The sequence below is a fragment of the Lemur catta genome, chromosome 2 (assembly GCF_020740605.2).
Source record: "Lemur catta isolate mLemCat1 chromosome 2, mLemCat1.pri, whole genome shotgun sequence".
NCBI classification, from domain to species: Eukaryota; Metazoa; Chordata; class Mammalia; order Primates; family Lemuridae; genus Lemur; species Lemur catta.
Genome location: NC_059129.1, coordinates 61965522 through 62089877, shown reverse-complemented (window position 1 = coordinate 62089877; position 124356 = coordinate 61965522). Strand labels below are relative to the sequence as shown.

The 124356-nt window shown below is 34.2% G+C and overlaps 1 protein-coding gene across 1 annotated transcript; it reads right to left on the bottom strand.

The window, feature by feature from the left end:
• Positions 1–3464: 3464 nt before the first annotated feature.
• On the bottom strand, positions 3465–100980 carry HCRTR2 (hypocretin receptor 2). Its single transcript, XM_045542224.1, has 7 exons — positions 100407–100980; positions 34037–34215; positions 27732–27975; positions 21073–21188; positions 8396–8616; positions 5599–5720; positions 3465–3861 (listed from the first exon to the last, which is right to left on the bottom strand). Exons 1-7 carry the CDS (start codon positions 100627–100629, stop codon positions 3632–3634), a joined length of 1335 nt encoding a protein of 444 aa, XP_045398180.1. The 5' UTR covers positions 100630–100980; the 3' UTR covers positions 3465–3631.
• Between the last annotated feature and the right edge of the window lie 23376 nt (positions 100981–124356).

Genomic DNA, 124356 nt, shown 5'->3' with positions numbered 1-124356 from the left:
AATAAAAATACGTGGCAAGTGGAGGGAGGATTTCCCCCTCTTTAGTAGCAGTAGTTTGTAGAAAACAATTCCCTTTGAACTTTGGGAGATAAGAGTATTTTTCATGCTTTTGCACTTTATTTTCTGTGGTACATAAGGTAATAGAATAGACTTAAATTAACAGTGTTTTCTGTGTTTATGTATTGTCTCTAAAAAATCTATTATTTTGCTTCATGCAATTTGAAAACTAATCCAATAAAACCTATTAGAATTTACTCTTTTTTTTCTTTTTGACTTGTGACATATAGGAAGTAGAAAAGTCATCTGTTGTAAAATTTACTGATATTGAAAAGCTTTCTAAATTGTAATGACTAGCCGGATTTTTTTGAAATGCAATTAATTACTATTATGATTTACATCAAGTACATTTTATTGTTATACTAGTATTAAAATAATAATAGCCCTCCTCACAATTTGGGTCCATAAACAGCATTGGGGTTTTTGCCATTCTGGTATTTCAAGTTTAAGTATCTCCTGACTACATTTTATAAACATATTTACTTTAATCTTCATTAAACAATTCACACTGGGAGTGAAATTCAATATCATTATGCCTGCCACTTGCAATTAACTCATCAATAATTTGTAACAGGTATTTAATATCCAATAAACGCTGTGAGCTTTGGAAAATTTAGAAATAGTTTTTCTAACAGAGTAATATTTTGCCAAGAATGAATGAATTCAATATCAAGGTTTTCATGGTTTTGTAGAAATTCAGAAACAATAAAGTTCAAATGGATTCAGTGTTAGATAGAATTAGGTCATCCCTGTTGATAACAAAATTTCAGTGACATTGACATCTTACTTTAAATCTTTGAAATATAGCGAAAAAAGAGAGAGAGATACATACTCAATGTATAGCATGAAAACAGTCCCAAAACATTCCTTTCATAAGACATCTTCTCATTTATGTCATTAGCACATAATGAGGTAAGTAGTTGACTCTATTTCATATGATTGGCAGGGTTTGGGAACACCTGCTTCTTTACCATTTGCCTATTAAGGTAACCATACTAAATTCAGACCTCTTAGGATTCCTGCAGCCATATGTCAAGTGCTATGTATGTGGTCTATTATTCCATTCCCAGAGTTTCTTGTAAGCACTGGTTTTATTTTATTATTTTTCCTTCCAGGCAATGATCAATTTTAGAAACTGCTTCCACAAAATTTAAATTTTAATAAGTGTAAATTAAATGGGGGATTTGAAAGTTTCAGTTAAAAACTCAAGTCATCCAGGTGGACATAAAGTCCACCAGTGCCTTAAAACCAGTCTACTTTCACACTGCACGTATAACACAGTAGCAATTGTTTTGTAAATCATTATGTCTTTGAATGAGATGACAGTGGTGAGATTCAACACTGATACTCAGCTGCTTCTTTCAGACCTCCAAACCAGGTTGACAGTAGTGATGACGGTGGCCCCTGTTGTAGATACCTGTGCAGTAAGACTTTATTTCACAGAGGCTATTAAACTGATGTCAGGTGGGATCATTTAAAGCAGTGGCTCTCAACAATTAGGATGCTTCAGAATCACCTGTAGAGCTCGTTAACACAGAGATTCCTGAATACCACCCCCAAAATTTCTGGTTAGTTCAGTTTGGGCTAGGGTGGAAATTTGCATGTCTGGTGAGTTCCCAGGTGATGCTGATGCTGATGGGTTCGGAAGTACACTTTGAGAATCGTTGATTTAGAGCAAAGGAATTCTGACTTCTGATCGATCTGTCACAACTGCTGCCTCTCTGAGGCAGTCTTATTCATTCCTTCCCCCTTTCCCTCCCAGTCTCTCTCTCTCTTTTCCTTCCCTTCCCGCCCCCCTCAAATGATAATAAGAACTAGGTATATTAGGATCTAAAGAATTTACTCTTACTCTGAGCTAATACTTGGCTATTAAGGCATTTGTTATCCTCAAACTATTTAAAGTGCTTTCATCACAATCTGAAAATTACAACTCTCCTTTCATGCAGCATACATAAGAAAAGAAGTTCTCAAATGTACAAAGGGGAGAAAGGAGAGAGTTAAAATACTTTGCTTCCGTCAATATAGTGTTGATATTTAACAATATAATCTCGACAAACCTTATATAAGAGGGTAGTTTTTGCTTTGCGTAGTAAAAGGCACAAGGTAACAAAATCACAAATACGAAGATTTGAAAAAAAATTGTTGATAATTTGGATATACTATTTTTCTCTGAGATTGATGAGTTGGAAAATATATATTAATTATCTTGTATGAAAATTTTTCTTAAACACCATACTCCATATCTTTTTTTCAATACAATTGGAACACCTGCTGCTATAATATGAGATGAAAAAGATCTTTTCATGAATAACTCTTTTACTTTTAACTTAATTTTAAGGTGCATGTTTGAAGCAGAAGAATGTTACAGAGGAACAAATTTGAAATCGTCAAGGCTTTGACTCCCCGATCTTACATTTGTACAAAATATAGGACAGTCTAATTCATTTGTGAGTTAAGAGTAAGTCTCTCTACTCTTCTGGTGCTCAGCCCTAGACCCAGGTGAAATTTGCTGACATTGACCGTCACTGTAATTAAATGGGAGAAAAATAAAGTGCAATCATACAACCAAGGCTCTAGTGAGGAGCACTGTCCTTGGTGGCTTCACTGCTCTGCCATGCCCAAGAATTGTCCCCCCAGGTTGTTCACTGCCTTGCCCTCTGTGAACTTGTCCCCCTCACTAGACTACAGCTTCTTTGAAGGTATGTTTGCATCCATCCCTACCTCATTCCCCAGCACCTAGCACAGTGGTGCATTTTTAATTTAATCCAGTAAGGCTGACTACATCATATTTGTTGGTTAGGAGAATAAAATAATGTGATTTTATCTTATTCTTAAATGTTGAAGAATTTCTTAGAGATGGAAATTATTATGTATTAGTAGTTACTCAAAAACTTTTATTTTAATTCAAAATCTTACTGGCCATATGAGACAAGAAATGTTAGCAATGGTCAATTTACAAACTTGAGAAAATTATGTAAATGAGTGATAAAATTAATGGAAAAATAAAGTTTGATAGTATATATTTTATGTAGCTTTGAAAGATAGTTTTTGAATTACCTAATATGCTATTTTCTATATAAATATTTTCTCAGATGTCACATTGTAACCACAGTCTCTTGTGATTTTTTTAAAAACTATAAAGTCAACTAATGTATGTCTGTTGTCAATTAAGTTAGTAATTGCTACTTCATTTAGTAGCCAAAAGAAAATCAATGGATAACTTTTGGTAATTTTTAGGAATTTGAATGTGAGAGATTAAAATAACAAAGGATTATAAGAAGAATTAGAAATGTTCAAACATTTAATTGACACAAATTATAATACATGAAACTAAAAGTGAAATAGCCTGCAATAAGTTCTGTTGAAGGTTAAACTTCTAACACATTTAAATCAAAAGGTGAGAGATTATTTTAAACTGACTTGTTTTTTATTTCCAAAGAGCAATAGATTAAAAAAAAAAAAAGATCCACAAGCAGTTTTAGCTTCAGATCATTAGGATAATAAAATTTCTGCTTCCAGTGATTTTTAAAAAGAATAGTTGTACTCAGGTATCCTTGTCACGTGAATAAATATTCTACCAGTTTTGAAGGGGTCCTGCTCCATTGGCTGCCGGGAGTGTGCTTATGCTGGTGAGCACAACCTGCTCTGAAAGTTTTGATATGTTATCAAAGTTGCTGATCTGGGTGGTAAGGGACTTCCGGCTCTCTGTGCTAGTTCGTCCCCTGGTGAGCCGATCATCTTGGCGATGGTGAACTCCAAGGCAACAGCAAGAAAATGCAGCTTTGAATTCCTCTCGAAATTTTCCTGGCAAACCAGGGAGAAAGAAAGGAAATTATACATAACTGTTTCAACAAATCATGAATAGGGTACAACTGAGTTGCTCCCCTGAGCCAAACTAACGATGAGGTGTAATATTTTGCAAAGATGAAGAACATAGAAAAAGGAAATTGAGTTTATTGGAAGCTTGGTAGACTCTTGAAACAATGATGTATTTCCATCAAATAACAAGATCACTTTTCATGTGTGATGTTTGGAGTTTGTTTCATTCCTTTATAGTCAAACCTCATGTGTTTGTGAATAGAGGCATATTTTAACCATACAACTATCACAGAAGTGGCCATCAGTAGAAGGATGCCGAGAGATACTTATTTCAAAAATAATGAAACCTATGTCATACATAGCCAAAATTTTATAGATATCACCTGAAAAACTGCTACTGACACATTTAAGTCCACAAGATTTCTAGAAAAATATATTAAAATATCTAGAAAAGTTTCCACTTTATGATCTACATAAGGCAGAACAAAAAACTGAAAGGGGAAAAAAAAAACTTTAGAATGTGTTCCTCGTCTTTAAATTACTGATGGAAAAGTAGAGAACTATGAAAATGAAACAATCACCTTTATTAGAGTGAATGACAGCGTTGGCAATAATCATTTCTTCTCTTTGAGCCTCAGTGAATGAATAAACGAATTATTAAATAGTTAAATGAGAAGATGGGTATTCAAGGGCCTAGTGCAATAGAAGTTATGTAACAAGTTCTCAAGAGTATCAGTTGCCTCCCCAACTCACTCTAGGCCTCCATGCCAGGACTTTGACTTGGTTCTGTGGCTTCTACTTAAAACACTTCTTATCACAACTTCCTTACAGGTTTTACCTGCTTAGTGCAACGCTCAGAGTTTTAGTCCTTTTGTTGTGTAATCATTAAATTTTAAGACAAAGCTATTTTTTAAAAATCTAATTGTCTTTTTAACCTATGCAACTAGAAGGCCAAAGATAAAGTTGGAAGATTCACATAATTTATTAAGTGTGCAATAAAATGAATTGCTATTCTTCCATCTAAAATTACCATATATTTGAACATAGAAATAGGAAAGGAATAGTCAATGGGTTGGAGAAGAAGACAATGTAAAGATGTAGCTAATTAAAACAATTCTAAAAGTCAGGCAAAATGTAAATAAAATGATAGTTATTTAATTGTTTTTTTATGATTATATGACAGAGATAGACACGTGTATGTGTGTCATTTAGGTTATGTGTTATTTAGGAGTAATATTTTTGGTGGTCAGTGAGAAATCTTGAGATAAACCCAAGAGATGACATTCCCAAGAGAAATGTAAATACAGCAAAATATCTAAAAGTGAATAGTTTTCACATAAATCTCAATTAGGCTATACATTTTGGCAAAGGAATAATATAGGAAGGCAAAACAGATAAAAGTATTTTATATTTTTGTAAATCATAAATTTCAAGTATGTCACACAAGATTCTGTTATTGATTTCTCACAATTTTTACTTTTCTCCTATTTCAACATTTCTTATAAGTTTTATGGGGAAAAATCACTTAGATAATTTTTTTCTGATGAGTTAACTATTTTCTCTCATGAAGGAAGAAACTCAAGACCAATCAGGTCAGGGGAAAATAATCTCAAGTAGCAACTAAACTCTTCATATATTTCAAGGATGTTTGAAACCTTCTGGTCATTGATCCCTCGTCCTTGGCTAGGACTGGGGTTTATAGAAGAAATAGTTGAAACTCACCACTGAGAAAATTATAAATAATTGGGTTCGCAGCACTATTGGCATATACAAGCCAGTGTGAAAATGTAAACCAGGCATACACAGTCTCTCTGTCTTCAGTGTGGGTAAACATCCCAAATACTCTGTAGGAAAAGAAACAATAACAGAAAATCCAGTGTGATTCTGGAAAGTACCTTTTAAATAACTAAATTCAAAAGTGAGCAAGGCTCTTGACAGAGGCTGTCTGACCCCTGCTGTCCTCTGCTGCAGGCATTGACCACTTACAGGTTTCTGACACCATAATTGGTCTAGCATAACTTCAGTACCTGAACAGAACCTCTACAGCACAATTAATAAATCAAAAGCCAAATCAGGTGAGCGAAGAAAACCCTTCTGCAAACAGCAAGTACAATATTTCTTGTGAATAGGAATGCAGAAGTTGAATATATATTTCCCTTATTTCATTTTGTTTCTAAATACAATTCAGCAATGTTGTGTTGATATTCCATTATGTGTATCATGTAAAAACCATTCCTAAATTTCAGCCTGTAAATATCTCTTCCTACTTTCATTTATACATTAATCAAAGCACCATATGTCTTCAACTCCAATCTTCCTGGCTTTTTTGAAATTTGACCTCTGGGACCTCTTTAATACCTAGAGAAGAACAAGTTTTAAATTGGCAAGATTCTGGTAATGTCTTAAAATTCCTGAATTTTAATTTCTCATGTATTACTTTAAACTCTGAAAAATGTTTTATTATGACATTATTAAAGACTACTTTAAGATTTTCTCCATACTTAGAAATTCTGTTCACTAACCTACAGCAGATAACTTGCAGCTCCTAAGGTCAAAGATGATAACGTATTAATATCTCCTGTTGGAGGCTCCATCAATGATTGTGTAACTTGCGCCATATCTGTATTTTTGTTTTTTTTCCAATAAGAAAGCATATGACAGAAATGGATTTCTGGAATATAATGGTGCTCTACAGAGTACTAAAGTTTTATAAAAAATATAATATAAAATGAGACAGTATAAACAAATGGGATTGATAATACATTATGATCCTCTACTTCAAAATATCTTTGAAATCTTAGATAAGCCAGAACAGCTTTAAAGAACTTGGTTTTGACCAATCAGGCAAAAAGTTAAGTTTCAAGGAAAACAAGCTAGGAATTTTTATTTTTCTGAGAGAAAGAAAAAAGATTAATACCCAAGGACAGACAAAAAGATAAGTATTTGACAAAAATATGTGTGGTAATGAGAAAAACAATTTTCAAATTCATTTTTAACAGTTTTTATTTTGTGAAAAAAAGTAGAATGTTCCAAAAAGTGAAAATAATTTAAATGTAACATGGACTTTCTCCTTTGAAAACTATTTGGTTTTTTTGGAAAGGAAAATATTTAAGTCAGAAGAATAAGAAAATATTATTGACAAGTAGGTATTTGGAAATAATTTTTAAAAAGGAACAAGTGCTAAGATACAGAAAATCCAGATGAGCAACCCAGAGAGTGGTAAATCCAATTTTCTTTGAATTTAGATTGACTAAACGAGTAAACAAAAGAGAGAGAGAGAGAAGAAAAACTACCCAGTAACATAACATGTTTATAAAGTTCTTAAGAGCAGAAAACACCATCTAGCAAGAGATCAGAATAAATTTGAATATAATTTCTGTGAGCAAGAAAAATAAGACGGGAAGCATGAAAAGATACGGAATGCAAAATAATTTTTATTTTCTTTTGAGCCGGCATGTGTCCTAAGGACCTAGGCAACCACAGTTCTTATATTTTTAATGCTTTTTCTGCTGTAAATAATGCTACTAAACAAAAGTTAATTTTCCATTTCTTCTCCACTTAAAAGCTATTGAGCAATCAAAGACAAAAGCCAAAGAGAAGGAGAAACTTCTGTAGCTGGGTATACCACCTTTAGTCTGACTCCAGCCAAAGCTGCCTCTCCCCAGAGTTCCCAGACATGAGTAATATGATCTTGACTCTGAATTAGGGAAAAGTAAGAGGAGCAATCCTAGTTTAAGTTTGAAGCCTATTATAAACAGAATTAGTATTGCCTTGGGACCGGTCTATGTGCAACAGTTCTGATAATTCCTGATAAAGTTCGCTGGCCATGAAGTTCAGTGTGTACCATTGTCTCTGCATCTGCTGTTTCGTGTCATTGGTCAATTTTTTGAATTTAATAGTTGTGTCTGCAGCGCAACAAATAACATACTTTCCCTCACTGAAAAATTTTGTGCTGATTTTTATTAATGGTTGCCCTGAGCTTGATTTAGTGATTTCAGGAAATGGATTTTCTTTCTTTGTGTTTAAACATTCAACACAGTATCTGCTTGATTACTTTTTTTTTAATGCTCACAAATGCACTTTTAACTATAATTAGAAAACAAACAAAACATTCTTATCTCTTTTTAGCCTTTAGATAGAATTCAGTCAAGATTGCCTAGTTTTGGAAGACCCATTTGTTCTCATCAAAAAAGAACTGCAAGCCGTAAATTAGTTGTTTTGTGTTAGAACTTTTTCTGCATTTAAGGCTTAGCAATTAGCTTGAAGAGGTTGGAGAAACATCTGTTTTATGTCTGTCATTCAACAGAGAATCTGCACAGACAGGAGCATATACGTCTGAGCTCTCCAAAAGGCTTGCCCACCTTACCTGCCAGTTACCACACAACTGAGTCTTCTGGCCCGACAAGGTATCTACGCAAAAAGTTTAAATTTTTTTCTCTGGCTAAAAATAAAAAAAGTTCTTAATTAAGAACCAAGAAATGACAAGCCACTTCATTTTCAAATAACAGACGTACTTTACCTCTTCAGCACATTGAGGATGCTAATGGGTAGATAGCAAATGGCAAACACCAAAAGCACAACCATCAACATCCTGGCTGTTTTCCTTCTGGCTCGGATCTGCTTTATTTCAGCGGCCACAGCGCTTATCCTAGACTTGGTCTGTTGTCCTGGCCCTCGAGGCTGTGAAACAGGCTGCAGGGGCTTCCATTTTCTCTGAACTACAGATGATGTTCCAGGGATCTGAAAGGAGAAGAGAATCTTTATTGCTATCTGACTTAGGAAAGTTCCACTGTGGAGATTTAATTAGAAGACAGTCAGGAAAGTGTCCCAGACGCTGGAGGTCAGGGAGATTTGAGTGCCTGTTTCTCCAGAACATTTATGGAGCTGAGTATGTTCTTGGCATTCACTCAGTGGAATGCCAAATAGGAGTTTGGGTGGAAAAAAAGTTAAAACATCATAATTTTGTCAAGTCTAAAGAGAGCTCTACGTGGAAAAGATATCTCCTTGTAAAAAGGGAAAAACCTGTGGAAGGAGAATGGTAAAGGGATGGCAACCATATTGTCTTAATAGGAATTCTTTATCTAAGTTTAAAGAGAAGGAAAATCTGCAGGTAATGTCAAAGTAACATGAATGGATTTTTTTTTCATGCATCAATACTGCCATCTGCTGCCGGGCAGAGAGATAGGACGTAACTAACCTATTGCTTTCTATTAGGTTTTCTGCTTCATAAGTTTGGACAAAGCAAACCTTTGAATGAAAGAAATAAGAAAACAAGTCAAATGTTCTTTGTTGTTCACTGTTTATAGTGATGAAATTGTTTGAAACCAATTTTGTGGTGCAGCTCTTTAAAATGCACAGAAAAACAGTGAGAATTCTTTGTGGTCTCACATTAACATTTCAAATAGCTGGAATTTGTAACAACAGTTACACAACTTGTAATTTTCCATTTCTTTTCAAACATTTTATAATAGCAGGGAGTCTCTCCAAGTATAATATTTTCTTAATTAAAAGCTCATGAAGATTGATAAGGTTTAGTGAGCAAAACAATAAAATTCAGCATGCGTGATTTTTTTTATGAGGAAAATATGCCAATAAGCACAATATAAGGCCATCTTAGTTCTATTAAGATTGCCCAGCTGTTGCTTTTATCTCTGTGCTGCAAGCCAGGAGAGACCAATGTGTCCCTGTGGTCTCTGAATGGATGTTGGATGGATTCTGTTGTTTTTTACATCATAAGATAAAAGTCTGTTAGATAATCTTTAACTTGAGAACTGAATTTTACTTTGATGTCCACACAGATAAATTAATAAGATGCTCCCTTTGACCATCTCTTCTCTTGAAAAAGAGGCAAATGATGTTAATGCAAACCTTCCCTTAAATAGAAAACATCTGATGAATTATTTCTCTCCTAACTCTTCATATCCTGTTATGTAGAGTTTTCACGTAGTGGAAGTTCAACTTAGACTTTTAATCTAGTGGTTGGGGGATAGGAGCTGGGAATCCTCCCTCCTCTTTTACTCTCTTTTTAAATAACAATTTAAAAAAAATAACTGACAAGAGCCAGCAATGGATGCTGGAAAGTTCCAAAAGACTTCTAGCATGAAAACCCTGTGAGTGTCTGCTAAGTGATTTTGAACTGTTTTCTAAATGATCTCTCAAAGATCATTTAAACTTTAGTGATTCCACCATTGAGTGCTCCCCTCAAAGAAAGAACCAATATTCTGCATCTGATGATTTCAGCAATCATCAGAAACAGTTCCCTCAAAGAGAAACTGCCATGGGGAGCAGAGTTATGGCTCTTGCAATCAGGCAAAAATATATAGCAATGCCCCTTTTAGATGATGACCTAAATAAGGACAAAAAATGCTTAATTCTGTACTTAGTTTGAGGAAACATGAATTTCTCCACTGATAAACTGTTCAGAGAAACTGAGTGTCTAGAGAAGCTCAACATAAACTTAATAGGAATCATTGATATTAGCTGAGCTACAGAAACTACGCAATAATATAATCTTGAGTAATCCCTAATACATTCCTAAAAGTAGATTGTAAATCTCATTTTACAGATTTTGATCAAGCAAACACTGAGAAGAATTAAATAAAATATCCAAGTCCATATCTTTACAATAAATCTCAAGCCAGAATTTGCTCTCAAGTTTATCTGACTACAAAGTTCATCTTTTTACATTATGGTGCAATGTTTCCCTTTATAAACTTAAACACAACAGTAGTTAGTAAATCCTTGAATACTTGCCTACTTACATAAAAGCAGTAATAATCATACAAAAGGACTTTGAAAGATCCAGCCTGGGAAGCTGTCCTTGTGGGAAGGTCTTTCTTCTGCCATATTAGTGAGGGCTCAATGATCTCTGACTGTGGAAAGTGCCGCTGCGCACACACACACACACCCCTACACACACACCACTTTTATTCCACTGTTATAAATAAACTGTATACATCCTCTTTGACACAAAAATACATCCTGAAAGAGGTATTGCCAGTTATAAACTGGAAATGTCATTTACATGATGGACCTTAACACCCATCCTGTCTTAAGAAGTATTTTTTGACCAGTATGAGGTTATAAGGAAAGAGCAAACATGCTAAAGACATTAAAAAGGAAAGAAGAGAATATTATAGTCAATAAATTTACAAACTTACATGAAATTCACAAATATATTAAAAATCAAAGATTACCAAAACTGACACTGTACTTACAAGTTTTGGTACAAAAAAATCTCCAGGCCTATTTATAATATATAGGTTTATTAATAAATTCTATCAAACAGCAAAGAATCAATAATACCAATCTTGTTCAGACTCTCTATGAAATTTATAAAAAAGATAATATTTTCTAACCAATTTTGTGAGGTCACAATTACCTTGATAATCAAAGATATGACAACAAAAGAAAGCCAGCAACTAAGTAGCCCTCATGAACAAAGATAACAAGCTCCTTAAAACTATGTTATCAAAGTCAACAATATACAAGTAGGATAATACAGTTTGCTCAATTAGATTTATTCTAGCAATGCAGTGTTGGCTTAACATTCAAAAAACAAACAATATAATTTATGATAGTAACAGTATAAAAGAAAAAAATGATCATTTCAACAGATAAAGAAAAAAACAGTGTAAAAATTCAACACCCTTTTATGACAAAAATTCTTAGTTAAGTAGTAATAGAAGGAAACTTTTCCAACCTGATAAAGGGCATCTATGAGAAGCATTTAGCTACCATCCTACTAAATGGTGAAAGATGAACACTTCAAAATTAGGAACAAAGTAATGAATTCTTCTCTCACCCCTTCTACTCAGCATTGTACTGGAGTTTGTAGACAGCACGAGAAGACAAGAAAAATACATAAAATGCATGCAGATTTATTTATTGAGAAGAAATTATTGCTTACAAAAAAATCCTAAAGAATTTACAAAAAACCTAAGTGAACTATAAATGAACTTAGAGAAATGCAGTACACTAAATTAATAAAAAAAATCAATTGCATTTCTATATACTGGCAATAAACAAATAGAAGATTAAATTATAAAACAAAAGCTTTAATAAATAAAAGAATGTATTTTTAGGCATACATTTAATAAAATGTGAACAACATATGTATACAGAAAGCTATGAAACATTGCTGAGCGATATTAAAGAAGACTTAAATAAATGAAGACATTCACCATGCTTGTGGATTAGAAGATTTAATATGAAAATTCTCCCCAAATTGATCTATAGACTCAATGCAATCGATCCCATTAAAATCCCAGCAGTCTTTTTTGAAGAAATTGAAGCACTGACTTGAAATTTTTTATGAAAATGAAAAGAACCTGGAAAAGCCAAAACAATTTTTAAAAAGAGCAAAGTTGTAGGACTTTTATTGTCTGATTTCAAGACTTAAAATAAAGGTAAAGTGTATGTTTATATATGTTGCTATTGTGTGTATCTCTGAGCACCAGTCTGATGTATATATGCATTTGCAATTTATCTCATTAAGAAAGTGTTTGAGAAAGAGAGTACCTACAAAAGGGTATGGAGTTGTGAAGAGACCTAGCAAAGTGTCATTTAATAGCCAGGGAAAGGAGCACAACTCTTCAAAGAAAAGAGAAGCAGAAAGACATATAGGACATCCATGGGAAGGAAGTACATGAACAATGAAACCATGAACAACATTACTTAATGTTGCCAAAAGATCGAGCAAGAAAACTTAAGGAAAATATTCTTGAGAAATCATTGGTTACTCTAGGTCAGGCATGGTAGTTCACAGCTATAATCCCATAACTCAAGGAGGCTGAGATGGAAGGATTGCTTGAGGCCAGGAGTTCGAGACCAGCCTGGGCAACGTAGTGAGACCTCCATATCTACAAAAACTAAAAAATTAGCAGGGCATGGTGGTGCATGCCTATAGTCCCAACTACTAAGGAGGTTGAAGCAGGAGGATTGCTTGAGTCTAAGAAGTTGAGGCTGCAGTGAGCTATGCTTACACCACTGCACTGGAGCCTGTCCAACAAAGCAAGACCCTGTCTATTAAAAAAAAAAAAGAAGAAGAAGAAAATAAAAATCACTGATGACTTTAGTGAAAGCTGTTTCACTATAGTGATGAAATTTGAAGGCAAATGAAGTAGGCTGAGAAATCAGTGGAAGTGAGAGGGTGAGAAAAAGGAGACAAGTGGAAATGAATCAAGAATTTTATCTGGAAGTGGGAGGAGTAGAGAGTTAATTTGGTAGTTTGGTCGCTAGACAGGTCTGAGAATTTGGATGATACTTTTTCTTAGCACTTAACAAATGCCTGCTCTAGGAAGACAAGTCTGCTTTACTCTTGACTCATCACCCATTTCATCATCATAAAGTGCAACAGACTTGGTAACCTTGGACTGTCTTATATGAAACACAACCTGGTTATGTTTCACTACTTGAAACAGCAGAGAATAGGGGACTTTTTCTTGTCCCTCACCTCAACACACTTGAGAATGACTGTGCTCCAACATCCAGTGACTTTTTCCCACTAAACTCTACAACTTCTTTACACATTTTTTTTCACCTTGGTACTGCTCTGTTATAATTGAGATGTACATGCTAAATTCTTATGATGAGGATTATAATTTTCTTTTTCCCTTCCCTTAACTGCATCCTCACAATAAATTGCTCCACTTTGAGAGTCTACAGATAGCTCTTATGGACTAAAACCACAATACCTGATCTTCTCACCCAACACCCACAACCTATGCTTCCTGTCCATTGTTCAGCTTTAGATCTGTTGTCTTGTAACATTATTCCATCACATACTCTATTAGCTCCTCTTTATAGAAATTAGTTTTCCTTGTCTATTCTCAGATCACATATATGGGTTTCACTGAATAGACTCATTTTCTGCACTTCTATGGACCTTAAAATCTTTAGTCATAAACAACCCTAGGATAGTGTCTGTTATACACTCTTGTTACATCAAGTGGTTACATTTAAGTGGTTACATTTAAGTGTTAAGTACATTTAAGTGTTACATTTAAGTGGTTTTTAGAATATTCATAGATTTGTGCAACCATCACAGCATCACTATCTAACTCCAGAACATTTTGTTCACCCCAGAATGAAGCTCCAAACCTATTAGCAGTCACTCCCCATTGTTCCATCCTGCCAGCCTCTGCCAAGCACAAATCTTTTTGCCTCTGTAATTTTGCCTATTCTCGATGTTGCATGCAAGTAGAATTAGATAATATGTAGCCTTTGAGTTAAGTTTTGAATATGGTATGAGGTGGAATCCAACTCCAACCTTTTGCATGTGGCTATAGAGTTGTCCTACCACCATTTGTTGTCAAAACTATGATTTCCTCTGTTGAATTGTGTTAGAACCCTGTCCAAAATCAATTGAGCATACATATAAAGACTTACTTGTTACAATGAATTCTATTTCATTGATCTATGGGACTATCTGCATGCAAGTACCACACTGTCTTGATTACTGTAGCTTTATATTAAGATTTCACAGTAGGAAGTAAGTTTTCCAACTTGTTTTACTTTTACAAGATTATTTTGTCTATTCTCTGTCCCTTGCATTTCCATATTAATTTTTGAATCAATTTGCCAGTATGTGCAAAAAAATAAAAGACATCTGGGATTTTGATAGGGATTATATTGAATCTATATATCAATTTTGAAATTATTTCTATTTTAACAAGACTAATACTTCACATCCATGAACACAGAATATCTTTCTGTTTATTTAGTTCTTTAATTTTTCAGTGATATCTTGTAGTTATAAGTATACAAGTTGTGTACAGATTTAGTATCCCTTATCTGAAATGCTCGGGACCAGAAGTGTTTCAAATTTTGGATTTTTTTTTATTTTGAAACATTTTCATATACATAATGAGATATCTTGGGGATGGGACACCTTATATACATAGCCTAAGGTAATTTTGTACAATATTTTTTAATAATTTTGGCCATAGACCAAAGCTTTGGCTGTGTTTTGACTGCTACGTGTCACACGAGGTCAGGTGTAAAATTTTCCACTTGTGGCATCATGTAGACATAGAAAAAGTTTTGGATTTTGGAGCATTTCAAATTTAAGGCTTTCAGATTAGGGATTCTCAACTTGTAATACATGTGAATCAAGGATTGTGGCTGGTAAATTTTCTAAGACTAACTATGGTGATGAAGAACAAGATTGTAGAGGAATGAACTACTTGATGGTTGAGTGGATGTAGTTCTGAACAGATTCTCATTTTCTCTCTGGGCACTTCTTTTGCTGCATTTTATGTATGTACTTGGTATATTGTGTTTTCATTTTCATTGATTTAACACTATTTTCTAACTTTCTCTGTGATTTCTTCTTTAACCTATTGGTTATTAAAAAGGTCTTGAGAATCTTCTGTAACTATGGCTGACTCATTGAAGTTGTTGATAGTTATGGTTGCTACTGATATTCATATATAAGGATTGAAAATATTGCAGGAACATTATATATTTATGTTATTGATTTTGTCAATATGTTATTCATTTTTACTAATCTGGAACTATTTTCATTTGATTATTTTTATTGCCTATATAGTAACTAGAACCACATCATTTAATAGATGCACCTTGTTTTGTGGATAAGATAATTTTCTTCCTGGATAGGATAATTTTTTCCCTGGATCTTTGACAGTTATGTTAGAATACTCAGAAATACAGTGAATCCATAATTCTCTTTTTGGGGATTATAACTACTGCATGGAATCTATTTTCCTATAGTATCTGGACTTCCCCTAAATATACTTTACTAGGTTAAAGCCTTCTATTACCTACACTTATTTTATTAAATTTATTCCTAAGTATTTTATTCCTTCTGTTGCTTTTTTATTTTATATTTTGCTGCTACTTAAAATAAATTTTTTGTTAGTTTCATTTTGAATTGTTCTTTGCTAGTGCGTGGAGATGAAATTAATTTTTGAGTATTAATCTTTTATCCTGAAAACTTGCTGAACTCATTTATTTGTTCTAATGTATTTTATTTTTGCATATAGATGCTTTAGGATTTTCTATATACAAGATTATGTGACCTATGAGAAGAGATAGTTTACTTCTTAATTTGAAAACTTGATGCCTTTTATTTTTATTATCATTAATGTTATTTCTTGACTAATTGCCCTGTGGAGAATCAGTTCTATTCAATATTGAATGGAAACGGTTATAGCAGACATTTTTTGTTGTGTTCCTGATCGTAGTAGGGAAGCATTGCCTTTTACCATTAAGTATGATGTCAGTTTTAAAGTTTTTGTAGATGCCCTCTATCAAACTTAGAAGTGCCTTTTATTGCTAGTTTGTTGAGTTGGTTTTAACATGAAAGAATATTGTATTTTGTCAAATGCTTTTACTACATGTATTGAAATGATTGTGTGATTTTTGCCTTTTATTTTATTAATATGATGCGTTACATTAATTGATTTTCATATATTAAACCCTTTGCATTCTGGATTAAATCACACTTGGTCATCATGTATAACCCTTTTTTTATATGATTGGATTTGGTTTGACAAGATCTTATTGAATACTTTCACATCTATGTTCATAACTGTAATAGTTTGTACTTTTCTTTTTTTGGAATGTCTGTGGTTTTAGTATCAGGGAAATTCTGGCCTCAAGGTATGAGATGGGGAGTATTTCCTCCTCTTCTATTTTTTGAAAAAGTTTGTGAAGGATTGGTATTAATACTTCTTTAAATGTTTGGTTGAATTCCAACGGAGAAGCCTCCTGGGTGTTTTCTTTGGGAAGTTTCTTGATTACTAATTCAATCTCCTTACTTCTGATAGGTCTTTTCAGATATTCTAATTATTCTTGAGTCAGTGTCAATAGTTTGTCTTTCTGTGAAATTGTTGATTTCATCTAGGTTATCTAATTTGTTGGGATAAAATTGTTCATAATACTCTCTTATCCATATTTCTGTCGTGTCAGTAGAGATGTCTCTCCTCTTTCACTTCTGATTTTAGTATTTTGAGTCTTTTCTCTTCTTTCTTGGCTAATTTAGGAAAAGATTTGTCATTTTCTCTGATCTTTCAAAGTCCTAACTTTCAGTTTTATTAATTTTTTTCCTATTGTTTTCTATGCCTCATTTACTTCCATTCTAATCTTTATTATTTCCTTCCTACTATTTGCTTTGTTTTTAAGTCTTTTCTTATTTTTATAGTTTCTTAAGGTGGAACTTTAGGTATTGATTTGAAATCTTTCTTCTTTTTAAACATAGATGTTTACAGCTATCAATTTCTCTCTCAGCATTTCTTTTGTTACATTTCATGTATGTTTTTGGTATGTTGTGTTTTCATTTTCATTGTTTTAAAACTATTTTATAAATTTCTTTGTGATTTCTTCTTTTACCTATTTGTTATTTAAAAGAGTAATGCTTAATTCCCAAATAATTGTGAATTTCTCAAGTTTCTTTCTATAGTTAATTTCTAATATAATTCCATGTGGTAGGAAAGCATATTTTTATTATTTTAATTATTTAAAAAGTATTGAGACTTGCTTTATGGCCTATCATATGATCCAGCCTGGAGAATATACTATGTATACTTGGTACAAATGTGTATTCTTTTATTTTTGGTGGTATGTTCTATTGATATCTATTAAGTCCAGTGTTGATCATTTTGTTTAACTCTTCTATATCTTTATTGATCTTCTGCCTGGTTTTTCTATATATTACTGAAAGTGAAATATTAAAGTTTTCAACTACAGTTGTTGAACTGTCTATTTATCCTTCTGGTTCTATTAGTGTTTCCTCTGTGTATTTTGGGTTTCAGTTATTAAGTGCATATATGTTCATAATTTGTGTATCTTCCTGATGGATTGATTCTTTTAATGTTATAAAATGTCCATCTTTGTCTATAGTACTACTTTTTATTAAAGTTTCTTTTGTCTAATTTTAGTATATCCACTTCAGCTCTCTTTTGATTACTATTTGCATGGTACATCTTTTTCATCATTTTACATTTAACCTATTTGTATATTTGAATATGAAGTATGTCTCTTACAGGTACTGTAAATTTGGATCATGGTCTTTTAAAAAATTTTTGTTGGTTATATCTATTCTGCCAGTCTATGCCTTTTAATTGGAGTATTTTGTTGATTTACATTCAATGTAATTATTGAGAAAATACAATTTACATCTGCCATTTTGCGATTTGTGTCTATATATACCTATTGTGTTCCTCTATTTCTTCATTGCTGCTTTGTGTTAAATAGATACCATTTTAATTCTCTTGTTTTTTTCACTATACACATTTTTAAAATATTTTCTTAGCAGTTACACTGGGGATTACAATTAGCATTTTAATTGAAATAATCTACCTGGATTAATGTCAATTCAACTTCAATAGTGTAAAAAACTTTGCTTCAATATATCTCCATCCCCTCCTCCTTCCTTTGAGTTACATCTTCATACATTATAAACTGAATGTTTATAATTTTATAATTATTATTTTATGCAGTTGTCTTTTAATTAAGAGAAGAAAAGAATTACAAAAATATTTTATACTATCTTTTATATTAATTGCATAGTTACCTTACTGGTGCTCTTTATTTCTTTGTGTGGACTTGAGTTACTGCCTTCCTGATTCTGCCTCTGCAATTACAATTTGTTGTCCATTTCCTCATACTAGACTGTTTTTTCATCTCCTAATACTATTTATCTTAAGTTCTGTTAGAAGAGTGTTGGAAAATAAAGGGCAGCAGAAGAGATTATGATATAAGCTGGGAAGGGGAAGGTCTTTCACAGTCCTTGGAAAGTTGAAATGTAGTTTCAGACTCTAATACCTATTATAGTTCATATCTAGTGCTTCACACAGCACCTGACACATAGTAAGTGCTTAACAAATATTTGTGAAATGGATTAACATAAGTACACACAATGATTAAGATTTAAGTGTTGGATTATCTGAAGGCTCAGAACTGAAAAGAATGTTGACAGAGGCACGCAGAGCCAAGCAACCTAAGATTAAGAAGTTCTTGAGGAGTTTTAGAGAAGTCTGCAGAATTTTCTGACTGAACAAGTTCTCTGAGGCACATTACCAAGAAAAGAGAGAATTTAAGTAATTCATTACAGCAAAGTGCTTGCTAGTTCTTTTAATGAGGCTTAAACTTCTTGAGAAAGTCAGACAAGGACGCACAATTTACTCACTAATAATCTTACACTTACTAATTCAAAAGCATATACTTGATTTCATGCATCTCTGTAATTTCAAGCAAATAGGACAGCCCTTTCATTTGATGGCTCACTTGATGTAGCCTATGGCACACATAATGCCTTAAGACTCTGTTTATAGACACTAACAGTTGGAAATTGAGAGTTGCTCAAGCAGAATTCTATATAATCACCCATTTGGGGTTAATTTACTTTATTGTGGCTGCTACAGTGAGCTCAGCTGAACTTGGCATTTTCCATTGCAATCTGTTTTGTAAATGATTTTAGTTTCACAGCCCAGGCATTTTACTGCAAATCTTCTGAGTCATGAGGCTTATACTAACCAGGACAATTCATGAAAACAATGTGGATTATCTAAGCCTATAATACAATTTATTTCTTCAAATTTATTTTAGAGTTTGGAAAATTGAGAACCAGAGCTAATAAATAAAGAAGAAGTAAATTGGGGTTTGGGAGGCATCCATTTATTCAAGAAATATTTTTTGAACCTTTTGTCTGGCAAGGTACCATATAAAGTTTGGTGATATGATGGTGACAAGACAGATACATGTACAACCCTTAAGGAGTTTTAAAGGTATGCCAATTTGTAAATAATGGAAAAGAAATATAAGCATTTATTATATATGATGCACACCAACCAATAAAAATATAAAAATAAGGGATGATATTAACACTAACATTCCCTGTTAAAATCTCAATCTAAATCTAAAATGCCTTTATCCCTACATGCTCATTAAATGCTTTCTCCTCTTCATGAAATTTTTACAATTCTAGTTTTTATAAGAAATTTTATATGAGTACCTAGGAAATGGATTCCCTATGTTTTTCTTTATCTAAACTTCCCCAGCACTATCTTATAGTCTTCCACTCACTTTTTCCTTATAAAGTGTTTTTTGAGCATCTGTTATGTTCTGAGCATGTGCTCCTTGGAGGAATACAAAGATGAAGGCTAGAGTGTGCTGTCTTTACCTTAGAAGAGTAGAGGAGACAGACAAAAGAGTTACTATAATGCTATTAAAAAGTGTTATTAAAGAAGTGCATTTTATTTAAAAAACACTCACATGCACCAATTCAACAGGTAGCTATGGCATGGCTTTCCATAAGCCTGATAAGCTCAAAGTATTGGCAATAAATTTAGAGAAGGAGAGACATACATCTCTAATAATTATGACATTTTAAGATAGAGTTTACAAAATACAGGAGGCTGAGCCATATTGTTTGTACTTTTGCAAACCACTATGTGTTTGCTAGTGGGATTTCCTTCAAATCTCAAGGTTCAACTTAAATGTTACCTGCCCTCGATTAGGTACCTCTTCACTACCTCTCACTCTGATTTACTGTGCTTATATTTATTAAGGTAATTTTCATCCTGTATCTGACTATTCCCCTCCTTTAGACTATGAAATTCTTCAATGGCAAAACTGGAGCTTTTAGCTTTTGTGAAACATGTATGCAAAATATATGTGATAAATATTTGATGAATGAATAATTGAGTGAATACAAGCTTTCACTGATACAACAGAATTATCTAACAAACTGCAGTAACCTCAAATCAGTGTTATAAAATCTTTTTAAAATTCTACATTCTGCCTGATTCATCTACTCTTCTAAAAACTGAGATCTTTGAAGTTGACGATTTAACCCATATGTTAAAATGTATTACATAAATCTCATCAAAAATATAATCTTCTTGACTTATAGTCTCAGAAAACCATAAAGAAATTTTTATTTGCTGTTTCTCATAAAAAGCAAAATTAATGTTACTTCTGGACAAAAATCAAGTCAATTCATCACAGAAGTTAAATTTAGTTTTAAACTTTAAAGTCCTTAAGGCAGGTCATAAAATACTTTCTCTAAATATCACTCTAAAAAATGTCTAGGCATGTAAACATGGCTAGAGCCTTATTATTTTAGAACACACAATACTTTGCTGAACATACTATGTTGGTTCAGTACATCTTTAAATTTTGTTTTTAAGCAATCCTAAAGAAAACACAAGTAAATTATTTGAAATTACATACCTGTCGGCACCACAGTTTACGAAATATTTGCAGATAAGCCAATACCATAAGACACAGTGGTGCCATGTATGTCACCAAAAAGAAACAGATATGATACATCTTGGGGTAAATTTCACCTAAGAAGAAAATCAAAATAATAAAACTTTATATTACAATTTATGGATTTATTAAAAGATACATCTGTCAATGTTTTCTCTTCAAAGAATACAATTACTTTCTATATGCTTTCATTAGCATGTTATATACACAACAGGGAAAACAATTTATAATAGTTAACTACTTACCTTTACTCAGTATATGTGTATACATATACCAAATGTAAAGTCTTAATTTCACTTAATGTACTTAGAAAGAAATAACAATTAGTCATTTCTTAATTTGTGATACCATAGCCTATCCAAAGTCAAGGATTCATTTTTTTCAAAGGTCTTTTATTTGGCTTCATTATATTTGGCTAATTAATAAAATTAATTTGGCTTGTCTTATACTTGCATTTACAAAAAGAGACTTGACTCAATCAAAACCTAATGACTAATGCTTTGGTTAAAATGGGAAGAGAATATAAACTCAATTAATTCCTCCTCATTAGTATATAAATTCCCTGAGAAGTGGGAGGCTATTCCCAGTTGTACATCCAAATACATATGTGGAAAAATTTAGTTTGGAAAACTAAATACAGTAAAGGTTTTTTGTTGATTTTCTGGAACATATACAAAATTCTTCTTTAAGCATGGTATGTCAATATGTACGTATGTTTGTATGCATGTGCTTTCAATGAAAATAAAACTTTTAAGGCTTTTCAAAGTTTATTTTCAATCCAATATGGATATTTACTTTTTTTATATTCATCTCACTTATTAGGCATAAGCACCTATAAGACTGTAGTGATTTTTTTATTTATCATTAATTCTATGTATACAGATGATACATATCACAGATCAGACATTTATTACCAAGCCAATTAATCAATTAATTAATGGCATTGTGGCTTAATATTAATATTTTAGCTTTTCTATATATCTATTATTAACTTTTTAATGGCTTTTAACTGACTTTTTAAATGCTTCTGAAGATGTTTTCTTTGCACTACTATTTGAATATATCACAGTGGTCCATCTACTTTTACTGCAATGTAAAACAGGAAACAGCATATCCTACAGAGATTCCAGGATATTAAATCTGATAATTCAATATAATTCTAAATGAATACTCACACGATGAAATTTGGGTGATTTTTTTTCTTTTAAAAATCACATACTTTATTTTGAATAAACTATTTTGACTTTAATATTGCCAAAGGGGTTGTTTCCATGCTATTACTGAGAGATAATGTTATTATCTCCATGCATTTTATTCTTTCACGTCTTCAGAAAGGGTACATAGTAGCATGAAGACTTCGTTATGTGATCAAATTTGTGATAAGGGTAATTTATAGTCAAGATTAGTCAATAATAAATATGATGATGGCTATAATAATATATAACATTTATTCGGCAATCATGCATTTAATTCTTACTGAATGTATTTTAAACATATTTATGAGTTTAATATCCTCCACAATCTCCTTTCCATAGCCTTGTCTTCCAGAGTCAGTTGAGTTTGAGTCTAATAGTCTTTGTATTCTTCCTTCTAAAACTCTCTCTTCTTTCTTGGGTTAGACGTTTTTCTCTGCTGTCATCTTCAGAGGGGACAGCAGGGTGCATGTGTTGCTAGGAGGTCTAAGAGACCGATTTGAGGTGTCATTTTTAGCTGCTCTCTGGTCCAGGTGGCACTCACCTATCTCATCAGTCTCTAACCTCCTTTCAAGTTTATCCGGAAAAACAGGTCAGTTATATAAAAAGTGATAGAATTCAAGTATCCTGACCGGAGGAATAACAAACAGCCTTTCCCTTTGAAGTGCTGCAGCCTGAGCACCATTTGGTGGGCCAATTTCAAAGGAATCTGAAGGTGACCTCACCACTTTCCAGGCACCTGAGTGGCTTTGAACTTTTATTTGTTTTGAAGAAAGTGTCACATGAGCCTTCCACATTAAAAAAACACACCTTTGAAGCTTACTTACCTGTGAAGCCCTGCTGTCAGCATCAGACTAAATTAAGTGAGTGGAAGAAGGAAGGTTAACTTTTTTTCTTTGACTGCAGCTATGGACAATATCACTGTGATACCAGTTTGGAGTTCTGAACAGATGAGAGCTAAAGCTCATTACGTGGTTGGTATATTTATAAAAATAGTTGGAAAATATGTAATTGACTGGTAAATGCATATTATTGTAATGCACACTGACACTGAGAAAAGTTGATCAAGCAAAATTAGACTTTCAGGCTAGGATAGATTGTTTTAATAAGGAGATTATAATAAATAATTGGGGAAACATGATAGTTTTAAATTCTTGATTTCATGCTTAGAGTCTAAGCTAATTGAAAACTCAGATATGCCATTGAAATTTTAAGCTGTATGTGGTGAAAATATCCTTGAAGTCTCTCTGCACTTAATGAGCAATGTCTTCAATGTATTTTAAGACATTTGTATACAACCTAGAATGTAGCTACATGAAATTTATTTCACTTAAGCAGTACTTAATTAGAAAACAGCATTTTAAATATTGCCAACCATTAAAAATCTGTGTTTCTACTCAACTGATTAATAGGCACAATCTAAATAAATTCCTACATATATATCAAACTAACAAATGAGGAAAAAAATGTAGATTTTTAATCTTTGAAACCAGAGATTAAGAGTACTGTCATATATTAGACAGGCAAAAGTTAATTTCCCTCAGAGAAGTTAAGGACCGTTATTCAGCCATCATGTTAACCTAATATCTAAAAATTACAAACATTTCTCCTTCATGCAACACTTATCAGGCATTGAATGGACAAATAAATTAAATGTGATTTCTCAATATTTAATTTGGACTATCTTTTTAAAGTTTATATGTCTATTAAATTTACCTGAATCTTTAACATGTTTTATTAGGTTCTCTCTAATAAATATTTTTAATAAATGTTCTAATTAATACACATATACACATATTTATATACTTCCAAAAACTCATAATAGGCCAGATGCCATAATTACTTTGACTATAAAGAAGGGCTCCATTATTTTTTTTTCAGAGCACCAAAAACAATTTCTTCCTAAGATTCAGGAAGAGAAATATTACCAATCTCCAATGTTTCACCACCAGGACATGCTCATTAAACATTGGATGCATGAATAGTGATGCAATTATGTCTTTGATTGAGTGTATAAAAAGAGAGTTATTTTTCTTTCAATAGAATCTATCCTGTGGAACTATGCATTTGCAAACCAAGCAATTGAGGAAGTACAGATATAATTCTGGAACAATTTAGAAATTTTGGAAGTTTGAAATGATGTGACTGAAGCAAACAGTGAACACACACAAATGTACATTTTAATGATCATTAAAACATTATTAACATGCTTTATATGTTCTTGAGTGTTGGGTGTGTCTGCCAGAATTTATGGTTAATGGTTCTTTATTTGAAAGAAGCCATAGGCAATGATGAATATGATTAATTTCAGAAATCAATTATTCATAAATGATTGCCTATTTTTGGTACAATTTTTAGTAAGACAGATTTCTCAATTATTTTGCACATGTGTGAAACAGAATTTACAGAACTTTCCCAAAAGTTATTGGATAGATATGAATCCACTGACTGTATTATTTTTGTGACATTTTCCCCATTGTTATATTGGTTTTAGGACAATTATTATATCACTGTCTACTTTTATAACTACATTGTTGATTTAACTTAGGATAAAGACAAACACAGATCATGAATTACTCTCAAAAAGAAGATATTATACAAGATTTTTTTAAGTTGCACTAAATAGTAGTCAGCCTTTACCGATGTTTGAATTTTAGAGAGCTGACACTGTAAAATATACTTTCCTATGATGTTTTAGGTTGTGACTCTCACACATGTGCCAAGTTTTAACATTTTAAGTTGAACATAAACTTATAAATAGCCTACATGTTCAGGGCTCATGCTATCTAAAAATCATTATAATAAACTAAATGTCTAATAAGCAAAATAAGAAGCTTCTTTGAATTATTTTACATTCTTCTTAAAATATTAGTGATTAGCAATTTCATTCAATTTTTGAAATGCTATTATAATTTTATAGCTTTTACTAAGTTTGATCAAATCAATCAAATATCATTTAATTTTAGTATTTATAAGCATTTTAAGTAATTATGGGATATTGCAAAATCACTTTCAAACAGTTTTCTTAAATGACTTCTGATGGATAGGTTTAGATTTTTAAGTATTTAACAATAATTTTTTTTTAAAGAAAATGTCCATGCTAGAGTTAGATAGTAAAATACTAAAGGTAGCAATGAGTTTCATGTATTTATACTTATTACTCAAAGGTAATTTGAAAACCATGGGCCTATTTACTTAATCATAATAGCTGATTATGATGGTTAACAGGGGTTAATGCTATTTGATTATTCAGGGAAACAAAAAAGAGAAAAGTTGACAAAAGCAGCCCATAAACATATAAATGAAACAAATTGCTAAAGTATTTTAGAGAAAATACCACTGATACATATTGAATAATAGATGGGTAGTTTTCTAATTTTTCTAATTACTATCACTAGAAACTTAAAGAACCAATATTTGAGTTGGAAACTTTAGATTTAAGTGTATTTATTTGCTTCACAATATTAAACACTTTAATCTCTCTAGGGAGAGATTATTCATGAATTGGGTAAAGGATTCTGACCAAGAATATTTTTAGGCTATTTTCTAAATAAAACTCATCGTAAAGGAACTGTGTAAGAGACATGTCACAATTAGTCCCCAATCCATCTTCTTTCCGACCTCAATTCTTTAGACTGTCTGTTCCTATGTTCCAGAAATTATAGGTTCTGACTCGCTTCCTTTCTCCTTTAGGATGTGAATTTTCTTGGCTAGGCTACCTTTCTAGGCTACCTTTTTCCCTCTTCTCTGTACAGAAAATTCCCACTTATCTTTAATGCTTTGCTGAAATGTTAGCAACTCCTGGGTAAACTCTCGTTCAAATGACCAGAACTGAGTTTGTTTTCTTATTTGTGTTCCTAGTACTTTGTATACAAGTATATTAAAATACTCAGACTATGAACCTTTGTTTATTGGCCTTTCAGCCTTATTATAGAGAATGTACTCCGTTAGCCAGAGTCTATTTCTCTCCAGATTGGCATAATGCCTAGTATATCCTAAGTACTCAAGATGATGTTTGAGCATTAAAGAAATGGAACATAAGACACTTACGGAATATTCCTACCATTTTGGAATGTTCCATTTATTTTGTTTTCGTCTGCACCATTAATGGGGAAAATTGTGAAAAACTGAAGGTGATCCAGAGAAAAATACAGCAAAAGAACTGCAGTGTTAGAAAGGAAGAGTAACTCACAATAAAGGAAAGACATTTAATATTTGGGGTAATAGATACAGCAAATTGTGAAATTTTAATTATTATATGTCTTATAAAATAATCCCATTGTCTTAAATTTTATCTTGCTGTAGTGAAAGCATATGCCTAATTTTTCAGTGACTGGCTTTTTTTTTTTTCCTTTCAGTGTTTGAATAAAAGCACCAACGTAGAAAATACCGTATAGGCAAAGATTCCAGTATTTGAGACTATCATATTTATAAATAATCTCTGGGGTGTACTACTTTTTTGATATATCTGTCTGATAAGCATAAGTACATATCTTTCTAATAAACAAATGCTTCCCTAATGTTTAAATTCCCTAAATACAAGCCATTATAATATACTTATCCAGAAGAGGTTAGATAGTTTTCCTCAGATTTAATGTGATATTTTAGAACTAGTGTATTCTATGCAAATACAGGATTATTTTATTTCCTGTCATTCTTTGCTGTACCCAGATTTGTGCCAGCACCAACCATTGTTAAAAGTGTTCCAACAAAAACCTCAAAGACTGACTCTGAGAGTTTTTAACTGAAGGAACATAAGGCTTCCAAACCTCGGCTTATTTAAATTTCACTATCATACATGACAGATGGGAAACCGGAAATGATTCACAATCAATATAATTCTAAAATCAGAGAATAATTGTCTCAGTGATAAAACTCATCAATTAAATATGTTGTGAATAGAGAAAGCAAATTTGGATAATTTGACTCAGAGAACAGCATAGGTCCACATACTGATATTTAGTCATGTTCCAGGACATGGGTTTAAAATGAAAAATTCCAGTTGTTTCCAGAGCCCATTAGGGAATTTGACACTTTACACAATGTTATGCTGAACCATCTTATAAAATGCTTATCATTCCAGAGTACACCCATGGATTTGAATTATGCAGTGGGTTCGGTTTTAGAGAATTTGCGAAACACTAACATAGCCGGCTCTGAATTGTAGAACAAGCTCCTCCTTTCATTTTCTATCTGAAAGATATGAAAACTAGAAAATAGTGCATATGGCATTTCCAAAGGACTCAGATAGGTAGAGTTATTCTGTGAAATTGTTTTGGGTTTCAACTTGATTTTCATGCTTTTGCAAAAGCGTATTAACAGATACTAATGAAACATATAAACCCAGATTCACAATGGCTATGCTAATCCAGTTTTCAGTCTGCAGCTGTAATATAAATGTCAGCTCATAGATTGCAATGTACTTACCACCCCAGCGCTCGTCACACACTGTAAAGAGAGTAGTTTTATTGGCTAAGCCGGGTAGCATGGTGCTGCACTCCATGACAATGGCTTGAGGAATCATTATGATGCAGGAGACAATCCAGATGATGACAATGCTGTTCCGTGCCCTCTTGGCTGTGCTCTTAAACATCAAAGGGTGACAGATCGCATACCATCGATCCAAAGCAATACAGCTCAATGTGAGGACGGACACAGACACTGATACAGTCTATGAGAAAAACGAGAACATACAAATGGAGAGGCACATGGTGTTAAAAGAATCATTCAATATATTTACCATATGAGAAAGGTAGTCACAACAGATAAATTCAAAGTTGCAAAAAGAAAAAAAGACCCATGCAAATATTTTTTATTTCAAACAATTTTGTTAGAAAGAAAAAAATGCTAAAAATATATTTTAAAAAATGAATATTTCATGTTAAACATGAAAGAGATGCAATGAAAACTTTGCACTCTTTTTTCTGCAAATGTTTTAATTTATAATATGGCATTCTTTGAATAATTATTATCAGTATTTTGTCTTGCAACTTTTCCACTGATAGGAGAAATCACATCCTCAAATGGAGGGGAAAAAACACATATGTTTAGTCCACACTGGAAAACTCTTGCTTATAGAGAATAATATGGCATCGCTGTCTTTTAAATTATTTTATAATACTTTTGTTGAAATTTCATTTAAGTAAATGTGATTGAATTTAGGGTACCTCACTTCATACTTTCAAGTAATAAAAGCTATTTGTACATTAGTGCATTTCCAACAGGTTACACCCAAGGAAAGAAATGAGTCATTTTAAAAGAGAATTTTGTATGTGGATCTCCTTACTATGGTTTGCTCACTGGCATAAGCAACTTACCTCCAGAAATCCAGATACATTTACCCAGTCCAAATTTCTATACAATTAACAATACCACAAATGGTATTTTAACTTGGCACTTCAGGTAAATAATAAAGAAGCATGTTTAGCATACGTGTCCCCATGTTGATCAGTTTATGTAATTATGCCTCATGTCCTCTCCTTTACTGGAGGAAACATTGATTCTGCTGTCACTCTTACAATTTCCCTTCCCCTTAAAAAGGAGAATACTTCTTGTTTCTCTTACTTTTTATTACAGGTTCCTAATTATTCTCTTCACTGGACTCATCTCATGGTCAATTATTTTGCTTACTTTGCTTACTTATTGTCTGTTTTCTCTGTTAGAACAAAGTTCTATGTTGGGAAGGACTGCTTCTGTTACCTGGGTTCCCAATACCTGGCACAGAATTTGATGTGCATTGTATACTTAATAAATATTTTTTGAATCAGTTAATAATGGTAAGCTTTAATATAAGATAATGGATGTGTTTCAGGCATCTTCCTCTATTTTTCTGTCGTGGTTGCATTGATTTTATAACATGTGGTAAGGGCATGTATCTCTCTTTTACAACAGGACCTTCCTTGTTGATGCATTGACTACAGGTACAAATAAGTAAAAGGGGTCTAGGAATCGGTGTAGCATAGAAGAAAGGTCTCTGGGTAAGTGTCAGGATGATCGATCTGTTCTTATACTTCCACCAGCCAGCTGCACAATGTTGGGTCACTCACTTTATAACTTTGGGCTTAAGATGTATGTGTGTGCATGTGTGTGTGTGTGTGTGTGTGTGTGTGTGTGTGTGTGTGTTTCTGCTAAATGAAGGAAATCAGCAGGATATGATTCTTACCACCTCTGATTCTTTTGATTCTTTCTGGGAGAAGCAGCAGAGTATACTTGGAATCAATTCTACAGCCAGGATTCCTGGGTGTGAATCCTATCTCACCTACTGAGTGATCTTGCGGAGGTTACTTAACCTCTCTATTCCTCAGTTTTCTCATCTGTAAAATGTGAATGATTAATAGTACCCAACCATGGAATTGTAGGGAGAGTTAGTTGAGATGTAAAATGTCTAGCATAGGGCTGGCATATAAATGCTATGTGTTTGCTATTACTTATTATGATTATAATAATGATGATGTTGGTTATACTTTTTTTTCAAGAGATGGGGTCTCACTCTGTTACTAGGCTGGAGTGCAGTGGCACAATCACAGCTCACTGAGGCCTCAAGCTCCTGGGCTCAAGAGACTCAAGAGATCCTCCCACCTCAGCTTCCTGAGCAGCTGGGACAACAGGCACATACCAGCTGATTTTTTAAATTCTTCGTAGAGATGAGCTCTTGCTTTGTTGCACAGGCTGTTCTCAAGCTCCTGGCCTCAAGTCATCCTCCTGCCTTGGCATCCTAAAGTGTTGGGGTTACAGGCATGAGCCTGTGCACAGATAATGATTATGCTATTAGTTTTCTCTTCCATTCTTGAGTCTGGAGTTCTAGATTTTAGTTGGAATAGACCACTTTTCAGGGAAGAATATTAAAAGAAATTACAAGTAAAAGCCTAAGCTTTGCTAAATTCTTGGAGGTTAATTTCATTCTAAGTATAATCTTAAAGGGTTGAACTCTATCAGAGTGGGTTTAGGTTGGCTGGTGACTCTTGAAAATTCCTTGGTGCTACCTTAAAGTGCCTTCAACTCTCTTTCTTAAACCAATCTCACCCCACCACCTCCATTCCTTCTCTGCAAATAACATAAACACCTAGGGCCCCTCAATACCATTGCTAACCTGGGAAAAGAACTATGGCAGTCTAGATTTGCACAATAGACTTTTCATAGCTCCTGGGCCAGGGCTATATTTATCCTCTCTAGCAATTAGAAGGATAAAGTGTTAATCAGAACTTATGATTTATTATTCATGAATTCTAATCAACCTGGATGAATGGGATAAGAGAAAGCGTGGTTCAAACGTGCATGTCATTCTTGGTATTTCTCAGTACTATTAGATAATGGCAATCAATTCATGTAAGTTCACTTGAAAGACTTACATTCAGTGCCAACTGTGACGTAGTGCTCAGTGCCCTCTCTGTTACATAGCAAAGTGAGAGAATATTCTCGTGTGATTAATCTAACAGTAGAATGAACTGTTCCATTGAATGGACCCTTGACAATTAGTGATTTAATATTCTCTGTTTCAACTACTTTTGCTTGTGCATAAGACACATTAGTATACAATTAACATGCTATTTATGAGATTTTCTTTTGGGAGATATAAAATTGCATCTTATCCAAAGTGATTATAAATGAGAGTTTTGTTACTGCTTTTCACGTCTAAGAGTGCACTTCTGGGTGCCTTTTTCATTTAGATTCTGATGTTAGCCCATATCAATCTGATAGTAAGTCATTTGAGAAATTAATCTAGTGTGAATTATGAATATCATAAAGGAAATGGAGTGAGATCATGAGAACTTTCTTTTGCTTTCAGGTACTTGGCCTTTCGCCTAGACTATGGTCATCCTATGCACAGGTTACTATCTGGGAATTTCCTTTGGTAGAGAAGGGGCCTATTTTATACTGTCATATAGATATGCCAAAAAGATTTTAAATTTCCATGACAAACAGAAGTAGAAATTTTGCCAAATCACAGATTTGAATGACAGGCACTAACAGATTGAACGGTGGTAAGGTATGACTGAGAGAGTGAGAGAATTTATCTAACCACCAGCACCCACCACCTACCACCCATATCTCACTTGGCTTTTGTTCTTTTCTTGGCATTTCGTTTGCAGGCATTCTTCAGCCGGTTTTTTTTTTTTTATCACTCTTAAGAGGAGTCACTGCTCCTGTCATTGTTAAAAGAGAAGTGGAATATATGATAATTATTCAGCAAATAGCCTATTAAATGTCACTGCTCTTATAGAATTATTAAAGATACAACAGGGTCATTTCAATTACTCAGCTGAGTTTTATTACATTTGTGAGATTTTAAAGATTTTTGAGCATTTGCCAAAGTGTTACAGTCTATCATTCATAAATCAAAAGGTTGTATTTTATTTAGAAGAAAAAGACTATATAAATCATAGTAAATTAGTAAATGCCCAAAGAATCTTAAATGCAACCATATAACCTTAAAATATCATTAATCATTACATAATATGTTTTAAAATATTCAGAAAGACATAAATACCATATCAAGAATAAAAGTTATTAGTTTCAGAATATCATAACTAGAGGGGAAAAGTACTCAAATTTAAATGACAGGCTTATTGCCCATTGGCATTTGGGAAAAATTTATGAAAAAGAGGCAATAAATATTGAGAATTTGGAGATACTAGTTTTACCAGTGCATCCATCTCTTTGTGCATTTACACCTTTCTATCAAGAAGCAATGTTGAATGAAGTAATGAGTAGACCTGGTCTTTTCCATCTTGTGGTTATTCAGTTGTTTCCTCTTTGCCTGATGGAGACTAAGGTCAACTGAGGAATTGATTAGACTGGACACTGTTTACAGAGAAGCAGAGAGAATCTGTCAGGAGAGGAGGATGTTCCTTGAACCATAGACTTGTTAACATGTTGTCTGTGTGAAAGAGTATTGTCAGTGACTTTAAGAGAGACACAGGCCCTGCATCACTCACTGGTTACACGCTGCTTCCTGTCTGTCCCTGAGTGCTCATAGGAGACTCTAGAATACCTGCTGTCCAGAAAGCTATCACTGTGCATTAGAACCTGACTGCACCTGCCACAAGGTGCTGCCCCACTCTCCCATCACCCCACTCCCCACCTGGAATCATATGGTTCATAGAGACAGCATGGAACATTCTCAGCCAGTTAAAGATTCTTGGCAACTAAAACCATCCTGAAACTTAAGCGAATCCTCAGATTATTCTCCTGAGTAATTATTAAAACCAAAAGAAATAGAAAGCTTGCTGGAATTACCACAAAGATGATGAAATATTGAATTCTCTGCTATTTATTACTTTCCCAGTGCCTCTATGCAAACATCACCAGAGCCATCTATTTCTTACTGATTCTTGTACTAAGAGGATATTTTCCTCTGTTGTTCCATGTGCTATTTCTTTCAAAAAGTTTTGCTACAATTCGTTTTTGTGATCTGTTCATGGTTTTCAGTAGGCTGACCTAACCCCGTGTTAAAATTAAACACACTGTATACATGGAGCTTATAACTTCTATGGTATTTTCCACTTACTACTCTATAACCTTAAAAAATGATCACCTCTCTTTATAAAAGTAATTGAAGATTGAGCTAAAGATCCCTTTGTAACATTTCAGTTCCAAAAGCCTTATAAATAGTTCGATAATTTCTAGTAATGGACTATTTGTAGCTGGCCTCCTACACCTTTTTGTTATTGGGAACCTATTTTCTATTCTTCCAGATATTGTGATCACCATCTGGGAGACTGGATGGAAGAAGAACTGGGATGAAGGAAGGCAATGGAAAGACAAGGAGAGGGTGACCACCATTTTATTCACTGTCTAATTCCTGAGAGGATTTCATCTCATTGGGTAGTGCAGCTGTGGCAATTATCTTGGGAATCTTTTTTCCCTAAGAGTTTAGAACCATAAGAACAATCAGAAAATTATTCTTTGAAAGTACGAGAGCAGTCCAGAGAGTATCCAGCCATGTAATATGAAAATTACGTATTAACAAAGGCTGGATACTTCCTGGACAGCCTCATATATTTGTTCTTAATTACAATTAAATATGAAAAAGCTGCTTTCACTATTGAGCAATCAAACATTTACTAATGATGATACTGATGCTGATAGCTGGTGTTTATTGAGGGCATACTATGTTTTCATAAGATCATCATCTTCCAGAGGGTAATTACTATGCCAAGTGATTTATATAAATTATCTAAGAAAACTGTCACAACAACCGTATGAGATAGATCTCATTAAAATTACTATCCTTTTTAAACAAGTGAATCACAAGGAGTTTATGTATAATCAGGGTATAATCAGTAAATGGCAGAACAGAGATTCCAAACCTGGTAGTTGATTTAGAACCTACATTAAAACCTGTTCTCTGTACTGCTTTGATCAAGTAGCTCTTAATTCCTCAGCATGAAATGAAACTACTTCTAAAAACAGATACCCTCGATTATTTGGACTAAGAGAGGCTCAATAATTAATTGGTTCGAGTTTCTTATTTAACAAAGGGGAAATTAGGGAAATTAGGTAAAATGTTTGCCCAGCATCTAAGGAGCTGGTTTTGTCACTATATTTTTATGCAGAACTTAACTTGTTGCCACAGAAAGTCTCAAGCATTATTTTCCTTAAGCTTGACAACTCCTTAGATAATTACATTTTTTAAATTCATTAGTTAATTTACTGTAGGGCCATGCTTGTGATTGAAAACTTTTTTATAGCAGCTTCTGTGTTTGAACCAAAATGGTGTGTAAAATAATTACCTGTAAATAAGGAATCACTTTGCAGAGGGACTGTCCGAAAAACCAGGTCTCAGTGATATCCACAACCAAGGTGGCTGGAAGGCAGGTGATGGTCACAAGCACATCAGCTAGAGAAAGATTGACTATGAAGTAGTTGGTTACCGTCCTCATGTGGTGGTTCTTCCACACTGCCACACAAACTAATTTGGGGGAAAAAAAAGAAATAGTAACTAAACAAAGAAAAAAGTTACTATTGAGGAAACACTGTCAGGCTAATTAATACACCTGTAAAGTCTATACATATATATAGAAAAGGAAAGATAATTTAAGGCTGTGCTGTATTTTCATTGAATGAGTCGATCTGTGTGACTGCTGAATTTTTGAATACATGCTTAAAATCAGTTTATTTATCTTGCAAGACATTTATTTCCCAGGGGATCAAAAAGTCGTGTTTATTTTTACTTGATCTTGAATTGCAAGTCCCAGAAATTAAAGAATGATCCTTGATTCATCTTTCTATTCCCTCCAAACACAGTATGTAGTAGAACCTCTGGAAATAGTTGCTGAGCTGAGATGAATTAGGAGCTAGCAATTTTCAATGAACTGTGGTGTTTGCCTCATCCATGACCTTGACCCAAATCTCCTCCCAGACTCTGCATTTGGAACTTTTAAAAAACATGAGCCAACAATTATTCAGCTCCTACTATTGCCAAATACTGAGCTAGATGGTTCATAGACTTACACTGTTTAATCTTGACAACAATCTTAAGGGAAGACGTCATTATGTTTTATACATGAGGTAACTGAGACACAGGAAATTCATGGAAATTGTCTAAGAGGACACATGGCTCACAAAGTAAAAAACTACAGTTACAACTGGGATTTAGCTCCAAGAGGAAAGCTGGTCTTTTCACCACACGAGTTGCTTTCTTCAGTGAAAATGAGGGAGATAAAGTACCTATAAATTCTAGATATCCAATTCCCTTTTCTTTCTATTACCCTGATGTCTTCTAAACATCATCCTCAAATCAAACATTCTTTACAGTACTTTCACAGCCATGCTTCATGAGTGCCTTGTAGGATATCCCCAGTTTAAAAGCTGTGCTATCTCATTCACTTGCTCTTTACTGAAAGAACACACACTCCCTCCATTCTCTGCCCTCTCCCTGCCTGGTGTATACAAAGGTTACATAATCGCTGGCTCTGGAATTGTATAGAAGTATGTACTGCCACCCACATCGGTTGGTGGGTTTGCTTTATTGAAAGTAACAGAATTTGTTTGGGATATCATTAAACTGATAGAGCTGTCACCTGTGCACTCAAATGATGCAGTGATGAGTAACCTTATACAGCGAATAAATAAAAGTACACTTTATTAAATTTAAGTCACAGGATGAGGATTTCTTTTTGGCAATTATGTACCATGTATTAATAGTTGCATATTAAAATCATTTGGAAAATGATTTTACTATTTCTGAAGCTGAAATTGGCTGTCAGCTATCAACAGATGTAAATTTAACAAAAGACCTAGATTTCTGAGGATTTAATTTTGAAAACTTCACATCTTCTCCTAACTCCAGCACATTAATACCCAAAAACTCAGGTGAGCCTTAACTAGAGTAAGCTATGGTCTTTATTATTTGAAAATGATGTTGTTGAATGATTTATTTCCCATAAACTCTTGAAATACAGATACACACATATTCACAGAGACACACACACACACACACACACACACACACACACACACACACTCCTCCTAGCAGTTGATGAACACATCATCACAGTTTGTTATGAGAAAATTGGCAAAAATATTATATTTCTGGTACTTGGCCAACAAATGGCCCAAATGATGCAATCTTGGATCTAGGAAAAAAGAAAACCCACAGAACTTTAAAAAAATGCAATTAGCTTTAGTTTGACTTTCAACTCTCCTTACTTTGGATGTGGGGAATGGCAGTGGTGAGAAGACAGTGTTAACACGTTGTATCTAACCTATGGTAAAGCAAGTATATGTTCAAAAACACCTCTTTAGTGCTTACTATGTGCCATGCCCTGTTGTAGGGACTTTAAATTATTAATAAGTTTAATCATAATAACATTATGAAGTGAGTACTATTAATAGCCCTGTTTAACAGATGAGGAACTAAGGAGAGGTTAAAGAACATACCTAAGAAAAAATAACAAGTACTAGAGCTTGAATTTAAATCTACCACCACACTATGGCCATCCTTATATACTTTTGATTGAAGCAGAAAATGAAGGGGAAACCACAAACCTCTATTTGACAGAGCTTTAACATAGGATCATAGAATTTTTGAGTTGGATATCACCCAGTCTAACCTGCCATCTGATGCATGAATAATCACCTCTGCAACATCCCTGATCCCTCCCATCTGAACATTTATAATATTAATAGTAGGAAATTCATGACCTGCTGGAGCCCATAAGATCATTTTGTTGTGCTTTTAACTACTAGCAAGTTCTTGTTCATGTAAGGTTGAAATCGCTTCTATTTCATTTCTGCTTCTAGCTCTTAATTCTTTCCTGAAACTTAAGGAATAAACTGTACCTGTTTTCCTACATTGCATCTGTATTAGTTTCTTAGGGCTGCTGTAACAAAATACCATATCCTGGGTGTCTTAAAACAATAGAAATTTATTTTCTTATTGTTCTGGAGTCTAGAAGTCTGGAATCAAGGTGTCATCAGAATTATGCTCCCTCTGAAACTGCAAGGAAATCCTTCTTTGTCTCTTCCTACCTTCTTGTGGTTTGCCAGTAATCTTTGTGTTCTTTGGTTTACAGCTGCATAATTCCAACCTCTGCCTTCATCAGCACAAGGCATTCCACTGTGTTTCTACCTTCACGTGGCCATCACCTTACAAAGATACCAGCTGTGTTGGATTAGAGGCCCACCCTACCGCAGTATGACTTCATCTTAACAAATTATCTCTGTAATAACTCATTTCCAAATAAGGTTATATTTTGAGGTAATGGGGGTTAGGACTTCAATATATCTTTTTTAGGGACACAATTCAATCGTAACCATACTTATTCCAACATTTAAAGATCACAGCTATGCCAATCCCTTTAGCCTTTGCTTCTCCAGGCTAAAGATCTTCAGAACCTGCACCTGCAACTGTAGGAATTTGCATCCCTCATCACCCTGGTTTCTTTATTCTGAACATACTTCAGATTATCAGTAATGGCTCTAAATGAGCTATCTGTAACTCCACACATGTCTGCAGGTGCAATCGACCCAGAGGAGCACAGAACAGAATGACTGCCTTGGTTACTATCTCTCTATTAAAGACAGTTTGAGATGTAAGCTTTCTTAACAGCCAAGTCACACTTTGGGGGGTCATAAGCATATCCAATTACTAGAAATTGGTTCCCTTTTGTAGATGTTAGATTAAATCTTTATCTTTGAATCCCAGAGAGAAAAAAGAAAAAGAAAAAAGAACTCTATAAAGAGCACTATTAGGACAATGGGAGAAAGTTGAATTTGGACTTTATGTTAAATAATATTATGGTGCCATTTTAAAATATCTTAATATGATGTTCACATTATGTCCATTGAAATATTTAAAGACTGTGGTTATGTCCATTTCCTAAGGCTTTGATTCTTTGGGATAAACATCACCAAACCCTTCCTATACAACAGCGGGCTTTTGCCTCTCATCACCCTGGTCTCTTGACTGTGACCACCTTCCAGAATACAGAGTGCCCCATATATAAGTGAGCCATCCAGAACTGCACACACACCTCCAGGTGCATATCTCCTAAAATCTGTGATTAAACAAGTCCATTTGTTCATTTTCTCTCCCAAAGTCCTAAAGGCACAAAGTAAATGTCATCTTTTCCTGATAACACACCAAATTTATACAATTTAATATTACCTTTTCCTATAAACTCACCCTGGACTTTATATTTCCCTGAAGTGTAATATCTTTGCATTTTCTCCCCAATGGCCCATGCTTGAAATCCCCAAAATATCTCCTCCCTGTTTCACATTCTTTCTATTCATATTGCAAATACCCAATGTCACGTTGTCGGTAACCATTAGTTAGAGTATTGCGGTGACCTCCTAATAGTTTCCCCTGCCCTGTTCTTGTGTTTACTTCTACGTATTTTATCTGTTAATGCTATTTGTTCTAGTTTTATTAATTATTCCATTTCAACAACTAGAGCTCTCTTTTTTCCTGGACTAAGCACAAAATCCTCAAATGGCCATTCTACCATTGGGTTCTAATTGAACTTTCTCCGTCTATCTTGCAATGTTCCCTATAAAATAGTTGGAGCACCAGGATATCTCACTGTGTATTAAACATATTCCATGCTCAGGCCATTGCTATGCCATTCAACCATCTGGAAATGCCCATATTCCATTCCAATCCCTCTTTCACTAACTGAATCCTGCCCCAAACTATCCAAAACCAACCAAACAGAAAAGTTTCTGCTCAAAACATATCTCCTAATTAGCCTAATTCAACAGGGCTTCTTTCTTCTTTGAAACCGTATCACTCTTTGTACATTTCATGACCACGAACCACATTGTAAAATTATTGTGAATTATTACAGATAGTTTGTATTTTTTCTTATCTCTCTACTGGCACAAAGGCTCTTCATTGTTGTAAGCTGGCCTTTCTCTTTCCCTTCCTTTGCTTAGTTTCTATAGTTTTTCTCCCGATAAAAATGCCGCCAAGAACATACTTTGCAATAACTATTTACGGAATTGATTTGCTCATAAACTTACAGTCTGTCACTGCTATTGGTATGGAACCTTCTCCCATGAGTGAATTATTTAAAAGGGGAGAACAACCCCACTGGCTGAATGAGGCATTTACTTTCCTTATTCCTTTTGAATAAAATCTGTGACCTTCCCTGAGAACTTAACTGCTTGTCAACATTCTTTTGGACATAAGTAAGCTGTGGTTCTCGATTCACAGTATGCTACTCTCTGATGAGCTTTGGTAAGTCCTATTTGAAATCAGTTCTGGGAATGACTATGATACACAAATATTAAAGTCCAGTTGTAGTTATTCTATATTTAGAAACTTGCCTCCATTAACCAGAAATAAATGAGGAATAAAGAGCACATAAGGATGAAAGAAGACAGCAGAAGGCAAGAATATAGATTCTACCTCTAACACAGGCTTCACTGAAATAGATATTTCCGGAATGCAGAGGTGCCAAGAAGATAAAAATCCCTTTCCTCCTTTATCTTTCACCCCATAATTTGGCTTACCATCTCTTTGTCTGTAAGAATCGGATGATATATAGTCCCTGTACTTTCTCTGCAAGACAGATGGAAAGTGGCTGAAGCTGCATCAGAACATCTGCAGCTCAATGCAGAGAGATGTCTTTTTCAAATATATTTTAAAAATAATATAGTCTTTAGAAATGACCTGAGCTATTTGCTTGTTAATTTTTTATAACTAATGTATTTTATTCTAATGTCTTGCTGATTCCACTGACAGCTGCCTTAGGGGTGCAGTTCTTTTCTTTTTATTTTTAGTTTCAGACTATTACAGGGGTACAAATGTTTAGGTTACATATATTGCCTTTGCCCCGCCCAAGTCAGAGCTACAGGCGGATTTGCCTGTTATTGTATGGACCAAAGATTAAACTGATTTTCAAATGGAAAAATAAAATATTATTTTTAAAAAGAACTTTGTCATTATAACCTGCATTTATAAACAACTGGATTTTGTTTTAATATCTATCAGATTACATATGGACAAAGTCACTTTCTCCAACCAATATTTGCATTTAGAAGTATTTAAACTAAGATGATATACTGTTCGTTTGCTGGTGATAAAACTTGATTGAGAACATGCAGACTGCACAGATTAGATTGCGTCTCTTATTAAACATATACTTGGGCCTTGAAATGCCAACTAATAATTGACTATAAAACTTATAATATTGAGATGTGACTATGCCCGATATATAATTAGTGTATTACTCAGCATCTTGAAAATGTCTGTACTAAATATATCAATTTTATTTCAAAAATTTGAAAATTAATTTAATTTTAGTAACATTAACACAAGATATAGACATTATGCTAAGTGAAATAAGCCAGATACAAAGTGACAATGATTATATGATTCCATTTATATGAGGTACCCAGAGCAATCAAAATCAGAGAGACAGAAAGTAGAATGGTTTTTGCCAGGGATTAAAGGAGGAGGGAAGAAGGTGTTAATGTTTAACAGGTAAAGAGTCTCAGTTTAAAAATAAGTTCTAGAGATGGATGGTGATGATGGTTGCACAATAATGGGAATATACTTAGTATCATTGAATTATACACTTAAAAGTGATTAAGATGGTAAATTTTATGTTATGTATATTTTGTCACAATTGTAAAAATTACTTGCCATGATAAGAGAGAGTATAAAATGAAAAATAAGATTTTTGAACCAATTATAATGTTCTTCAAAAATCTTAAAAACAGAATAAGAATGCCTAGTGATAATCTTAATGACACATTTTATGAATACATTTTTAAACCCATGAACAGCTAAAATAGTGAAACAAAACAAAAATTTTCAAAAATACTGTAGTTCCAATATATTAATGCCGTGTTCAACACTGCAACCATGTAATCTTTATATATAATTTTAATTATTTGTGGAATGAAAATATTATTTGTAGTAAGTTGGGATAACGTAGTTTAGATACTATCTTAATAAAACCTTTTGCAATTTCTTGATTGTTGTTTATTTAATTTGCATATCTATTTACGTATATATGACAATAATTTCTTGATTGTTTTTTGTTATATTACACACATATAAAATAATAAACATTTCAGGAAACAGCTTATCCAAAAAACACTGTAGTTCCACCCTTTACCACAAAGTGTCAGTGAAAGCCTTTGAAACTGCTTACCTTGTCACTTCAGGATGAGTTTTAAACATTAAATTAATTGTAATATTATTTATAATGTAGAAATGAATAGATCTGTTACAAGTTGAATTTTCTAGAGAAAAAATATTGCCTAAGAAAGAAGACAATGGCCAACCTCTTTTAAATAAATACAAATGAATGAATGAGTCAAAGAGAACTAAAACACTTTTTCTAAATGAATAACAGAAAAAAAAAGGTAACTGAATATTCATGAATGATCACCTATATTTAACTCCTGTAAAGAATCTATCTTGAGACAGGTCATGGAATGGAGTCATCGTGAATCATTATGAGATATGGATTTAAAAAGCTGGGAAGTTGAACATCAGTATTGTCCTTAAAAGGTAAAATGAATTCTCCATGCAGTCTTTTTCCTCATCTTCACTCCACCCCACTACTACTGCATTGGACCTCCTTCTTTCTATTGTTAGTTTTACCTCCTTATCTTCCTGGGGCAACATGCCTGTCTCAATCTCCCTTTCTCCACCTACACACCTTGGCAAAGTTGTCTATAAATCTGTCTCAGGAGAACGGCATGCAAACGTGCCACTTCTTTTTCTACAAGGCTGACAGATGGGACACTGGTTAGAAGTGTATCTGTGTTATGAAATTTGCCACGGCCAAAAGGTTATCTAATGTGAATAGAAAGGAGACTTCTAAAAACCAGTTACTATACATGCACAAGCTGCAATATGTTTAAAATGTGCATTTTCTATTTCCTCAAGAGAATATGAAAGTCTATAATTAGACAAATATTTTCTTATTGGCACCTGCTTATTATGTTAAAGTTGATAAAATTCTCCTGAAGACCAATGGTATCACTGTAGTGTGGATAACAGTGAGGCAGAGTGGGGAATAATTAAGATACCACAATTAATAATTTAGGAAGAGGTTAAGGACAACATTATCTTTATACACACAAATGTGCAGGGAGCAAATGTGTCGAGGAATGTTATAAAACTGATTCCTGTAGGTTATCATCTCTATCAAATTCTTCAGAGAGGAAAAGTACAATGAAGAAAGTGGAAAATAGGCTTGACTTATCAGCTGTCTCTGAGTGGCATGGTTCCTCCCAGGGAGCGGCTCAACCACAAACTGGCACCAAGCTTTCTGCACAGGAACTGCCAGAGAACAAAACTGTTACTAACTGGTATTCACAGGCCTTTAAGGTTGGCTTGAGGAGAAGGCTAGGAGGAAGGAAGGTGCCATGGTCTTAGCATCTGCAGTTCTGTTAATGGCTATATATAGTAGTTTTACTTCCAATTCAACAAAATTTGTTTTAGAGGAAATATCAGCTTCTTGGTTATGCATATCTTTTACTCTTTGTAGATAAGTCATTATAATAAGTTCCTGTCCCCTATGCAGCCTCTCACAATTGCACTTGCATTTTTATCCTGTCCTCAGAGCTCCTCAGGGTCATATAGCCAGTTCTCACGTTTGACCCCCGTGCACTAACTAGCACACACAAGCAACTATCCTCCCCGTGAAGGTTGACTCCTGTTTTTACTGACTGCAGATAACTTATTTTGGAGGTCTCTGTTGTAGAAATGCTTTCTCTCTTTCTTCATATATATTAATACATCGTTAATCCTCTTGTCTTTTTTCTTTCATGCTTTTTCCTTACTTGTTATTAACTCTCATCAACTTCAATTCTCCCCTCTGAGAGACTAACTCAAAATTATAACCCAAAGTTGTAACTCTAGTTCTTGGCTCGCTCTTACTTTCCATACCAGAATTTCTAAATATAATTTGTTTTTATCTTTTAGATGTTCCATCTTTCCTGTAAACTCAATGTGAATCATGAAATGTGTGTGTGTGTATATATATATATATATACGTATGTATATATATGTGTGTATTTTATATATACATGTGTGTGTGTGTGTGTGTGTGTGTGAGAGAGAGAGAGAGAGAGAGAGAGAAAAACCACTTGAGCATTGTCTTGCAGACTATGGGGAATTACCAAGGGATTTTAAGCAAGTGAATGACAACACCCTGTTTTTGTTTTTCAAAGATGACTTAGGGGGAATATGTGTAAATTATATGTATGTCTTTAAACTGGAAGCAGGAGGGCTAATCAAATTTTAAGTAAGTTCTAAGGAAGTTAGGTGGTGACAAAGAATATGGGAAAATGAATGAATTAAAAAAATAATAATAAGGTTGGCAATATGAGGCCTTGGTGAGGAATTAGATATGAGAATAAGGGAGTGAGAAGAACTGAGGATAATTGCCAGATGTATTGCCTGAAAGCTGGGGAGAACATCATGATGTTCACCAAGCTAGGACATACAGGAGAATGAGGTGGCTTTATTTGGGATAGAAGATGGGGAATTCAATTTTGTATATGTGAGTTTGAAGCACTTGTGAATTATCCTAGTATCAATATCCAGTTAGCATTAGGATTTATGAGTCTGTATTTCAGGAGATATATTTTATTTACAAGTAAATCTTTCAGATTCATCAGAGTAGAGATAGTGATTAAAGCCAGTTGAGTGCATAAGATCAACCAGTGATAGAATTAGAGTAAAAAGGGACAGACTTAAGCCATCTTCAGAAAACTCTGCAATGTTAACTACGTATTCCTGCTTGGGATATATCCAACAAGTGCCAATTGTTCTCTGAAGTACTAAATGTTATGGTACTAAAGAGTATATATTTTTTACTATTACAAAAGAGCTTATATTTCTGGTAATGGCAGATAAGTTTGCAGAACAAACTCCCCACCTAAAGCAACCAGAAGGGTTATACATCTCGTTAAGACATTGGAAAGCTACCAAGGCAGCAAGCTCTTGAAGGGCTAATATCTTGGAGAAAATGAGAAAGGAGAGATCTTCTGGCATTTAGCACCTCTTTCTTCCCAAGGATTTTGGCAACTTGCAAGCAGTAGCTAAAAACAGAATAGAAGAAAGAGCACGTGGAGCTGAGAATATGAGAAGTTGAGCAGGAACTTTAGTAGACTAACTGAAAAGAGGACAATAATTAGAGTTCAAGGCTTATTAAGCAGGTAAACAACCCTGTCTCTCAGCTGCAACTCCAAGATATGACTCTAACAGGAGTGAACCTGAGGCTCTCCTAAAGAATGAAAGCCAGCTTCAAATGCCTCCACTGAGTGACTGGATAGTTATCTGTGCAAACACTAAGTGCTGGCGAAAGCAAAAGCAAATTTTCTATGAAGAAATATAACATTATCTAGAGCATCAAATAATTTCTACAATTTTTTCACACAAAATGTCACTCATTTAACAAAAATTCTATAGGCATACAAGAAGGCCCTACAAGGCTAAAAATCTATAGAGAAATAAAAGAAAATTAAAAATAACTAATCTCCCAGAAATGTTGAAATGATTGGATTAATAAATTCAAGATATTAGTTAGATGTTATTGTGGAGAATATCAGAAAATAATTGAAAAACTTCAAGGCAATTGTGGAAATTAAAAATATGTTAACTGGAAACACAACAAATGAATTTAACAGAAGATTAGATAGAATGATCTAATAGTAATAGCCAAACTAATAGAAAACATCCAAGATAAAAACAGAAAGAAAAAAATTTAAAATGCAGAAAAGAATATGAATAACACAGTAAAAATTCTAATATACATGTAATTGGATTCTCAATATGAATGTAGAGAAGTAGAATGAGGTAGACGCAATATTTAAGAAGATAATTAAACAGGAAGAGATGTGACCCAAGAATTTTCCGAAACTAATTAATGGTATCTATCCACAGATTTAAGAAGTACTAGAAATCTCAAGTAAGATAAATATAGGAATCATACCCAGATATATTATCATGAAACTATCAAAAATCAGTAACAATGGGAAAAACTTAATGCAGGAAGAAAACATGCATCACCTTCAAATCATTGTAATGGAATTGACAGCAAAATTCTCAAAAGAGAATACTTACAAATATTTTACTAATTCTCAGTGTTTCCCAAAATATCAGTAATAAGTAAGCAATGCCTCCTGTGGTCATTTTTATTCAGCATTGTGCTAGAGCAAGTACAATAAAACAATAAAAAAAAATGAAATCAGGAAGGTTGTAAAGGATTAAATAAAACCTATCATAACCTATCATTATCCACACAGGGCACACTTTTGTAAGTGTAGAAAAATCTCCAGATAAACTATTAATCTTAATAAATGAATTTGTCACATTAATATTTGCTCAATATGAAGTAATAAATAACACATAAACTATACAAAATCAATATACAACATACAAATTATATAAATCAATTTTGTTTCTATTAAACAACTGGGAAATGTAATTTTAAAAAATAATATTGACAATAGCATTAAAAATATTCAATACCTAGGAAAAAATTAATGAAAGATGCATGCAATCTCTATACTATAAAATATCATACATATTAAAAAATAACCTAAATGGATAAACCATATTTATGGACTAGAAAAATAAGTAATGCAAGGCTATCAATTTTTTTCTAAAACTGATATATAAATTCAATTCATTCCCAATAAAAACTCCAGATTTATTTTTGTAAAGCTTGACAAATTGGTTCAAAAATTTATATAAAAATACCATGGGCCAAAATTAGCCAATATGATATTGAGGAACAAATTTAAGATATTCACACTATCAACTATCAAATATTATAATGCATCGGTAAACAAAACAATTTATCACTGGCACAAGGATAGAAAAGTAGATTAAGGTAATGGAATAAAAATTTGAGATCCACACCTACACATATGTGAACTCTTGGTATATGACAAAAATGCCATGTACTGCATTATGCAAACTGTGTATTTTCTAGAAACAGTGCTGAATAAATTGATATTTACATGAAAAAATGAAATTTTATTTTCATACCACCTTATGTACAAATATCAATTCCAGATTAAGTATTGATCTAAGTATGAAAGTTAAAAAATAAATTTCCTGTTGCTATGACCTTGGAGTAGATAAGACTCCCTCAAAAATGTTAAACATTAAGGAAATGTTTGATAAAGTAAACAACTGTAATTAGGGTAACATCAAAAGCGTATGAAAATACATGCCACAAAGGGGGAGAAGTTAATCAAAATGCATGTGTTATTGTGTGTCTTACTTTTTTCATGTAGGATTATGTTTGTAAGATCACCCATGTTGTATGTGTAGCTGTCGTTCCATCATTTTTATTGCTGTGCAGTATTCCAGTGTATGGTAATATTATCATTGATCTACTCTACTATTGACAGACACTGTGGTTCATTCAGTTGAGGGCCATTGTAAACAAGGTTGCTACCAATTTTCTTGGACATCTATTTTGATATGCATATGTACGGATACAGCATGTGTATGACCACTATTAAACTATGTTAATTGCCAATGAATTTTCCAAAGTGCGTGTTGCAGTACCCATTTTTATTCTCACTAGCAGGTGTGAGTGTCCCAGTTGCTCTACATTTTTGCCAATTTGTTACTATCAGGTTTTTTTTTTTTTCAAATTAGATATTCTGGTGTGGAAAGTTTAATACATTTTTATGTATTTTTTGGCTATTTGAAAATGGAGTAGAACATTACTGTCTAGGACTTTGTTATTTTACAAAAGTCTTATTTAAAACCTTATGGGGCAATTAGATGGCTACTTTAGGATGTGATCTTTTTTCAGAATTAATATGGTGATTTGTTGGTTTAAGTCTGGACTTAATTTAAAATAAAATATTTCTCAAATTAATCTAGTGATTACTCCTCACTCTTTCTATTGTATTTTATAATCTCTAATATTTTTACCATCTAATGTAGTCTATCTTTCCTTAAATTAATTGTGTGTGTCATTTTACAAAACCAATCTTTTACTTTTTATTTTCTAAAATAAGGGGCTTTATTCTGAATATAGTAGGTATCCAATATATGGTTGCAGAGTGACTGACTCGGTGTGAAATCTGTAACTCAGATTTTATTTTTTGACATTAGGGAATTTATCATGAATATTTTATCCTGGAGAGAAGAAAATAATTTAATATATGTAAAGCATAACACCTACTTCTATTAATACTTTGGCACCTTATATCATTTTGCTCACATAAATCCCCGAAATAGTTAGTGTCTAAGAATGTCTTAGATGAAGGCTGAAAACAACAGAATGACCTTTAGATAACAGGATGGACCACATTAAATGTGTCTGCACCTAATCTAGAGACAAAAGGAAAATCTTTCTGTTATGTTGTAAGTACATTATAATTATGAAAAGTCCAATCTCTGCTACAAACCACACTGATTTCTGTTTTATAGTAATTTATATTTAATGAACATAGTGGATTTCTACTTACATGTTTAACTTTACTAAATAATATTAAATCACGTTTGGCTTGCTACCTTTGAATATAGTTTCAATAATTGTTAATAAATATAAACAATGACTATTTGCTTCTTCCCCAAATATTACTAATTTTAGGTTTATCCAAAATTTTTGACATTCAAATGAAGTTTGATAATAATGTGTGATGACTCTTTTTATTTTTTAATGTTTTAATTTTTAACATATATATATTTTTTCTTTCAGAATATTATGGGGGTACAAATGTTTAGGTTACATATATTGCCTTTGCCCCCACCCAAGTTAGAGCTACAAGTGTGTCCATCCCCCAGACGGTGCACATCATACCCATTAGGCATGAATATACCCGTCCCCTCCTCCCTCCTCCCATTTGCTTGACACCCGCTGAATGTACTTATGTGCACATAAATGTGACCCCTTTTAAAAACCAGCTTTATTAATTTTCAAAAATCCATCTTTGTCTCTCACTTGGCTTTATAAAATGTATCTCAGTTTTCTTGGATCATAAAACATTTATTTCTCCAAATCACTTTTAAGAGTCTGGAATCATATAAAAATATTACTTCCTGGGAAAAAGAGCATAGTTTTTAAAACAGCAATCCACTTATATTAAAATTATTCTTGAACAAAAATAGATATAATAGAGGGAATATTCATGCACTTTGAAGTTAAAAAACTAAGACTCCATTTTCAATATCCTGTTAACTTTGGGCAAGTTATTTAGCCTCTCTATGCTTCAGTTTTGAAATGTAGAAGATTAAAATACTTGTATCTATTTCATAGTAATATTTTAATGAACATTAAAATACTTTTTGTAAAGCTTGGAACATAATTCATGATAGCTGTCCACTAAAAATTATATATTTTTCAACAGAGTAAAACTTAATAATATTCCTCACAAGTGACCTCTGTCCTCCAACAACCAGGACTTCTATCACTGGATATCTTAAAAATTTTGATGAAGAAGCTACTCTTTATTCCATAGTTAAAACTTGACCTACAATCAGAGATCAACAAACATTTCCTAGTTTTAGAGCTCACATTGAATAAAGTAAGATGACATCCTTTTAGACAACATGTCAGAGGAAGTTAGATTTTTTTTTATTTCAACTCTATGCAGGGAAAGATTTAAAAAAAAGAATGTCCACCTGGCTCCATTAGACAACAAGAGCAATGGCATAAACAGCTGCAGCTGTTTCAAAATTTACATCCCATGGATTTAGTGAGAACTCCCAAGGAATTAGAAATTGTGTGGTGCATTTTAATAAGTTAATATGTAAAGATTGTATTAATTAATTGTCCATTTGACTAAGTAATATTCATACCCCAGTGAATGGGCATGAAAGTGAATTGCATGCAAATTAATGGAAATAGTTGCACATTGACAAAGAGAGTATGCTCTTTGAAGCAACTATTAGTATTGTTAAGTTTTTAATTATATGTTGAGGCCAAATGTTTCTGTCAGAATAGATCTTTGGGAAAAAAAGGAAATCATTTTGTATACAAAAATGCATTCAGAAAAATGGGTTAGGACACATCTGTTCTGTGGAAGATGATGGACAATTAACGAAAGTGGAGAAATTGATCACAGTAGGAAAAGCGGGGTGGAGGTGAGGAGATTATGAGTCTCATTTTGAGCACATTAAATTTGATGTGCTTAAGTAACATCCATTAGGAAATGTACTGAGGTGGAGTTAAATTTAGTGCAACATCAACAAAATGTTTGATTAAAGATAGACACTCAGCTAGGTTGATACAGCATTTATTAAGTGGATAGATCATCAAAATAGCCCACACTGACTGACTTTTAGTTCATCATTTCACCGTCTCAGAATTTTGCAAGGCTTGGCAATCTTTTTTCCTTTAACAGGTGATTTAATTTCTTTTTCTTTTTTTTCTCATTCATTTTTTGAGGTCAAGCAATTCTTTATAGTAACTGAATCTGCTGTATTAGAATGATATATTTCTCTTCTAATTTGAAAAGACACACAAAGCAGATATTTATTTTTACAAATAAATTCCATAGTTAAAATTAGAAATCAACAACCTGGATACTTTTTAGTTGTTCTTTTAAATAAAATGGGTTATTCATTTTAATTCTGTTCTCTATTAAAACAGAGAATAGTATAATGTATGATTTTATATAGATATTTTGTTTTTTACTTCTCTTAAAAAAGAGCATAATTTTATCCACACATCTAATTTCATAATAACTTAAAAATAATGATAATGTATGTTGAAGTTTTTGTTGGTCAAAGGTTAAATAGTACTTTTAATAGAATATCTAAGTCTATGTCTCTTATTGTTAAGTATAACTGAGTGTTATTGGCATATTTTATTTGTCTTTGCTTAGTTACTGAAATGTGTGTAAATGACTAGTTGAATTAGTATATTGATGGGACCCTGTGTTTTAGAAAAACTACGTCTATTTCCTAGTGCTTGCCCAAACCCTATCTCTGAATGACACTGTAGTCTAGAAGTGGCAAGAGCTTAGGGGCATGGGAGATATGGGAATTAGCAATTACCTAGGCTAATTGTGAAAAAGATGAAATGATCTCACCCTTCCTACTGCCTCACAGTCCCGGTAAAGGATTCCATGCAGCGGTGAAGTGAATAGGCCTTGGTCTTTTTGGCTAGAAATGAACTAGAAATAAAATCTTTGAATTGTTTCTTTGGATAATGACATTCCGATGACGGAGCCACATGAGTTTTTGCCTCAATTCGTCTCAATTAATTCATTCTTTCAACACATATTTTTTGAAGATAATATTTCAAGTTTTCAAAAATAACTTACACATGTTTTAACATATGATCATTCATTTTGTGCAAAATACAAAGCTGTATGTTGTGGTTTAAATACTTTTAATTTGTTTCTCAGTATTCATGTATCCAAATTAAGAGGAGATTTATATAGCAGCTAATATGTCAGTAGCTACACTAGATGACAGTGGAAAATGTGTTGATGTATTCCTTCAACTCATCTCAAAATAGTTCAATTCAGGAGAAATAATACAATTTATCTATTGATGCTTTCTTTAATTCATATTATACAATTTAAAGAACTGAAAAAGGTCTTGAAGTTTCTGGGTTAGATGATGACTGCCGCTTGTCCATGGACTATAAGTAATGAAGCTCTAAGAACCGTGTCATCTTAAACTCTTTCTTGTTGCTATTGTTATTATTATTAGCTATATTAGTGTAAAACACCCATAAAACAAACCATTTATTAAGTTTATAGTTATTGGTCAAAATCTCAGTAGTTTATTATATCTAGATCTGTGCCAAATAATTTAAAACAGAATAGAGATTTTTTGTGGGTTTAAAATGTTATTAAGTTATTTACAGTTTTTAGTTCATTCATATCCTGGTTAGTAGATATGAGCTTTCCTTTCTCAATCATCTCACCGGTAAACTACACTTAAGGGACAAAAGTATCGTTGTTGATTGAGAGCTCGAGTTACTGTCATTTTGACCCCATATCATACCCCACTTTCTTCATGTGACTCTGCAGACCTTCAATTTTGTTCCCAACTTGTTCTTGCCTGTGAAGCTGTGCATGTAAAACCCACTGTATTTTATTTCATTTCATTTTATATTACTTTTCTTATAGTAAGAACACTTAACATGACATCTACCCTCTTGATCAATTTTTAAATGCAGAATACAGTACCATTGACTATAGGCACAATGTCGTAAAACAGATCTCTAGAACTTATTGATTTTTGCATAATTGAGCCTATATGCTCATTGGACAGCAACTCCCCATTTCTTCCTCCTACCAGCCCCTGACAAGCACCATTTGATTCTATGTTTCTCTGGCTGTGCCTATTTTGGACACCTACTATAAGTGGAATCAGGCAATATTTGTCCTTCTGTGCCTGGCTTATTTCACTTAGCCTTATGTCCTCCATGTTCATCCATGTTGTTGTATGCAGAAAGATTTCCTTCTTTTTAAAGGCTGAATAATAATCCAGATTTTCCTTATCCATTCATCCATGCATGGACATTTAGGTCATTTTGTGAATAATACTGCAATGAACACGGGAGTGCAGACATCTCTTTGAAGTCCTGATTTCATTTCTTTTGGCTATATACCCAGAAGTGGAATTGCTGGATCATATAGTAATTCTATTTTTAATTTTTGGAGGGACATAAAAGTTTTCCATAGAGTCTGTATTATTTTACATTCCTATCAATAGTGTGTAGGGGTTCCAATTTCTCCACATCCTTGCTAACATTTGTTATCTTTTTGTTATTGTTGTTGTTGTTGTTGTTCATAGCTATCCTAACAGGTGTGAGGTAATATCTCTTTATACTTTTGATTTGCAAAAATCCTTCTTCTTACCATCCTACCATGAAAATAAGCCTCATCAACATTCACAGTGACCAAGGAAGTGAAGCAGGCCTACGTGGTAGATGAATAAAAAGAATATAAACTTTGCTCCTGAACTCACCTGAAACAAGTACTGAAAATCTGTGAATACATGGTTTGGGTAAATCATTTCTGTATCTCCAGTTTATTTTCACTAAGATATCAGTTATTTTGTCAAAAAATGGAATAGAGAGAATTTGATAAAGTTGTTGCAAAAGAGTCATTATGGAAAAAAAGATAAAAAAGTGTGTAATCTAAAAAGGTTTAAGAATACAAGTGAGCTTAATAATTATCTAATAAATTTATTCCCATGATACAGAAAGTTGAATGAGACCTCCACAGAAAAATGGAATGTGATGAACTCTTAGGGGCTATTTGTTTGATAGCTATTAAACACTAGGTCGTGTTATTCAAAATTTTTTTAGTTCATTCATAATGTCTATCAACAGCATTACTGAAGAAATCATTGCGGTTCCAATGAGAAGAAATGAATGTAATGAGTATTATACCCCTGACTTTTCAAGAGCCACAGACTCTAAGATGCACATATTCCTAAATTCCAATGCACATTTCAAGCTCAAGATTCTATGAAGCAGCATCACAAATTGAATTCACAGGTTCAGGGTCATCAGACTGTGTATTACATATTCAAATTTAATATTTTAACAATTTTCTTCTGAAACTTTAAACTCTTTTACTTTCTTTCCAAGTTCCAAATAAAAAGTCTTTGTTCTCCAGGTTTTAACTTTCTTCATTCAACTTGTGCATATAAATTTCAGTGCTTTTCTCTACCTCATTCTGCTTGACTTATTTCCCCCGACCCTATCACTATTCATATTATGTTGTGAGTCCACATGCTCCTTCTGCTGAGATTCTGTTATTTATCACTGTGCTGGTAATATTCCTACTACCTCGACCATGACTTCTGCATTTGTTCAAGCCTTAATTGACTCCTCCCTCACTATCTGTCTGCACCACAATGCCTAAGGCCCGAACAAACTAACCTACTGAATCATCTTCTAGATTCTAACCAGTGCTTAAATAATCTGTCTGCCAACTGCCAAGATACCACTTATCTTAAATCATAATTGTTATGCCCACCTTTATTTCTCTTCTCTGATCTCTCTATCCTAGGGTGTTAGTATCTTCATTACATAGGTTTATATACATTTCCAAATTTCAGCTTTATTTTAATTTAATTCCATTTATCTTTCCTTTTTATCCTTTCTTCATTCACAGTAGAAATCAAAGTTTCATGTTTAGGGTCCCCTTTCCCTCCCCACCAAGTGTAACCTAGAACATCTACTTTGAATCAAGTACTATGCAGCATGGGGAAACTGGAGTTGCATATGATATAGTACCTATACTCACAATGATATAATTTTCACAAGGATAGAAAACAATTAAAGGAACATACAAAGACAGTCCACAGCCAAATATTTAATTGTACATGATGCACCGGCACAGGGGTGGAAAACCTGTGGCCTCCAGGCCACATATGGCCATCCAGATCTCCAAGTGTGGCCCCTTGACTGAGTCCATACATCACAGAACGAGTCCCTTTACTAAAAGGATTTGTTCTGTAAAATTCGGATTCAGTCAAAAGGCTGCACTCAAGGACCCAGAAGGCCACACGTGGCCAGCCACAGGTTCCTCACCCACACAAACATTAATAGTTTTCATGTTACAAAAAATTAGGATGAGTTTTTATGTGTGTGTACACATATACATTCAAAGAATGGGAAAGAAAAACTGGAATTAGAGAGAACTGGATTTTAATTAATGTTCTCTTGTGTATTAATAATAGTTCTCTGACTTCAGCCAACCTACTTAAATAATCTAATACTAATCCCATCCCCATGGGATTAGTGTAAAATTTAATGAAAGAACACATGTTGATATGCCTAACTCCCAGTTACACAATCAATACATCACAATCAATAAATATCTTCCAGCAAGTGAGTATCATCCACTTAACATTAGGGTATAACATTGGCTGGTTACTTAAACGTTTCTAAGCCCTATTTGTAATACATGGATAAAACAGTACTGACAGGAGAGAATACTTTAAGGGCTAAGTGAAGAATCCAAGTCACAGAATAATGCATGGCACACAACAGAAATACTTAGTAAATATCAATTATAACTATTATTAGATTATACTGATTTTCCCTTGTTTTTCTTCATCTATATTTTAAAATTTAAATTATATCACTTTTATAAAATAGATCCATTAGATTTAAAATAAGGAAATTTACTTTTTAATGAAAAAAATGAGCTTCAGTAAATCTCCACATTTTGTTTTCATGAGATCTTTAATACTGTAAAGAATCATCTGGGATTTGGTGTTACTCTGTAAGTACATATGGCTCAGGGATAGAACAAAATGACAATGAATTTGAGTGCTCTCGTGCTTACCTATGCCATAAAGTGATTTTTTTTTTCTTTCAGACTTCATCCTGAAAAAATAGGAAGTCCTTCAGACCACTGTAATTAACCTTGTATTGTATTAATAGTGTGGGCTCAATGAAGATCATAAAGCCACAAAAAGAAAAAAAAGTGGGGGAGGAGAAGAATAGGAAAGAAGAAACCAAGAAGAATGGTGAAAACATGGAGATTTATACATCCTTTAAAGGTACATCTATTGGTGACATTTGATAAATGCTACTCTTATTAATCTCCCAAAGATTCTGAAACCCAATGTCCCTGAACTTAAAACCATCTTCTTTACCCCTCCCATTGCACAGGGACGCCCAGCTAGGGAAGAAACATACAACAGCTTAGACTGTCTTTCTTGTATTAATAGCACTGTGGTAGGGACCAAATGAAACAATTTTGGAAATGTTTTATCAATGATAAGCTTATGAGCTGGGCTTACCAAACGTTTCAACCATGAAGACCCTTATATAATGCAAAGAATGTCAAAGGCACTTAGTAGCAGTTGTGCTTAATAGAAATTACACTTTTAATTTCTGTTGATTAAGAAAATAATTACAATTTCAGTTTGATTATAGCATATTTTTAAAATGCATTTATAGTTTATTAATTACAACATCACTCTTCACATATCTTAAAAATATTAGTCTATGCATAGTCTATGTATATGTAAAAAGTATTAATACTGCATTAGCATTACAGGTACTTGAACATTGTTGAATGAATGAATGGATGAATGGCAGGGAGTGACTGTGTTGTGCTCACATTTGTGTCCTCTATGCTTTGTACAGGTCTGGAACATGTTATATTAGACTCTTTCCAGAAGTTTTCTGGAGTTATTTACTCTCCTACACAGACTATGTTCACAACAATTCATATGCCTTTGTCCTGCTATTTGATACCAGAACACTACACAATTACTCTGGAACAGGGTCAATAATTCAACTTTCAGGAGGGTGGGGGCAAGAATGAGAACATGTTTATATTAAAATAATTAAATGAATAAATAAATAAAATAATAAAAAGGACTGGACCTAAAATGATAACTAGGATTATAAAAGACCACCACATATACTATTTGTAAAGTCATGTTTCTCTTTGGCTATTTGTATAATGCAGTTGTGGAGAGGAAGACTTATGTGAATATAGACCGATAATATATAGTATAAATAATTTTTTACATCTTAGTTTCCATTTTTCTTTCATGTATTTACATTAATTTTTATATTTATTAATTTATTTATTAGCAAAATTGTACATATTTATTATGTACAGCATGATGTTTTGAAATATGTATACATGGTGGAGTTGCTACATCAAGCTAAATAACATATGCATTAACTCACATATTTATTTTTTGTGGTGAGAACAATTAAAATCTATTCTCTTAGAAATATTCAAGAATTAAACACATTAACTATAGTGACCATGTTGTACAGTTGATCTCTCGAACTTATTCCTTCTGTCTAGCTGAAATTTTTTGTCCTTTGACCAACATTTACCCCACTCTGCTTCACCCCCACTGCCAGCCCCTGATAATTATCATTCTACTCTCTACTACCATGACTCCAATTTTTTTAGGTTTCACATATAAGAAAGATCATGCAGCATTTGTCTTTCTCTGCCTGACTTATCTCACTTAAAATGATGTCCTCCACATTCATCTATGTTGTTGCAAATTTCATGATTTCCTACTTTTTAAATGGTGTATAGTATTCCATTGTGTATTTTCTTCATCTATTTATCCATTGATAGACACTAAGATTGATTCCATATCTTGGATATTTTGAATAATGCTGGAATGAACATGAAAATGCAGCCATCTCTTTGACATAGTGATCTAATTTCTTTCAGATATGTACCTAGAAGTGGGATTGGTGGTAGTCCTATTTTTAATTTTTAACATCTATAAAACAAAATTTATTTAAGAAAACTAAACACTTGAATTTTCATTTAAACTAATACTAAAGAATATTCACAAGATAACTCTAAGATATCTCATTATCTAAATAAAGGATAAAATCCTACAGTGAAAAAAAGTCAGCAACTGTGTCCAAAATGTTAGTTGCAGAAATGTACCCACTTTGAGATATACATTTGGTCAACTATTTCTTGTGCTTAGCAGATAGAAATTTGGCTCATAGTTTGCTGCTATTAATGGAATTACATATACATAATCTCCTCCATATTGCTAATAAATGAAATTATTTTAAAATGGTCAATTAAGTTGCCAAAGAGTTTTTCTGCAGCTTTCCTCATCATAGCCAGATGCTTAATTGAACCTACAGTTTAATTTAAATTTGAAGGGGATGCCCCATGATACAAAGGTTGAAAAAATAAAATAAAAATTACCAAGTAATAAAAATATCAATAGGTAATGCAAATTAAATTTAGAAACAAGAGTTAACATAAGTAGCAAAAGTAATGACAAACATGTAGTCATAAAAGACTCCTTCCTTTTCCCTATCAACTGAAAATGATTTTGCAAGAAGTGCAGTTTGTTTCTAAAAGTTAATTAGGATCAAAATACACCAAAGGAAATGTACTCCATTGTATGGTGTTAAAAATTCCTTCGGAATGTTTAACAAGAAATGATGTATTTTTAATTTATAGTTACAGGATAGTAGTAATTTAAAGAGAAGGCATAAAGAATAATCAAATCAATTTCTGAAAAGTTAATAAGAATGTATTCATCCAAGTAATCAGATGAATTATTTGTCATCTATATGAGGGAAATGCAAATTAAAACTATGTGAAATGTCACCTTACACCTGATAGGATGGCCATTATATAAAAAGGAAGAAAAAAATGTTTTGGACAGGATGTGGAGAAATTGGAACTCTTGTGCAGCCACTATGGAAAAAAAGTTTGTTGGTTTTTCAAAAATTTAAAACTACCATAGGATCTACCAATCTCACTTCTGGGTATTTTTCAATCTTGCAGAGATATTTGCATTCCAATGTTCATTTAGCATTATCCAAGAGTTGAAAACAAATAAAATTTCCATCAATTTTATTTGATGGAAATTTTAAGTGATGTTGAGCATCTTTTCATATACCTGCTAGCCATTTGTAGACTTCTTTGGGGAGATGTCAGTCAAGTCCATTGTCCATTTTTAAATTGGCTTATTTGAGGTTTTTTTTCTGAGTCGTAGGTTTTATTATATATTTTTAATATTAACTCCTTATCAAATATGTGGTTTGCAAATATTTTATCCCATTTCACAGGTTGCTTTTCACTCTGTTAATTGTTTCTGTTTCTGTGCAGAAGATTTTTTAATTTGATGTAGTCCCATTCATTATTTTTTGTTTTTATTACCCACGCTTTTGGTGTCATAGCCAACAAATCATTGCCAAAACCAATGGTATGGAGCTTTTCTCCTATCTTTCCTTCTAGGAGATTTATAGTTTCAGATCATATGTTTCTAAATACATTGTCAGACGATTTTTGCATATAGTATAAGATAAAGGGTCTAATTTCATTCTTTTGTATATGGCTATCCAGTTTTCCCAAAACCATTATTGAAGAGACTATCCTTTCTCCATGGTGTAGTTTTCACACTTTGTGGAAAATTATTTGACCATATATGTGTGGATTTATTATATTTCTGGGGTCACTATTCTGGTCCATTGTTCTATATGTCTGACTTTATGCCAGTGCTATACTGTTTTGATTACTATAGCTTTGGAATGTGTATTGAAGTCAGGAAATATGAGACCTCCTGCTTTGTTTTTCCTTCTGAATATTGTGTTGGTATCTAGGGTACTTATAGTTCCATATGAATTTTGGATTTTTTTTCCTGCAAAAACTGACATCAGGATTTTGATAGGGATTACATATAATCTATAAATCACTTTGGGTAGTATGGGCATTTTAACAATATTAAGTCTTCTAATCTGTAAACAAAGGATGTCTTTCCATTTATTTGTATCTTTTTAAAATTTCTTTCAGCAATGTTTTGTAGTTTTCAGTGTACAAATCTTTTGCGTCCTTGAGTAAATTTATTACTAAACATTTTATTATTTTTGGTGGTATTGTAAATAGGATTGTTTTCTTAATTTCTTTTTTATGTAGTTTGTTGTTATTGTGTAGAACACAACTAATTTTTGCATGTTGATTTTATATTCTATAACTTTGATGAATTCATTAGTTCCAACAGTTTTGATATATAATTTTTCAGAATTTTCTACATATAAGATCATATCACTTGGAAACAGAGATAATTTTACTTCTTCCATTCTGATTTCAGTGCATTTATTTACTTTTCTTGCCTAAGTGCTCTAGTAAGGACTTCTAGTACTATGTTGAAAACAAATGGTAAGAATGGGCATCCTTGCCTTGTTCCTGATCTTAAAGGAAAAAAGTTTTCAGTCTTTTACTATTGATCATGATGTTAGCTGTGGGCTTTTTACGTATGGCCTTTATCGTGTTGCAGTACATGCCTTCTATTCCTAGTTTCTTGAGTGATTTTTGTCATGAAATTGTGTTAAATTTTGTTAAGCACTTTTCATGCATTTATAGAGATCATTATCTTTGTTATATTAACATAGTATATTACATTGATTGATTTTCATATTTTAACCATCCTTGCATTCCAGTGATAAATCCAATTTGGCTGTGGTTATGATCATTTTAATGAACTCTTAAATTCAGTTTGCTATTACTTTGTAGAGGATTTTTGCATCTATATTCATCAGAGATAGTGGTCTATAGTTTTATTTTCTTGTAGTGTTTTTGACTGGTTCTGATATTAGAGTAATATTGACCTCCTAAAATGAGTTTGGAAATGCCCATCCTCTTCAATTTTTTGGAAGAGTTTGAGAAGAATTAGCATTAATTTTTCTTAAATGCTTGGAAGGATTCTCCAGTAAAGTCATCTGGTTCTGGGTATCTTGTTTGTTTGTTTGGAAGTTTTTGATTACTAAGTCAATATCCTTGCTATTTATAGGTCTGTTCAGGATTTCTATTTCTTCATGATTCAGTCTTGGGAAGTTGTATGTTTCTAAAAATTTATCCATTTTTTCTAGGTTATCCAATTTGTTGGTGTATAATTGCTGAGAGTAGTTTCATAATCTTTATTATTTCTGCATCATTGATTGTAATGTCTCCTCTTATTTATAACTTTATCTGAGTCTTTCTCTTCCTATTTTTAGATATTCTTGCTAAAGTTTTATGAATTTTATTGATCTTGTCAAAAAAACCAACTCCTAGGTACATTACTCTTTCTTCTTGAATCTTTATTATTTCCTTTCTTTTGCTGACTTTTGGCTTAGTATTTTCTCTTTCCTTTAGTTCTGTGAAGTGTAAAGTTAGGTTGTTTATTTGAAATATTTCTTTTTTTATAATGTAGTCATTTACAACAATAAAGTTTCCTCTTATTACTATTTTTGCTGCATTCCATAGATTTTGTTATATTGTAGATTCATTTTCATTTGTCTTAAGGATTTTCTAATTTCCTTATTGGTTTCTTTTTTGATCCATTGGTTGTTCAAGAGTGTGTTGTTGGATCAAATGGTAGGTCTACTTGAATCTGTTTAAGGTATCTCCATATTGCTTTCCATAGGGGTTGCACTAGTTTGCATTCCCACCAGCAGTGTATGAGTGTTCCTGTCTCAGCAATCCCATTATTGGGCATATACCCAGAAGAACAAAAGTCATTCTTTAACAAAGACACCTGTACCCGAATGTTTATAGCAGCACAATTTACAATCGCAAGGATGTGGAAACAACCCAAGTGCCCATCAATCCACGAATGGATTAGTAAACTGTGGTATATGTATACCATGGAGTACTACTCAGCTATAAGAAATAACAATGATACGACATCTCTTTGGTTCTCCTGGAGAGAGCTGGAACCCATTATACTAAGTGAAGTATCCAAAGAATGGAAAAACAAGCATCACATGTACTCACCAGAAAACTGGTTTCCCTGATCATCACCTAAATGTACATCAGGGAAGGATACCAATTGGATATCAGACTGGGATGGGGGGTGGGGGGAGGGGATGGGTGTATGCCTACATGATGAGTGCGTTGCACACCCTCTGGGGAATGGTCATGCTTGAAGGTGCAGACCCGGGGAGGTGGGGGGGGGAGGGGATGGAGGTATGACTACATGATGAGTGCCAGGCGCACTGTCTGGAGAATGAGAACGGACGCGCTTGGGACTCTGACTCGGGGGGATGGGTGGGACATGGAAAATGTATATAACCTAAACTTATGTACCCCCATGATGAGCTGAAATAAAAAAAAAAAAAAGAGTGTGTTGTTTAATTTCCACGTATTTGTGAATTTTTCAGTTTCCTTTTGTAATTGATTTCTATTTTGATTCCAGTTTGGTCAGGTAAGATACTTCATATGATTTCAGTTTTCTTAAATTTGTTAAGACATATTGTGTGATCTAGTATGTGATCTTTTCTGGAGAATATTTTGTGTGTACCTGAGAAGAATGCACATACTGTTGCTGTTAGGTGAAAAGTTCTGTACATGCCTGTTAGGTCACTATAGGTTTCTCAATCCTTTTTTTTTTAATTGAACTTCCATCTGGATATTCTATCAATTATTGAAAAGTTGGATATTGCAATCTCCCACGATATAATGGAGCTAGGAGCTATTCCTCAAAATGATGGGGAAAAGGCCCAGAAGGCATTTCATAAATCTTTGAATCTTCCTCTTCCATCAAGGACCCAGAGGTCTAGGAGGGCAGAATGGCTTCAGAAAATGATCCCAGGGCACTCTCCACAGGCTTGTTGCTCAGGGCTTCCTCAGGATTCTTATCCCTGCATCTCAGCACAGCATTCCTCAGAAGCTCTAGCTATGAATAGCTCAAGTGGCCCCAAGTGTAGGTCATACCCTGCTCCAGAAAGCATAAACAGTAAGCCTTGGTGATGTGCATGTGGTGCTAATTCTTCAGGCATGCAGAATGCAAGAGCTATGAGGCCCTGGTGGCCTCCACCTAGATTTCAAAAAATGTATCAAAAATTCTGGGACCCACGTGAGAGACCTGTCAAAGAAACAGATCCATGGCTGAGAGTCCCACTAGAGCAATGTTGAGTGAAAATATGGGGTCATAGCCAGTGCTGCTCTTCAAACTCCACAACTGTTAGAAACACCAGCAGTGAGCAATGTCTATCTGGAAAACCTGCAGACATCAGTGTACAACTTCAACCTGAAAGAGCAGAAGTGTAGGCTGAGCTCAGCAAATCCATAGGAGCAGAGTTGCTCAATGCCTTGGGGGTCCACCCCCGACTCCAGTGTGCACAGAATTCCAAAAATGGAGTCAAAAGAGATTATTCTCTAGCTTTACAATTTACTGTCTACCTTGAAGTGTTTTAGACTGGCTTGGGACCTGCTACCCCTTTCTTCTTGCCATGTCTCCTTTTGGAATGGCACTGTCCTATGCCTGTACCACCAGTGTGTTTTTGAATTAGATAACTTGTGTATATTTCACAGGCTTATAGCTGAAAGGGAACCTGCCTCAGGAAGAAATGTGCCCTGTGATTCAGATGAAACTTTGGACTTTCAGGTTGGTGCTGGAACAAATTAAGACTTATGGGCTATGAGGATGGAGTAAATATATTTGTGTATGAAAATGACATAAGTTTTGGGGGTCCAGAGGTAGAAGTCTATGGTTGAAATATTTGTCCCCTCATGTTACTACTTAGTACTGATGTAATAGTGTTAAGATGTGGAGCCTTTAATAGGGGATTGAGTCATTAGGGCTCTTCCCTCATGAATGTATTAATCCATCATAAATGCATGGCCTCATGGATTAATGAGTTAATGGATTAATCAGTTATCATGGGTGTGTTAGTTATCATGAGAGAGTGTCCTTATAACAGCCAGCTTGGCTCTTGCTCTTATTCTTTCACCATGTGATGCTCTCTGCCATGTTATGATGAGGTAAGGAGGCCACACCAGATGCAAACCCTCAAACTTGGACTCCCCAGCCTGTAAGAAATACATTTCTTTCTTTTTCTTTTTTTTTCTTAATAAATTATCTGGATTTAGGTATTCAATTATAGTAAAAGAAAATGGACTAAGACAGACAGGCTTTGACTTCTTTTTCATTTTCTTTTGTGTATTATCTATGGATATTTTCCTTGTGGTTGCCATAGGGCTCACATAAAACATCTCATTAGTTATAACAATATATTTTAAGCTGATAACAATTTACCTTCAATCTTATAAATTATCTCTACACTTTTACTTCTCCCCTCCACATACTGTATGTTATTGACATCACAAATTACATTTTGTGCTATTGTGTATCATTAATATTTTTATAGTTACAGTTATTTTTATATTTTTGTTTTTTAACTTCTATATCAGAATAAAGAGTGATTTGTCCATTATGATTATACATTATGATGCTACAGTATTCTGCATTTCAATGTATACTTTTACCAGCAAGATTTATACTTTATATGTGTTTTGTGTTGCCATCCAGTGTCCTTTTTATTTCGACTTCAATGACTACATTTCCCTCAGCTTTCGTTTTTCTGGGAAAGCCTTTAATCTCCTTAGTTTTGAAGGACATTTTGCCTGATATACTATTCTTGGTCAATAGGAATTTTTTTCTTTCAGCATTTTGAATATATAATCCTACTCCTTTCTGGCCTGCATGGTTTCTGCTGAGAAATCTGCTGACAATCTTATTGCAGCACCTTATATGTCACTGTTATCTTGCTATTTTCAAAATCTCTTTTTGTGACTTTTGTAAATCAATTATCATGTGTCTCAGTGTGGATTTTTCTGGCTTCATCTTGGTTTCATGTCATTCTGCTCTTTAATCTGGATACTTTCCCAGATTTGGGAAATTTAGGGCCATTATTTCTGCCTCTTTCTCTCTGTCTTCTAAAACTCCCATAATGCTTATATTAATATACTTGATGGTGTCCTTAGGGTTTCTTCACTCTTCTTCAGTCTTTAAATCTGCATAAGTTCCTTAGGATTTCTCCTTCTTTTTTTCTTTTTGCTCACACTGACTGCATAATTTTAAATAAGTAACTGTCTTCAAGTTTCCTGATTCTTCCTCCTGCCTATTCAAATCTTGTATTGAATTTCTCTAATAAAATTTTCAAATCAATCATTGTATTCTTCAGCTCCAAACTTTCTGTTTAATTCTATTTTTATCTCTTTGTTGATAATTTCATTTTGTTCATTCATTGGTTTCTTGAGCTCATTGAGCATCTTTATGATGGCTATTCTGAATTTTTGTCAGGTAATTTGTATACATCCATTTCTTTAATGGTTTAATGCTTTAAAATGCTCTTTAATGGTCAGTTTCTGGAGATTTAGTTTGTCCCTTTGATTGGACCATGTTTCTCTGTTGCTTCATGTGCCTTGTAATTTTGCATCAGGATCCTTACATTAAAAATAAAGCCATCTCTCTCAGTCTTTTGCTATTGGCTTCATATAGGGAAAGGCCTTCACCAATCAACTCAGCTAGAAATTCTGAGGACGTCTCAATCTTTTTATGTGAATGTATCTTCTTAGGATCAATATGTCTAAATTCTCAATTAGAATGAATTACTATTTTCTTTTTCCAGGAGCTTGTAGTCTCTTGCTCTCTCTGGTGTCTGTTTGTTATACTACATATCTCCAGGAGCTGCTGAAAGCTGCCCTGCTCTCCTTTGTCCTCAGTGGCCCCCAGGCATCTAGACTGTGCTGGAGTCCATCAGTAGTCTAAGACAGGTGGAAAAAAAATATCCCTCAAGTAGACCCCTCAAAAGCCAAAATGTTGGATGCCAGATCCAACTCTTTTCTCCCGAGGGAGAATCTAGATGTTGAGAGTTTTTTTCTGCTTATTCTATGCTGATCTCAGGGGAGAAACTATGGAAAGTGAATTTCTGCTAGTCTAAACTGTTGCCTTTGTTTTCCACAGCTTGCACCCTAGTGCCTTTTCCAGTCAGCACTTAGATTCAGGCAAGACCAAAGCCAGTCCCTACAGCAGTTCCCCCCAAAAGTCAGAGCATTAAACATATGGTGTAGTTTCCTCTTTGCTTTCTCAGGAAGAAGCCAGAAACTTGGAGTTTCCTCCATGTTTCACTGTGCTATGCCAGGCGGAGTGACTATGGTGGTGAGTGCCACAAATTTCCTACCGACTTCAATGCATTGTTTTTAAACTCACTTGGGATATAGAAGCTTCTTAATTCATTTCTTTACATCTCACACAGGGAAATTCTCCATGTGTTATGTTTGAGTTTCTGTCTCCTTAAGAAGGAAGTTCTGAGGCTTCCTATTTCTCCATCTTGCTGATGTCACTTTCCAGCAACTGGTTCATTTTTAAATCTCCCCAAATTATTAATAAATGTCAAGACTGATATAGTAAATAATTTAAATAATTATTATTTACTTTATATGTTGATAATTTTAAGATGACAAAATGTGGATTGTCATCTATTCAAAACTGACCCTTTATAAATAGCCATTATCCCCAAACCTCCAGGACTCTATTTGTTCCCATTTAGTGTTCTTTCCTTTTTGTTCCACTCTACCTTTTCATGTTCTCCAACACCTCAGACATTTACTTTCTGTACTAGCTCCTTCTTACTTCTACACAAGGTGTGACCTTGTCCTACTATTCTTTGTTCTTGTTTGCTCTCTCTTTTCTTATCTCTCCCTTTACTCATATACTTCCATTTCTTGTCTCCCTTGACAATCACCCCACCACTATCTGATCCACACCAAATTAGAAATCAAGAATCACAGCTACAATGCCAATGAAAGAGCATTGGAAGTTATCCCTATTAGACACATGGGCACTTTTGTAGTATCTTTTCTGAGATACTGACTTTTGGGGGGGATGTATAAAAATTGAAATTTTAAATTAGATAGATGGCCATATTTCAGGTGCATTTGATTGGATCAAGGAAGATTACATTACTTACGATGTGTGTGTTTGGAAAGAACAGCTTCAACCACAGGACACTTGATATTTAACAAGAATCCAGGCAAATTCTATCTCAGGGCTAGTTCAGCACTTTGTGAAGTAAAACGACCTACTCTCTCTCCAGTCTTCCATATGGTCCTTTATCCTTAAATTATTCATCACATGATTACAAAATGTCTCCCTCCACTTTAGGTATCATAGTCCCTCATAACTGCATTCAAACCAGGAAAAGGGGAAAAAGACCTGAAAGCATCTTCTTGTGGTGCTGCTTTTGCTTTACATCAGAGAGAAAAATCTGTCTTAGAAGCTCCATAGCTGAATTCCATTTAAATCTCATTGGCTAGAACTTGTTGACATGTCCATGGCCACACTAATCATTGGGGAAAGGGAAAATATTGATATGGCTACATTAGAAAAATCATGATTCATCTCTTAAGATGGCCATGTTTCCACTTGAACAAAGTGGGATTCGTATAATAAAGAACAAAGGGGGAATGGCACATGTAGTTATTTAACCATGTCTGCCTTGGAGCAATTTCCAAATAAATGTATGTGGCCTTCAAGAGTCAGAATTCCTCCATTCACACTAGCAGCAAGCCTCACACTTAGGGAAGAGCTGCAACCATGATTGGGTTCAAAGGACATATCATATTAATCTTGTATCCTCAGTCCTGGCATAGAAATTTGTGAATGAATGCTCATCATTTAGTGTGTTCTTGGGATATCAATAAAGATGGATATTTCCCTGTATGTCTGTACATATATGCATGTGTTTGTGTGTGTTTCTATTAATGTAACACTTTTTGTTGTTGTTTGTGTGCACTTACTTTTAGAGAGGCCCCATGCTAAACAGGGGGAAAAATAGCCATGTTTTCTATTCACACAGTATTCATGGGCTACCTGGCAGGATATCACTGAACAAATAATAACAACGAAGTAAGGTAGGCTTTGTGACACACAGTCCCATGTGCTGTGGGAGAACATATCCCAATACCTTGAAAATAACAGAAAGCTTCCCAAAGGAATAGATGTTGAAAGTGAGGCCTGAAGGAGAATTAGGAATTGACTAGGCAGCTGCACATCAATACTGTATGTGCAAAGGCTCAAAGGTCAGTGAAGCATGGTGAGTTTAAGAATCCAAGAGAAATCCAATAAGGCTCCATGGCAGAGTCAAAAAGGAAAAGTCATAAAAGATGAGGCCAGATCATAAAGGGCTTTTAATAATACTAAGGTATTTGGAATTTGTCCCCACTCCACTGCAGTTAGGAATAGGTAGCACATAACCCCTAAAGTAAATGAAATACTGAGTAAATTGGGGATTGTAGGAATAGAAGGAAAAGGCCATAATCTATCATCCCTATTTAGGCAAGATGCTTTTCTAGAATTAGGTTGTGTATTAATTATAGGTTGTCTCAAAAGAAAAATCTGGGCCAGGTGTGGTGGCTCACGTCTGTAATCCTAGCACTCTGGGAGGCTGAGGCAGGAGGATTGCTTGAGTTCAGGAGTTTGAGACCAGCCTGAGCAAGAGTGAGACCCCGTCTCTACTAAAAATAGGAAACATGAGCCAAGTGTTGTGGTATGTGCCTGTAGTCCCAGCTACTTGGGAGGCTCAGGCAGGAGGATCACTTGAGCCCAGGAGTTTGAGGTTGCTGTGAGCTCAGCTGATGCCACGGCACTCTAGCCCTGGCAACAGAGTGAGACTTTGTCTCAAAAAAAGAGGAGAAGAAGAAGAAGAAGAAGAGGAAGAGGAAGAGGAAGAGGAAGAGGAAGAGGAAGAGGAAGAGGAAGAAGAAGAAGAAAAGAAGATCTGAATTATACCATTTGACACTTTGCAAAGTACTTATTAGACTGAAAGTCCAAGATAATCATGGCTTAAAATTTACTACACCTTTAAAACTTTTATTTATTTTAATGCATTTCATAAGCAAATGCTATAGAATAAAATAGACCTGATAATACAGTCATGTGTTGCTTAATGACAGGAATACATTCTGAAAAATGTGTCATTAGGTGATTTTATCATTGTACATACCTCACAGAGTGTATCTACACAAAACTAGATGGTGTAGCCTATAACATCCCTAGGCTATATGATATAGTCTATTGCTCCTAGGCTACAAATTTGTACAGCATGTTCCTATGCTGAACAATGTAGTCAACTGTAACATAGTGGTAAGCATTTGTGTATCTAAACATAGAAAATTACAGTAAAATATTATATATTGTATTATATTATAATCTTATGAAACCACCATCTTATATGTAATCCCTCATTGGCAAAGATGTTATGTGGCACATGACTGTAGTCTTAGGAAGTGAAAACAATGCAAACTAATGTTTAGAAGGGCTTTTAAATTAAGGAGAAGTTAGCAAACTCAGATTGTACCCATTAATGTTTTTTTGTTGCAAGTAGAAGAAAGCAACTCTAGCTTATGAAAATAAATAGAAATATGTTGTAAGAATGCAAATATGCCTTATAGAGCCCAGACACTGATTTATATCTGGTCACAGGAAGGGATTGTCATCAGGAAATGAAAAACCCTCATGGCCATATCTGTGTGTCTCAGTCTTTTTCCTGTCCTCTTCATTTACTTATTTTATTCTCTATGCTTTCTCTTCCTGTGGACTGGGTTTCTCACATTTCAACTGCAACAGTGGAGTATAAATACCCATCTTATTCTAATAGAAGTAATGGCAGAGATGACCTTCAGTTCTTGAGTTCATAGTATAAATTTTAAGAAAAGATATCTGAGTGGCCCTAGGGCAGATGCTCACTCCTTGTATATTCAGTGAGGTTCAGAATTATAGTATCATGGAGTCCATGTCTGCTAGCCATCTAGTCTCCATCTATGTGTTTGAAGAGAAAGTCCCCACAAAAATGTGTCATTCTAAACCAATAACAAGTAATGAGATAAAAGCAGTAATAAAAAGTCTCCCATCAAAGAAAAGCCCAGGACCTGATGGCTTCACTACTGAATTCCACCAGGCATTCAAAGAAAAATTAATACCAATTCTACTTCAACTATTCCAAAAAAAAATTGAGGAGGAGAGGAGAGAATACTCTCAAACCCATTCTACCAGGCTTATATCACTATGATACAAAACCAAACAGAGACACAACAAAAAAGGAAAACTATAAGCCAATATCTCACATGAACATAGATGCAAAAATCCTTAACAAAATACTAGCAGACCAAATTCAACAACATATTAAAAAGATTATTCATCATGATCAAATGGGAGTCATCCCAGGGATGCAAGGATAGTTCAACATATACAAATCAATCTATGTGATACATAATGTCAGAAAAATGAAGCACAAAACCATATAATCATTTCAATTCATGCCAAAAAAAAGCATTCAATAAAATCCAACACCCTTTGTGATAAAAATTGTCAAAAAACTGGGTATAGAAGGAACTTACCTCAACATGATAAAAGCCATGTATGACAGATCCACAGCTAATATCATACTGATTAGGGAAAAACAAACTCTTTCCTCTAAGATCTGGAACAAGACCAAGATGCCCACTTTTACCACTGTTATTCAACATAATACTGGAAATTCTTGTTAAAGCAAATAGACAAGAGAAAGAAATAAAGGGCATCCAAATTGGAAAGGAAGAAGTCCAATTATCCTTGTTTGCAGATGATATGGTCTTACATCTAGAGAAACCTAAAGACTCTACACAAAATCTATTAGACTGATAAATAGTTCAGTAAATTTGGAAGATACAAAATCAATATACAAAAATCAGTAGCATTTCTATATGCCAACAGTAAACAATCTGAAAAAGAAATCAAGAAAGTAATCCTATTTATAATAGCTACAAGTAAGATAAGATACCTAGGAATAAACTTAACCAAAGAAGTGAAAGATCTTTACAGTGAAACCTGTAAGACAGTAATGGAAAAACTTGAAGAGAACACAAAAAATGGAAAGATATTCCATGCTCATGGATTCCAAGAAAAAATATTGTTAAAATGTCTATACTTCCCAAAGTAATCTACAGATTCAATGCAATCCCCTCAAAGTACCAATGACATTCTCCACAGAAATAGAAAAAAAATCCTAAAATTTATATGGAACTACAAAAAAACAGGAATAGCTAAAGCCATCCTGTGAAAAAAGAATAAAACTCAAGGAATCACATTACCTGACTTCAAATTATACTACAGAGCTATAGTAATCCAAACATCATTGTCGTGGCATAAAAACAGACACATAGACCAATGGAACAGACTAAAGAACTCAGAAATACATCCACACATCTATAGTGAATTTATCTTCAACAAAGCTACCAAGAACATAATAGTGGGGAAAGGGCTGTCTCTTCAATAAATGATTCTGTCATGAACTTGAGAGGGAAGCAAATATGGATATTGTCCCAGAGAACAATGAAAATAAAAGTTTGGATAGACTATGACACTTGATTGTAAATTTAAAGGAGATAAAAAAGGGGAAGATATAGACATTGAGAAGCAAAACAAAAGTTGTGGACACCAAATAAGGAGGACAGTTTCTGTTTGGAAAGAGACAGGAAAATACATATAATAATTCAATTGAAATAAATAATCTATTCTCCCCAATAAATAAATGGTGCTGGGAAAACTGGATATCCACATGCAGAAGAATGAAACTAGACCCTTCTCTCTTGCCATATGTAAAAATCAAGTCAAAATGGATTAAAGACTTAAATCTGAGACCTGAAACTATGAAACTACTAAAAGAAAACATTGGGGAAATGCTTCAGGACATTGGTCTGTTTCTGGGCAATGATTTCTTGAGTAATATGCCCAAAGCACAGGCAACCAAAGTAAAACTGGACAAATGGGATCACATCAACCTAAAAAGCTTCTTCACAGCAAAGGAAACAATCAACAAATGGAAGAGACAGCCCATAGAATGAGGGAAATATTTGCAAACTGCCCATCTGACAAGAGACTAATAACTAGAATATATAAGCAGCTCTAACAACTCAATAGGAAGAAATCAAATAATCCAATTTAAAAAATATGCAAAGGATTTGAATAGACATTTCTCAAAAGAAGACATACTAATGGCCAGCAGGTATATGAAAAAATGCTCAACACCATTAGTCATCAGAGAAATGCAAATAAAAACTATGAAATATCATCTCACCCCAGTTAAAATGGCTTTTATCAAAAAGACAGGCAATAACAAATGCTGGCCAGGATGTGGAGAAAGGGGAACCCCTGTACACTGTTGGTCGGGATGTAAACTAATACAACTACTATGGAGAACAGTATGGAGGCTCATCAAAAAACTGAAAACAGAACTACCATATGACTCAGCAATCCCATTGCTTGGTATATATCCAAAAGAGAGGAATTCAGTATATAGAAAAGATGTCTGCACTCACATGTTTGTGGAAACACTATTTACAATAGCCAAGATCTGGAATCAACCTAAGTGCCCACTGATGGATGAATGGATAAAGAAGTTGTGGTACATATACACAATGAAACATTGTATAGCCACAAAAGAGAAGGAAATCCTACTATTTACAACAGCATGGAAGGAACTGGAGAAAACTATGGTAAGTGAAACAAGCCAAGCACAGAAAGACAACTCTCACATGTTCTCACGCATATGTGGGAGCTAAATATTAAAAACAATTGATCTCATGAAGACAGAAAGTAGAATGATGGTTACCAGAGGCTGGGAAGGGTAGCAGAGAAGGGGAACTAAAGTGAGTGTGGTTAATGGGTACAAAAATATAGTTAGATAGTTAGATAGACTGAACAATATTTGATAGCACAGCAAAGTGACTGTAATCAACAATAAGTTAGGGTATATTTCAAAATAACTGAAAGAGTGGAATTGGAATGTGGCTAAAACAAAGAAATGATAAATGCCTGAGGTTGTGGATATCCCAATTACCCTCATTGATTAATTCACATCATATGACTGTATCAAAACATCACATGTGCCCTATAAAGATATAAAGCTGTTATGTACCCATAATAATGAAAAATAAAATATATAAATGGAATCATCCAAAAATAAATGTATCATTCTGAGCAAGGAAAAAATCCAGAAAGTCTATTGCAACACTAACAAAGATCAATTCTAATAATTGTACTATTAATTAATTTTAGTGATTTAAAGCATGTATCCACACAATATAAAGAAATATAGTTGCCTAAGAAATAACACATTTCTAATAATCCTTTGTATGTATATATATATATGTAATATATATATTATTGTTAACATAAAAGAGACTATACTGAGTTACATAGTTTTAAATGGTGTCATTCTGAAAAAGAAACCAAAGGACATTTTGTGGGAAAACAGTACCATTCAAATAACCTTTTTCTAAATAACTTTTCCTAATCAATAAACCTTTTCCCATGACACTTAAGCCTCCTTTATCGTATGACTCATGATAAGCCTCCTTTATCTTATGACTCATTAGTACATGAATTCAGGTAGCCTAGCGATGAAGTCATGTCTCCTGAAGCATGCCAATAATGTGCAGTAGAATATAATTGTTTATAACTCCCTTAAGGGGCTCCATTTTAATGGATTTAGACAACACTGTCTAGTTTACCTTATCATTATGTTAACATAGCACAGAATGATATGCAATAGTTACCTTAGCAAATGTATCTGTAATGAAAGAATCATAAGTAAAATAAAAATAATTTTTCAATTTGTAAATATTTTTATCATTTCACGTCTCCTTTCTGAAAGATGTCACAGCAGGAATACCAACATCTGAGCCTTGATTTAAGGCCCAGAAGACGTGATTTAAAGCAAATGTAATTCAAAACAGTCCTTGATTTCAAGTCCCCTGCTTAGCTCCATGTGAACTCTAGTAAATAACGCTTTTATGCAATTTTATTTTGTCATTTTAATGCACGGTTATTTTATTTATAAGTTCATCTAAGTTTGACGCTGATTGAAATGTAACTCATCATTGAGTCCATCTAAAGATACGCATAAATATTTATCATGGCTGCATTCCATTACAGATTTAATCTAGAGGTCTTCAATGAACATCACAGCAGAAAATGGGAAGACTGACAGCTTAAAGCATGAGGTGCAACTTCATCCATATGGATCAGAGAAGAAATCAATAGATGGCATGGATAACACCCTGGATAAGCCTTTCTGTTCCCATCAAAATACATATTCTTACAGAATTATATCTAATCACCAATGAGGAAATATATGAGTAATACATTCTTAAATGGAGGTTTATAGATAAAATTCAGAAGTCTGCTTTTTTTTGTTAAACAAAGAAATAACTCTGATTAAAAAGATTGGGCTGGGCGCGGTGGCTCACGCCTGTAATCCTAGCACTCTGGGGAGGCCGAGGCGGGTGGATCGCTCAAGGTCAGGAGTTTGAGACCAGCCTGAGCAAGAACGAGACCCCGTGTCTACTAAAAATAGAAAGAAATTAGCTGGCCAACTAAAATATATATAGACAAAATTAGCCGGGCATGGTGGCGCATGCCTGTAGTCCCAGCTACTTGGGAGGCTGAGGCAGTACGATTGCTTAAGCCCAGGAATTTGAGGTTGCTGTGAGCTAGGTTGACGCCACGGCACTCACTCTAGCCAGGGCAACAAAGTGACACTCTGTCTCAAAAAAAAAAAAAAAAAAAAAGATTGAATACCCTCTCACGTAGCAATCCATGATTGTTCAAAGCTCAATCTCAAGACATATCACATGATGATGCCATTAAAGTTCAGCTGGTTCTAAAAAGGTTAGATTAAAAAAAAGTTGGCATGATTTTAAAAGTTAAATTTATTCTAGAATCAGAGATTACACATTGCTTCTTTCAATATTTGTAGTTGTAGCAGATTTTTAAAAAATGGGTGCAGATATATTGACATTCAACAAGAGTTTATTGCATGCCTTTTTTTGATATTATATACTCTTAGAGGTTAGAAACAGTGAGTCGTGCTATTTTACTATTAGAAGGAACTTTGTAGATAACCTTGTCTGACCTTCCACCCAAGGCAGAAAATCTTTGGTACAAGAGCCCTGGTACAGTGAATTGCTTAAACATTTGAAGTGTTTAAAAGCCAATGTCATTACTTCAGCCTGTTTCATCATTTGGAAACAATTCTTAGTTCTTCCCTATTGTAAGCCACAATTTCCCTATTTCTATCCTTTTGTCCTAATATAACCCTGCAGAAGTATCACTGTGGTCCTTATATCCTGTATGCTCATAACCTAGTTGAATTTTTAGATTTACTTCCAGTGGTGAGATTTAAAACAAATCACATCCATATTTCTCAGACTTGATAAAGGGAGCATTGAAAACACAGATGACAATCATTAAGTTTGTGAAAATGCAAATCCTTAAACTATCAATTTCTACATTTAACTGAGTTCAAGACTAAGAAAATATTCTGATATACACATTACATAGTTCATTTAGAATGCTAATAAATGCTTTCATAATCAAGTGTTTTTATTTTACAAGCTAGGAGTACACACATAAACTTCTATGAGTGAAATGTAATGATTTATTGATCAATATAAATTGAACAAAATTCAGAATTTATTTCTAATTCTGTTATAATGTAAGATAACTTAATCTCAATACTCTATGAATTTCTATACCTGAATGCAAGGGTTCTTAGACTTATAAAGATAATTTAGAAGTTACCTTCAATCCTCTCACATTATAGAAAAGCAAACTAAGGCCAAGAAGATTAACCATATTTTATATGACCACACATCAATTAATTGTAAAGACAAAAATATAATGAGGTCTTCCATCTTACAAATAATTGTATTTTTTTTTCACTTCATGATAAATTGTAAACTTGGAAATTCACCATTGGTAAATGATAATACAAAAATTATTCTATAATAATCATTCAAATATTTTTGTCTTTTTTGATGTGAACTTTTCAAGAGGAACAGATAATATTAAACAATTTCTGAAATTAATTATATTATAAAAATCTTTCTGATCTATAGTGATGCATATAAAACCCTTTGTGTTTTCAATAAATGTCACATATTTTTATTTTGCCTCCATTATTTTTGATCTAGTTAGGATAAGCCAAGGATGGGAACCTTAATTCTGGGTCAGTTAATATTTCTTAAAAGAATTTGTGGCTTCGCAAATCCTGATGGGTATATGCAATTTTTTGCCATACTTCTTGCATTCATTTTTCTTTTAAAATAAACCAAATATTAATTAAACTTTTAATAGTCTCACACAGTTTCCATTAATTCCAGTTTGTGGCTGAAAATCTATCTTTTCTCCATCCTTTATCTTATCTAGTTTCATAAAATAAATATAAATAGATCAAATACTTTTTTCATTTGAAAGAGATAATGAAAATTTTCAGGTGTTATCTCAATCATGAAATCATTTCTTATTTATTCTTATTCTTATTGTCTTGCAATATTTCATTTTTATAATTATTGCTAATGTTTCTCCAATCTCTCTAATATCCAACTTGTAAGATGTTTCAGATATTATGAATTCAAATAAATATTTTAATTGGAAATTTGTATAATTCCACCCACACTTATTAAAAAACTGGTTGAGCCATAACTTGATTCTTTCTATTACCAAAATTTCTGAAATTTTCTTCAACCAACACATGATTGTTTATTGGTCTTATTAAATGTTTCTCAAAGTCTTATTAGATATTATTTAGCCCTGAGCTTCCAAAAAATGAGGGAATTATTTTAATGAAAGAATTAGTGAACATTATTTAACAAATTTAAAATGATCATAAAAAATTTAAGAAAATGAAAGTACAAACATAATAGGAGTATTAGAAAATCCAGGCTAGGGAAACAGTGAATAGGGATGTATTATACCCGACAGCCAGAGCAAGGATGAAAACATGGGTAAAAATACAAATGATGGTATTTCTCCAATCCCATCTAAAAAACAAACATACTAATCAACCAATGCCTCCCCTCACTTCCCCCAAAAAACTCAAGAAATCACTTGAGTATTTTCTGCCCTCCAAACATTTGTCATTTCTTCTTTTATTAATTGCAAAACTTGTGGAAAGAATTGTGTATATCAATGTCTCTAATTCATCTCTTTCTATTCTCCCTTGAATCCACTCTATTTACTCTCTTCCCCTCTTCATTATTACACAAAATTCACTTTCCTTAAGGTCACTAATAATCCCCACAATGCTAAATTCCATGGTCAATTCCCATTCTGCATCTCACTTGACTTATCAGTAGCATTTGAGCTGATTACTTTTCTCCTCCTCTAAACATCTCAATCTCTTAGATTTCTTCTTCACTGGCTATTGTCACTCTCCTCTCACATTTTCATTGTCTTTCCAATATTTATTGGAATACTCTTATGTCTCAGTTCTTGGGTGTTTTCTCATTTGTCTGTATTTACCTACTTAGTGATCTCATCTGAGCTCATGGCTTTAAATGCAAAGTATGTGCTGACATTTCCCAAATATTAATGTATGAATATATCTTCAACACGGACTACTCTACCAAACTCCTCTCCATATATTCAGGTGTGTACTTGGTTTCTTCACTTGGCTATCTAATAGACATTTCAAACTGAAATATTTGAAAATAAAATTTTGATATTCTTAGCTGTGAATTTTCCCAAATCCAGACTTCCATTTGTTTAGGACAACAACTTTGGTGACATCCTTGACTTTCTCTCTCACTCTCTCTCTCTCTCTTTCTTTATCACTTCTCACAATCCATTGATCAATTAATCCTGTTTGTTCTGCCTTCACATTATATCCTAAGTATGACAGTTCGCACAATCTCCTTTGCTATCACCTTGGTCCAAGCTACCAGGCTTTGTCCTACATCTTACAATGCAACATCCTATGAAGTACTTCCCTGTTTCCACTCTCTGTCCCAATCTTAGCTGAGGTTCCCATAGAATAAGATTCTAAGAAAAATATCCAAATAAATGTAAGTTTATTTGGGAGGTGTTCCCAAGAAATACTGTTGGAAAATGGAAAAGTGACGTCAAGGGGAGAGAAAATTAATAAAAATTATGTATGTCATTAAGAAAGATACCTCTGCTAATCACTTGAGTTTAATCTAAAGGGAGCCCTCTGGGTGATAATGTAGAACAATCTCAGAGCTATAGCCCCCAAGCAGTATGGGAGCTGGGGTATTTATTTGTCAGCTACCATGAGTCACAGGTTGAACATGCTCCAGGTGAGTGCTGTGTCACTTCCAGCCTGCTGGATATGTGGGCAGATAAGGCTCTTGCAGCCCAATGAAAGGGCATAGAAAAACTCTAATGCAACTCACAAGAGTTGGCAATTGGAAGTCAGGCTTTTGTGTTAAACATTGAGCAGATTAAGGGTACGGAAAATACATATTCTGATACATGCCCTTAGAGTCCATTTTCAACCCAGCGATAGAGTGTTCCTAGGAAATGTAAATCAGATCGTGTTACTTCTCTGCTCAAACCCTTCTAATGGATCACTATCTCACTTGGACAAAAAAAAAAAAAAAAAAAAAAAAAATTCTTATGTCCTTACAATGGCTATAAATCTCTACCAGATATTCTTTTTGGTCCCCAACTGTCCTGTTTTTCATGCCATTAATTTCTTACTGTTTCTCATGCTTCTACATGAGGACTTTTGCATTGGCTATTACCTTTGTTAGAAATGTTCTTTCCTAGAATAACTGTGGAATTCTCCCTTCCTTCTGAAGTCTTTGCTCAAATGCCACCTTGCCAGTGAGAACTTCTGTGACCACCCACTTATGAAGTAAACCCATACCCCACCATGTATTGCATGACACCTCTCCCATTTTATTTTTTCTATAGCACTTAACACTGTCCAAAATTTTAGTTTGCATGTTTTACTTATTGCTTATACTTATTGTTCCTTAGTTCCCCCAAAAAATGACCTCCAGAAGAACAGGATTTGTTTCTGTCTTGTTTATTAATATTTCTCTGCCTATAACACAATCAGGCACATAGTAGGCCCACAAGGTAAAACAAAATAGCAACAAAAAACAACAAAAACCCCAAAATATGGCTATAATATTGAATATCATTGTTTAATAAGAAAGATACTAAATAATCAGGAAAAAATAAACTTTTGAGGACTTGGAGCTATGCATATTGTTTGTCTAATGAATTTTTATATATAGAACTAAGGATAAATTTCTATCCTTCAGGCAAATTTTATACATTCATACATAAATATTACCTTTATTGAGTTTTGATAAAGTCTAGGGCACACAGATTTTTCTCTTTATAAAAGCATATCTAAAGAAACAGTTCCTAACTATGTAGTTGTTTCCAGTTCTGATTTTGACATAATAACAAAACTGGAAGAACTCTAAATAATGAAAGGTAAATATTCTTTCTAAACCAGTGTTTTTCACAGTTTTTAAAGTAATGGAAATATATTTAAAATAACTTTTATATGGGATCAAATATTACATAGATAAAATTTAAGCTTCTGAAACTCAAGTGGGATGGGGGTGTTGTTCTCATAGGATTTATCTCCGCTATACTTTTGACAAGGACATATCTAGAAAAAGCAGTTCCACAGGCCAGCTCCTGAAGTTAGGCATTGCTATAGACTGAAAGTTTACTCCACAATGAATTTGATATGTTGAATCCTAATCCCCAATGTGATGGTGTTTGGAGGTGAGCCCTTTGGAGACGATTAGGTCATGAGAGAGCTATTACACAAAATGAGATTTATAGAATATATAATAATATTGTTTAAAATATATTGGTCCTATAATTACAGACAGGAAGAGCCAAAATTATAATAAATGCCTTGTCATGAATGGCAAAAACCAGAAATTACTCTATAGTTTTTAATTTAGAGAAGATGACCAAGGAAATTATTAAGAGGTATATGGAATGATGAAAAAGTACAAGCAGGTAGAGGAAGAAAGTACATTTGCTTTCTGAAGCAAATGACAGACTTAAAGGCAACCATTAGCAAAATTATATTCATGAATCCCATCTTCCAAATCACTAAAAAATATTTTTTGAAAACCTACAGGAAAGGAAACAAGTACAAAAATATAGTATTAGCAAAAAGGACATTTTAAGAATAAATATAAAAGAACATCTAAATTCAGCTATACATTTTTTAAGAGGATCTTAATGTATGTAGTTCATCTCAATTGCTGCAAAGGGGTGGACATTTCAGGTGGCACAATCTGATTGATGATAATGTTCACTTGGTCAGTGAGTGTCAGAGCCAGGTCTGTCCAGCACCAAAGACCAACCCTTAATCACTGTGCTTTGCTCATTCACATTCATAGCACAAGATGTGGATTTCTTTAATGTATTCATTCAGCTACTGAGCACATCGATAGTACTCAGTGAATGATCTTGTGATGAATTTAGATTTTTGACTGATTAAATCCTTCCCTTATGAATCTTTCATTCCATCCATGTAAACAACAGAGAAAACTGGAATTTTAATAAAACATTTTTCTCAAATCATCAATTATAGTGAAGAGTTTTTTTCCCTAGCTTTAAATTATCTCCAAATTACAACTCTTGTTAATTTTTCTCCAAAATAAAACAAATGTAATTATTTTGAAGTGCACATAAGAAATGTTGAACACTGTTATTCCTAAAGGCATAATTGCATTTTGTATTCACCTTCCCATTGCTTTTTTTTTTTTGATGCACAGAATTCATCACTAGAAAAATCAGTCTCATATATGAATTTGAATATGTATACTCTGGGTGGATAGATTAGGTGAAGAAAGGAGATAATTTAACAGATTGAAAGAATTCATTTTAATGAATTAGAAAGGAAACAAAGTCATGAGTCAGTTGTTTTCCAGAAACCACCTACATCACCTGGGACAGAAGGCCATTGTTTACATTCCTGTAAGTATTCAATCCTTCCCTTTGTAAGCACCTGTAGTTAAGTAGTCTTCAAATTTTCAAGGACAAAAAGTGAACCAACCCCAATTTTTTGACCTGTTGCATTAAAAAAAAATGGTCAAAGCCACAGAATCCTCATTCATAAAACTAGAAAGTTTGGGCTAGATTATAGCCAAAGGAAATTCTTCCTCAATTTGTAGAGGTCATTTGTATTTTTAGGCATTACCGCATCCATTTCTCGTTTCCTTATTAATAGTAACCTAACCTAACTTTTCTTTCAGAGACCGCCCCTCTGAAGCCTCCCTGTCTTCATAGAAGTACACCCAGTGGCCTTGAGCCCCTCTGCTCCTATCTACAGAAGTGGGCATGTGATTCAGAGCTGGCCAATTCAGACCATCGTTTCAAATTAGCCCTGGTTAGTGAAGTACAGCGATCTGACCTGAGCAAAGCCAAATAGGTTGAATCTAAACTAATCCTGGAATTTAGGCTTAAGCAACCAGAGAAATCAGAAAGACTGTTTTCCATTGGAGTTGATTCTAGTATGTTATAGGCCTGAGGTTGTTGGCAGTCATCTCGCTACAGGAAACCTGAAAATGAAGCCAAAAGGAGAAAAGAATCTGGAAAGACAGATCAGATCCTGATTGCAGTATAGGGACCACTGAATCAAATCAAGGTATCTGTGAAATCCTGAATTTCTCAGTTCCATCAATAATTCTCCCCCTTTTCCTATCCCCTGACGTTTATTTGTTTGTTAAACTAGTTTGCTGTTTTGTCACTTACAGCAGGACAAACCCTGGATAATACAATAGAATTCTAAGACCCTGATTACCAGAACTATTTCCTGATTCATTACCCAAAGTCAGTGAGGAAAGCAGGAAGAGAGCGAAGCAAAGCAGTGGCACTCAGAATGTTAATGGATGCTAATATGCCCACTTTATGAGCCAGGTTTGGATTTAGGGTTGGGTTAGGGGTAGGTTTGAGGTTAGGATTGAGTTTAGAGGCAGGATTTTGATTAGGGTGAGGATTAGAAATAGGTTTACAGTTAGCATTAAGGTTAGATTTAGAGATAGTATAGGAGTTAATTTTAGAGTTAGGGTAAGAATCAAGACTGGGATTAGGTTTTGAGTTAGATGTGTGGTTAAAAATAGGTCTGTGGCTAATGTTAGGGTTAGGGCTGGAGATATAGTTAGAAAGGTTTGGAATTTGTCTGAGACTTAGGGTTAACATTAAATATGGGATTTTGCGTAGTGTTAGCACTGCAGTAGAAATACAGGTTAGGGTTAGTTTTAGTGTTAGGGTTACTGATAGGGTTGGGATTAGGATTATAGGTAGCATTAAGAGTTTTGTTAAGGTTAGGTTTTGGGGTAAGTTTTGAGTTATGCTTAAGGTTAGATTTAGTTTTGGGGTTAGGGTGGAGTTATAGATAGGATTAAGTTTTTTTGTTAAGGTTAGAGGTAGGTTTAGGGTTAGTCATAAGGTTAGGTTTATAATTAGAATTACAATTAGGTTTTTAGTTAGTGTTAGGCTAGGGTAAAAGTAAAGTTTAGGTTTAGTTTTAGGATTAGGATTAGAGACAGTTTGGGACTTGGGTTATAAGTAGAGTTAGCTTTGAGGTTAGTGTGGAGTTAGGGTGATAGCGTTAAACATAGGTTGGTGATAATATTATGGCTAGAATTGTAGGTAGAATTGGGGTTAGCATAAGGATTGGGGTTCAAGATAAATCTGTGGTCATTTTTGACTTTGAATTATATCAGGGGCTATGTTTAGACTCAGGGTTAGAAATAGAATTCAAAGTGGAATTATTAGGAATAAAATTTAGGGTAGAGGTAGGTTGGAATTTGAGTTAGAATTAGAGTTAGGTTTGAGGTTAGGAATACATTAAATGGTTAAAGCTAGGGCTAGTGTTAAAGGTAGTTTTGGGGTTAATGTTAAGGTAAGAGATAGGGTTAGAATTAGGTTTGGGGTCAGTTTTACAGTTAGGTATAGAGATAGGATTGTGGTTAGTTTTAGGCTTAGTTTTAGAGGTAGAGTTGGGTTTAATGTTATGATTGGTTTTAGAGTCAAAGTTAGGTTCGGATAAGATTGAAATCAGAATTAGAGTTAGTTTGGGAGTTGTTAGGTTAGGGGTTAGATTTAGAGGTAGGATCTATATGTAGGGTGCAGTTAGGGCTATAGGTAGGATCAGGTTTAGTGTTAGCGTTACAGTTTTCTTAGGCTTAAAGCTAAATTTGAGGTTATTAAGGGAGCAACATAACTTCTTTACTCATTTAATTACAGCTTCGTGGGAAAACCACCCATGCTACAAGCGTATGTATCATCCTCATCCTCATCTCTACATAAATTTATAAGAATAATCTCTGAGGAATACAAGGTATGGCAGGGAAGAAAGGTAATCAGAACTGCTTATTTTCCTTTTCCTTTCTTTTCCTTTCTTTGTTTCCTTTTAACCTCATCTTCTCTCTCCTTCTCCCTTTTCACTACCTGAATAATACAGGTTGGTTCCTGCTTTAATTAGTACTTTGAAGTACAGTCATTCAACTCTAAGGAATGTAAACGGAATAAAGCTCATGTAACTGGGAAGGTGTAGTGAAAGCCTCCATCTGACCACATCCAGAGATTAAAACACTAGCATTCTGGTTCTCCCCATCACTTTGTATCTCTGGAAGCTGGTCCTACTATATGCTCCTTTTATAGATGATATCTATTTTTTAGTGTGGCAAAGGGAAAGATCTTGGGCATCTCTGGGTCTAATCATGCCAAGCAACAAAACCTTAGGGGGAAAAAAAAGCTCATTTATCTCCCATAGTGATACATAAAACCCAACAGGAAAACTCTCATTATTTCCTTTTGTATCCAATTATCATCCCTTTGCCATGCCCTGTGATTGGGGGATGGGAGGTGATTAGGCATTTCTGCCTCTGCTCCCAGCAGCTGGGGTTCTGTGATCCACTATCCTCTGCCCCCATGTCCACATGGAATTGCAAAAGAACAGTTTCCTAAAAGAAGAAGTAGTGCTGTTAGAAGAGGAAATGTGAAGAAAGCAGAATGTGGTTGTTGGGAAGACAAAAGCAATAAGGATCAACTATGGATCCCTATGCTACAGTGGAAGCTTAAATTCTTGACATTCAGACATTGTTGAGATATCCAGGGTTGTGCTCCTTTTCATCTTCTAAACTCTTCCTATGTTTGTATTCTCCCTCTGATTTTAATTGAAGCCATTTCTAGTTTTATCTTCAGTGGTTACCTAGAATGATTTGATGCATCACCTTCCTCATGATACCTTTCCCTAAATACATTTTAAAAGTTTAAATCAGTCCTCAAGTCCTTTTGATGTGCTTTTTCTGCTTTCATTTTATTATTTTTGGATGTTTCCCTCCCTGGGGTATTTCATATTGTGAAGTTTCTGTCTTTTAAAAATGTCAATATCCTATTGATTTTTCACTCTTTCTGTTCTACATTGTCACTGTATTTTCTCTTCATTCATTCTTTCCTTTTTCTGACTTTTAATTCAGAAAGTGAATGATTGATAATTAGCATTTTCACAGTATTTTTGTTGATAATTTTACTGGAAGACACATATCTAGAGGAGTTAATGTGTCTCTGTCTGTATTATTAGGTTTCTTAATATTTTAGATGAATCCCTCCATATTTGTTTTTTAATCTAATTTTATCTTTTCATATGATTATATTTTCATTAAAAGCCATTTTTTTTGTTTTATAGAAATCCAAGAGGCCAAAATCTCATTTATTACAAAAGTAACAGAATCAATGATAAAGAATTGTCATTAATGTCTCATTGTTTTAGTGTTCCCAAAGTCAAATTTCCATACTACTGAGTCACAAAGCATTTAATTAAATACCACACTTGTAGAAACTAAATATTATGAAGCCAAGCAGAACACAGAACTGAACTTCCCAAATTAAATCCCAAATTTTTTATGACTTTGTTCATCATGTTTATTACAAAATTAAACTCCAATATTAATATTTCGAGTCCCACAGTATTGGTAGTGAAGTAGAAATAACACATCTAATTAGAAATTAGTTAACATCTCAGATGTGTTTTCTTATTTGAAATTTGAAAGTGAATATCTATATTTAATTATATATTGAATCATTTTTAAAATTCCATTAAATAATCAGGGCCTCTAGATGATATACCTGCCATTTTTAAAAACAAATGGGTTATTATATAAAAATACATATTTAAAATGAACTCTACTTTTACTATCGTTGTTCAAAAATAAAGTATTATTATCTTTTAAGGGGAAGTCACATCCTTAGTTACTTAGCAACATAAAATGTTTTCTCCTATTAGAATTTTAAATTGATGAACTTGCAAATAACCAGTGTTTCCAATAATATCATATACATCATAAAGGTATTGAAAATAAAACTCAAGCCTTCAAGCTAGCTTAGAAACTCCCATTCTAAGATTTTTAAGATTCTACTTTTCTTTCCCAATAATGTTAATAATACAAATGTAGGAGACAATGTTTGGTTTTATTTTCTAACTCCACTATCTATGACAATGGAAAAGCAAGGGAATTCAGACAAATGAAACAAAACTTTTCTAGGGCACTATTTTTAAATCTGTTAGGGGGAAAAAAAAAAAACACTTTCCCCAGTGTTACAGGGACAGACAACCTATTTGAGATTTTTCTCCCATTTTTGTCCCATTGCTGACGTGATAGCAAGCTGAGAACCAGACATCAGTGAGGAACAGAAGAGGAAAGAACATGCAAAGATCAGAGAAGCCAATGGTATTAACGTAACTATTAATGGAATTCACAGTAATACCTGTATTCCTAAATTGATAAAATTTGTAATGCTAACCTAAATAGGTCATTCATGATCTATTTTAAAAATCAACTAAAAAGAAAGGAATAATAGAAAACCAAACTAGTGTATTTGATGAGCAGTTTGGAGATGATGCTTTGACCCAGTCTCATAGACACGCAGGAGAATGGGGTGGGGTGGGGACCTTGGGGATTCTTCCATAAACTCCGGTTTGCCGGAAAGATAAATAACTCCCAAAGTTTGTCCTTTGGAGTAAGTGGGTGGGGAGAGGAATCCTCTCAAATTGAAAGATTTTTTTTGTCGTTCTAAGGGTAATAAAACCTGGAGGTAGCAAAAGTTTAGCTACTCAGTGCCCTGCCTCTAGAGCAGCGATCTCCAACCTTTTTGGCACCAGGGACCGGTTTCTTGGAAGACAATTTTTCCACGGGGGTGGAGGCGGTGAGAGGCAGAGCTCAGGGGAGGGGCTGTACATACAGATGAAGTTTCACTTGCACCCAGCCGCTCACCTCCTGCTGTGCGCCCCCCCTCAAGTTTCCTGGAAGACAACTTTTCCATGGATGGGGGCAGGGGTGGGAGATGCGGTGGAGCTCTGCAGCCGGGTCCCTAACAGGCCCCGCAAGGACCCCCGAGGACCAGTAGAGGTCCCCAAACCAAACTGGGGATTGGGGACCGCAGCAGAGCACTTTTTGCTTTTTCTTTTCCCTCCCTGCCATTCACTTCCTTGATACTGCAAGCTCCTGTGTCAATGTTTCCTTCTCATCCTGTAAACTAATTTTATATGGTCCTATATCTCAGTACTCTGTTTATATCTCTTTAATAGTAGACTTCACATTGTTTTTAACTTTAATTTATTGCGTTTCTGTCCTTCTCATGAGACTCCAAACTCCTTAAGGTCAATGATGATATCTTTTTTATTTTTACTCCTTCTAGTGTCAAAGAGAGTGCCTGGCAATTAATAAACGCTAAATATTTGTTTAATGAGTGAATGAATGTTCTCTCACTATTCAGATTTAGTTTGTACACATTTAATAGTAGCACACCTCCTAGATTAAATCTCAGCAGAACATCAGGATACGGGCTGAAAGAAGCTGGCATTTTCTCTCAGAAAATGGTTCCAGGCTAGTAGTGGGGGCTCACACCTCTAATCCTAGTACTTTGGGGTGGGAGGATGGCTTGAGGACAGGTGTTGTGTTGGAGACCAGCCTGAGCATGAGCCAGACCCCGTCTCTACAAAAAATAGAAAAATTAGCTAGGAGTGGTGGTGCACGCCTATAGTTCCAGCTACTCAAGAGGCTGAGGCAGGAGGATGGCTTGAGCCCAGGAGTTTGAGATTGCAGTGAGGTATGATGACACCACTGCTCTCTAATCTAGGCAACAGAGTGAGACCTTGTCTAAAAAAAAAAAAGAAAAGAAAAGGAAATGGTTCCAAAGGAATCAGTCCCTGTGACCTTGCAGTTATTATCCAAAAGACTTTAGTAGGTTTTCTTTACTTCTTACATCTGAACACTGATCCTGTTCTCTCATGCTTAATGCTGAAGATCAAACTTTAAGTATTTAATTATAATATCAAACAGAAAAAAGGGCACATAAACTATAACATATCCAGTTCCTTTGTTATATTCAGGCTGTGTAGATTGACATATGATTTTTAGAGGCTGCTACAAAAGAGGAAGGCAATTAGATTTAGTGAAGAATGACTTCAGGATGTTTTATCAGTCAATGCTTATCTTACTTAATCAATCTTCTAAGTAAACACAAAATAATAACTTGGAATACAGGTGAAGGAAAGTATTAACATGTATTCCCAGTGTTGAAGATAATGGCTTTCTTAGTAAAAGCCTAGATAGATCCTATTTTTGTTGAAATGAAAATGAAAGCTTTAAATTTGAATAGCTGGAACTGAATATCAATGAGATTCAAATTATCTGCTACTAATGCCACTGATGTTTCCTCAAAACACATGTAAGTATACACAGGATTATATATATTTATACACACACCCACACGCGCACGCGCACACACACACACACACACACACACATACACTCTTATCATCCCAGACTTCTGGAATGTCTTTTTTTGATAAAGTTGTATTGTGAGAACACATTTAGTCAGTTTGAGTTTTATCAATCTTGTTATGTTTGTCTTTGGAATATCTTTTACGTAGTCGAGGTTTGTAGTTGAAAAGTTTACTGTAAAAAAATCAAAAACAAAAAAATGTATTGTTTTTACAGAATAAATTTATTGGAATGTGTATTGGGAGTAAAATTTGAGGTTGTAAACAACTAAGTTAGTGTAATTTGGCTTCATATATGTAACATGAGGTATTAATGTAATTCATATGTTAAAGCAAAAACTGTTAACAGCAAGTTGACAATAAAAAAAGGTATATTGTTTGCCATATATATATATACACACACATATGTATATACATAACACATTTATAATATATATAAACATTTTAGGCTTACATATTCCAAATCTGAATTATTGTAGTTTAAAGTGGAAATGTCTCTTCCCTAACCCACTCTAGCCAAATATATCTCAAGTCTTATAAATGTTGCACAATATTTTGGTAACAACTACTCTTTGGAGGTAGAGTATTTATAAACACCAAAATATTGAAGAAAGGGGTAGGTAACCATCTGTCTGCAGTAGATTGGATGGAGTTTGCTAAAGTCTTATGTTTCCTCCTGTTTCCATACAGAGGATTAAGGATGTTTCTGTGAAAAATTGCATTTCTAAAATATAAGTGTAACAAAAAGTCCTTGGAGGAGAGTTTTTATTCTTTGTCTGAACCCTTATTCTTCTAGTTTTTTCATATCTTCAATATTATTGCTGATTTTTTGTATTTTTAGGTTTTCATGGAATCCTAGTATATATTTTGTGGCCAAAAACTTCTGACATTTATGATTTAATAAATCAGAACCACTAGGTCTAAATCAGAGGCAGTCTTTCACAATACTTTTGTGTGATGAAACACTTAGTTTTTATAGCAAGCAACTTTCCAATTCTTTCCATGACATAATTGATTAACTACATTCAATGTGTATAGCAATATGTGTGTTGATTTTATTTAATGGTTCAAGGGACACATAGTAAAATGAAGTGACATTCATATTAATCCTGAAAGACTGTCTTCATGTAGAAAATCATAAATTATAAAATATAGAACAAGGCCTGGCATGGTGGCTCACGCCTGTAATCCTAGCACTCTGGGAGGCCGAGGTGGGCGGATCGTTTGAGCTCAGGAGTTCGAGACCAGCCTGAGCAAGAGTGAGACCCCGTCTCTACTTAAAATAGAAAGCAATTACCCAAACAACTAAAATACATACAAAAAAAAAAATTAGCCGGGCATGGTGGTGCATGCCTGTAGTCCCAGCTACTCGGGAGGCTGAGGCAGAAGGATCACCTGAGCCCAGGAGTTTGAGGTTGCTGTGAGCTAGGCTGACACCACGGGCACTCTAGCCCGGGGAATAGAGTGAGAGTCTGTCTCAAAAAAAAAAAAAAAAAAATATATATATGTATAGAACAAGATTATTCACTACTGATTCTATTATGCAGTGAATTTTCCTTATCATCCTACTTGGGGGGCAGATACCCACAAAATAAAGGAAGCCATGGAAACAATGTAATGGATCAGAGAAGATTAAGTCTTCATTAATTGAAATTACCCATACAAGTTCTAGAAAGCCTGTGTTTTACTGTAATTCTCCGAATGACTTTTTTGTCATGGTTTATGTTTAATTATTTATATATCTTGCAGCTATCATAAATTTACTCTTACTACTTCACCAACTTAGGCGGAATTTCCTTTCACTCCTTGGAATTTTTCAAAATTATACTCACATGTCAATAATACTTCAAATACTACCTCCTCAATGAAGGAGTGCTTCATATCCCAAGTCAGATTCAACTCTTATATTTCTATTCCCTAACACTTAGCAGATGCCTCTTCAGTAACCCTGATGCTATAGTCTATTGTGCACATGTTAATCTCCCCAGGAAGATTAGAAATTCCTTGTAGGTAAGGACCATGCCTTGTTCACTTCTGCATTTCCTCCACAGAATGTAATAGAACAGATTACATGTTGTGGGTGTTCAATAAATATTTGCTGAATGAAATAAGAAAAGGAAATGGCTCCAAATTAGATAAACCCTAGAAAATCAGTGTGTTAGTTCAGGATGCTTTGTTTTTCTGTGCACCTTTTGCTGCTACAGTTGAACTGAGCCCTCTGCTGCTGTATATTGCTTTTACTTTCTTTTGGATGATAAAAATGTGTTTGCGTGACTTCAAACCAACAATCTGTAGATAATTCCATCGTTACTGATGGTAAGCACTCAGAGCAGTCTTATGGACTCCTATTCAACAAGAGATAAAATCTATGCCTGGCATGACTCTTACTCTTTTAGTCTTCCCTCCTCTGTACTCTAGTACCTGTGATCAGGTACATACAATGGGTTACAAATCGCTGAGGTAATGGTGATTAGTCATGAAACTCAAGTCTCTTTCAGTTGAGTTTACCAGAGAATGTGTATGAGACTTTTTGTTACCCTTAAATTTCACAGATCATATTTTTCAATTTGCCAGGCAGACTAACATAGATATACTATCAAGGGAGGAATGGAAATGGATAAGAGAACACTGCCTCCATTCACTCTTCAGGAATGGGAAGGCCAAGTGATAATATATGAAGCTATTCAGACAACTAACACAATAGCAGCTCTCTAATACTAAATTTCACTACCTGTCAAAAGGAGTAATTATTAATATTATAATAGCCTCATCATTCTAGTTGTTGTACAATTAACTAAGACAGCATTTGACAAGCACTTTTGTTGAAGAGTTATATAATTAGGGCAATATAACAATCCCCAAAAGCCTATTCTGTAACTTCTATTGTCATTTACTGATTCACAATAATGAGAAATATTGATAAACTTGGTTCAGTTGTTCCAGGGTCTGCTAGAATTAGCAAGACCTCCCTTCTGTGGGCAAGATTGCACTTTGTTTGCTTTTTTAATTTATAATTTGATGGATATTTTATGAAATTGAGGGCCAGAATTAGAAGTGTTTATTGTTTCTTTTATTCCCTATTAAATAAAGTATGTAGAACTATCCAGTTATTATTGGACATTCGTATCGTTGTTCTGCCTAAAAGTGTGGTTTTTTCTAATTGTCTGCATAGTCCAGAGTCTCAGAATTGGCACAAGCCCTAGCAATGGAAGAGAAGGACAGAGGATTGCTAAAGCTGAGCCTCTATGGCATGTCTGAAACATTCTGAGCTCAGGTGGGAGTATGTTGGCTTTTTTTTTGTTGCAGAAAGTGCAGAGTTGTGGTAACATTCACTCACAGTTCTCTTAACTCATTTGGGACACGGATGGTCATGTGTTTCCTTAAACTTTTATAAAAAACAACTAAGAATTATTCTGAAACAAAAAGGGTTTAAGTAAGCGTTTTGCACATTACATGATCTTCTCAGTTATTGCAGAAATATAGCATATTGTTTGGAAGAATCTTGTGTACCTACCATGAGACAATAAAACAAACCTCCATAGTTTCGTAAATCTTATTTGCTTTTCGTGAGAAGAGCACGATAATTTTATGGCATAGGTCACTTAGTAAATGCCAAGGGGGGTCACAGTGCTGGCAGGAATTTCCAAATGGTCTTACCCAATCTTACTTGAATAATTCTAAAACACCTAAAGGGCGTGTTACTTAAAATATTGACCAAAATGATTACAAATGTAATTCAAATTGTTGAGGTTTTATTCTAAATATTTATATAGAAGAAATTTAAAGCCTTCAACACCTAATTTAAAAATGTATTTATATCTAAAATATTCCTCCTGATGAAAGTATAACACTCTAATGGTAGTTAAACATGCTATATTCCTGGCACTGTTACAGGCACTGAGGATATACCTGCAAACAAGAAAAAGAAAGGAACCATTTTCATGCCACTTATATTTTTACTTAAGGGAAACAACAGAAAAACGAACAAACAAATTAGCAATGTAATTTCAAATAGTAATCAGTCCTCTGGCAAAAACAAAATGGGACGCTATTGCAGTACATTAGGGGATAGTGATTCGGACTTGACATTCTAAGAAAACTGTGAAAACATGAAGTGAGCTGAGCAGGAACCAGCCATGGGAGGATCAGAGGGATTCGGTATTGCAAAGATGCTCAAGCAGAAATATGTTGAGTCTGTTCAAGGAAAATAAATTATGCTACAATGATCACTCACCCAAGGGATGCTCTTTCTTACATGGGTGTTAATTCAAGGGCTCGTTCGTCCTGCAGTATCTATCTTTTTTACTTTCATAAAAGGTATAGGGTCATTTACTTTAAGGATAGTTGAAAATATGTCTTGACTTTTGAAGCTCAAGACCTTATGTCCAGTTTTTAGCAATTTTAATGTTTGAAAGATGGTTTTTTAATACTGCTTGAAAAAATTAGGGTATATTAATCATATTATTCATATCAAATGTGTTCATGTGTGTGTGTGTGTGAGGTGTGCACATGCTTTTATTTATGTGTTTTTAAGTTCTTAAATTTTTATTTTCCCCTTTTCCTCTAAGATGATTTGGCTTCTTGTCTGTGACCAGTTGTAAAGTTCATTATGCCAGAAGAAGAAAAAACATAGACTTATAAACTAGGGTAATCTTACTGACTTTCAGGAATCTCTGAGTCACCATCACCATCTCTGATGATTTCAAAGAACAAAGTCTTTCTAGGCTTTCCTGTGTCCAAAGCACATAAATGTCCCAATAATTAATAAGTTCTTTTTCTGCACCAGCTGGGTAAGATTTGTTAACAGATTTGTTTTCAGCCGTTAAAAATTGAGGAACTTTTGTATAAAGTATTTTAGTTGGAAAGATTAAATTATTAATTATCTTGTTTTAATAAGGAAAAGTTGACTCAGTTTCACACAATAACAAAATGGTTTCTTAAGCACTTCATCATACCTCCCTACCCCTGTCCCAGAAAGATTAGCACAATCTTCATATTTTAAGAAAGACAAATTGCCTTCAAAATGGTATTTATGAGCAATATGGTTCTCTACCAAAGTGGATGACTCATCAAATTCACTCTGAATTGATGAATTAAATATTAGAGCCAGTGGCTTTCTGACCCCATTTCTAGCAATGTAGTGATAAAATCAAAGCCTCACATGATTACAAACCATGTGTCTTATAAATTCATTTTGGAGTCACTGAGTAGGAATAAAAGCTCACTGAGAAGCCAGAAAGGATATTATAATTTTTAATCATTGTTGTATTTCCATTGTGAAGTAGGACTAGCAAATACAAGCTTTTAAACGATCCACAGTTTTAGAAATTTTGAAGTGTGTTACCATGCCAACCTGTACAGAAATGTCCACTGTAATTCCCTAAGGACTAACATGGGGACAATGTAACATCTTCATTGATTTTTTGAATGGAATAAATGTCACTTAAAATTAATTTTTAAGTGAGAATATTTAGAAAGTTGTAGATAATTTAGAATAGATGCAGATTTAGTTGGAAAATATTAGATCTCAAATTTTTCATCTTTTGGATTTCAATGTGAGGTAAAAACTCAGTCTAAAGGCCAAAATGAGGGATGAGTATGAGGACGGTGACCGATTGAAACCCCAATAGTAAGTTATTACAAGAATGATTTTAGAGAAAAACTGAATGGAATATTGAAAAATATCAATTGAGCTATGGCATGCAAGATTCATAAGTATATTTTCTAGGAGAGACATAATAAAAAATTTTAAAGAGAAATTGCTTCTCAAATTTAAATATTTCAACAGAATGAAAATGGCAACAGTTTTTCCTGTATGTATTCGTCCTTCCCTTTCTTCCTTCTTTATTTCTTTTTTCTTCATTTTCTCACTTTCTCCTTTTCCTTCGTCGTTTCTTATGCAACATGTAGAGAGCCTTCTGGAGTAATTATCTGGAGGATTGGATTATGCTCTTCATTGTCAGATTTTAAAGTTTTTTTTCATTAATGCAGGCTCAATTAGATGAATCAAAGCAAGATGCAAACCCCAATGTGAAAACCTTCACTCGACTTTCTCGTTTCGGATTTATCCTCTACATTATCTTCAGAATGCCCTCATGGAAAATGCAAGCCAATGAAGGCACTCTCTTTAAAATCCTTTAATGACTCTCTCTTAAATTACACTGTCAAAGCCCAGATCTGAAGAAAGGTACACGAGGCCTTTTATGGCTCAACTCTTATCTACTGCTCCAGCCTCATCTCCAGACTCTCCTCGTCTGCTGAGCTTTACACTGGAGTTGCCCAATCGCTTAGCATTCTCTTCATAGCTCATTCTATTTCACGCCTCCTTGGTTTTGGTCATGTTGTTTCCTCTGCTTAGAACATCCTTACCCAATTTTCCTCACCTGGGTAACTTGAATTCATCTATTAAAACTCAGTTTAGGTGTCATCTTGTCCTGAATCTCTCTCTAATCCCCCAAATGAAGCTAAATGTTCTTTTCATATGTTTCCACTATATTCTGTGCACCCATCTATTATAGCACTTGCCACATTATAATGAAAGCATGTTTCTATGTCTGTCAATCTCAGAGTGCAGATTCCTTGGATTCTATTATATTTGTACCCTCAATCCTAGCACACTAATTTGTACCAAGTCTCTTTATATTATCAATTACTTCTATTGTCAGAAATCTAAAATTTAATGATATATCTATCAGCTTATCTTAGTAGTATGCCATTAAGTACTTAATTCCTCTAAATTCCCTTGTTCTGAGTGTACGCAAGTTAAAAATACTTTTAACTATTATACAGTTTCTATGACAGAGACCATATACCTCCCAGCCTCCTTTGCAGTTAGGTTGATACAGTATAATTGGTTTTGGCCAAATGATTATGAGCATGACTTACATGTGTTGCAAATGCAGTTTGGAGCCAGTATACTTTTTCCAGTTCACCCTTCTCATACCATGACAATTTTAGAGGCTGCATAACAACTTATCCCAAAACTTAACAGCTTAAGACAACAAAAATTTGTTATGTCACAGCTTCTGAAGGGTCAGAAATTTGTGAGAAGCTTAGCTGGATTGTTCTGTCTTAGTATGTCTCATTGAATTGCAGTCAAGCTGGGTTCTGGTAGAGGTGCTGTTGCTGTCATCTCAAGACTCAATCTGAGCTGAAGGATTTGCTTCCAAAGATCACATGTGAAGTTCTTAACAGACCATATTCCCTGTATCACTGTTGGCTGGAGATTTCAACGTCTCACCAAGTGGGCTCCTCACAACAAGAAGAAGAGATCCAAGAGAGGAATTGGGCACTCAAGCCAGAAACTGTAATCTTTTACAATGGTATCTTCAAAGTAACATAGATTCACTTCTGCTGTATGCTGTTGGTCACTCAGACCAATTCTGGCATGATGTAGAAAAAGACTACACAGCAGTGTGAATACCAGGAAGTGAAAGGTCAGAAAGACCATTGGAAGCCATGTTGGAAACTGGTTACCACAGAGACCATGTATTGAGTTGGTGCATAAAACATGGAAGATTCCTAAACTGTGAGTCATTGGATGAAACAGATTCTCCAACCCACATTAGATGTTAAATGAGCAAGAAATAAACTTTTGTGGTTCTAAGCCAATGAGAATTCAGGGTTTACTTGCTGCTATGGCATATGTAGCTATTCAGACCAATAACATCTACATGAAGATCTGTCTACAGAAAAAGTCTATGAAAATTGAAAGAAATTTGGGTATTATAGGACTCGTAAGAGTAACCTCTTACTGTAAATTAAAACATTGAAATTATTATTTTATTTTTGGCAAGTTTGTGAATTGTGTTAATATGAGTCTGTCTTCAGAGTATTGACAAAATCAGCTGTCAAAGTCAGCATAGCTGAAGTCCAGACAAAGGTAATTATATCCCTTATCTTGGCCTCTTGAAATACAAGAAATTGGCATGATTTTCCCACACTGACAAACAACCACTTGGTATTTCTGTGTGCCCATGTTTTTCTTCCAAAGTGATTTTAAATCACTTCAAGCACTTGAGATTTTCATTAAAAAAGATCTACCTCATGAGGTTATTGTGAAAAATAAATGAATCAGAATATGTAACAATTATCTTCTGAAGAGTAAAGTACTATATAAACATTAAACATTGTCCTCATGTGTTTAATATTGAAAACAAATTATTGGTAATGACCCAATAATAATAATCCCTAAATATATTATTTAAGAAATAAAGTAGTCATTTATTTTGAACAATTTGTTGAGGTTTTTTTGTTTGTTTATGAGGGAAATGGCAGGTATTTAATGTTATTTTAAATATCTATCCAATTCCCTTACTTGGTTGAAAGGTCACTTCTCATTGAGAGCAAAGGTAAAATGAACAAATTTTATCCTTGGAGCCAGCTATTCAAAAAACGAGTCATATATGTCATATATTTCATCCAACAGCATCTCATAGTATCCCATAGTCAGTGTCTAAAGGTCATTTCATGTCAGATGTGATAAGGAAATGCCTCTTTTTACATACATAACATCATTCTGCTCTAGGAATGCCATCATGTGATGTAAAGATTGACCTATTCAGTCAAGTCTGTAGAGATTTAGGATTTGTTTAAGTAAACATTAGTTCTTTTTTTTAAAAAAAGCATGACAGAAAGAAAAAATATCTCTAGATTATATAAGGTCTTATGTGTTTTAGGCCCTCAGCCTTAAATTTTGTCTAAAGATAGCACTTTCAATAACAAAATAATCCCTGGCCACAATTACCTAACATTTTTTTCCAGTGAGTCACCATGCTGAACAGGTAAAAGCATTTTTGGCAGCACCACTTTACCTTGAAATTTTCTCTTGTAAAGTAACCCTAGCCTGACCTTGATTAACTTATTAAATGAGCTCATCCTCAGAGCTGAAGAAATGTAGTCTATCAGAGAAATAGCATGGCAACATGCCAGAACAACTCTGTAAATCGTCTAGAGGGCACATCTAAGCAACACTTCCTCTCTCCTTCTGTGCTTCTCCACTCAGGGTTAGAAGCTAGGGAAAAAGGCAGGATGAAGTAACAGAACAAGTGTGGACTGTGGAAACTGATAAATCCATATTTGAAACCTAGGGCTGCTTCTTACTATATGACTAAACTTTAGAATAAGCTAAAATTGCTCTTTGAATTTTATTTTTCTTATTTGTAAAACAAATCTCCTCACTGTAAGTTTGTTGTGAGGCATCAGTTAAATACATATAATGTGGAGCCTGGCATATAGTATTCAATATATATTCTCCTACTTCTTTTTTCTCTTTTTGCAGTGAGTAGAGAAACTGGTAGACAAATATCCTCAGCTTCATCAATCACATATCATTGACTAAACCATACTAATGAGCCATTACTTAACAAAATCAGTATCCCTAAGGGTATGGGATATGTTAGAATGCTACACGAAAAAAGATGGAAGGATTTTTTCCCTAGTGAAATAACATCAGTAGTAGATGTTTTTGAAATTTGAGGAGTTAAGTGAGAATTAAGAGACTCTGGAATGTTAACATAGCTTCTGTACATGAAAATGTTGAAATATAATCTAAAATACAAAATAATGACATTTCATATAAATATATATGATACAATTTAGTATGTAAGCTCTACTAAAATTGAGAAAATTTTTAAGGGGTATAAAGAGGAGATGGTTAATGGGCACAAAAATACAGTAGATAGAATGAACAAGATCTAGTATTCAGTAGCACAATAGATTGAATATAGTTAACAATAATTTATTGTATATTTTCAAATAACTGAAAGAGTAGAATTGGAATGTTTCTAACACAAAGAAATGATAAATGCTTGAGGTTATGGATACTTCATTACCCTGATTTGATCATTATACATTGCATGCCTATATCAAAACATCACATGTACTCCCTAAATGTGTACAACTCTTATTATCCATAATAATTCAAAATAAAAAAATTAAATAAAATTTTTAAAAACTGGAGCATTGCACTTGTATTTGAGTTTTAGATTTGGCCTCTTTTGAAAATTAGTATTTTTTTACATTATTTCAATTTCCTTATATGTATTTTCAAATACAGGAAGAATTCATTACCTTTAAATTAACAGTAGCACATGATACTCTCATTGTCTGTCCATGATAAATGTTGCTGTTATCTATGAGACAGCCATTTATTTAAAAAGTTATCATTGGGATTTTATTGAAGCCAAAAATATGATTTATTTTACCAAATAAGACTAAGTGGTTTTGATTTTAGCAAAAATGTAGAAGCATCAGTTTAATTCTCATCCCAATAAGCATTTTTTGCATTCTACAGCTAAAATGCATAACAGGTTTAAAGCTTAATGGCTTGTATTACCTTTTATTATCACTATTCATGATTTTTATTGAGTCTTGGCAGAGATGCATAATGGATTATCTCTAACCTCTTTTTGCTTCCTGTGTAGCAAAGGATGGGTTTACAAACACGCATGGAAGTGAATTGGTCATTAGGAAAAGCAGAAAAGGAATATCTCCTAGGTTTAGGAGTAGCAGGAACTTGCAACTCTGCCACTCACATATAAGACTAACGCTGTAGGAAGTAACCTTATTACAGATATTTCACCCATCCCACCCACCTAATTTACATTAACTGTTACTGGATAAATTCCTTAATGGATGATGTGCTTTAACTGAATTAAATCAATATTGAACATTAAATCAACTGAATTACATCAACAGTGTGTGTGTGTGTCTGTGTGTGTGTTATTAAAAGCATTAGTAGTGATAGACCAACTGACTAACAACGACTAACAACTCAAAAACTTTAATAAATGGGACCCACTGTAGTCAAATTTAAGCTGAGAAAAAAAGAGAGAGAGAAAATTATTCTCATAGTTAGGAATAACTTTCAAGGAGAGGCAGGAAGGCAATGTTAAATAGTCAGTATGAAGAAGATGGGTGGGTGGAGTTAGTATGGAAAAAAAGAGTAATATGTTCCAACTCCATTTTATTCACACTTAACTAGGAAAATATGCAATTGAGAAAAAGGCTAGAGCAGAGGCCATAAAGAGCTATAGGGACACAGACTGGCCAGGGAGGCAGAAGATGCCTACAAACCACATCACAGAGAGATTTTAGTAGTGGAAATGAAGGGATAAAAGTTGACATTAATTAGTGACCACTATGTGTCAAGAAAAAAAAATATGTGTTTGTTGCTCTCTATATCTATATAGTGGATATCTGCACATTATATCTTGATACAATTTCTACAAGGCAGGCATTATCAACCTTAATTTACAATTAGAAAAATCAGACTTGGAGAGTTAAGAAACTAATGGGCATACAAGAAGCAAGAAGTATAGCCAGACTGCGGTCTCCATGTATTGGATCTTCTTCCCATTTTCCATATGGAGAAAACAACAGGGATAATAGAAGCATATCAGTGAAATTTATGATATCTTTGAATGCAGAAGTAAGAGAGGCAGAAAATTGATCATTTTCCATAAGTATTTAATGTTTGAACTGACCAGAATACATTTCTCCCTCCAATTTCTACTCAAGGAGTCAGGAGTAAAAATTACATCAATTATATTCCTTTGTGTTTCCCCAAGAGTTCCTTCCCACACAAAAATTAATTTTAAAAAATATTACTCAGTATGTACTGGTTGGATAAGTGGATACATCTACTTGTCTACAGTACAAGACATATTTAGGAATAGGTTATCTGTGGCATCATTTTGAAGATACTGGAGAAACACTTCTTCCAAAAAGAACCCTACTCCATATTCCTTCCTAGGACTTAAAATTCCACAATCAGACACGCATATGGCTTTTAATTAGAATGTAAATACTCATGCAATTCCATTTATAATTTTTTTCCAGAAAACTGTTTTCTATCTCTGGAAGGCAGGGAGAGGGCATAAAGATCGAGAGGAACTGTGGGAAGAAGAGAAAGAGGTGGAGATGACCAAGACCTTGTCATTCTACTTAGAGCATATTCTGATACACCACTTTACTTCTAACTGATAGTATTATATTTGTAAGACCAACAAGGTTGAAATTTTCCAAGTAGTCAGTTACATGAAAGTGAAAATGGTGGAAGTACCTGAAGGGTCAGTGATTACATCTGCTGCCTACAGTGTGGTATTTCACCTTCTTACCTAATGCTGCCTCTTTATGTTGCATACATAATGTGACTTCTCATTCTGCCACTTTCTGTGTAAAATTACTTATACCTGAGGGGCAAAAAAAAAGCAATTCTCCATCTAATTCATTTTGCCAATTTGACAGTGACATCAAAGAGCAGGAAGTTGTCTGTGAGTAATGACACTGCTCATTTGTTTAAATGTCAAACCTAAACCTCATCAACTTTCAGGGAGTATTTCAATAAAGAATGGGTTTCAGTTCAGTCAGAAAGGATTTCGATGTTGTTCAGTCCTAAGGAAAATAGCTGTCAGTTTCTTGAGAGCAGAGTGCTTTGACTAACTCTTTCTTTTTAAGCTGGATTTAATAGGCCGTTTCAGCACTTGGGACTGTGGACAGTGCTATCTTCCTTGACATAAAACAAGTAGCCTTATCACAGAGGTGTTTCCTTCTTGAAGCTAAAACTCCCCAGGTTAGCAAGCATGTATTACTAAACTATGCAATTAGGTTGTAAAGACTATGTATTACAAGATCTGAGCAGAGAAAAAAAATGAAGTAACAGCAAAGGAGAGCACATTTTATCATAAAAATTAAGCCTGAAATAAAATTGAGGAAGGCAAATAGTTATGGTTTACAGCTATTAAAAAAATTCATTCTTTTGCTGCAAAGCAATCACGTTTTTCTCAAGACAAGTTTTTGGTGGATAGAATGGCAGTGCCATTAACCCCTGGTGGTAATTTATTGGCAGTGGGCATAGATGAAGAGGAGAATAGGAACACATCTAATAGGCTTTCAGACAATCAGGAACAGAGAATTCATTCTCTATATGCTTTCTAGCTCCAGAGTGGAATAACAATGGAGAATTTTGGATCTGAGGTCAGAAGAAATGGAATTGAATTTTAATCATGTCCCTCATTAAGTCATTTCATTTCTCTAAATCCTGTTTCTTCTTCTTTAGAATGTGGGTTATTTTGATGTTTAAGTGAGAGAATGTATGGGAAAGGGTCTGGCACACAGCAGGTACTCAATATATGCTCAAATTTGGTTATTCACTTTTCAGTAAGTGTTGGCATAATGCAGCAAAATATTGCTATGCCAGTAGCCATGTGTCTTTATAGCTAACCCTAAGGATGGATGACAAGAGGAAGCAAGCAAAAAAGGCATTATTATCAACAGATTTATCCTTATAACAGAGCCCTCATCTTGTGTATTTCCACTTTCATCCACTTTTTCAGCATCCCAAGAAGATTCCCTTTATTTTTACATTTAAAACATCAATAAAAGGAAAATAGCCTAAAAATATTACAGAAATAGTAAACTAAAGTTCTCAGAGGTTTGTTATCTCATCAAATAATATTCTACTAACTCCCTGGAGAATGCCTCTCATTCACATACTATCAACTATTCTGTCTACTGAATTGGTGAGACTACTTGGAATGTTACCTACCCAGACCAACATACTTAGGAGAGAAGGTAAAGATCACGTTAGTTCTTTAAGTTCTTTATCATTTTCCACTGCAGCTACATATTCTTTCTTTGCTTTTGACTTCAAACCCTCCCAGGATATCTCACCTCACTCACCTTCTTCCCTGTTTATAACTGAAAATCAAGAACATCCTTTCCTAGCCTCCCACATCGCCTCCTGTCATTTTCAGCAGAGACTTCCTCCACACTGCCCTCTGCTTGTGAAAAGCCTCCCAGCCTCCCAGCCTCCCACTCTCCATTCATCAAGGTACACACTTCTTCCATTCACAATTCATTTTAAGTTGTCCGTCCCTTCCAAAGCTCCTTTTCTTGATGTGGCTTCCCCTCCTGCTGTAATATACTCCACCATCACAGTCACCATAGATAGAGCCACCTCACTCCCTCCCCAACCCTCAGAAATTGGGGGGCAGGGGGGAGGGGCGAGGAAACCTGTGTTTGCATACAGACCCAGACAGGGACGAATAGAGCCTAGCATGAAACTTCATCTCATCTTTGAAAAAGAAAAGGAAAAACATTTGATACAAGTATTTCCAGAGCCCGGAAACATGCACGCTTTGAAAAAAAAAATCTAGCTGAACGGATGAATGAATGAATGAATGGATGGATGGATGATTGAGATCTCTGTGGCACTTTTCTCGGATGCCCCTCCTTCTTCCTGCTCCTGGCATGGTTCCTGTTTAATTCAGCGCCAGTGAGCGAGTGCGCTTCCCCGCTTTGCCTCTGTCTCCACTCCCTGCCCCTTCGTTACAACCTCTTGACTGGAGCCTAAACCTCCTCGCCAAAGGGCATGCCACTTAGCTCACGAATGCTTTGCGACTTCAGCAGCCTAACAGAGCTTGCTCCTTGGGGGCGCAGCTTTGCATTCTGCCAGCTCTGCCCCTCCCCAGACCCCCTGAAACACCCGGCCGCCTTGCACAAAAGGAGGACTGATTCCCCCACACTCAACGAAATCCACCTGGTGATCCCCGTGCCTGCCCCTTTCCTTGCGCTGGTAAACCTAGGTGCTCAAAAAAGAAACGCGGTTTCCCTCTTCTCCCTGCAGAAAAAAAAAGAACCATTCCAGGGCTCGGTCCTGGTTCATAAAATCAGAAAACTTTTTATATTTATTTTATTAGAAAACCCCACCCGAGACAGCAGGGACCTCTTTGTTTGCATCCCAAGGGGAGGGAGGGGTTTTTAGAGCCTTTGCAGCCCGGGGCAGAGGGGAGGGAAGTGACAAGCCCCCGGGAGGTCTGCCCCGGGGAAGACTCACCCAGGACGTTCCCGATGAGAGCCACGACGAACACGATGATGTACCCGGCGATCAGGACCCACTCGTATTCTTTCGGGTGTAGGTATTCCCTCCACAGGTACCGCAGGAATTCCTCGTCGTCATAGTCGGTGGGGTTTAAAAAGGGCTCTTGAGTTTCATTGAGCTCCGAAGCAGATGACCAGTTGCGACAAGGGGGGGAGTCCTCCAATTTGGTGCCGGACATCACGGGCTCGGGTCCGGTTCCGCTCAGTGCTGCAAGCTCCTCTTCGCCTGCCCCATGAGCACTGGTGATTTGCGGGTGGGAAAGGCTGCGCGGAGAGGCGAGAAGGGGCTCCCACCGCAGAAAATGACGTGAAAAGTTACCGAGCCAATGCCTCCGGAGGCTTCTGCCCGGCAACTTCTGCGGCGGCTTAGCTGTCTTTGCAGGAGATTTTGCACGGAGAAGACAGGCGGCTGGGAAACTAGGGACCGGGCGCTGGAGGCTGCAGCAATGACACCAGGAGGAGAAAGCTACCCCAGGCTTAGCTCAGGCTCGATGACTCCTCATTCCAGCACGGAGTCCACAGCCCACAGCAGAGCCGAAACTGAAGGGGGGAAAAAAAAAAGTAATGAAAATTAATTTAACCTGTTTCTTTGTGGGTTCAATCTCTTTTTCTACTTTTTTTCTCTATTTTCAACGTGCGGTTTCTATAAACCATACCCAGACATGTAAGTCTGTGGACGTGGCAAAAAGGTCAACACAGGGTTAATACAGGACGTGATGCATTTGTCTTTGTAACGCAAATATAAAAATATAAGGAGGAGCCACCGTGTTTCCCCAAGCAGGGCAATACAAAAGTCATTTCAGGCAAATGTTTTAACATCTAATATAAATGTATTTTAACATTTAATATCTGCCAACTTAGCACTTCCTGAGTCTTTAAGGCAACTCCTTCCTCCTCTTCCCAAAATTGGAGAATGAGACCATTTTTGAATATACCCCAAATATACTCATTTTGAAGGGTCTATTTAAGTTGGAATTTGTATTGCAACAGAAACTGTCATATGAAATACAGCAGGAAATCCTTGAAGGACACTAAGACTCATGAATGCTATCACAGTTAATGTTGTCAAGCAACAGAGACCACTAATATATTAAACAGTATTAGACAGATTCTCCGTAGGATGTGATAATATAAGCAGAGTTGCTCTTTCTGGTGAATACCACATCTCACTGATCTTTCATCTCATTGATTCCTGGCTGATGTCACCTGCCATTCTCTCATGAATTGTTTTGGTCTCTGAGACTAAGTATTCTGGGATTTGTCAGCATATGAGTTTATGATCCATTCATTCTTAACCACAGCAGAAATATTGCATTTGATTATTTACAATCCTGGATTTGGGAAGGGACTGGGAATAATCTTGCCTGAATTTCAAATTAATAACAGAAGCCTCTGATAATATTGCTGCCATGTCCACATCCAGTTTGGATATAACCACCACAATTCACGCAACCTTCACCATGACAGGACTTCTCTGAAGGTGAGAAAACCGTTCCTTACATGATTAAACCAAGGTCTCAAACCATGAGTTGCCTTCCTGAGTCTACTACCTCTAATACCTAGTTACATCTTGGTGCTACACAGAGTAAATCTTCCACATGCCAATCCTTCACATATTCAAAATAAGCATCATAGCCCCAATCTCCCTTTTCCTGCTCCCTATGTTCAATTTTTTTTTCCAATTTCCTCCATTGTTTTTCAAATGACACTATCTCCACATCAGTATTCACTTGCTCTTCCTTTAGAAAATTGTCAATATCTTGCAAAATATGCAACTGAGAGGAAATACAGAAATCTGGTTTGGGTCTTGTTAGCACAAAAGGTACATTGTTCTTTGGATGCAACCAATATTTGTATCTAATTATTTCTTAGTACTTTACAGTTTATGAAATTGTTTCATATATATTATTTTAAAACCCTTCAGGGTTTGGCTATTATTAACCCCATTTTATAGATAAGAAGACTATTCCTGAAGAAATTAAATGATTTACCAAATATTAAGTGATTAATGAGTAGCAAAACCATCCAGTTCTTTCTTCTGATTGCAATCCAGTACTTCTACAGAGGTCATGTTTCATTAAAAAATACTACTGGCATATTTTCGCAATCTGCAGTAGTTAAATTTCTTTTTAAGAGAAGGGCATAAATGGACATTTTATTTTATTTTATTTTATTGCCAAATATGTACTGAGTGCTCTTATTCTACTCTTAGTGATACAAGTTACACAGGTTGTTGTTTTCATGCATTTTACTTTCTAGGAAGTTAGATAGGAAACAAATCAAAAAATAAATATATAAAAATACTAGGAACGAATAAATGCTATGATGAAAACCAAACAGGGTGAAATGATGGTGAGGACAGAATCCCAAAGGCCATATTAGAAATGAGTGGTGAACAAGGCCTCTGTGAAGAGATCATATATAAGTAGGAGACCAAAATAATATATGCATATATTAATTTAATTTTGGTAATTTGAAGCTTAAACAGATCTTCTTAAATGTTAATGCTGTTATCCAAAGCATTAGCCATTTCTCCAGACCTGTTGTCACCAGTAAATTTAACAAGTAAACTTTCTATGGCTTCATTCAAGTTCATTGATACAAATCTGCTAACTTTATGCTGTGATATAAGGTCTTCCTCTGACTGATCAATATCTGCATTTTCCTCTTCCAAGGACTATTTTTTTCAAAATGAGAAAGGTTATTTGCAACTTTAGCTCAGATCTGTATTCATTAATGTCTGCAAATTCCTTGTAATTGGCAATCCATAAATACAGACCCGGTCTGATATTTGCTAAGCAGTCAGTGCCATTGGCTTTCATTTTGCACTTCAACTTGTCTATACCTCAATCTTCTTATTTTGTCTTCTACCTGCAATTAATTACTACTGTTTGTTGAAATTCTAAATAAGGAAAAATGAGAATACTTTCAAAATTTTATTCTGATATCTGCTTTTGTTGTGACAAGCATGGATTTATCTTGATCCTATAAATATTTAATTTTCTTCTATCTATGAATTATCAGGTACTTTATTTTAAATATGTGGTACTAAATATTTTTGTGCCATACAAAAATTTTGCTTAAATCTTCTAGTTATTATTTGTTTCTTTTTTGGATACACATTAGAAATGATAAATATCACAATATTCATTTTTGCTGTAATCTGCTTCCTTAGATCTTTTGACATATTTTAAAACATTAGAAAATAATTTACAGATTTTAGGAATTATTATTCTTTTCAATTCAAAATTTTTTTGCTAGATGTAGGAAAAAGGTGTCAACCCATATCACAAGGCACTAAAGAAAGCTCTAAATTTGTCCTGTGATGTCCTCTTAAGGATGTTATAAGAATTAAAAGAATTGATAGTTTTAGAACAGTACCTGGTAGATAGAAAGTAATCGAAAAATATTTGCTAAATAACATTTAAAAATATATGATCTCCTAGTGTGAATATTATTTGGGATACATATCAATTACTCTGTCAATAGTTTTTTTTAAAAAAGGAAATGTAGCTCACAATATTCTGAATACTTCTATTTAACTACCTAGCTAAATTTTTTCTGCATCTTTTATTTTAACTCTCCCACTAACCTGAATATATTAAAAATAAATCTCAAAAACAAAATTTTTTTCTTTCTTAGTGGTTATAGCTAGGTCGTTCAGAGATCTTACACTGGTATGGGCTGTCTCAGATTCTATTTTCTTATTCCTGGTGACAGACCACCCTTTTTGCAGGCCTATAATAACTTTTTGGATGCATTTTAATAAATATTTATGGGTATTTACTGTGTGTCCAGGAGTTCAGCTAGAAGCTGGAGATATCAAGATCAATAAAGCTGGTCTAGCCTCAATGATATTCTTGTCCATTGGCAAATTGGAAATGTTGTGATTATTGAATATGTCTGTAAGTTTCTAGGGTAGAGAGATATGCAAGGTGGAATAAGAGCATGAAAGTATGCCTCATTCAGCCTGGAGAAAACCAGGCTTTCCCTGTGGGAAAGCCACTCTTGTGCTGACCCCTTAAGGAGAAGAAGGAGATTACCAAGTAGTTAAGGAAGGGAAGCATTCAGGCAGAGGAGACAGCACTTTAACTTTGTGAAGACTTGGGAGCAGGAGAAAACATGGGGTATGTGGCCAAAAGCAAGGAAAAGTGAAGCAAGGTCAAGCTGTCACAACAATCTTTGGCAGTAATGTGGACAATGGATCAGAGAAGGGTGCGAATGACCCTACAGGTACTGGTTGTGGGGTTGAGTGGGGTTGAGTATTATTCAAAAGCTTAAGGGTTTGAATAGACATCTTCCAGAATGTAGGCATCTTGTTTTATTCCTTCTTTAAGGAAGGCTGACTATAAGGTAATAGTAAGTTTAAAGTTTATTTCTGTGCTTCTCTGTGTATTTTGAAGCAAGAAACATAAAAATGCCCCACTGTTGACTTCCTGATATTTGAAAAGAAGTTGCTTTCCTTCCTTCTTTTCTGTTGGAATGAAAATAAAATCAAGTCTGTACATTCTAGGTAATGACTGCACTGAGCTTATGTATTCCCAAAATAAATGCATTAGCTTTGCTGGAAGTTATCTGACATCTCCAGGTTCCAAACACAACATTTTTTAACCAAATGGCCTTGAGCTAAATCCTTCTGGAAAAGTCCTGAATTACCAGGGGTCTAGAAATCCAATAAAAGGGAGAGGGGACTCCTGATAACATGTGTTACTATCAGGATGTTCAGTGGACTTCTGAGAATGAAATAACCTCATGGCCTAAAACACTAGGCCATAGATAATCAAAGCCACTTGTCACAAATTACTACAAAACATTTCTGTCTCTCTTTTTTTCCCCCCTATCTTTCTATCCCCCTCCCACACCCTATTTTAATTATGTTTTCATTATGTCTTATCTCAGACAAGGTTCTGTTTGTTCCTTCTTGCCTCTTGTCCCAGATTATTAGTTCTGATATTTTCCCCTCATAGTTCTTTTATTCAACAAATACATAAGAAGCTCTGCATTCCTATCTTCTGTTGAGTATAGACAGACACCGTTCCTGTCTTGTTCAGTCTTTGTTCCATGAAAAGCATAGAGGAGTAGGCAAGTAATTTAATTCAGCAAAGCAAATACTCTTAGGTATGTACCTAAAAAGTTCTGAAAATGCAAGTAGAAGAGACATGTATTGCAGTAAAGTGGCATCAGTAAAGCTATTTGGAGGAAGTATTGTCTAAGCTGAGAATGGAAGAATAAAGTGTGGTAACCAGATTATGGGAGGTGGGAGAGGCAGTTGGTGACAGATGGAAGTGAGTGACTTCTCTGTAAAACAGCAAGTCAAGTCAGCACTCATCAAGTGATTGGATGGGCCAGGCTCCATGCCAAACACTAGCTCAACTGACCTTCACAATTCTAGGAGGTAGGTTTCATTAATTATTATTCCAATTTTAAAGATCAAGAAACTGAGACACAGAGAGGATAAGTAACTTGCCCAACGTCATATGGCTAGGAAGTGGCAGGGTCTTTGAGCAGAGCTATCAAGATCCAATTCCAGAAATACACTTTTTGCCATTATTCTATTCTGTTTCCACAGTAAAGAATCAAAAAATTTTCAGTGTTTTTAGCTGTTTCTACTATTAATAATAATATAAAATTTTGATTCTTAACAAAACATTTATAAAAATTATGTAATTTTGTTATATTTTTAAAATTCCTATTACATTTTAAATAGTTTTGAGGAGTAGAATTGTGGAGGAAATTGTTCTAATCATCAAGATGATGTCTCCCCCAAAGTAAATCAGTCTCCCCCTATGGTGTTTCAGGTGTAAAGGTTTATTTTCTCCACACTGTATACTTAAGGGTGTAAATATTGTCCAATTCATCTTTGTGTCCCCAAACTTAGTACAGTACTTTGAGTTTAAGTATGGCCAATCACTACTTCTTGATCAGGCCTGAACTCAATTGAAGAAAGAAAATTCCTTTTTTTTAAAAAAGTGAATATTTTGTGAAAAATTATACTTCCGTTTCACCTTGATTTATGTAACATCAAGTAAACTCCTGGATATGTCATGATATGAATGCCTATTACCAAATCTCTAGCCTTGAAAGGACTTGGAAATATTTTTGTATGATGTGCTACTTTATTAATTCATATTCTTTTTTATAATTTAAATGTTTTTCTTTCTTTTCAAGATGACAAATGGTTATAATGGAAAAATAATAATAGAGAGTAGAAAGAGTGAGTTTCAATGATGTCCTGCAGTACAGACTGTAACTTTTGGGGAGCTTGCCCATTCAAGGCACAGTTCTCTGAGAACTATCCATCACCCTCAGGTGCTCTGAAGGGTGGGCTTCCGGAGGAGAAAGTGTGAGCACAATATCTGCATTTTCAAACATCAGTCCCTGGGCCATATGAGATTCTGCGACAACCTTGGGTTTGGGTTCATTGAAATACTTCTATGTTCTTTCAATACATGTTATTTTTCCTTGAGCTCATTTCTCTGGGCTTCTCTACCTTGAAAATAATAATATTTGGCTGAGTTAGAAGAAATTTACTCATAGGTAAACAGTGGGTTTGGCATATAACCATTAAGCTACATGTTCTGATTTTTCATATGAAAAAAAATGATCTATTTTATTGTGTTGGTGAAATTAATCTTAATTCTATTTTGACAAATATACATGGTATGTACTCCATAGAGTTAAGGTGAAAGAGATTTGTGTATTGAACTTCAATGTCAAAACCAACATGACGGGCTTCTACTCAAGTACAAATGCAATCACTGAACTGCATTGAGTGGCACTGTTGAAACCACATTGTGTGGGAATCTTTTTGTTGTTGATGTTTGTTTTATTTTCTATTTTCTAATTGAGATAAATAAAAGTCACCATTTTAACCACTTTGAAGGGTATAATTTAATGATTTACAGTATCTTCACAAACCCCATAACCCCTCATTTCCCTCTCCTCCAAAATGCTGGCAAACACTAATCTACCTTCTGCTTCTATGAATTTGACTATTCTGAAAATTTCCTATAAATGGAATCATAGAATATGTGAGTTTTGGTGTTTGGTGTCTTTCACTTAGCATAATATTTTCGAAGTTCATCCATGCTTTGGTATGTGTGAGTGCTTTATTCTTTTTATGGCCGAAAAATATTTCATCATATGGATATACCACATTTTGTTTATTCAGCAATTGACAAACATTTGGGTTGTTTCCACTTTTTGCCTGTTATAAATCATACTGATATGAACATATGTACAAGTTTTTGTGTACATTTATGCTTTTAATTCTCCTGAGTATATACCTAGAAGTGAAATTTCTGTGTCATATAACTTCATTGTTAACTATATGAGGAACTGCCATACTATATTCCACAGTGGCTACATTCTTTTATATTACAACTAGCAATATATGTGGGTTTCAATTTTTCCACATTTTTATTAGTAAAGCTTATTTTCAACATTTTTTGATTATAGCTATCATAATGGGTGGGAAGTGGTATTTCACTGTGTGTGTGTGTGTGTGTGTGTATCCGTTTTTAAGTTTCCCAATAAGAAATTCCAGGACCAGATGGCTTTACTGCTGAATTCTACCAAACTTGCAAAGAAGAACTTACACCAATTCTTCTCAAACTAATATAAAATAGTGAAGAAGAGGAAATTCTTTCTGACCTACTCTGTGAAGCCAGCATTACCTTGATACCAAAACCAGACATGGATACAACAAAAGAACAAAACTATAGATCAATATCCCTGATGAAAATAGACACAGAAGTCCTCAATCAAGTACTAGCAAACTGAATCCAACAACATATCAAAAAAATAATATAAAATGATTGGTGGAATTTATTCCAGGTATATAAGGATGGTTCAACAAAAACAAAGTAAAAATGTGATACATCACATCAAAAGAATAAAGGATAAAATCCATATGATCATCTCAACAGACACAGAAAAAACATTTGAAAAATTCAACATCTCTTTATAAAAACTCTCAACAAACTAGGCATAGAAGGAACATATTTCAACATAATAAAAGCCATACATGACAAACCCACATCCAACATCATTGTGGTTTTTTTAGTTATTATTATTTGCATAAATTCATGAGGTACAAGTGTAATTTTGTTATGTGCATAGATTGCATAATGGTGAAGTCAGGGCTTTTAAGGTATCCATCACCTGAATAATGTGCCCTGTACCCATTAAGTAATTTCTCATCATCTACCCTCCCACCCTTCTTGGTCTCTGTTGCCAATCATTCTACACTCTGTGTCCTTTTGTACATATTATTTAGCTGCCACTTATAAGTGAGAACATGTGATATTTGTCTTTCTGTGTCTGAATTGTTTCACTTAAGATAATGGCCTCCAGTTCCACCCATGTTGCTGTAAAAGATATGATTTCATTCTTTTTTATGAATGAATAGTATTCTATAGTTTTTATATATATACACACACACCACATTTTCTTTATCCAATCATCCATTGAGGGACACATAGGTTGACTCCATATACTTGCTACTTTGAATAGTGCTTTGGTAAACAAATGGTATCTTTTAGATATAATGATTTCTTTTCCTCTGTGTGTGTGTGTGTGTGTGTGTGTGTGTGTGTGTGTGTGTATCTCCCCAGTAGTAGGATTGCTAGATAAAAACGATAGCCCTATTTTAAGTTCTTTGACAAATCTCTATACTTTTTTCCATAGAGATTGACCTAATTTATTATACATTCCCACCAGGAGTGTATAAACATTCCCCTTTCCCTACATCCTCACCAACATTTGTTAAATTCTTTTTTTTTTTTTTTAATAATAGCCATTCTGATAGGTGTAAAGTGATATTCCAATGTGGTTTTAATTTACATTCTCTGATGATTAGTTATGTCACGCAAGTTTTTATGTGCCTGTTGGCTATTTTTATGCCTTTTTTTGAAAAATGTCTATTCATGTCCTTTGCCCACTTTTAAATGGGATTATTTGGGGGCTTTTTTGTTGTTGTTGAGTTGTTCGAGTTCCTTGTAAATTCTAAATATTAGTCCCCTGTCTGATGCATACTTTGTGAATATTTTCTGCTGTTCTGCAGGTTATCTGTTCACTGTTTGCTACATAGAAGCTTTTCAGTTATAATTAAGTCCCATTTATCTATTTTTGTTTTCGTTGCCAGAGCTTTTGAAGTTTCAGTAATGAATTTTTTGCCTAGACAATGTCCAGAAGATTTTTCTCTAGGTTTTCTTCTAATATTTGTATAGTTTCAGGTCTCACATTTAAGTCTTTAATCCATCTTGAGTTAATTTTGCATTGGTTGAGAGATAGAGGGATCAGTTTCATTCTCCTACATAAGACAATACAATTTTTCCAGCACCATTTATTGAAAAGAGTGTCCTTTACTATGGTGTATTATATTTGTTGATTTTCATAAATTTAACCAATCTTGATTCCTGGGATAAATCCCATTTGTCCTTGGTGTATAAATCTTTTAATATACTGTTGGATTCAGTTTGATATTAATAGTTCTGAGGATTTTTGCATCTACATTCATAGGTGATATTGGTCTGTAGTTTTATTTTCTTGTGACATATATGTCTTGCTTTGATATCAGAATAATACTGTCCTCATAGAGGGGCTCTGGTTTTAATTCCCGTTTGACTATTCACTAACTGTTTGAAGCTGGAATAGTCACTTGACAGGTTAGAGCTTTTGATTGCTCATCTCAGGATTCATAATAACTCCATACAAATTGTTTTGATGATTAAGTGAGATTATTGTGTGTGCTTTGTACATTTTAAATCACCATATTTATATTAATATCAAATTATTAGAATTGGTGTGGATTGTAGGAGTAAGAACAGCAGGTGGAGGATATAATTAGAAGGTGATAGCTTAACTAGGATTTTTATACTTAATATCTCTTCGTCTCGATTACGGCAACTATAAAATGAGTCACAACAATTCCAGTTCTGTTACAATAATGTTAATAAAAATAATAATGTAACTATAGTGATATAACAATAATATTACTAATATTATATGTACTAAGTACATACAGCTCCAAGAGCTTGATATATATAAACTTATGTCATCCTCACACCACCATAATGAAGGTGCTGCTATCGTCCTTCATTTGCCAAGTGAAAATGGTACTCAAAGTCTGGATAACTTATCCAACATCACACAGCTTAAAAATCATAAAGAACCAGTTAATTCTATGATATAATAAAAATCACAAATTTAGCCATTTTTCCCTCTCACCTAAGAATTGCTCTTATGTTTATGTAGATAAGATAAATCGACTTTGTTCATATATTCTTCAAAAACTTTATGCATTTCCTAAAATAAGTTGGAGTTTAAATTAAAATAAAACAAAAACAAATCAATCTAATTTTTTCTATCACCTTGAAAATTAACTTCTTTTAAAACTTTTTTCTATAATGCCAGAATGAATTAATATTATGCATGTTGAAAATGTCTAACAACCACCCCCACACTCCTCTGTAATGAATAGCTCTTAGGCCTTGGCGATTCAGACAAGTGTTTCTGAAATAAAACACTATACATTTATATGAAACATTTAACAGCACTGGCTGAATACCTTCCTTGAAAGACAACAAAAAAGCCATTATCTGATTGTTTTGATTGCTAGCAATGATGTGAATTGGGGTTTATTTAGACTTCCTTGGCTGTTTTTTTGTGCTAACATGTAAGATATTTAAACACAAGTTTGGCTATTAAAAATGGCTCAGAATTCATTAGCTGTGTTAGGTATTTGGTATTTCATGCAATAATTAGGAGTCAGGCTTTGAAATTTAGTAGAGGTAAATTCAGAAAAATATTATAAAAGGAAACCCATTATAACACATAGATTTAATTGGTTTAAACATATATTGTCAAGATTGTTTTTTTCTGAAGCTCTGACTGGTGGGGGAGGGAAGGGCAATATACGTAACCTAAACTTTTGTACCCCCACAATATGCTGAAATAATAATAAAAAAATTGTTTTTTCTATTTCTGTAAAAAAATTCATTGGCATTTTGACAGAGATTGTATATACATCTGAACAATATTAATTCTTCCAATCCATGCACACGGACTATTTTTCCATTTATGTATGTCTTCTTTAATTTCATTCATCAGCATTGTATAGTTTTCAGTGTATAAGTTTTTCATCTTCTTGGTCAAATTTGTTCTTAGATATTTTATTATTTTTGATGCTACTTTATATGGGATTGTTTTCTCAATTTTCTTATCAAATAGTTTGTTGCTATTGTATAGAAATATAACTAATTGTTGTATGTTGATTTTGTATCCTGCAACTTTACTGAATTCATTTTTTAGTTCTAATAGTTTCTTTTCATGCATGTGTAGAGTCTTTAGGGTTTTCTACATATAAGATTATGTCATCTGCAAACAAGGTAATTTTACCTCTTCCTATCCAACGTGGATGGCTTTTATGTCTTTTTCTTCCTTAATTGCCCTTACTAGAACTTTTAGTACCATGTTGAATAGAAGAAACAAGAGTGGGCATTCTTGCTTTGTTTATGATCACAGAGAAACGCTTTCAGTTTTTCACTATTGCATTCAGGCTTTCTATTTCTTTTGCTTCAGTTTTGTAGGTTGTATGTTTCTAGGAATTTATCCATTTCTTCTGGGTTCGCCAAATTGTTGGTCCCTACTCATTCATAATATTCCCTTATGATTTTTTTAAAATTTTTTGCATCAGTTGTAAAGTTTTTTGTTTCATTTCTGATTTTATTTATTTGAGTCTTCCTTCTTTTTTTCTTGGTCAAGCTAAGGGTTTATTGAGTTTGTTTATCTTTCAAAAAATCCAACTCATTTTTGTGTATTTTTTCTGGTGTTTTTCTGTTCCCTATAGTATTTATTTTTTCTTTAACTTGAGTCATTGTCTTCATTCTGTAATTTGGGCGTATTTCCTGTCCCCCGTTTGGACCTACTAGAATCTACTAGTATGGGTCCCAAATAGCCAAAGCGAATTTGAGCCAGAGGAAGAAAGCTGGAGGCATCACAATTCATGATTTAAAAATATATTACAAAGCCACAATAATCAAAACAGTATGGTACTATTGTAAAAACAGATACAGTCAGTCATAAATCACAAAATGGCAGACTGCATATATGACAGTAGTCCCATAAAATTAAAATGCTGTATTTTTGCTGTACTATTCTATATTCAGATACACAATTACCATTTTGTTACAATTATCTATAGTATTCATTACAGTAACATGTTATACAGATTTGTAGCCTAGGAGCAATAGGCTATACCATACAGCCTAGGTGTGTAGTAGGCTATATCATCTAGGTTTCTGCAACCACACTGTATACTATTTGCCCAAAGGTGAAATCTCAGAATGTATCACTGCAGTTAAGTGATGCATGACTGTATATAAACCAATGGAATGGAACAGAGAGCCCAGACATAAACCCACACATTTACAGTCAAGTGATCTTTGACAAGGGTGCCAATACTACACAAATAAAAAGGATAGTCTCTTTAATAAATGGTGTTAGGAAAATTAGATGTTGCATAAGCAAAAGAATAAAATTGGACCTGCATGTTATGCCACACATAAAACTCAACACAAAATGGATTAGATTTAAGCCTAAGACATGACCGTAAAACTCCTAGAAGAAAACAGCAAAAAACCTTAACATCGGCCTTGGCAATGATTTCTTGGATATGGCATTGAAAACAGACACAAAAGCAAAAATAGACAATTGGGATTACATCAAACTAACAAATTTTGCACAGCAAAGAAAAAAATCAACAAAATGAAAAGGCAATCTATGGAACATAAGAAATATTTGGTAACCATGTGCAAATGTTTGTGTCCCTCCACTTATACGTAATGCTAATTTCCAATGTTATCATACTAGGAGATGGGGCCTTTGGGAGATAATTAGGTGATGGCATTAGTTTACTATTGAAAGAGACCCCAGAGAGCTCTCTTGCCCTCCTTCTACCATATAAAGATACAATTCAAAAGAGGGGCTTTGCCAAAACTGACTATGTTGACATCCTAATCTCATATTTCCAGCCTCCAGAACTGTTAGAAATAAATTTCTGTTGCTTATAATCCATGCAGACTATGGGACTTTGTTATAGAAGCCCAGAGTTGCTAAGATATCATATATCAGATAAAGAGTTAATATGCAAAATATAAAAGGACCTCTTACAATGCTATAGCAAATAAACAAACAAAACACAAATAACCCAATTTGAAAATGGACAAAAGATCTGAACAATTTTTCAAGAAGACATACAAATGATCAACAAGTGTATGAAAAGGTTCTCAACACCTCTAATCATCAAAGAAATGCAAATCAAAACCACAGTGAGACTTGACCTCCTACCTGTTAGGATAGCTATCAATAAAACAAAAGATAATGCTCATTAAGGATATGAAGAAAAGAGAATCTTTGTGCAAAGTTGGTGGGGCTGTATATTGGTGTGACCACTATGGAAAACAGTATGGGGACTCCTCAAAATATTAAAAATAGAACTATCATATTACCCAGCAATCCCACTTCTGGTTATACAGAAATGCCTTTAAGAATTATGCTAAATCTACTCTGCTTATGCTCTGTACATGGAATAACAAAGCTTTAATGACAACACATGAGTTTGCAACATGGTTTACTGAAAATTTTAAGCACACTGCTCAGAGAAATAAAGATGCTTTTCAAAATATCACTGTTCATTGACAATGCACTTAGTCACTCAAGAAGTCTGATGCAGATATGCAGGGAGATTGATGTTGTTTTAATGTCTGCTAACACACAACATCCTTTCTGCAGTCCATAGATCAAAGAGTGATTTAGATTTTCAAGTCTCATTATTTAAGAAACGCATTTCAAAAGGCTACAGCTGCCATAGATAGTGATTCCCCCTGATGAATCTGGACAAAATAAATTAAAAACCTTCTGGAAAAGATTTGCAATTCTGGATGCCATTGAGGACATTTGTGATTCATAGAAGGATGTCAAAATATCCACATTAACAAGAGTTTGGAAGCAGTTGCTTCCAATCCACATAGATGACTTAGAGGGGTTCAAGACTTCAATGGAGGAAGTAACTGCAGATGTGGTGGAAATAGCAAGAAAACTAGAGTTAGAAATAGCAAGAAAACTAGAAACAGCAAGAAAATTAGAAGTGGAGCCCAAAGATGTAACTGAATTGCTGCAATCTCATGATCAGACTTGAACAGATGAGGAGTTGATTCTCATGGATAAGCAAAGAAAGTGGTCTCCTGAGATGGAATCTTCTCTTGAAGATACTGTGAATGTTTTAAAATGACAAGAAAGGATGTAGAATATTACATCAGCTTAGTTGATAAAACAGTGGCAAGATTTGAGAAGATTGGTTCCAATTTTGAAAGAAGTTCTACTGTGGGTAAAATGGTATTCATCAGTATTGCATAACACAAAAAAATCTTTTATTATAAGAAGAGTTGATTGTGTGCCAAATTTTATTTTTGTCCTATTCAAAAAAAATTACCACAGCCACCCCAGCCTTCAGCAATAACCACCCTGATCAGTCAGCAGCCATAAACATCGAAGCAAGATTCTCTGCCAGAAAAAAGATTATGACTTGCTGAAGACTCAGATGATAACATTTTTACTAACAAAATATTTTTAATTAAGTATTTATATTGTTTTCAGGCATACTGCTATTGTTCACTTAGTATACTATGGTAGAGTATAAACATAACATTTGCATGCATTGGGAGACAAAAAAAAATGTGTGACTTGCTTTATTGCAGTATTCACCTTATTGCAGTGGTCTAGAACTAAACCCACAATATGCTCTGAGGTATCTACATATAGCCAAGGAATAGAAATCAGGATCTTAAAGAGGTTTCTGCACTTCCAGGTTTGTAGTAACATTATTTCCAATAGCTAAAGCACAGAAACAACTTAAATTTCCATCAATGGATGAATGCATAAAGAAAATGTTATATACACAAAATGGAATATTATTCAGCCTTTAAAAGGTAGGAAATATTGCCATTTGCAACAACATGGATGAACCCGGAGGTTGTTATGCTCAGTGAAATAAGCCAGACACAGAAAGACAAATACTTCATTATCCCACTTATATAAAGAATCTAAAAATAGTCAAATTCATAGAAACAGGGAGTAGAATGGAGGTTGCCAGGTGGTTGGAGGAGGCAGAAATGGGAAAGTGTAGGTCAAAAGGTACAAAGTTTCAGTTACACAATATGAATAAGTTCTAGAGATCTACTTTACAGCATAGTACCGATAGTTAACAGTACTGTATGGTATACTTAAAATTTTGCTAAGAGGCTAGATCTTGTGTTCTTATCACACATGCACACACACACATACAAAAACACTAATAAAGAGGGAAAAAGGTAGCTTTTGGAGGTAATGAATATGTTTATGGCATTGACTATGGTAAAGTCTTCATAGATGTATACTTATTTTCAAACTCACCAAGTTGCATACATTAAATGTATACAGCTTTTTTATGTCAATCATATCTTAGAAATTTTTTAACATGTAGTATTAAATGTACGTGACCAGTGTGCTGCTAGCAGAATGCAAGCAGGTTGATAAGTACATTTTGGGGCTATATCCTGGAAACTGAGATTGATCTGAGGGAGATATCATAACTGGTAATGTTCGTTGGTGTGTCTATGAAAAACTGGGCTCTTAATTGGATTATAATCACTATTTTCTTATTTTTAACAAAAGGCATTGCTCAGAATTAAAAAAAAATCTGAAGTTTAGTGAAATACATTATTAAAATCATTTAAACTTATCAGGCATTCTAAATGATTTCCAATCAGAAGTTCTAAAAGCCAAGTATATTTATATTGTTTAAATAATGTATTCTGAACATTTTTTGAAATTAGGTCTCTAAATTTTATATAGTTTTAATTAAAGATAAGGATTAAAGTATGGCAAATCCCCCCTCAGAATATAATTATATTCATTTTTCTTATTAGAATAATTTTTAAATTGTCTATATGGCTGAGACATGGATATCAGGATATCAAGATATAATTGCTGGCTGACACAATTTTTTAAAAAGGTATATTAAAAGGTTTACATTAATTTCTAATTTATTGTTCATTTATGGATGACCTGTTTGGCTGTTTTGCTGTCCTCAAGTGGCCTTTTTTGTATTAATTCTTGATAGAAAGAAGAGAACAGAAAGCACAGTGTATATTATTCATAATAGCAATTTTCCCACCTCACAAACCACGGTTATGTCCATTTGGACTTATTGGTAAGATTCTGAAAAAGAGTGGCCACATCTGTGCTGTCTCAGAGAAAACCCCTGCTGTGTGACATTAAAGTCTATTGGGTACCCATACTGGTCCAAATATTAAATGCATTGATGACCTCTTTTGAAATACAGTAACAATTGTGAGCAAACAGATTTTGGACTCTTAGCATTATGTATTTGGTTGAAAGAAAATCAAATGGAACTTTAGAAGAAATACAAACATAAGAAATGACAGGGAACAAAAAAGTTAAAGGGTCTCTGTGGCAGGAAATTTTCCTTTTTTATAAGGTCTTCCGGCTATGTTCACACTAGAGTAATCAACTAGACAATTGCCCTAAGGATATAAGTATCCATGCAAATATTTTGAATGAAAGATATTAACTTTCCCCACTTCATGGCAATATCTAGGTTCACAACTCAAGCATAAAGCAGGAAAAAAATGAGAACATATCTACTAGAAATGTCCACTTTACTTTCTTGTAATTCAGGTTCCCTGCCTGTAAAATTGTATTGTAATATAGTTATCCCTCTAAAGTGGTGATTTTAAAATGCGGTGATTTCCACATGGATTGAAGCATTTAATAAAATGCCATGGACCCTATACCCGTCAAAATGTTTGTATAAACATATGCACATACTATCTGAAACCCATCGTGGACTCTCATGGTCAGAATCTCAGCCTTACAGAGATAAAATTGGAAGTATCTCAGAGATACAATATTTTCCTAATATAAATTAAGGCACACCCATACACTAAAATTTCATAGAAGGAGGAGATTGCCTTCCGGTCCCATCCCAGATTTAGGTTTCCTCAATAACCATAATGAAGGCTACTCTTACCACCTGCTTCTGGAACAACTGCTACACACAAGTTTGAAGGAACATAGAAAAGCACATGGAGAAGAGGGTGGTAGGCGAGGGACAGGTAAGGCTGTAATTGATGCTCACTTAACATAAGAGCAAACAATGCCCACCCCTAAAATTTCCAACCAACAAGTGATAATCCGGAGCCTTAGATGAATAATATGGGAAGAATTGAATTCTTCTGAAGACAGGTGCTACAAAAATTAAGGATATTGTGGCAATTTTCTATCATCCTTAATGATTCCTTTCATTTGATAGTTTGAAGACAATATTAAGAGTGATTTTTCTGGTTTAACACAACAGATCCTCTAGAATTCTTTTGGTCATTATTTATTTTTTAAAAAGATTGATGAATTTTGCACAAAAATAAATGAATACACACACACACACACATGCACACACACACACACCTGCATATTTCCCAGTAAACAGTAGAAGGCTATTTTTTAGCATTTTTACATTTGAAATTAACTTCGTCCTTTGCTGTCATTTTGATTAATCCTTTGGTACTAGAGAATTTTGCCACTTTAAATAAAAGTACTGTAAACCTTGGTTTACCTCACTGTTGGAAACATTAATGAAATTAATTGCCATTTAAAAAGAAATGATCTTTAATAACAATCTCTAATAATCCCATTCTTGCAGATTCTATAGATTCACTCTGTCTCTCATCATGATTTCAGGAAAACACTTTTCCCAGAGCTAAAATGTTTACATCCAGAGCAGGTATGCAGTCATGTAAGCTTTAAGTACCCATATCAAAGAGACACAGTGTTAAAAGGAAGAAGTATCAAATCTACCCAACAGAGCATCAAGGTGAATTATTGAAAGACAGCATAATATAGCAGTCTACTGTACTGACCCCAAGAGACTCTTGGGTTAAAATCTCAGTTCTTTCTCATGCTGGTTGTGTTACCTAGCCAAAGTAAATGACTTCTCTGTGTCTCGGTTTCAATCTCAGTAAAAGGAGAATAATAACAATAGCTATGTCATAAAGTTGGTGCAGGTTTATATATAAAGCACTTAAGACATTATCTGATCCAAGTGCTAGATATGTAAGCTAATAACTATGTGTGTGTGCATGTGTATGTGCAAATGCATAGTATTCTTATTAAGCCACTGTTTTTGTTTATGTTACTTATATTTCCCCATATGTTCACTAGAAATAGTCACAATATAGTATTTATTTTCATCAGTTATGTAGATTGTTGGTAAAATATCATGAACTAACTCAAATATTATACTTTTACCCAAATGCTAATTCACAGATAAACTACAAATATAACTAAAAATAACTACATTTTGGGCAGATGTGGTGGCTCACACCTGTAAACCTAGCACTCTGGGAGGCTGAGGCGGGAGGATCGCTTGAGGTCAGGAGTTCTAGACTAGCCTGAGCAAGAGCGAGACCCTGTCTCTGCTAAAAAAAATATAAAATAAAAAAGTAAAAATAACTATATTTTATATTTTCATATTTGTAACTAAATATAACTAATGAAAATAACCAAAAGTATTAACTTACATATTTGAGAAAAATAAGTATGCAATAATTTTAAATAGCCCCTAAGATGGTGGTTCCCCAGATTTGCTGTCCCTTAGAAACATACGGGATTTTTAAAAATCCCAATGCCCAGGTAGGATCTCAAACTAATTAAATCAGAGTGTCTAGAAGTGACAGCCAGGCATCAGTAGTTTTTTTTTTTCTTTTTAAGACCCCCTGGTTATTCCAATGTACAGCACAATTTGAATCCACTGCCTTATAAACTCTGTTCAAAGTGTGGTGCACAGACCACAGCATTGGAATCACCTGGGAGTTTGCAAGATATGCAGGTCTGGGGCCACTCCAGACCTCTAAATTCAGGGTCTATATTACTAATAGGATCTCCAGGTGATTCATGTACATGCTGAAGTTTTAAAAATACTGTTTGAATTTTGAGAGAAATTAAACAAAATCCCTAAGCAGAATAATATATAGAAATTAGTTTGGGCGAATATATTAGCATCAAAAATGACTGTAACAGTAATCTTAAGGACAAAAGAAAAGCCCTTTTTTTCCCACTACCTTTGCCCTAATCTGATATGCTGATTTTATTAATCAAACGTCAGCCACTTTATCTGCAATATTAATTATTCCAAGTTTTTTCTAATAAAGCATCTTGCAATTGCTCAAAACTCAATTAGCATTTTTGACCTTGAAATGGCACTGCTTTGTTATCGACCTGTATTGTGAAAATTAATTACTGTGAGTCTTTTTCTGTACAGTAATAAGAATTTTATAACAATGTGGCATTTGTTTTGCTATTAAATGAATGGATTATTACTTTTTGCCAGTGTTCTTTCTTCAGGTTTTACAGCATCCAAACTAGATATCTCATATTGTATGTTGTTCCTTTCTGTGGTAAACATTGAATATATGCCAATTCCACACAAATATTATAATTATTCTCCATATCCCACCATTTATTAGCTTAGTAACATTTATTGCATGTTTGCTACATACCAAACAATTTTATAGGGGGAGTTTTTTACATAGCCTGTACAACTAATACTATATATTATTCAACCTGAAATTTTGGTTGGAAAACCAATGAATTAAGGAAAATAAAATTCAACAACCCAACTTTAACAGAAGATGGAGAACAAAGTGCTATCAAACATAAAAGAGGGAATAATTTCCCTACCAATGGCCATTCTTCTGTGAAGGGGTTACAATTTATATGATGAATCAAAATGTAGGAATATTCTGTTTTAGGTAAATGGGGAAAGAGAGCTCCAAGAGATTGGATACCATTAAAACAAAATGAGTAAGGGGTGTCATGTCCAGGGAAGAGAAAAAAAGTTTGGTGTGGCTATGTTATAATGTGAGGAGAGAAGGGGTGAAAAAGGTGAGAAACAGGTTGATCAAGAATGTTCTATAATGGCTTTGTACACAACATCAAAGAGTCAGGACATTTTCCATGGATCTATGTAATTGTCAGATTGCAACATGTAAGATCTTAGTACAGCTCTTAAGAAAACAATGATACATACTAATCCAGAGCTCACAAGATAAATAAGGTCTAGACCAGAGGAATCGGAAGTCACTAATGCACAGAGTTGGTCTTTGATGCTGATAGGTCATATCCCTTGGAAATTGATGGAGTAGGGTCCTGAGCCTAAGATCTCACAGATTACCAACATTTGAAGGACACATGGAAAAGATAATCCTGCAGATGACGCTGAGAATTAGTTATGGTGGGGGATGGGGAGGCAGGATAGGAAAGAATAGTGTCACACGCTGAGTTTTATGAGAGAACTGAGATGAAATGTGTGGCAGTCCAGGTCTGTTGCTCAGTTTTCCCAGATGTGATGCATGACTAATGTACAGTGTGTTCTGCTCCTTTTTGAAGGGCCTGAGAATTACATAAAACCAATATGAAAGTCTAGATCTGAGAAAACAAAAAGCTGATGATGACTAACGCAATTCTGCTTAAAAACGTGGCTTTAATCCATATTACAGAATAGTTGAAATGAGGCTGTTAGGCAAGAAGATCCTGGCGCCAGACTACCCAGGTTCATAATCTTGGCTCTATGCACGATACACAGGTGATCCTGAACTTGCCCCCCGTATGTCTCACTTTCCCATGTGTCCCATGTGTTAAATGGAGCTCATCGTTACTCAACCTCATAGAATTATTATTGCGTGGACTAAATGAGATGCTAAAAATCATGCATCTGGAAAGAGTTAGCACAAAGCACATGCAATAAGTAAATGTTAGCTATTATTATAAAAAAATGTTTCTTTAGCTTGTCTAGGATGCTGCAAGGTTCTATCAGTCACATTTAAAATTCCACGTAAGACAAAAAAGGAATATAAAACATTTTCTAAACAAGTCAATAAGTTTCCTGTCTTGGTCAAACCCTGCTTTTGAATGAATTGCTGTTTGCTTTAACCTTGCATTAGTAAATGCAGAGACATTTGGAATGAAAGTTTCAGTAGGAGGACCCAAACCGTGGGTCTGTAGGACCTATTGTATTGAAATAATTACAGACATTGGAGGAAAAATATTTTATTCTGCCTTCTAGGGAAATATACAAAAGAAGACATTGTTCACAAAAGATGACAGAGTTCTCAAACTAAAAAGTTAAATACCTAGAACTTACTGTAATAAGTCAGAGAATTTGAGGACTGACTGTCTAAGCTATTTAGGACATTATTTAATGATAATATAATTGATAAATACTGAAACTGCCATTCTACTAACTTAAAGATATTTATTTTTTATTTATTTATTTTTATTTATTTTTTAAGGCTGGTCAAGTGAAGCAGTGGGAGTGGAGAAGGAACAAAGGAATCTGTAACTGGTTGTGATCAATTAGTTATAAACACCATTGTACTCGGACTAACCAAGATATTCATTTTTAAAGTGTGACATTTTGCTCAATAGTTTAAGCCTCCCTCTGACTATCTAGAAATAGTCATTTTTATACATAATGTTTTACATCTAATGCAACGGCTGCTCTATCCATCCATCCATTTACCTATCTATGTATTTATAATAGATAATCTACCCCTATGCATCTATTTATTTGTAGATTGTGCCCAAGTTCTGAAATGTTATGGGACTAGAATTATGTAAATTTCAAAAACGTTGTCTCCTAACCCCAAAATATTCTTTCTGTTGACCACTTGAATCATAGGTGTTTCCTTGAACAGAAATAATGTGGTAACTCATGCGTTGGTAATATACACAGCTGAAAAATAATACATAATTATTAAATCTTGGTCAAGGCATTTTAGCTCAGTGCTGCTTCTTTAAAAAAAATAATGCTAAGCCATACATGTGGAGAACTATGCTACAAAAACAAGAAAAATGGCATTTTTCTATCAACTACTTACATATACTTATATATTAAGGTTTTAAAAATCATTGACACTCAGGGTTGTATACAAGAAACTAAACATGCCATTAACATTACTTTAAAACAATAAAGTCGTCAATTGAAATGTATTCTAATAAATGTCATTTCTCTTAAACATTCTTTAATTCTCTTCATTAAGTTATTTTAAGTTTTGATAAAGATAAATCTCACTAATTTATTTTATGTACTCTTTTGACATCCATCACATCTTGATTTTACTATTTAATTAACCACATTAGACATTTCTGTTCTTTGATGATTATCATGTGAAATATTCCACTGACATAATTTTATAATATATTTTCCATTTCTTGGAAAAAGAAATGGAAGTTATGAAGAAAGATCTTTGGATACATTTTACATAGTTTTTTATGGTGTTTACTCTTTTTTAGCAATAATTTCTTTGTACATATGTCATATTTGCAATGTTGTGAATACATATGCACAAGTTATTAGTCACCACTAATGTTTTCTGTTAAAAATAATTTTTCATGTCATGCCTATTTCTCTAAATTTCTTTACTTGTGGTTGTTTTTTACTCTATGATTCGTTAGGAGTTGATATTATGGATTTTTAAACATCCAATAACTGGATTCAAATATCTCATGACCCTTTTTATCTATTTGAAATATATCTTCTGTTCAAGAAATGATAAGGCCTTCTTTAGAAATAATATTTTGTGAAAGTAATGTCCTTTAAACAAGTAAAATCAGTATATTTGTTAACAATAGGAGTACAGTATTCATAATGGACAGAGAATTAAATTGAAATTTAGATGTATTTCTTTCTTCTTCTGACTTCCCTTTGTAAACTTAGATATTTGCTTTCCTTTCCTGCTTTTCTTATCCAGAAAATGAGAACCTTAGCTGTTTTCAGCACGTTTCTAGCACAACATCTGTCATTTGATATGAGATCAATAAATATCTGTTGAATAAGTGGACACTTGCTAAAAAGCTAGTAAGTAAAAGGGCAGGAATTCCAACCCAGGCACAGCCACGCCCTAACACTTCCCTTTCCCCTATGTGCCTAATCTCCATCAGGGCAGATAGCCCTACATGTAAAATATTAAATTACTTGTGAGTATGCATTTGCAAGATTATACTAATGTACTTTTTCTAGGCAACTATTAACTCAGTAGAAAAAAATGGAATTAAAGTTGAAAGACATAGGTTAATTTCCTGGTTCTATGACTTACTTTTGTACATGTGCCTCAGTTTCTGCATCACAAAATGATGTTAGGTCTTTCAGTGTGTGTGTGTGTGTGTGTGTGTGTGTGTGTGTGTTTTAAAGCAGAAAATATATAAGAAGCATTTTGTAAAATCTAAGTATCTATAAATTCTAGTTATGATTGTAAATAATGTGATACTAGCCAAAAATATCTTCATGGGAGTATAGGGCAACGTTGTTAAAAGAAGTTTCTCCTTTTCTTCCTCATCTCTGTCTGTTCCTGAAAAGAAAGACTTTGGTTGTGGAGTCATCTCCCAGAAAACCTTGGCAAGAAGATCTGTGTGAGGAGTTTGAAGAACTGAGTCTAATTATGAGCAAACACTGAGTCAAATACAGAGCAAGGGACCCTAATAGGCTAGAACTCTTCAAAAACAGGCTAGAATTCCTTTACCAGTCATTTCAACTGCAGGCCTGAATATTTTCAACATAATGATGAAAACAAAGGATACTGGACAATAAGTAAAATGGAAAGATGAGATTGTTGGAGACATCTTGTTGGGTCTCTATTCACTCAAAAAGAGTTAGATTAAATTCTACAAAAATAAGGAGCACCATTTCATTTTGCTTCTCAGTTTGTCCCAACAGGAGGTGAGGGTGCCTGATCGTAGTATATATTATGCTGGGGTGTGTTCATGTCCTGCAATGCAGGTGTAATCTTCCA

Bases quoted from the DNA above. Each gene is read 5' to 3' on its own strand.
- HCRTR2 (XM_045542224.1), bottom strand. From the start codon at position 100,629: ATGTCCGGCACCAAATTGGAGGACTCCCCCCCTTGTCGCAACTGGTCA. The intron at 27,976-34,036 runs GTAATTATTTTA...TTTTTCTCATAG, and splicing joins AAGTGATTCCTTATTTACAG to ACTGTATCAGTGTCTGTGTC. The intron at 5,721-8,395 runs GTAAAGTACGTC...CTTTTCCTACAG, and splicing joins ATCCTCAATGTGCTGAAGAG to AGTATTTGGGATGTTTACCC.